This window comes from Oryzias latipes, chromosome 3, assembly GCF_053564925.1.
Source record: "Oryzias latipes strain Hd-rR chromosome 3, Olatipes_Hd-rR_3.1".
In the NCBI taxonomy this organism is placed as follows: domain Eukaryota; kingdom Metazoa; phylum Chordata; class Actinopteri; order Beloniformes; family Adrianichthyidae; genus Oryzias; species Oryzias latipes.
The window spans coordinates 24132978-24277156 of record NC_136239.1 but is presented as its reverse complement, the minus strand read 5'-3'; the positions used below and the strand labels follow the sequence as shown (position 1 = coordinate 24277156).

Below are 144179 nucleotides of genomic sequence, written 5' to 3'. Positions count from 1 at the left end.
TGGGTGTGTGATTGAGGACATTCTACCCTGCGACAGACTGGCGAACTGTCCAGGGTGTTGCCTGCCTTTGCCCACAAGTGGCCAGGATAGGCTCCGGCAGCCCCGTGACCCCGAAAGGGAAAAACGGAATAGAAAATGAACGTGTTTCTGAAAAGAAATGTTCTTTTTTCTTTGGACGCTTAGGTAGAGAAAATCCTCTGGTTCTGCTGTTTTCTGTGGATTGCTCTTATGTGGGTACTTTTTAACCTCCACAGGAACTACAATGGAGGGAGACTCCCGTGGTATAGAGTAAACCTGATGCAGAAAGGTGTAGAAATCCTCAAAGCCTGCATAAAATTGGTTTAGAGCAATTACATTTCAGCTGAGTAAACAGTCTGCTTCTATTTAATACCCTAAGATAGACTTTGTGACAATCACTAACGGGTTGCTGGAAAAGATATTCTGCACTGCAAGAACATAATGAAAATGTTTCTGAATCTTTAGTCTTTCTTTTCAGAAACGGCTTAAAAATAGATCAATTTAAATCAAATCAGTCTTAAATCAAAGAATGGGTAAGGATGATGTCCAAAATAGTTTTACTTGTTTGATTTATTGTTTCCTTGGTTTAAGTTTGTTTTCTGTTTTCAGATTTTGTGTTCTCCTCAGTCAGTCTGACCTGATTTCATTTGGCAATCATCCACAGCTGGTTCTTGTTTAGATAATTAGCCCTCAGTCTATTTAAGTTTGTGGTTTCCTTGGCATTGATTTGTCAAACTTTTTGTTAGTTTGTGCACTCTTTGCTGCTTATTAATTTTTTTTTTTTTTTTGGCCCAGTTAAGTTTTAATTTTAAACTCTCCAGTCTTCTACATTTGGGCTTTCCACCACCAGTCATTACAAAATGTCACATTGATTTATCAAATCCACATCAAAACCATTTCTTTATTGCGTAAGATTTTCTCATTTTATTCATAAAAAGTGCTTTGCTTACATCAAATCACTAGAATCACTGGGTTTTTAACAACCTTTTAAAGATTGATTTTTGAATGTAAATTTAAAAGCAAACTGACTAGTTTTACACCACGACATGAATTAAGTTGTTTAGATTTTTTATTTTGACAGTAATACCCAGCCCCATTTTCTTTGCAATTACCCCAATGAATCTGATAAATTATCAGGTTTAAATGTATGATTCTGAATGGACTTTAAGGAAAAAGCTGATATTTTTAACTGGTATGGGGGTATCTGATGACTGCAAATGTGCACCTATACTATACTGTTTCCTTAAAAAAACAGCTAGTCTGGACACTCAGTCCTTCAAAATAGTAGCATAACTACGAGCATTACTCAGTCATGCAGGAAAGGATCCCTCACATGTGCTGGCCTGTTGATTTGAACCACTAAACTAGGACTTGCATGAGCGAGACATGTTATGGAGAGACCCATCATGCCTTTTTTCTATGGCTCAAAAGGAGGGGTGCAACTAGGCTCTGTAGATGTTGCATCTGTTTGAGCCCAACTAGTTTTTCAGATTGCCACAAAAATGTTGTAGTGGAACTTCAGCAATATAGCTTTCAAGTGTGCATGGTGAAAAGCCCCTTGAACTGCTAAAATAATCTGGGTGTTTAGTTTTCAGTAGAATTTCTGTGTTAATCTAGCTTCATGAGTGCTGTAATGGGGTTAGCAGGATGGGTCAGTGGTGAGATTTGAAAACTATTGGTGCCCTTCTGAGGCAGACGCTCCAGGTGAAACTGAACATTGAAGAAGTTCTGCAGGCTTTGACCATTGACTGTTAACTACGTCACAGTTTATGCACCAAACACTGTGGAGAAAGAGACTGCCATCTCTTTCTTTCCCTGACACAGGCGGTATGAGGTCCAAAAGGGGTTAGCCCATCGGTCTGGAATGTCGTATCTCACTTGCTGTTTTGCCATGATTTTGTTTGGGAGTAAATGCAACATGTCCCTGTGTCCCTGAGTTGAAGATCAATCTTACTGTTCAGTGAGCAAACATTTGCAACAAAGAGTGAAAGGCTAGTGGGTTTGTTGTTAGCCTTTTAACTTGGCAGCAAGGCAAACAGCCCGACTCCATGCACTGCCTCGTCCTGCCACACTGCCAGTGTCTTTATCATTCTCATTCTTCTCAGTTCCTCTCACTGTTGCTGACAGCGGGAGACCAATACTGCTACGTGTTTTCATTTCAGAGTAGAAGTACATGAGTACAAAATAAAACTAAAAGAAATTGAAACACTGAATGCTTGAGCTGCCCTGTAATTATATTTTTATGAGAATTGTAGGAGTTTTTTTGTTTACACATGTTCTACTTTTACATGCAATTGTGTATATTTCATACTTCACAGCCATTTGCTCCTTTCTTAACAGATGCTTCCAAAGCACCCCCATCTCCTGCTTGATGAAGCAGGCTAGAGCCAGAGGGTAAATATGCCCACTTCCACTTATCTCTTTCCTGACTGTCTTTATTCAGCCTGCCATGTCAGTGAAAGCATCCACATTTGTGTACTCACACATGCATACAAATCTCTAATGTGTCTAAACCTGGATTAACATAGTCCAAAGGGGCCCCAGGATTGCATCCGGTAGTTATGTTAACTTCTGCATCCTGAACGTTCTGAAAGGGGAATGAGCATGTTGCTGCATAATTCAGATTGGTTGTAGCAAGTAATTAAGGCGTTGAAGTCCTTTCATGATTTATTTGCTTTAGAACTTCTAAATTTAACTGGAAGAAACCAAATTAGCATTTGCTGTAAGTGAAGAGAGCATTGCATTATGTTGAATAACCTTTGCGATCTGCTTGGCAGAAACGGCTAGTTTAAAGATACAATAGCTGTCCTGTGCCTCAAATTAAAGACGTTTAAAAAAAAAGAAGCACTTTTTTTTTTTTAATTAAAAGACAGATTTGAGATCTGATACTTTTTTTGGAGACATCCTTTTAGCATTTATTCTAAAAACCCTGATCAACAGACTTTTAACTCTTTATTACATATTCATAAAAAATGTATTAATGCATTCACCATGTATTTTATGCAAACTCTGTTTTTGTTTATTCAGACTTTAATGACATGACCTTTCAGTACACCTCTGAGAAGCAAAATCAAGCTACTGTACAGGCTTATGCTCTAATATGACTTCTCTTTAGTACTGTACTTGTTAAAAAATGACATGTGTATATTACCATGTTTGATCTAGTCAGAGTGACATTGAAAAATGTCATAGAAAACACCAGATGGGGCATGTTTTCATGTGACTAATTGGGAGGCACAACATGTCTGAAAGGGCATCATGTTGCAAAGAAAATGGGTTATGTTTTCTGTCACTTCTTCTAAGGTAAGGTATGGTTTAAGTTGCTACAATGATGTCATTATTTTTTATATTGATTTAAATACAATAAAATAGCTACAAAATAAAGGCATGAACCAAAAACATCAAAACTGTTTTAAAAAAAATGATGGCAATCCAAATAAAACAAAAATAAATAAATTGATACATGCCTGAACGCTTTAGTTGCATGACTTGAAAAAAACAACACAATTTTGGCAAGATGTTGTCAGGAGTTGCCTAAAATTTATTGAACAACAGTCCATGAAGTAAAGCTGCACTTAATTGGATCTTTTAACAGCATCAATTTTCTGTCTAAACCTGTATTAGAGATGTTTGAGTGATTTTTCATGTACCAATGTGCTCGTCTAGCTGTGGTTTTATGTGCGAGATAGGAGAGAGGGGAAGTATTTGTTAGGTTTATGTTGATTTTAAGCACAAAACAATGTAAAGGTTTAGAGTAAGTTGTCTAAAATCCTTTCAGTGTAAGTTCTATTCATTTCTCATTTATTTCTTCCGTTAGGTCACCCTATAAACTCAAAGTCCTCAGCTTACCTCTTCTGTCTTGAGCCGTGTGTGTAGCATGCGCTGGTGGCTAAAGGTGCTTGTTAAAGTCCATAACTTATCTCACGTTAGAAGCTAATGGGAAGAATACTGGCTGCAGTGAAAAATAAATTACATTTTTCCCCCTCTCCTTTCCCGCCCTCATAACCTATCACGTAATATAGAAGCGCTGAGTGTATGCATTACAGATCTTAAGCATCAAAATTTATCTGTGCTGCACAACGCTGACTGATGCATTTGGAAATAATGTACTGGAGTTGGGCATTACAGGAACCTGTGCAACTAATGGACAGCGTTTGCCTGTGGCTGGCAATGTATATCATTCGGCTAGACAAGCTCATCAAAAACAGCAGTTCTTTACAGGCCTTCATACATAGACCAGTCATTCCGACTTTTTTTTTGAAAATTTACTCCCTTCCATTGAAAATATGTTCATCTTTTTATTGCATCATGTAGCTTTAGTTCTAATTAAATTTTTTCACTTTTTTATGTAAAAATGACGGTGGCCGACAGGGCTCACACATACAAAAGAAAAAACGCAACAGCGTTATCCGAAGCACAACAAAATTACCCGCAACACAATGACATAACCGCAGCAATAGCATTAACCTCAGCACAACAGAAATTAGGACTTTTTTTCCTACCGGTGGGAAAAAAAATTTCAGTTTCAAACTATTCGGTGCGACGGAGTTTTAGAATTCTGAGAAAAAAGTCAGAATTTTCTATGTCCTTTTTTTTTCTTTCTCCATGGCTCTAATCCTCTACCGTAAGTAAGTGTACAGAAAAAAAAACTTGTGATTTTACGCGATTAAAGTGGAGGTGAGCATACAGTGCAGCAGCAAGTGAACGCCGCGCAGCAGAGCAGACCGACTAAACTTGGTTGAACAGGTGAGCTGAATGTTTATTGATAACGTTCCTAATGTTTGGAAGCTCATTTGTTTGATTTACGATTTATTAATGTCTTATTTATTGATGGGTGGTTTGCAGGATCTCTGCAGCCCGATGAAGCTGTCGCCGACGATGTCGGTATTTCTGCACCTGTCCACAATCCTTTCTTCTTCTATAAGACAAGATCTCTACGTCTGTGTGATGCTTCCATCTGAGGAGGAACATTTTTTGGGATTGTCAACGTTTTAATGCTAAATAACAGACTATTTTCATTCATCTTTGTTCCTTTCTGTTGAAACGGGACGTTTCATCTGGAGGAAGGGGCGTATGTAACACTGTTTACTTCCGCATTGGTGTTCGGATGACAGGTTCATGACGTAATGTGACAAATGAACTTCAGGATATGTGAATGAAAAGGAGAATAAAGGCTGCAGCAGTCCTCTACACCCAAACGTTTCTCTGAGCTCCTTATCATATGAAACTCCGCTTTACCGACACCGAACCCCGGACAGCCAGCTCCACTCAAAATAATCTGATTTTGAGTCGCCAAAAGGTTCAGAATCTCTGTTTTTTAAACCTATCCGAAAATAAAGCTTCACAAAAGGCTCCACATATTTCAATCTTCTAGCTTGGCTCCAAAAAAAGGAAAATTTTGGTGTTTTTTCCTCATTAATCTGACTTTTTTTCTAGTAAATTTACGAGATTTTAAGTCGTAAATTTAGCACAAGGCTAGGCTGAGGACAGCGGTGCTGGTATTTTCACAGCCAATGGCGACATTGTCAAGAAATACAAGGATTACCAACATAATTATTTCTTGTGACTGTAAAAATACAACAAATAATTTAAAAAGCAACATCTTTTAGATTCTTGGACAAATCTGTCCTTTATTAGGACGGGCAAACAAAAATACTAGACAATCCTTACTGCATATGAAATGTTTTCACACAATCCAGCTGTTCATTATAATGTGCTCTATTTTAGGTAACACCTATTTACTGTTTATTAGAGAAAAACATTCCAGTCAAGCACTGAAGTATGAGGACAAGGTCACGGCATTCTATTAAGGATTTTTACTGAGCATCAGAATAGGAAGCTTTGAATAAGATCCCAAGATGAAAATTAATGCTAAAAATTAGCTAACATTGTTTCCACATATGACAAGATACACAAAGATTTGTCGTTTTTCCCCTTAATTAAACATTTGAAAGTATTGGGCAAACTCCCTCGTTTGTCTGTCTTTGATTCTGTCTGAATGCATCCCTTCATGTTTTAATTTTAATGGTCTTTATGTTTTAGTTATGGCACCAGATAACAGCTGCCTGTCTAGTGCGACTTACGGAACAAGGGATGGCCAGATAAAAACTACCTACATTAAGGTCAAAGTTTCAGAAAATTAACAGCACTGTGGATCCCCAGCAGGCAGCAGAAAGACCGAGTTATAAGAGCATAATAGAAAGGGAGAAGGCGGCTTATGGGATCCAGGAGACAGGTTTTCAGTATATTTTTAAAAGAAATTGGTGTGAAAAAATAATGATGCTTACTTTGAAATGCATTAGTAATAAAGATAAGAATTTGTCTTAGGATACAATACAGGATTTAAAATTCCTTATTTGTGATGAACAATACGGATTTGGAGTAGAAGATAGGTCAAAGGGGGAAACAGGAGTGAGTGTGGAATGAATAATGTGTCCGTTGAAAATAGATAATTTTTCTCCCTATGCGCTTTTCTTTCAAATGCGTATTGCATGGAATAAAGGAGAAAGTTTTCATTGTAAGGATTTTACTGTAATTGATAGGTTCTTCTTAGAATAATTTATAAACACACTTAAATTAAATAAACACTTTTTCTGAAAGCACTTAAAGGATTTTTTTTTTTTAAGTTTTGATGTTTATAGAAACTGCACAATAATTTCTAATTGGGTATGCGAAACAACGTCCAGTCAAATAAAAATCCCCCAAATAACTATGCTGTGATTCTCTATTTTCAAAAATTTCTTATAACAAGCTATGGTCCGTCAGAGCAACTGTCCTGAAGGATCATCTTTTTGTCTTAAAGACCCACTCAAAACGTGTGTTTCTGGTGTTTTTTAACATGTTCTTGTGGCATGGAGGACATGAAATTAAGAAAAAAATTCTATTTCTGAGAATTTCTCTATTCAAAGCAGACAGGAAAAAAAATGCAGCTGGAAAAAGCTTGTATGTGTGACGTAGACGCTACTACAGCAAGCCGCAAGCTTCCTGCTGAGCTCCATTCTGATGAATCCACTTGTAGGAAAACAGATCCATATACAATTTGTTGTTCTTGTCTGAGCAGATCTATGGCTTAACACGGTACGGCTGGATAGCATTATCGGTCACCATTTGTGTTGCTGCTGTAATTTCAGGTTTGGGTTGAGGGGGGACTATAAACTAGCAGGAGAGCATACAAACAAAGGGATGATAGGAAATGCGGGCAGGCTTACTCCACGCCAACGTTCCTGGCCTCACCTCTGAGTTGAGGGCAACATTCCTGCCCTTTACTTAGAGGTGAATTTCCACTGAACTCCTGCACTCTGCAGAAACTGTCCTAGCTAAAAGTGGTAAAATCATAATTAAAAGACCACTGGGAACATTTTACAATAGATCGAAAGGTGATCAAAGTGGGACTTTACAGTTATGTCAGCCCTGCTTACTGCTGATCACCAGGGTCAGGTGGGTTCAGTGAATCAGAATCAATCGCCCAATGTGATTATAGGTTATGAAAGTAAATATTCAGAACCATGTCATGCTTGAAAGCCCATGAACAAACCTGCAACCTTAATATGTATATTACAACAGTAATCCATTGATTGATTATTTGATAATTGAACACATAATTACTGAAATAGCAAATGTTATGAATGATAAATGGCTCATCATAAACCTGGATGCTTTTTATTCTAGATTCAGTTATTCAAAGGAATTCAGAAAAAAGATTCTTCATGATCTACTAAATCTTCCTACTCTAATTGTGGTTTTTGTCATTGCAATATTTTTTGTTTTTCCGTCGATAAGAATGCTTTTCAATGACTACATTCATGACTTTTTATTTTTTTATTTTTTGTTCTTAGTTAAAAGAGTTAATGAGAGGATAAGTTCTGGACAACTCACTGACATGTCTGTCTTTTTGAAGACAACTTTGACTTGTCATGCTTCAGAATGAAATTTTTTAAATTCCACAAAACTGAAGCAGCTGTATAGCATCACCATTTCACGTTGATGGATTTGATAAACGATTTGTTGGTAGCTAAACCCAGAGGCCGGACAGACAGATGGCTATTGCCTAAAAGCCTACCATTAAAAGGTTGATTGTGCCGGTGTCAGAATAGAAATGTCCCATATCTAGCCCAATTTCCCATAATTGCATCATTTCATACTGAAATGCACAATTCAGCCGTGCAGTCATCATGGTCCCACTCTGTGTTGTACTTTATTTACTGTACAGCTATCATTTCTAATCTGCCCAACTATTCTGGCATTCCTTAAACTGGACCTGTCAGACCCCCCCCCCCCCCCCCCCATTCACACACACCAAAGTGCTCTTCCCTTTTTGTAATGGATATCAATAATATATTTCAATTTCAGAGCAGAGAATGATCCCAACTATAACATTTCTATTTCCCTGTATTTACTCTCTTGCTGGACATGCTACAGTCCCTGATCCCCAGTGGATGTCCTCAAGGAGCTTCTGCTTTGATGTGAATCATCACTGAACCCCATCATTTCCCTCAGTCACCCTGTCGGGACCTTTTGATGTTTTCTGTGTGCATTCCCAGATGGAATTTCTAATACGACGTCATTATCATATTGATTTTTGCTGAATGACAATAGTGACCTCTGACAATTAGCCTTGAGTGTTTGTTTTGAAGAGGAAGTATTTTCCAGTGTTGAATGAAGGTCTAGTGGATTTGGAAGCTTAGACAAAGAAACGTTTAATTTCAACTGCCAAAAAAACAAGGTAGTTGTGTATCTTCAACTAAGGGAGCAAGTGACATAAAGAATAAATCAAATACAGACAAGAACATTTGTTTTTTTGACATAATTTTGTCTAAAGTTGGAGGGGAATAAACCTGGTTACAGATTATAACTCCCTCATCTAGAAGTGCATTTTTCTAAGATGTAAAATTTAAATTATAGCCTTCAATAATGAAGCTTTTGAGCTTGACTTATTAAGGATCACCTGCACCATTGCATCTTTTGTGAGTTTTGCTTTCCAGGGTTTGTTTATTTTTAAACAAAACCTTTTTTTTTTACCTATATGAATTTCTTTCATGACTACGAGAGAACAAAGGGAGCCTGCTTTTTGCATTCTTTTTATTCCAAGTCTTGAAAGTCATTTGTGATTAGCATGCAAATGATTGGCACTGAAACCTGCAAAGATCAAGGCGATGTAAACAGGGGTTCTGGGTTCTCAAATAACCTTTGACAAAAGGAGCGTTGTGCATCTGTTAAAGTCGTGATTTTGGGAGTAATTTGTGAAAGATGAAGGCAGACGACTTTACTTTAGTGCTTTAGAGTCATACATCTGCCTGTATCTCATAAAAGTAATTACTCAAAAGACTCGGTGTTTTTTATCTTTTGTGTGTTACTATAGGATCTACATACTTTCTCCCTAGCTGTACTTGATGTTGTTTCCATCTCCTTGAGTTCTATGCTGTCACAAAGGAGGCCTTCTGGTTTTGACACAATGAAGAAACATCAAAGAAGCTACTCAGTGCTGAGCTTTAGGGAGAACTGGAATACCCAGTTAAGCAGTGTAGTAGATCCGCTGCAGATAATACCAGGTCAAAGATAACGAGCACTGTATAATGGCCATATCGAGAAACTCAAATGTGGATAATTATATCCTGGAAATACTGTTTTACTGAGTTATCTGTGTGAGGAGTTGTAGCATTTTTGTTTTGTTGTCTTGGTTTCCTTTGACTGTTTGTGCTTCCAGCATTGATGACCTCCACTATGACAGTTCTTGACAATTAGAGGAAAACCAGGAAATTTAAGAAAAGCAGGGAGGATTTGTCTAGTTTTGAGTCAAATGAAAACACGTTTTAATTAATATTAAGTAGCTCTCCACGGGTTATGTGCATTCTTTTAGTTTGTATGAAAAATGTAACCTTCAAAGTTATCGTCTTTTTGTTTATTTTGTACAGTAGTAGTTATTTCCACGCAATGAATCTATTGGTAATAATAGCAATTATATTTCCTTGAAGGCTTATGGAGAATGAAAATCTGTTTCCAAAGAAACAAACACAAAAAAATAGTATTTTAAAAGCTGTGAGATTATTTGAAGTGTTCTGTTGAAACAGTATTGTTTTTCCCTATTTCTATCAACTATGAAAGGTTCTTTTTATACTTGTATGTATTAATGTTCCACTTATCTCATTATTGGACAGACGTAATGGCTGTAGCTCTGCATCAGGGCTTTCACAAAGACCACTTGTCAAATGGGTTTCTAAAAGTGGTGCATGTTGGACCCAGCATTGGAGCCAAGGCCAGGCTGAATAACAGTCTGTCTTTCTAAACTCTCAGCCTTTGGGCTTCACAGAAGACCCACTATCTCTTGACATCCGCACACATCTGGCAGCCAGCCCAGCGACTGTGACACTTAATTACCTCTAATGAATTGTAATATTTTAATCACCTCCTTATTCTAAATAATTAAAACATAATTTCTGAATTGGTTTGAATGCAATTATACCAACAACCAAAAGGTCAAGAATTCAGTGTAAACAGATCAGTCTTTTTTTTCCTTTTTTCTCATTTTTGTTTTCATTAGGAAAGTGTATGAAAATGATGGGACATCTATTTTTATGTGCTTATTAAATTTGCAAGGTCAGACACATGGTGCAGTGTGCAGTAGTAACTGCTGAGACCTCAATTAGATGAGGTTCTTCCTGTGATAAGCTGCTCTGTATTAAGCCACTGTGCCCTTGAAATCAATGCAATTAGCTTGAGCTGTCCTGACTAACATAGCTGTTCTAAAGTTTTAGAAATATCAAATATAAGGAAGGAATACTGTTTGGCTTAATACATGCTCAGAAATGTTTGACTTTGTCAACAAGTAAAGGGCAATTATGTAAAATGTGACGGGATTCCTCCCATACTCTTGTCCTTTTGGCTCCATCTTCCCTTCTCCTTCCTCTCGATGATGGTAATACATTGGAAAGGAGAACCAAAGTCACACTACATTAGTTTGGTGGTGACTGTTGCTGCAGAGAGCCATTACTCTTCCCTGACAGTATCAAAGGGAGCGACAACCGGGCTGCAGCTAGCCCTGTATTTTCTCTTTCACCAAGCGCCACTCACAGGAAATTGCCTCATACTTCAGTAGACAGGAGTTGGAACGGCAGCGACACCCATGCATGTCACTCTGTGGGCTCAGGGCTTGGGTGGGAGTGGGGCTCTGGTGTCACATACAAAGAGTGCCAGGGGAGCAATGGAGAAGCACTGCTTCGGGTTAGAAAAGCAAAGCGGTTCAGTTGAATGGGAGATGTATATATGCACTGAAGACAACTGTTAATAGGACCTGACTCTCCCCTAAATAAAAACTACTTCTAAAAGTTGTGTTACTACACAAAACATTTCACTTCTGCTCATGTTTATTTGCGATGAACTTACACAGCTCCATGTCTCACGTACTTTGGGCTCGTCACCTTCTTCTGTTTTTACTATTTATTCTAAACATCAGCAATATGTTCATTATTATGGAAATGACTGTAAAGAGATGTGAATTTGCATTAGATTGTTTGAATCTAAATCTATTTTTATACTATTATACATGGTATTTTTTATAATTTTTTCACGGTATATTTATTTTTTTATTAAGTAGATGCATAGGATTGTACCTAAGTCACTGTATACAACACCAGTTTTTAGGTCTGAGTTCTATTATATACAATACTGTTACTTGAATCCTACTTTAGGCCACTCTGCCCGGCTCTTTCAAAAACATCTGGCAACATAAGTCATGTTTAAAGAAAAAACAAATCCTGTTCCACTTTTGAAGGAAACTATCAGCAGTTGCTTCCTGATTATCATTTTTCTGCATTGTGGAGGACTGTTGAATGCAAGATGCAAAGTCAGCAGCTGAATTTCTCTGAAGCCAAGGTAGATTTTTTTTTACCTTGAAGGGTGAAAAAGAATGTGCGATTCAATGTGTGGGGAGCACCAGACTATATGTAGTTTGTCACAATAATATTAGGTATGAGAAAAAAGAACCTCTTTCAAAGTTTTAGTTGGGGGTGGAAATTTGTTGATGCCATTCCAGCTTCTCGCACATCTTATCACTGCACACCCATCATTCTGTGCAGATGTCTTGAGAGGACAAGTGTTATTGCTATTATAAAGCAGCCTTTGTTGTGATTGTGTGTACTTGCTGTGCCCTTCTACTTGTTTCTTCTCTCTTTTCATTTGTGCTGGGCTGGGGGGGGAATGGTGCAGCCAGCCGCCTCTGCGGCTGTGTGATTAGAATTGGAGGGAGGGAGAGTGCTTCTCAGCAGGACTCTGTGTTTTATATTCATCAAAAGAGCTGCCTTTGATTTGCTCCCTCTTTGACATGTGACAGCATGGACTGCAGCACCACACTGCTGCTAAGGAAATTGTGCACTTACCTACCCCTCTTGCACACCACCCCAACCACCCCACCCTTTTCTCCCTGCAGGTCCTTTGCTGCCAGCCATGCCCCCCTCCCCCCGTTCTGACTGTTAAAGACCCTCCCCCATCCCTTTTCGTCTACTCCTTGGGCAATTGCACCAGCTTATTAATTTCTTAATTATTATCGATATCACACTTGCCAAGGTCATTTTTGCTTATGCTGAGGCCCGGCTCCAGTCTTGAACCTGTTAAAAAGAAACGCAAAACATTGAGTCTTTTAGCAGAGATTCATGCTGTAACAATGAAAAACAAGAAACTGATCACATTAATACCCACAACAGTTGGTTCGGAGCCTTACAGCTTTTTGCGTTTTGCCTGAAACTATCACAGATTGCTTTGAATGCATTGTAATCAACGTCCTTAACTACTGAGTGCTGTCAGACAGTTCAGTGTATGACCTCCAGCTCTGTCATTGTTGTAAGGAATTTGTGATTTCCCCTGTGTTGACACAAGAGCCCCCTCTTTGACCACCCTCAGCCATCACATCAGTCAATCCTTCCTAGTCTGTGATAACTCATGCTGCAATCACATACACATTCATACATATACCTTCCCCATCACCGTTCAAACACTGTTCCATTTTCACTTTTCTGTGCGGACACAAGTGCACACACAGACATGCATTCAAGTTATATTTGAACAGGACTGCTCTGTGCCTGGGAGACCGGGCTGGTTATTAACAGAATAAATTATTTAAGAAATTTCCAACCCTGCAAACACTGGTAGGGAGAGACAAGATGCAAGATAGGGGGAAAGAGAGAGTGTCTGTGTGTGTGTTGTGCATGTTAAATTCATGATGCATAAAATGAGGCAATTCACTTGCCTGATTCCTTATTCCTGCACCAATGTTGCTAACATGATTGAAAATGCCCAATTATAAATTCTGGAGAAGAGATCAGGTTTGTGCTATCTATGAAGCAATTCATGTTTATTCCAGCAAATACTTACAGTAGAGCTGACATTATTGCTGTAGCTATCATGGGATGTTCATTCACTCGTTCAGATTTTCACGTGTAGCACAACATTGTGTTATGCATTATGTATACGTCATAAACACTGCAATGACATGTTTTTCTCCAGTTTTGTAAAATATATGTTAATTTTCCTCTCTGCTTTACGTATTGTGATAGCCTTGAGATCAAAAAACATATTTAAAATGTTGTTTTATTTTTTAAGTGTAACAAAAATTGTATCCATCCAGGGTTAAAATTGAGAATATCAAAGCTGAGAAGAACATACATAATATTTTGCCATGTGTTATATTTCACTTGATAAAAATTAGCTGAAAGTGCAGGTAGAAGGATGAAAACATTCATGTGCCTTTGCCCTTTCAAAGAAATTAATAGGAAAATGAGCACCCAGCTAATTATACAATTAAATGGTCAATCAACAGTTTTGGCGCTTTGGCTGCTCTGGAACGTTTAAGTACCTGTTAGGATAATTCTGGAGAGAAAAATGTCGCTGTCATGAAAGTAAATTGAAATTGAAAATATCCTTCCTGAAGCAAACATACTTCCAGAAAAACCATTGTTGTAAACACAAAAAAAACCTTATGGCATAACTTGCAGTATTTATTTTGCAAGCTACCAAGCTAAACAAAGAAAAGGAAGGGTTTCATTTTATTAATAATGAGCTTTGAATAAGGACATTTTCTAAACTGTTTATGCTGAGCGTTTTTGTTACCATGTGCTTTTGTTGGTTTAGTTTTAGCTTGAAAAATGTTTATGCTGTGTTCTATTTTGTGATTTATTTAATGGTTTTTATCAAATTATAAGATCAGAGAAGAAAAATGTGTTTATTTTGATAATTAAACTATGAAAACTTTCAGGACTGAAAAGTTTCTCTGTTATGAACCGTAAACTTCAATTCAACAGTCGAGCAACTCCTAAAGGTTTTTGTTCCTCACCACTGGGAATGCCCACCAAAAATAATATGGCATCAGAGTAAAAGCCACTGGCTGTGCATGAATAACAGGGTGTGAGGGTCACAACACCTTTCAGTGTGTGCATACATCAGTTTGATTTTACTGTCAGCTTTGATGGAGTTTGATTGGAGTTTGATGCTGCACTCTCACAGTTTGATAGCTCCACTCACCAGAGGACACCTAACTGTTCAAGGTGAACATTGTGTAGCCCTGTCTACATGCATGCATCTTATCACTGTCTCTCTAATGGTTCCTCACTTAGCTCTAAGGCATCTTCTCCAGCACTCAAGCCAGCATCTCCTTCTGTCACTTTAAATGTTCACTTGCCTCAATAGGCAGGCATGGGCGTTTGGCTCTGTCTCTTCTGTATCACTTGACATAAAGGACTTGCATGAGAAACTAGAAGAGTTTAGAAGAAAATAAAAGTAGAAAAAGAGTGTATAAGGATGCAATCCTACACTTTGTGTCAAAAATGGCACATCTTGCCTCCTGTAGTCTGTATAGCCATGGTGTAACTTACCAGTGTTAAGCTAACACCTAGCTTTGGGACTCTTTAAACTTATGAATCTCAAGCCCCAGTGTAACAAAAAACCCATAATCCAAAGCGGCTAAGTGTCTATGAATTTAAAATTCAACACTTTTTTTTCTGAACAAAGTAGTCTTGCTTTTTTTTTTGTTCTTCTCATTTCAATGTCAGCCTGGCTCCACAGGTCCACTGAGACCCCAAGGAGATTCTGTCAGTTTTCTTTCCCATCTCCACGACTCAAAAACGGATACAAAAAAGTATTTTATTTTGCCACATTGCTACAGATTCAATGATGTCATGCTACAGAACAGTGAAAATGTTGACTTAGAAATTCATTTAGTTGACCCTGAGATGCTGGACAGACATAATTTCATAAAAAATATATAGTCTATACACAGCCAGTCATTAATGAAACCTTTCAAGATAAGTCGTATTTCTAAGCGATATGCAATCTATCTGTAGGAGTGTCAAAAGTCGAACAAAAAAGCCCCTCAAGAAGTCTGTTTTTGCAACTGAGTTGACTTTTTTCTTCACTATCTGACAGATCCACTTATCAGTGTAACTGCAGTGAAGAAAATCCTGTCAGGAGAAATGTGCGGAAGGGGTGCTTTCTTTGCTTTCTTTTCTTAAGGACATACTGTGTTTTATTTATTGTGTTTGCGTATTGTGAAGTCAGGTTTTATTCATTTATTTATTCATTTTCAGTGCATCGCTATCATGTCAGTCATTGGTTTATCAGCGTGCTTCTCCATTGTCAGTTTGCCTGCTGCTGAAGTCAAGAGTTGTTGATGGGCTCTTGACACAGCTGAGCCTTGGCAACTCGCCTCCTTTGTTCTCTCAAGAAAAGATGCCAAATCAATGCAAGGTACTCAATGGGAAAATGCTTTAAAGTTCGCTTTGTATCCGTTAAAGCAAAAACATATTTGTGCACTTGGTACAGTGAAAGTATTTTGTTTCCGGATAGAATAGAAAACGAAACAACAAATTCCAGATAGATTTAGAACCTTACATTCAATAGAGCGCACCATAGCAGATCTTACAAAAAACATCTGCCCAAAGGAAAATGCTTAAGAAAAGGATAATTCTTTTATGCTCAACAGTCTGTTCCCACATTGCTGCAGCTCTGGAAAAGCTCACGCCAAGCACTTTTGTTAGTAGTGGTCAGCTTTTGGCCTTTCTGTGTGAATGAATGGTGAGAATGCTGACCGGTTGGCTGCGATTCTGTCACACCTGTGGATGGAGACTGAGCACACAGGGAAATGAAAAGGCTGTCTCATGGGATGGAGAAATGGCCAGAAAGGTTAAACTAAGATGGAGAAGAATTCAGACTTTTCTTTTCATGAAACAGGATTTTTTGTGGACTAGTACTTCTCCCACCAACACAAATCAGGTCTTTAGATGTCCCTCTGCATAACAGAGATTAACTATAGTTACAGGGTCAAACAATCATTTTCAAATGTCAGGGACTTGTGTGCATTTTGCCGCTTTCCGACAGTAGCTGTGTTAAAAAGACAAAAAAACTTGACATTATGTGACATGTGTCAAAAAGTTGTTTACGGTGAACCAACTAATAATGTTGTAGTGCAACGTACAAATTAATTAGATAGTATATCCACCTCAAAAGGAAGATTGTCATAGAAAATTTTTAAAACATTTTTTTTTAATCAAAGTAATAGTCACCTTAAGGATAACAGTTTAAAAAAAAAAAGTGTAACATCTTGCGCAAAAGGCTACATAAAACTATCATGGTAATTACCTTCAATTTACCTTCAGAATTCCTTAAATTTTGATTTGGACAAACTTATTTATATCAATTGAGGGCAGTTATGTGTGTAGATGCGAGTCTGTTAGTTGTTTTTGTTATGACAATCTCTTTGACCATTTACACAGTTAACTAAATTCTAGCGAATTCTGAACATTCAACCCTTTACTACCTTAAAAATGTTATGCATATTGGTGCAAAGCTGCTTTTCTCTGCATCAGAATAACTTGGTTTATGTTAACTGTGCAAACTCTGCGTAAAGTTTTACACATCAGTGCAAAGAATGTTAGAATTACTTTAATTGCGTAAAATATCAAACAGTTATGGGGATTCAAAAAACATCATGACTGGAGCTAAAGCTCTTGCGTTGAAGGATTAAGATGTAGAAAAATGTAAAATATTTTCCTAAATCGATCATTCTTGTTTTTCTTTTTCCCCTCTTGAACGAATGTGGGTCACAGAGACACGGAAGTAGCGGCAGAAAGCGTTTTTTGCAGCAGGATGGACGGAGAGGGTACCAGGATGTGAATGAACCCAGACATGAAAACGTGATTACCGATGCGTGATTACCGATGCCTAAATAAATAAGTTTAACCTCTAAACATCTTCCGTGTCTTCCGGGCAATGTAATGAGACACACACAGACAGAAATGTGAAGGTATCTGCTGTAAATCCAAATATTGCTCACATCTGTGTTTATGAATGACTTATCACGTGAATGATTGCAACTGTGGTGCGTTCATGTACAACAGGTTAATGATGGGCTAGGTAGCATGTAGCCTACTAGCCTCTGGATGTAAAGTGACTGCTAAAGAGTATGTTAATAAAAGACAAGTCCTGAATATTATTATTCCTATTCAACCCTAAACTACAGTATCCCATACCGCAGCTGGCTGGCCGGTAGATGGCCAGCCAGCTGCCCGAATGCCGGCATGACGATCAAAAGAGCTCTGTGGCAGAGCTAGGTGCTATGTCCATGGAATCGCTGCGGTATGGCAAAGCAGCAAGCTTGGGGATCCTAAATCTTATGATATTTTTCTTATTTTCATTAAGACAATGATAAATTGATCATTCTTGTTTTTGCTTTCCCTTTCTTGAACGAATGTGGGTCACAGAGACACGGAAGTTACCGCTTTCAGCGACTTTTGCGGCAGGACGGAGAGATATCCGTGCTTATGAATGACTTATGACGTGAATAATTATTTTGTTCGCACAACTTAGTTATTGCATGGGAACGAGATATTAATTTGTGGGAACAAGATATTATTCCATTCGCACAACTTCATTATTTTGTGGGAGTGAGATATTATTTTGCGGGAACAAGATATTAATGTGTGGGAACAAGATATTTTTTATGTTATCCATGTCAGGACACGGGCTCCGTATATTTCAGATTTTTTTTCTAGATTCTTTAGTTTCACCTAATTAAGTTTAGCATACTTTTTGCTTTGAGTTTCAGTCAATATGTACAAACCTTATTTAATGTAACCTGACCTCTCTCAATAAAACCAGAATTCTAATATATTTAAACTTTTATTACTTCTCGAGTATTTAATGTCTTATGACTCTTTTACAACTTTCTAAGTTTTAGTTAAGACTTAATTCAGATGATTCAGACTTTTATAAAACTTTTAAAGGTTTCCATCCAAAAGAAAACTTAATTGAGGTTATTCAGACTTCTTTCAAGTCCATCAACAGAACACCTATGGGGATCAGTGGATCAGTGAGGACATTTTTTAATACTTGCCTTGTTTCTGACTATAGAGGTAAATATACTAAACATGTTTATTTAGGAGCACATACATTATATTAAGCACCATGAAAGTAAAAGCAAACTATAGTCTCATAAGAAAAATTTTATATTAAAACGTCGCCTTATGATGAAAACAAAGTTTGGCAGAGGTTGCCACAGGTCATTATATTGGTCTAAAACTTTTATCCCATTATGATAGCATAATGCACAACATCCCACAATAGCATTTGGTTTATGTTATTAGATATGAGAATCCAGTCTCGCTCTATTCAGAATGGAAAAGCTTGTTGGAGGTGGTTCCTTTAGGAAGCATAAAGAATTTTCCCAGGTTAGTTATTGGTTGATTGTGCCAATTTGACACCTTCAAAGCTAGAGGTTGCATGTGGTTCAACTTGAATTGTGAGGAAGAATTTAAGAGAAAATCATGTAGCAGTGGAGTACATGATAAAAGCAGGCGAGGATGGGCTGGAATGATGAGGTGGACAGAAAATCTGAGAGTAGCAGAGGGACACAGCAGTAAAGGATGCATTGCACAATTAAAGTTAGAGAGCAGCAGAATGAAGTGACGCAGTGATTTTTCTCGTATTTGCTGTGACTATTGCAGATCATTGGAGTAGAAGAGATGTCTAAAAGTAAAAATGTGACACATGGCAGCTTGCTGCTTTGACAGATTTTCTGGCATCGAAGTCTACTGAATACACACAGATAAAACTCACACATAAAACATACCATATGCACGGTGCTGTGTTATGACAACATAATTATATGCATCGCCCCCTTCCTTATATAACCTCATATTAGGGTGAGGGGGTGGGGGGTCTAGCCTGCGATGCGCCTTGGGGGGGGGCTACTTGGGAGTGGCCCCCCTCCTATGGTTGCCGTATGGAGTGGGCCCCCCCTCTTTCGGTTTTATTTGCACCTTAGACATGTAGGGTCCTTGGTAGGGGGGGTGCTTGGACATCACTGCAAGCAAGCAGCAGATGTCCTCCTGGCACCCTACCCGCCAATTTTAACCGCACCTTAGACATTTAGGGCCCCTTGGTGTGGAGGGTGAGGGGACATCACTGTGAGTAATCAGGAGATGTCCCCTTAGTGCCCTACTCGCCAATTTTAACTGCACCCCCCTTAGTACACACACCCCTCCCCCTTCAATATATACATTCAAACATAAACACACACACATGCACACAAACACCCTCTCAAGCACCCATACACGCATTTTACAAGGAAGGTGGGACCTGGGTCCATCTGTCCCCTACCCCTTCCCTGGTGGGGGGTGTGGGCCCCTTGGCGATGGCGGCCGTGTCCCTTGGGTGCCGGCTCCCTGGGCCCGGCGGTGCTCTCTCCGCGCGGTGGTGGGGTTCATATTACACCTGAGCCGGGGGTGTTCGTGTCCCTGGGGGGTGGGTCCTGGTCCTTGCCCCTGGGCGCTGGGCCCCGCCAAACTTCCAACATGGCCGAGCCTGGTCGGGCCATATTTATAACACCCCTTGTGGGCCGCCCTTTTTTCCCCGGGGTTCCCCCCTCCTGGGCGGGGGCGGCGGGCCCCTGCCTTGCTCCTACCTGGACCAACCGTGGGCCGGGTGGGTGGCTGCCTGGAGTGCGGAGCGGGTCTCCCTTGGGGGGTCCTGGCTCGTACCTGGGGTCGGGGCGGGGGGATGCCCGGAACTCCTGGGTGGTGGTGGGGTGCTCGTCTGGGGCTGTGGGCGTCCCTCTCCGGTGGGGCCCTGCGTTGGGCTCTTCCGGCACGGCGGGGGGCTGCTTTCCTGGCTGGGCTGGGGCGGCGCTCTCTTTCCCTCTGCGCCTCCCTGCTCTCTGGCTCTGGGGGCCTCGCGGCGGTCCTGCTGGCCCTGGCCTGGGTGGCGGTCTTGGTCGCCCGGGGGGCGGTTGTTCCCTGCCTGTTCCCGTGTGGCGTTGGGGGAATTCCGGCTGCCGCTGCTGCTGCGGCGGGGGTATGGGTGTGGGGGTGGCTGGGCGCTCCTCCTCCTTCTTTTCACATTCCACCATCCATTTTAGAAGAACATAAACACTCACCTGAGCACAGGTGTTAGCTCACCTTTGCACTAATAGTTTGCATGATTGAATGAATGAAAGATTTCACACTAGTTGGTTTAAAGGCATAGGTATGCGTTCGTGAACACTATCTGTTTTGTGTGCATGTTGACATGTGGACATTTTTGCAGCTAGCAGGTGTGTTGATAATATTTGAGTGTGTGTGAACAGGCCCCGCCCTTTTTGTACTACATTTGAACCGTACCGTAACGATAAACAACCAGTAAGCCTGTCTGCTCTATGCTGCTTCATGGTCTTACCCCCTTTCCCCTCCGATTATCACCCTCCTACCCCCCCCTCTCTCTAACGTCCCTCTCTCTTCTTCCCCTCTTTCCTTTTCCGTCCGGTCCAACACCAAAGATTTTCAAACATGATTGAAATTAATAAAGTTTGGCCTCAATTACAAAAGGGGTTTATTCAGACATACCTTTGGTTTGTCTGAAGATGAATAACCCCTCTTGTTAAAATAAAATATGTCCAACACAAGAGGCCCTCAGCTCTCATCTGTTTGCCTAGCTGTTGGACAGGACAAGTTAAAAAAAATAAAAAATAAAAAAAATGAAAAAAAAATAATTATATGCATCGCTCATGTAATGAAGCCTATTAGCATCTGGAAAAACACAGTTGTAAAATTACCTCCATACTTATCACTATTTCAACAACATAAATTCTTGAACATATTTCCTTTAAGTTTAAACATTGAGACATTTTAAAATATCCCCCATATTCACCAGTTAATATTTTATCATCTTTCTTGCCTCATACTGGTTTGTTAAATCCGTCTGTGAGGGGATAACGAACAAAGCCTTGAGTTAGAAATGGCAAATTAGATGGTGGGACTTAATGGAAAAAAATGGGAAGATGACGGAGAAATGTAACCTTTCGTGGGTGTTCGGTTTAAAGCTGCCGTTCTGTCTCCTGATCAGTCCTCTTCTGCCCTTTTCTGCAGGTCTTTCCAGCTCTCATTAATGCTAATTTATGCAACTTGGCTGCCACAAAACTAGCAGGGAGGGTCTTCTCCCTTGATTACAGACAGTGAGAGTGGGGAAGGGGGTTGTGTGGAAGCTAGGGTGAGGGTGACCTGGACAGACACCTCATTTAATTTAATTCATTGGAGCATGCAGCAACGAGGGAGTTGGGGCGAGGGAGTGAGATAATCAAGAGACTGGGCCCTTAAAAAATGTGCTTTGAGATGACATAGGAGAGATTGGATTTGGAAACGAAGAGCAAAGAAGAGCAAAGCCAAGCGGAACACAATTGATTGATTTCATTCATCTCACCCACCGATGAAGAATGAGCTGTGTTTGTTTATTTGTTGTTGGTTTTCTTATGGACAAAAATCTGATGAGCTTCTTTATTATCCTAATATGTTTTTACAGCCTGTACCTTGATCGTTTTTATTCTACAATGTAGTTGCAGCAAGAGTTCCAGAAAGAGAAGATAATTTACATAGTACCAACTTAATTGTTACATGAATGCCTGAATTGTTTGAAAACAACTACTGTATTTTTCGGACTATCACTTCATAGAATTAGTTGCAGCAGCCAAAAAATGCATGATAATGAGGACGAAAAATCGAATATAAGTCGCACTTTTGAGAGCAAAGTTTTTGAACAACTCCAATAAGCCCAGCGTAATGCTGCCAATGAGTTATATTGCTCGAGGAGACACACACGCTTGGGAAGCCTGGCCAACGGTGGCGGAGCGCAACACCATCTTGGTGAGATAGTCGGCGCCCACATGACAATGCTCTCTATTGCCTTTAGTGGCATCTATATAATTTAATATTATCTATATAATTTATATATATATATATATATATATATATATATATCATTTGTTGTTGTTAAATAAGAGAAACCCGCAGCCTTAAAAGCTCAAACTTTAATGAAAAATTCATAGTTGCAGGACTTCTTGCAAAAAAAAAATATTAGATATTATATTATTAGATAATAATAAATCAATAGTAAGTCAATAATAATAATATTAATAATAATATTAATGACAATAAATAAATAATAATAAATAAATAATAAGTCAACAAAAAGTCATAAAGTTAACAATGGATTTACCCTTAAAAAAAAACAATAGATTGACCCTACTGATTCATGTGAGTGATCAATTGGTGTGACATAGATGGTATGGTGCCGGGTTTCAAGCGAACAGTCTGGCCAGTCTTATCAAAATCTGTTTCCACAAAATATTTTGAACATAGCCAGGCTGTATTGCTAGTTGGTAACCACAGTGAACCATCTAAGTTAGCTCTTTTTATTGCTAAGGCCCACTTTTTCCTCAAGTCTGAATCCATTGGAAACCTGCAAGAAAAGTTCAGTCACTGAGTCAGAAATTTATAAATCTATATCACTACAATATCCTAGTCCTAGTATACTGTAAATAGGTTTAACACAATAAAGTTTACATTTATGTCGACAGCAAATTATAGGTACATCATACAGCATGTTGATAATAGCCCTGCAGCATCATGCATGTCAACATGCGTACTATTAATGAAGCCCCTGCAGCATTATAAGGAAAACATTATAGTACTTACCAGTCAAATGTTATGCTTTCCTCCTTTGTGGACTACTTTCTCCGATTTTGGCAGTTGAAACCCCCACAATGAACTAGCATTTTGCAAAACATGTGCTCACATGCATACACTGGAGCAGTGACTTGACCTCACCAAGATGGCGGTGCTTTCCTCCCATAAGGAATCATGGGATGTGTCCTCTAGGGATATAACTCTAAATGTGATTCATACGTCAAGTTTGCACCCACTGCCTCTCTTTTGACATGAGTCAAATTTGCTGCTCAACAGCTGTCCAAAAATGTGTTCATTAACTTGACGCTTGACGTGGGAGGAGCTAGCATCAAAGATTTTTGGCCTCATCGAAACATGAAGGCTTTGTCTGCAAACATCATTTACAATGCATGAAAGACATGGATGATGTTAAGTGATCAGGTTTATTTATTTTGAAGAGCTCTACAAAAGCATCTGTTCGCATGTCTGTATATCTGAGTTCATGAGGTCATTCAGAGATTCTCCCAGTACTATGAGCTTCACAGTCAACTGCAGGAGTTGCATCTGAATGACAACGCTTTCAGTGATACTTCGGTCTCTTTGTAACCCAGTTTAGTGCTGTCCTGCATTAGCTTGAGCAAGGAAAAAATAAAAACAAGAATAATAATGTCTAAATGCAAATTGAGACAACATTCATGAGAATGATCAGGTGTTGTTTTTGGACTCCATGCGCTGATATGACTGAGCAAAACTTCTTCTGCATTGCTGTGAGTAGCAAACACTGAAACACACGTCTACAGTGGCAGATTAGGAGGTGTTAGTGGGACAATAACGAACATATGAGCCTGTTTATTTATGTATTTTTCATCATATGTAAGTCACACCTAAGTTTAAGTCCCACCCTGGGCCAAACTATGCCAAAACCAGTGGCTTACACCCAGAAAAATACAGTCAAGTCGCAATTGATACCAAGAACCTAGCATAATTAGGCACCAATTTAAATACCCTCTGATAAAATTGTCTTAATTTTTTCAACAATATCTACAATCTTTTTTTAAAGAACTCCACAGGAATAGTTTAAAAATGTTGACTGGTACTGCTAGCGTATAGTTTTGTGCTCCAATGCTTTAAAGAATAAAGATATCTTGCAATCTGTTTTCCAGTTTAACAGCAACATTATAACTGCCTTTGATGTACAATATGACGCCTGTAAAACCAGAAAGGATTATTTTTTTTGCAATGGGATTGTGAATAGGGTAAGTAGTGCGTATCTTGTTTTGGGATTACAACAGCCAAAAATGGCAAACTAACTACAGAAAAAACAACACCTTACAGATGTTGTTTTTTAGGATCAGTGCTGTGACTCTTTCAAATAAAGTCACTTCTCTGCCTTCTCTATCAAAGATGAGCTGTCCCATCCTGAGGCTAGTACAACTTTTAAGACGTCAGCTGAGCGACCAAACACATCTATTCAACCTTCTATACACACTGTGACAAATGGCAGGAAATCAGATGGTGGCCAAGACAGGCAGATTATGAAACCCCTCTGTCGACACGACTTAGCTCTGTCTCTGCTTCTTAATCGTTAAATGTGATTAAAGCAAACAAACGAAGCATTATTAGATTAGTCAGAAGGACATGGAGTCTTTTTTTGCTGATTATCCTCTCCTTTTTTAATGAAATGCTGCTTGAAATTAACATGGCTTTTCCTAATTTGATTTAGCATCTCTCAAACAAATGCCAGACAGCTCTCATTTGCTGGCAGCCAGTTTGAGATCTTTGTCAGGGGAATGAGATTGAATGTGAGAGCTAGGTAAACATTTCTGTTTTCCTGCAGTGTTCAGAGCTTGACTGACTTCAGTTGTATTACTCAGTTGAAATCTGAAAATAAAAAAATAAAAAAATAAAAAAAATGGTTGAGTGAGTATTGAAGTGTTTTAATGGGATATTGTTCTGAAAATGGTATTGTAGTGGTCATGTAAGTGGGCATCTGACTACTTTACAACCAAGCATTTGTGTTCCTTAGAAAGCTTTTGTGTGCTTGGATTAAAGGGAGCAAGTGTTTACCTAAATGGCCCAAGTGTGTGTGTGGCTTGCAGCAGGTGCTGCACTGATGGTAAATATAATCCCATCAGCATAATCACCACCTTCATGAGGTTCATTAACCACATTTCAGACAGTATGCTGTCTAGCTGATTCAGGCCTCGTGTGTGAGCCCTTTCAGCTCTTGTTGCACAATTCTTCTGTCTCTTCAGAGGCTAAATGTTTGGGTAAATAGTCTTTTTAGATCCTTATTTAAATGTCCATTTGTTTTTATTACTTTACCTGAATGTGGTTGCACAGTGTGCAAAGAAACCTTATATGTAACCCCTCCTAATTTCCTTGTTTGTTGCTGAGTTGGGGAAATCAAAATTAAACCTCAACACAGATTACACATGTTTTCAGTAAGTATCCCAAGTTAAAAAAAAAAAGTTTTTACTTGACTACCAACTTCACTGGCTGTAATTTGAAACCAATTTTTAAAAACTATTGAAACAATCCCTATGATTTTTTATTCATTCTATATTTAAAAATAAAGTCTTGCATTGTTTATTTTTCTTTAAGGGAAGTCTGTCCTAAACACATAATTATCTATACACTCACATTATCAACAAATGTAAAAATTGAAAATCTGCACTTACGTATGTAGAGAAAACCTAAAAGTCTACAGGTAAATGTCCCCCATAAAAGATTTGTTTTTTATTTTCCTAAAGTAACCTATAGTAGGTCCATCTAAAGTGGCTTCTATTTCTTTGACTGTTAGATATATGGGCTACTGCATTCAAAGGTCACATCTACACTTGTTTAATAGCCACTCAGAGCACTTTGGTTAGTATGTTTTTGCCCTGACTGGTGATAAATACTTCTAAAAATGGTTGAGTTTGTCTTTTATTACTGCTATATAAATAGCTCTGTAATAAAAGGAAACTATATCAAACATTCATACTCTGGCTGAACAGGGGTGCAAAGATGACAATTAATGTACAGAGATTGTAACCCCTATTCTAAAACCATTCTCAGACAAGTGTTCACTACTTGTCCATTTACGCTCTTCAAATTATTTTGAACATAATGGACATTATTAAAACTGCCATACCTTGACCCATTTTCCTCATTTTCATTGGTGATATGACCATTTTCACATGAAGTTGGCGATCAAGGGGCAAGACAATAAAATGATAGGTCCCTGTTTGGGAAGACAAGTCACCTTGTTGAGATGACAAAATAGCCTTACAGTAAGTACTTTCATACTCATCATTTTTGCATTCTTTAGAGATTAGACTGAGAAACTGCCATTTTTAGGTCACACTTTTAAAAATATCAAATGTAAAAAAAATGTTTAAAAAAATCAAACAAAGAATAACATTTTTATTCAAGGGCACTTTGAAGTATCAAATGCAGCTCGGCAGCAAAGAATATGACCATTTTTTTCAAATGTAACAAACATAAATAGACAAATAGGCATGAAGCCATTGTTACATTGTCAATATTCCTAAAAAATACTGTAGTATATTAAACTGCCTTTCCCCATTCTTTACTCCAACAGCATCATGGTTTTTAAGATACATTTATTTTTAAGAATAAGTTGCAAAAATGCTTGAGACCAGTTTGTATTCCCAGTTGCTGCCAGATTTGCTTACTAGAATGAACTTGCCACAAGGAGGGGGGGTTATTGCCATTGGAAATTTTTTTGCTGATGGCTGAGATTAGGCTGCTTTGGACTGCATCACTGCCAAGCCGCCACATTCCACTTCTAATTAAGCCTGCATGGAATTGCAGTTCCTACGATGACCACTAAATATTGGTTTCAGAAGATACCAATATCAATTTCATCCACTCACTTTACAAAATGTGACCTTGCGCTAAAAAACACTGTGTTAATGTCCAATAAACTCTGACTTAACTCTGTCTCTCCTTATTGTCCATTGTCAGACCAAAAAAGTTGTTCGGAGTTAACTAAACTTTAATACTTTTGCTATCCTAGGCACTTTAACATTGGGAGTTGGGTCATCTAGACCCACTAGACAGTGCTCTGAACCTTTTTTCTTCAATGATTTGTGATCTTCACTGGTGTCCATGGATTACATGAAATCTTTCCATATTTATCCACCTTTGTCATGGTAGGGAGAACACGTCAATGTAAGGGTGGGGTCATCTGAGATGGCACAAGGGATAAACCAGAACTACTTTAGACCTGGGTTTGGCCTGCAGAGACCTGTAAGTGACCCCAGAGGGTCTTGGCTCATTTTGTGTCAAAATTTTTTTTTAAATTGTGTCAAACTGGTTGCAGTTGTGGAATCTATAATTCATATAGTTTGACAAAGACAGATCTATGCATGCAAAAACATCAACTGACTTCATGATTCAGACTTTGAAAGAAACCTCAGATTTATTATTTTGTGCTATAATTTTCTACAAGCTTTTACATTTTTGGATTTTTTGTTCATATAGTTTGTCAAATAATATTATGTGGGATCTTTGTCATGTGTTACACAATTTCCCATAAAGTTCTAGAAGAACTCAATTTGTTTTTATCGTCAATGTAAAAAAGCAAGTAAATCAGGGGCAAAAAAAAGAAAAAACTATAAATCCCACACCAGATAAAATGGGACAACATTTTGCTTCCTCCCCACCACCTTAATGGTTTTATTTAGATTTCTTCATGGTTGCACTCAAAACCTGCCACCAGGTGGGCATACATGTTTCCACGCACTACCTTGTTTTGGCGCGACTGTGTCACGATTGAGGCGAGAGTTCAGAATGACGCAGACGCTGGAACCCGGAATAAGGCTTGGACACAACGGTAAGTTTTACGAGTTTTAATGGAAGACAGAAGTTGACGGGGTTCTTGCTAGGTGAGGAGCGGCGGCTGGCTGGAGGGATCTTGAAGCGGATTTCTAGAGGAGGGACTGTGGCGTCCATGGACTGCGACCAGGTGAGTTTCCAACAGGGTTTCTTTCCTGAAGCAGAGCGAGAGACACAATAAGCAATGCGTAAAGAGACAAGAGTCATGAGCATGAGTTGACCAGACTATGCACCATAGGAGGAACAACGAACTGGCACTGGCTGAAGATCCAGGAGGAACTTAAGAAAGCAGAGAAGATGAGGTAAGTGGATCCAGCTGGTCGCATCCAAAACAGGAAGGAGGGGGGACGAGGGAGTAGCTGCCAGGACATGACAAACTGGCTGTTGTTGGCAGCAGTCTCAGAGAGTTTTGTAAAATTTCTGATGAGCTTGAGGACTGTCCAGGGGTAAAAATAAACCTAAACAGCTTCAATTATATGGCGATGTCCCGTCTATTTGTTACGACAATCGTAAATTCCATTTTCCATGATGGCCGTGCAAGCATTATGGGAACTTCAAGACACACCTAAAACCCAAAGACCTGCAGCAAATGAATGGCTGGATATGACTATACCTTTAGCTACACAAAACACAGCTGGATGAATTGAGCTTCTTTATTGTTTTTTTAACAAAAAATTGACTTTTTTGCAGCAAACAAACTGGTCTTTATATGCGATGTAAGTTTGATCACAGATATTAAGAGCAGAGTTTGATATGGACCTTTCACTCTATTGGATATGTATGAAGTACTGTCATAGATAGATAGATAGATAGATAGATAGATAGATAGATAGATAGATAGATAGATAGATAGATAGATAGATAGATAGATAGATAGATAGATAGATAGATAGATAGATAGATAGATAGATAGATAGATAGATAGATAGATAGATAGATAGATAGATAGATAGATAGATAGATAGATATACATATAGATATAGATGGATATGATATATATAGATAGATAGATATATGTGTGGGTGTGTGTGTGTGCGTGTTTGTGTGTAATGATGCCACAGCTACTTCTCTTTGAAGTATTTGCTACGCATGTACAGAATAGCTAGAGGAAAGGGTTCCTACTTCCCTGTAACCACTCAGATGTGTTTGAAATGATTTGTAATGTGATTTGTGTGTCTCATTTAGATATGTCTTACTATTCAAAAATAAACCAGAGGTTTGGTGTGTATTGTCAGTTTCCACCCAATGTGTTGTCTCCTTCTTGTGGTTCCTTTCTCGCTCTTATTTTCCTCTTGCTGGTGGCAGGGGTTACTTACCATGCATTTCACGTTGAGCTCTGAATATGTTGCTATGGTGGTTGCTAGGGATTTAGCCATGAGTGACGTTGAAAGTCCAAATATTAAAGGTGTCCTTCTGATGCTGACACAATGGAAGCTGTGAGGAATGAGCATTCACATAAGATGGTTCTGTCTGCCCTTTTATTATCATGCCTCTTTTTAACATAGCCATATCGATTTTCATACCACAAGAAAAGGCTGTAAATAAAGGCAAAAGCCAAAGAAAAGAAGAACCATTGTCTTGTTCATGCTTTTTTCTTCTGAATATATATTTTTTCTTTTAGGTGTTTTAAATGTTCTTTTTCCCTGTTTTATAAATCCTGAGTCCAGTTGTGATAGCTATCCAAGATGGAGAACAAAAATGAAATGATGATGATCCTTTCTGTGTGGAGTTTGCGTATTCTCAAGTGTTAGCTTTCACTGAGAAAGTGTAGAGGCTATGTATTTCAATTTAATGAAATCCCTCTCATTTTTTCTTTTTAAGGTTCCAATCCAATCATCATTTCATCTGTTTTAAAACTGTACCCATGTACCCATGCATTGACTATCCCGTGTTTAGTTAAAATCCAGAAACATATTGTTGACATTATTGATGCAACAAAACTCGCAACTGCAGTAAACAGGAAGTCTGACTGAGAGGAGAAGAAGGTGGAGGGGCAGGGAAGGAGGGGATTAGACTTACCCTTTATGATTCCAGCCGGCACAACACACAAACTGCTGCTTTCTAATAAATACATAAATAGTTTTTAATTCGTAAAATTAACATTCTTGATTCGGTTTACTAGATTATTTAAAAGTGAAAAAGAAAAAAAAATACAAAAGATTTTTCATCAAAGTGACTTTGTTTTCATTATCTCTCTATCTTAATTCTAAATGTTTGACGAATGGAAAATTCTATTGAAGGTTTTAAGGTTGTGGATAATGGGAAAAAGACCAAAGGAAGCATCAGGTTTCCAGTTAAGAAAGAAAAGAAAAAAAGAGGAAAAATACAGTACAAAGATAAAGCTATGCAGAAAGTGTCCAAAAATAACACTCACTAGGCGCCAAATGTGACCAAATTTGACATTTGGTGAGTACAATTTTGAGGACACTATCATACGGTAGATGTTTGCACCTAGTCTTGTTAATTAGCCTTTTTTCTTTTTTTTATTAATTTTTATGTGGTACTTCAGCACACATTACAAGAGAAAACATCCTTTAGTTTCCGTTGACGTCCATTCAAGAAGCCAGTTGAAATTACCAGAATGAAAAGTGCTATATAAATACATTTCTTCTTATGCTCAAGGGGAGAAAAAGAAAAAAAAGAAAATGTAACAATTTTTACCAGGAGCCAGCCAGCTTGAATAGAAAGCGTGAATCGATGCATGTTTGAACTAACTTACATACTATATCTTGACTATGAATTTATCTATATCAGTAAATTTACTTATATAGTAAAATAGATAATGTATTTTTTGCCATTGTGTTTGTATTTAAGCAGGTTTTGCTTTTGTTTTTTGGGGTGGGGCTTGGAAGGTGAGGGGGGTGCCGTCCAGTGTTTCACCCAGGGCACCAAGCACTGCTGGTCTTCCTTCTCAAAATGAAATCCACATGTATACAAGCCATCCTACTACCATAAGCAAGCTATTTAACAGAAAACAGGCTGAATCTCTGTTTGTTAACATCTGCATCAGACTAAATATGTCATATTTCCCTTTCTGATTAACCTTTGTTCCAGAAACCTCGACCTTATCATATTCTCTTCAGACCCCCCCCCCCCCCCCCCCCCCCACACACACACACACACAAACACACGCACACACACACACACCCACGCACACACACATACAAGAGGAAAAATGCTCTGTTACTAGGCCTGTCACTCCAAGACTGACCAGGTACATTTTCTGTTCAACAGGAAGTTTAGCTACAGCAACTATCCCAATTAGTAATTTCCATTAGGACCAAGAAATTAGCCAGTCTTGTTATGGGATCTCTGAATTGCTTATTTTATAATTTAAGACACACTTTATGAGAGTTGTAAGAACATGAGGAGGGCAGTATTGATTTGGATTTATTGTGAAATATGTGAATAGATAAAAGTGTGAGAGTGCATATAAATTAGGCAATTATGAGCTGTGGTGCTAATGTAGAAATTCTGCTGAATAAATATAAAATATGCTTCTATCAGCATCGAACTCGTGTCCCCATGGTGCTAGTCATTTGAGCTGATAATTAGGTTTGTGTGTTTGTCTTTTCCTTATGAGACGAGATATTGTGATGGTGCTCTTCAGTCTCAATTTAAATGAGTATTGATTTCTGTGAGGCATAGATGCTCAAATCAAAAGACAAGTATAACACAGCCCACTTTGCTATTTGTTTTTTCTTGTGATATTCTTTTTTTTTCTCAAGATGTTGCCATGTTAAAATATTTACATTCTCTACTTTGTGCCTTCGCTCGTTTACTATCGTTACAATCCCTTTGTTCCTTCTTTTAGTTGTAGTGTGCTAATGTCACGATTTAAATGAAGTATTGATCAGTTTTAGGAGGGGAGAACAGAGAGAGAGGGAGCGATTGAGAGGGAAAGAAAGCAAGACCAGGGTTATCGGTGTGGATCGCACACAGAAACAGAGTGCTAACGGATGGGAGATGTTTTAGATGATTCTATGAAATGGATTTCTACATAATCTGAATTTTTTCAAAAGCAAAAAGAACGACCACGCTCCTCTATTAGTTCCATTTTAAGAGGAAAACATGGACAAGGGGAGGACAGCAGTAGCTTGAGCAGACCATGAATGGGAAGACATTTATTTTTACTTCTGTTTTTTTGTTGGATTCATGGAGGTGGACGCTCCATCCTGTCTGACTGTGATTCCTTCTCATCAGTGTCACTGCAGGAGCGTCAAGAACACTGGACTGAATCAGAAGCTAGGTCTGTTTGTCTTCTGCTCTCTGTCCTTCCTCACTTTCACCCAACCTCTCTTCTCTTTCTCACTCACTGTTGCTTTCTCTCTCCGCCTCCAGTCCTTTCTTCTGATTTACACCATGAGATGTCAACTAATTAATGACCGGTTTTATATTGGCAGCATTACAGAGGGGTCCAGTTGTTTGATGGAAACACTATTATCTATCTATCTATCTATCTATCTATCTATCTATCTATCTATCTATCTATCTATCTATCTATCTATCTATCTATCTATCTATCTATCTATCTATCTATCTATCTATCTATCTATCTATCTATCTATCTATCTATCTAATCATTTGCAACTTTGAAAGCAAAAGTGTCATATTTGTGCAAATACTTTATACAATACGCGTTCAGTTACTTCCTCTTTAAATTCACTAAGAAGAAGCCACTTTTCATTCAAAGACAGAAGTCTACCTTCTTTTTTGACTATCGGAACAGGGGGGTTAAAGGACTGTGGTGCAGTTTAACCGCTGCTTCCAACTGAATCTGGCCTCTATGCATGGGATTGATTTTTCTCCTTATTTTAGCCTCCTGTATTCTTTGTCGTCAAGTGGTTGGAAACCAAACAGACGTTGCATGTCACTTTCGGATCTGGAGGATGGCTGACTGAACCATGAGGGTGCAGCCAAATATAGAAGAGTGTCAAAGTCAGACTCAGTAGGCCAAGAAGCTTTTGAGAAAGGTATTGCATTTACTGCTAATCTGGCAGGTCTTACATGACTGAGACGTTTCCGTGCTAAATTTCATCTAAAAATCTATGCTTGTTTTATATGTAGACCATAAAAAAAAGCGGTTTATCTATTTGGCAAAAGGACTTTCCCTACTCTTCTCTATAATGTATGGCTGAGTTCTGGGCAAAAGGTTCATTAAGTAGCAGTTCTGTTTGACTTGATTCCAGGCCTGTTTTGTACTGCATAGTACATTAATGTCTTCGTCTGAGTTTATATGTTTTCTCACTGTCCTATAGTAAGACACAACACATTTTAATTTGTACAAATTTAAAGTATAATGTTTATTAGTTTAATGATAATGTCAAGCAGCTGAATCAAAACCATGGCAGAATGTGGATTCCCCCCAAAATTGGCATTCTTATGTAGAAAATTAGGGAACACTCATGCACCTGCGACCTGCTGCTCTTTGCCTGTAGCAAGTTAGTTACCTTAATTTTACAATGTATGTATGTATGTATGTATGAATGTTGTTTTTTGCTGCCACAGATATATGAAATTTCCCCATTGTGGGATTAATAAAGTCATCATCTATCATCTATCTATCTATCTTAATTTTACAAGCATGGTTTAAATAGGCCAATATTTTTTACAAAACCATTAAACCATGTCTTTACGCCTATTAGTAATTGTGGTTTCTAATCTTGCAAAATTTATGAAAAACTTCTTTTTATTTTGACCAATTTGAGATGCATTAATATCTTAAGTTAGAATTGACAAAATCAAATTTAATTCAATGAAGTAAATGTTAACATATTGTGTTTTTATTTTGATATTGTTTATTACATTCATTTTATAAAGCCCTGACATTAAAACATTTGTTGTATATCAAGACAAACTTACATAACTACAAGAATAACAGAACTATGTTATGAACAGAATATTTTGGTTATAACTTTTATGGACTATTTCTTCTCTTAGGAAAGGTTTGGCTTTGGGATCCTTGGAATTCCACCTCTGTTTGCAGATAATGTGGTCTTTTTAGCTTCTCCAAGCCATATCCTCCAGTTCTCACTAGATTGGTTTGCAGCTGACAGAGAAGCTCCTAGGATAAGAATCAACACTTCCAAGTGTGAGACCATAGTTCAAAGTCAGATAAAGATTGAATGCCTCTTTAAGGTTTGCAGTTAGTCACTTCCCCTGGCGGAGGAGTAAAAGTATCTGGGCATTTTGTTTCCAAATGAAGAAAGAGCATGAGATAAATAGGCAGATTGTGCACATTTGCAGTAATAAGGCTTTGTTCCAATCTGTTGTGGTGAATGTAAAAGTTGAGTCAAAAGACAAAGCTCTCAATTCACCAGCCAATCTAAGTTCCTGCTCTCACCTACGGTTATATGAGCTATGGGTTGTGAACAAGCAGTTAGGCACACTAATACAGGCTTCTGAAATGAGATTCCTTCATGGGGTGGCTGAGATATTTCTTAGAGATGGGGTGTATAATTTAACCACTCCTGGGCAGCTCAGTAAAGTAAGTGCTTGTGCTTTTTGACTACAGCCAGAGAGAGGAAGTTCTGGTGTTACTTGCTGAAGCTGCTGCCACTGCAACCACACACGCACATATGTAGAAGATAACAAATAAATAAATGGGAAGAAGACAGACAAAAACAAAGACACTGGAATATTTGTTTTATCAAAAAAGAGCCAGGTTAGTAAATGAAACAATAGGAGAGCGGAAATAGACGGATCTCAAAAATACGTTATTAAACAATATAAGTCTGTATCTGCAGCAATAAGAAAACAGGAAGAAGATAGACAAACACTGAGGAAAATGTCTTAAAAGGATTCCCAACACTCCAAGCTCAAAGGAGCACAACTAAAGGCATTGTTCAAGGCTCCTTGGGCCAACTTTTAGTATGCGCTTTGTCAAAAAAGAAAGTTTTAGGGCTAGCCTAAAAGATGTAATGATAAAAGATAAAAAGAAGTTATATGAGCAGTTTTCTTGTCTCCTTTTCTTCAATAGGTCCTGATAATGATTGTATGGCACAGACGGAAGCAGAGATGGAAGCACTAATGGAGTGTAAGCCAGTGGAGCCCTCAGGTCAGTCTACAGTAAAAATTCACCACCATGGATAATGACCATCACATCTCCGCACAAATGCCCAATTTTCATGCATAATGGCATAGAGGCAGGGTCAGAAAAGACCAACCACACAGAGAAAGAAGGCAACTGTGAACAAAGAAATGGCATCCACAGGTCACTTGACTCTTGTATGGTGTTCATGTTTTACAGTCTAAGAAGAAGGGTCTGATAGATCCAGGGAATTATTTTCTTTATATATCAACAAAACAGAAAGATATATGAAAAAAAAGAAATCTTCACAAGTGCCTCCTTTATGTAAGTTATAAAAAACAGTTTTTGTAGTTGAAATGGGTATTTTCTGGGATCTCTCTATCACAAACCTAGATATAAATTATTTTGCAGTGAAAACTCTAAAAAAAACCTAACCCTAACCCAGAAAATTTTCAATTTAAACAAGGTTCTTGTGACCACTTAATTTAACATTTCACTCATTCTTCAAGTTTACAAAGCTTGTGTAATCCTTGATCGATGTGTGCTGTTGTCTTCCTGTTGTTTCATCCATAATATTCTACCTCCAGTGTTGCTGATGATTGCAACATTAAATAATAAAAATATTTCAATGTGTGGCTTGATATCCAAATGCGTGGTATTTCAGTCATTATGCTGCTTTCAGGAGTTTCAGTTCCAGCTGATCCCTCTATACATGTTTTTACTATACTGAAGCCCTGTTACAAAGATCTTGGTTTTATTGTTTGTAATTTTTTCAAGAGATTTAACGCCAGTCATCAGCTGTAATAATTTTTTATTACAACAATAATGGTAACAATATTTTTTTTTACCATTATTGTGGTAACTTATTTAATAATGATAGTATCCATTATTGTGGATTTTTCTTTAGAACTACTAAGATGTGGAGATACTTTTCAATGTCTTTCTGCCATATATGTACATTACAGACCAAAAGTTTTAACAAACCCTCTCACTCAAAGAGTTTTCTTTATTTTCACGACTGTGACAATTGTAAAGTCACACTGAAGGCATCAAAACTGTGAATTAACACATGTGGAATTATATACATAACGAAAAATTATGAAACAACTGAAAATATGTCATATTCTAGGTTCTTCAAAGTAGCCACCTTTTGCTTTGATTACTGCTTTGCACACTCTTGGCATTCTCTTGATGAGCTTCAAGAGGTAGTCAGCTGGAATTGTCTTCCAACAGTCTTAAAGGAGTTCCCAGAGATGCTTGACACTTGTTGGCCCTTTTGCCTTCACTCTGCAGTCCAGCTCACCCCAAACCATCTTGATTGAGTTGAGGTCCAGTGACTGTGGAGGCCAGGTCATCTGGCGCAGCATCCTATCGCTCTCCTTCTTGGTCAAATAGCCCTTACACAGACTGGAGGTGTGTTTGGGGTCATTGTCCTGTTGAAAAATAAATCATGGTCCAACTAAACGGAAACCGGATGGAATAGAATGCCGCTGCAAGATGCTGTGGTAGCCATGCTGGTTCAGTATGTCTTCAATTTTGAATAAATCCTCAACAGTGTCACCAGCAAAGCACCATCACACCTCCTCCTCCATGCTTCTTGTTGGGAACCAGGCATGTAGAGTCCATCTGTTCACCTTTTCTTTTCGCACAAAGACACGGTAGTTGGAACCAAAATCTCAAATTTGGACTCCTCAGACCAAAGCATCGACTTCCACTGGTCTAATGTCCATTCCTTGTGTTCTTTAGCCTGAACAAGTCTCTTCTGCTTGTTGCCTTTCTTTAGCAGTGGTTTCCTAGCAGATATTTTACCATGAAGGCCTGATTCACACAGTCTCCTTTTAACAGTTGTTGTAGAGGTGTGTCTGCTGCTAGAATTCTGTGTGCCATTGACCTGGGGCCTCATTTATAAAACTTTGCGTAGGATTTGCGTCAGAAGTGGCGTACGGATGAAACATAGGATGTGCGTACGCACAGAAATATTCGGAGTTATAAAACCGTGCGCACGCACATCCTACGCATCTTTCTCTTAATAAATCACAACCAATTCTAAATGCTGCGCAGCTTTTGCGGCCTCGTGACACGCCTATAGTTGCCCATAAATAGTCCGTGAAACGCCCACAAATGAATATTCATTGATTGCGAAACCATGCCAAACACGGAGAGAAAATCAAAAAAACGTAACTTCACTCAATGTGAAGTAGAAGTTATCGTTGGCGAGGTGGAAAAGAGGAGAATACTGTTGTTTGGAGGGCACAGTGTGGGCATTACTAATGCCAAAAAGGCACGTGAGTGGCAAACGGCGGCAGACGCCGAAAATGCTGCAGCCTCACATCCTCGGACCGTGGCCGAAATAAAAAAGAAAAGGTCGGACATCAAAGTCGAGGCAAAAAAACGTCTAGCGGTGACCCCCCCCCACCCCCCACCCCCACCTCCACACACACACACACACCCGTGTCTGCCACGGGTGTGGGGGGGGGGACACCGGAGCTGACCCCTCCTGATGAGAGACTGGCGGCAATAATTGGGGAATCCCTTTTAAGTGGAGTGGTGACTGAGGCGCAGGGGGACACCGACGAGCCAGATGCACCGGGTGACACACCCCCAAAAGCCCGCAGAGGAAGTCGGAACCGGCTCATAAGCCACTCGTCCTCGTTTGCCAACAAGTCTCCTTGCTGTCTAAAGATGCGTTCACTCCGAATTCTTCCATTTGCCACATCTTCTAAGAGCGCAAGATCAGCCATTGTGCGTCATTACGCATTGTGATGGGGCATTTTATTTCCCTCCATTTAATTACATCTGACAAGCTACAGATGTCGGGAATAATCGACGTGGAAATGGGAAATTGATCAGCGCAAATGTAATTTCTTGTTGCTTTCTGAATGGTCGAGACATACGCCATACATTGTTTCATCAAAAATAAAACAAACTAAAGGCATATGCATGAATACCATAATTCTGTAGCTTATGAAGAAATGTTTTACTATGAAAACAACTTTCCCTAGTGGACAATTAATGCATCTCTCTCGATCTATCCATCTGTCTGTCTGATTGCACCTATATCTGCTCCGCCAGACGGACACATTGACGGGAATATCAGTTTTGTACATTATTTCGTTCTGTTAAATATATTATTTATGAGGATGAATTGCACAACATGCCAATATTGCAGAAAATATTTCACTTTTCTTTTTGCAAATATGTGTTCATTTGAATTTCTGTTGTAATTTTCGTTTGATTTTTTTTTTGTTTGTTTCACTGCTGATCGGTCCAACGGGTGTTCGTGTAGGCTGTTAATTGTAAGACTTGCTTTGTGAAGTCTTCATGTTATTTATGAGAGGCAGTATTTTCATTTTCACTTTCACGTGTTTCTTCCATCTGCCGACGGCGTCGCCGTTTCTCATTTCACCCGTTTTTGTGCGTACGCCTGGGTCAGAGCTTGCGTGAAGGACCGCACATTTTCCCGTCAAGTTTACTTTTTATAAATCTCAACTATTGCGTAGAGAGTGGCGTACGCCTTCTTTTGTGCGTACGCAACGTTTATAAATGAGGCCCCTGGTCTCTAATATGAGCTGCTGTTAACCTGCGATTTTTGAGGCTGGGGCGGTCCGCATGTGAGCCAGTTTCTTTTTAGCGCTTGATGGTTTTTGTGACTGCAGTTGGGGACACTTTCAAAGTTTTCCCAATTTTTCGGACTGACTGACCTTCATTTCTTAAAGTAATGATGGCCACTCATTTTTCTGTACTTGGCTGCTTTTTCTCTTACCATAATACAAATTCTAACAGTCTATTCAGTAGGACTATCAGCTGTGTATCCACCTGACTTCTGCACAACACAACTGATGGTCCCCACCCCATTTATAAGGCAAGAAATCACACTTATTAAACCTGACAGGGCACACCTGTGAAGTGAAAAACATTTCAGGTGACTACCTCTTGAAGCTCATCAAGAGAATGCCAAGAGCCAAGGCCCCAACTGATGGTGTGCTCAGTGAATGTCTCAGGCAATGGAGAGCAGAGGATACAGTGCTAGAGGACAGATCCTCATGGGAGGACAATACAAACCCCTGTATGGGATGTGCCACCGGACCATAACAGAAGTGGCTGATATCAAGAAGTCCTACCAATGTCTTGAGAGGGCTGGCCTACAGGATAGTACTGAAGCACTCATCCGGGCAGCTCAGGAACAAGCCCTTAGCACCAGAGAGATAGAGGCTCAGATCTACCACACCAGACAAGACCCAAGGTGTAGGCTGCGCAAAGAGGCGCCTGAAACAATCCAGCACATAAGTGCAGGCTGTAAGATGCTGGTAGGTAAAGCATAAATGGAGCGCCACAATCAAGTGGCTGGAATAATATACAGGAACATCTGTGCAGAATATGGACTGGAAACCCTAAGGTCAAAATGGGAAACACCTCCGAAAGGTGGTAGAGAATGAGAGAGCAAAGACCCTGTGGGACTTCCTGATCCAGACTGATAGGATGGTAATGGTGAACCAACCAGACATTGTAGTGGTGGATAAAGAATAGAGGAAAGCCGTTGTGGTGGATGTGGCAGTGCCAAGCGATGGGAACATCAGGAAGAAGGAACACGAGTCCCACTCTGTCACACACCTGGGTGTGCGAAATTTGTTCTCCTATCCCCATCCCCTGGGGGAGCGGTGAGCTTCAGACGAGCCCCGCTCAGGGAGGCAGCAGCATTAGTCTTGCCCAAGGGCCCTCACTGGGTGATGTTGATTGCTCGCCAATGATATGCTAATTGCCCCATGACCATTGTTCCTTCCCCTCCGGGAATGGAACCCTGGATTCCTGCTTGGCAACCTTACCAACCGAGCTACCCAGCCTCTTCCAACCGAGCTACCCAGCCGCTATATATATATAAAAAAAACTTGCCCCTTTCACCCTTTCGTGGGTGGTTTCTCACTCAAGCTCGGGTCCTCTACCAGAGGCCTGGGAACTTGAGGGTTCTGCGCAGTATCTTAGCTGTTCCTGGCACTGCGCTTTTCTGGATTGAGATGTCTGAGATCTTTCCAGGTATCTGTTGTAGCCACTCCTCCAGCTTGGGGGTTACTGCCCCGAGTGCTCCAATTACCACAGGCACCACTGTCACCTTCATTTTCCAGGCTTTCTCCAGTTCTTCTCTGAGTCCCTGGTATTTCTCCAGTTTCTCATGTTCCTTCTTCCTGATGTTCCCATCGCTTGGCACTGCCACATCCACCACAATGGCTTTCCTCTGTTCTTTATCCACCACTACAATGTCTGGTTGGTTCGCCATTACCATCCTATCAGTCTGGATCTGGAAGTCCCACAGGATTTTTGCCCTTTCATTCTCTACCACCTTCGGGGGTGTTTCCCATTTTGACCTTGGGGTTTCCAGTCCATATTCTGCACACATGTTCCTGTATATTATTCCAGCCACTTGATTGTGGCGCTCCATGTATGCTTTACCTGCCAGTATCTTACACCCTGCAGTTATGTGCTGGATTGTTTCAGGTGCCTCTTTGCACAGCCTACACCTTGGGTCTTGTCTGGTGTGGTAGATCTGAGCCTCTATTGCTCTGGTGCTCAGGGCTTGTTCCTGAGCTGCCAAGATGAGTGCCTCAGTACTGTCCTGTAGGCCAGCCCTCTCTAGCCATTGGTAGGACTTCTTCATATCAGCCACTTCAGTTATGGTCCGGTGGCACATCCCATGCAGGGGTTTGTCCTCCCATGAGGATCTGTCCTCCAGCACTGTATCCTCTGCTCTCCATTGCCTGAGACATTCACTGAGCACACTGTCAGTTGGGGCCTTGAGCTTGATGTACTCATGCATCTTGGATGTTTCATCCTGGATAGTGGCTTCTACGCTCACTAGTCCTCGGCCTCCTTCCTTGCGGCTAGCATACAGTCTCAGGGTGCTGGATTTGGGATGGAACCCTCCATGCATGGTGAGGAGCTTTCGTGTCTTAACATCCGTGGTCTGTACCTCTTCCTTTGGCCATCTTATTATTCCTGCAGGGTATCTGATAACTGGGAGTGCGTAGCTGTTTATTGCCCGGGTCTTATTTTTGCCATTGAGCTGGCTTCTCAGGACTTGCCTTACCCGTTGGAGGTATTTAGCTGTTGCAGCTTTCCTTGTTGCCTGCTCCAGGTTGCCATTTGCTTGTGGAATTCCGAGGTACTTGTAACTGTCCTCGATGTCTGCTATTGTTCCTTCTGGGAGTGAGACCCCTCCTGTATGGACTACCTTGCCTCTCTTTGTCACCATCCGGCTGCATTTCTCGAGCCCGAATGACATCCCAATGTCAGTACTGTAGATCCTGGTGGTGTGGATCAGGGAGTCAATGTCACGCTCGCTCTTAGCATATAGCTTGATGTCATCCATGTAGAGGAGGTGACTGATGTTGGCCCCATTTCTGAGTCGGTATCCATAGCCAGTCTTGTTGATTATTTGGCTGAGGGGGTTCAGACCTATGCAGAACAGCAGTGGAGACAGAGCATCACCTTGGTATATCCCACATTTGATGGACACTTGTGCAAGTGGCTTCCCATTGGCTTCAAGGGTGGTTTTCCACAGCTTCATTGAGTTTCCTATGAAGGCTCTTAGAGTCCTGTTTATGTTGTACAGCTCCAAGCATTCAGTGATCCACGTGTGTGGCATTGAGTCATAGGCTTTCTTGTAATCAATCCAGGCTGTGCACAGGTTGGTGTGTCGTGACTTGCAGTCTTGAGCGACTGTTCTGTCAACCAGGAGTTGGTGTTTCGCTCCTCTGGAGTCTCTACCAATGCCTTTCTGTGTGTTACTCATGAATTGATCCATGTGCCTATCTATCTATCTATCTATCTATCTATCTATCTATCTATCTATCTATCTATCTATCTATCTATCTATCTATCTATCTATCTATCTATCTATCTATCTATCTATCTATCTATCTATCTATCTATCTATCTATCTATCTATCTATCTATCTATCTATCTATCTATCTATCTATATATATATATATATATATATATATATATATATATATATATATATATATATATATACACACAATTTATCAGGAAAAATGACATGGATTAAGTGTGCAAGCAAATACCTGGTTCATTTCATTTTCAATCTCTTCAAATACATGCTTTTTTTTGACAAATTACTGTAGCCCAAAATTACTTTTCTGATGACATATGGACATATGGGTTGAAAAATTCAAAGCTAGTTAGACTTTGTGGTTTACACATGAGTAACCGTCACCTGTTTTCCCCAGGATGCAATGATAATGTGGCTTTGACAACCTTGTGAACTGGCTAAGTCCTATATCTAAAAAAATAAATAAATAAATAAAACAGACGAAACATAGCCCCATTCATTCAGTCGTCCTGGTTGCAGCTTAGCATTCTTTCTCTTCCAAACACGACAAGTAGAATTTTTACCAAAAAGGTTTTTTTTGTGTTTGTTTATTTCATCTGACCAAAGGACATTCTCCCAATCCTCTTTTGCTCTATAGAAAACTTTAGACGGGCCTGCAAATGCACTGGTTTTAGCAAGGGGACACACCTGGCACTGCAGGATTTGAGTCCCTTGCGTTGTGTGTTAGTGATAGTAGCCTTTGTTACTCTCTGTAGGTCATTCACTAGGTCCTCTCGTGTGGTTCTGGGATTTTTGCTTACAGTTCTTGTGTTCGTTTTGACCACACGGAGTAAGATCTTGCGGGGAGCGTCAGATGGAGGGAGACTATCAGTGGTCTTGTATCTTCCATTTCCACAGTTGATTTCTGCACATCAACCTGCTTACCTTTGGCAGATTAAGCCCCCCCCCCCCGCACTTTAAATGTATGCTCCTACTTTTTTAATATAAACTACAGTTAATGCATGCATCCTACTTTCTTTAGGATTTGTCCAGATCATTTAGGTATCCTTAATTTTTTTCCCAGAAAAACAAGTTTTCAACTGTGCTTTTTTTATAATAGAAAGGTACTACTTAAATTAACAGCAATAATCTCCAAAACTCAGATAACTAGACTGCTGTGGTTTACCACTGATTCTATTTCCATAAGAACTTTAGAAAACATTTTGCAGCAACATAGTTTGCATATTTTTTTAATTCATCAATTCAGACAATGCAAACGGAAATAAAACTCTCTCAGATGGGAGAAAATTTACACATTTCAAAAAACCTTGTTATTTCCAAAATGAAATAAACATAAAGATTTGCTGTCCCATCATTATGTCACTGCATAGGCATACATTTAAGGAAAATTCTCAGTGTGTCAAATGTAGATCAACGATGTGCAAAGATAATACTATACATTTTTATTGTGTGTTATTTAATGACAAAAATATGAGTATCATGTTAACTTATATTTTTCTTTTGTTTTGATCCATAATTAAAATCTCTGAACAGGAAATACTTTGAAGTTTTGGAGACCTGCTATCAGTGAGACCTGAGGCTGAGGTGAACATTGGGACACAATGGAATTGTGGTGCTGGGTGGGACTTAATGGTAAGTCTCAGCGCAAAGTTAACATTAAATATTTAAAATTATTTTGATTTAATGTATCTTATTAAAGGATTCCCAAGGTAATAAATTGCTCAAGTGATGTTGATGAATAAGAGTTTGATACAATGGTATTCAAGGGACAAGACATTGCTGGTGTCCTTTAGGAATGTATGTGCCTTTGTCATTTATACCTGAACGGCCTTCAGATTTCTTTAATGTTTTATTGTATGAGAAAATTGTGGATTTCTTCAAAACTGCTTTCAGAAAAAATGTTTCTTAAAAAAAGACACAATGTTCACTGTTACTCCAACTCTTGACTTACCTGTACTTGAATCAAACTTGTTACTATTATCTGTTTCTTATGCCATTATTGACTCAGGGTTTTTTCAGTGCTGCTTTTTCTTTTTTAGGATTTTATTGCAACAAGCCTGGTTTTTGTTCAATCTGAAGTCTGCAGAGTCCTTTTTGTAGAAAAATTCATTAAAGCATAATCCAAACAACGGAAAAAATATTTACAAAAGTAACTTTTCTGAAGTTGTCTTCAAACATGAAGAATGTCTCTTTTTCATACAACTTAAAATGTCCCACTCCAATCAAATTACAATTTACCTTAAAAGCGTTCCCAGTGGTCTTTTAATTATGATTATGTCGTTTTTAGTCAAAATAAAAAAACTGATGTTTTCTAGGACATAGTTTCTGCAGAGTGGCAGCAGTTCTCTTGACAAGTCTGAATTGGGGGCAGAACAGTTGGCGCGTAGTTTGCCTGAGATTATTTCCAATCGTACCTTTGCTTACGTGTTCTCCTGCTAGCCAACAGCACCTCACAACCAAAACCTAACATACAGTAAGTGGTGCAACAAAAATGGTGAGTGATAATATAGCTATACAGCCCTACAGTTTTGAGGCAGAGTATGTACGGTCATATGAGGAATACGAAGATGGACACGGATGTATTTGTCTGCAATTGGATGTATCATAATGGAGCAGAGCAGGGAGCTTGTGACTTGCCAACTGTACTGCTGTGTCACTGCTACACTGCTGCTTTTACCAACTGTATTTTTTTGTTTGCCACTGTTTCTACATGATTTGAATAAAGAAATACTTAGAAATGCAGTTTTAATCTTTACTTTATTTAACCCTAGAACACTTTCGCCATAAAAAGTTACACCATCACTTTTTCAGAGTAATTTTTACCCGATATAATATACCCAAGAAAAAGTACTTGTCATAAAAATCTATCCAAACATGACAATACACGATACATTTAAGTGTTTTCTTTTATTTTCAACTGTGGTATGTGTAACAAAATGAAAAAGAAAAACACAGGAAGTTCCTAAAAATATCCCCAAAGATTTATTGAATAATCAGGAATTTTAGAACAAAAAATCCAAAAAAATAATAAAATTATACTAGAAACTTGGTCTTTGGTCCACCCATTCCTGAGACATGCAAAACTTCCCTGGTGAAGGCACAGACTCCTTGACAAGTGACATATTGAAATACATGTAAATAGTTTGGCTTAGGTGAAAATCACAGATAGTGCTCTAGGGTTATATATTTCCTCCATCATGAGAGAAATGTTACAAAAACATGTTAAAAAACCCAAAACAAGATTTTCATACAGTAGAGTGGATCTTTAATATTTTTGTCCTTTCTGTGTTTTTTATCTTGCTTTACTGGAGAGGTTCCGCTGAAATTTGGTACCACCAGATCAAAGACTTCTTAAATTGTTTTTTTTAGTTAATTTACAGGCTGTTTACATTCAAATTTTCCCTTTTTTTATGTATGTTTTGCCAGCCTATTAAATGATCTGCAACAACTCATGTGTGGAGTTTCTCCTCCTTGCTTATTGAACTGTTCAAAAAGATAATTACCTGTTGGTCAGATAGCACCTTTAGCTCATTTTAATTGATGACCTAAAGGTGCTAACTTACAACCCTTTAATGTGGCATGTTAAACACATTTAATAACACCTTCTGCTTCTATAGAAATGTTTCACAGGAAATTTACTGAAAACAATAGATAATCACATTTATGTGGTTTTACGTTTCATAATTGGACTAGAAAAAGGTGAGAAAAGAACCTGTCTAACTGATAAAAATGCATGCAGTCAAGAGGAAAATACAGTTTCTTTGCTTCATCAGTCACTTTGCAGGTTGTTAAATTTAGCCCCCATACTTATTATGGCTGGCTTTGAAGAATAAATATGCTAAACTTTTCTGGGAAAAGTGGGGTGCATCTGGAGCATTGTGAACCAGCAAAAGCATCAGATTGATGTTGCCAAGTGTTGGTTGGTGTTTGGTGTTGTATGTGTACAGCATCTTTCCTTTTTTTTTGCATCAGTGCCTTCACTCTAATGCATCTTCCCTCTCTGAGACATCCATTAAAGCAAGACCAAAAATTTTTTTCTCTCAAGAGGTTTGTGAAATAGTGTGCGTGAGAAAAGAGGATTATATCTGTGTGCGCTGACGTAGGCAGACATGTATACTGGCCAAGCTTACGCTGTGTGATTTGTTTTTGTATTATTCATGCACATATGCATTCATTTCAGTGTTGGCACATGAGGGTTTCTGTTATTTGTTTCCTCCATCCCTGCCTTACCTTTGTTGACTTTGTTTCTCCTCCTGCGACACTGTGCCCTCTGTTTTAATGACGCATATATCCTATCTTCAGTCACTGCCTAATCCCAGCAGCACTAGCTCAGAAACAGATTACTGCTTGCAGACACCAGAGGAGAGAACAGAAGAGAGGGGTGGGGGTTGCAAGGTAGAAATAGATGCCTCGATGATACAATATACAGAGGAAACAAGGATGTGTGCATGCGTAGACCACGTATGTAAGTTTACTTGTTCATAGCACACTTCAGGTCCTTTCAAAAAATTCTTATTATGATTATCCTCTTGTCCTGTTAGCCAAAGCATGGATTTATCCCTTACAAACTGATAATTAAAAAAAAAAAAATTCGTTTAGGTTGATTATGTGTACAAATAATGACATTAATATAACCCAATAGACTGTGAAAAATGTCAAAGAAATGTATCCAGTGAGATAACAAAAACACTTTTTGAATAACGAAAATATAATTGAATTTTGTTTTTGTTTTTGTAAAAGGAAAAACAAGGAGTTTTTCATGACTGCAACCCTTGGCAGGCACAGTTCCACCTGTTTAGACATCCATCGTCGACATTTAAAGCAATTTTGACAAGGAAGTTCACTATTTAGTCATACAGAGCAGTTTTATGGCAGCCTTTTATTGATATCCTTCTTCCTGTTGCAGGGTCACAGCTTCCTGTTTGTTCTTTTGTAACAAGTTGTGTTAAAACAACTTGTTGAAAAACTTCTGTGTGTTTTTTAACCCACTCTACATGCTGATGGCAAAGCAGGACACAAAGTATTCAAGTGTGAAGTGGACTGGTGTAGAAAACACATGGTTAATTAGAGCTTCTTGCTCCCCTCTAGTGCAGGTGTAAATCATTGGGAGAGGTTGGTGGTGAAATGGTGTTGTCTGTCCAGCAGTTGCCATCATCATGCCAGTTGGCTCTCAAGAACATGACTTTTAGGGGCAAATGATTGCCAATAAAACATTTGATTGAGAGACGAAGGTAGTGAGAACCATAAACAAGAAGGATTCTGCCCTTTAATTTCACCATCTACAGAGAATTGCTTTTGCTGGGCTGTGGAGTAGGTCCAACACACATGCGTCTTAGTTGCCTGCCCAGGGACTGAAATTTAATTTAGCCTGTGTGTAGCGAGTGTGTGGGTGTGCATGTCTGCATGAATGTGTTCACGTGTGTGCATTTGTCTTTGTCTGTGCCTTTGTATCCATTTATACTAAAGACTTTGGACTGATTTATTGTTTTGAAAAACCCTATAAATGATACAAATAGATAGCAGATGTTACATTTTTTACTATTAAATATTTTATCTGATATTTTCATGATTTTTATCCTCTAAACAGAAAGAGTCTATCTTTTTTTTTAATCTATAGAAATTGTTTTTATTTTGGTTGAGTGTACACTCAATAAGTTTAGAAAATCATCGTTTAGTTGTTGTTAATGTTTTTTTTTTACAGAAGCTTTTGTAACAACATGTGAGACCCTGTGTATGTGTTTTGATACAGGTTTTTCTGATGAAAGCCTTGAGCGGAGGAATATATCAGAGCTCCAGCTCCAATAAAAGGTTAGCAAGCAGTGTTACTCTCCTTGTGGGAGCAGTGCTGGTTTTTACAGCCTCTATGACAGCAAGACAAAGTGCCCTTCCAATTAAAAAATATATTTGGTCCCATACTTACCAATTGGGATCCTAGGTTTTTGTTTCCAAGTCATTTTGCCTTATTTTGTTGTGCAAAAAAAATGCATGGTTTGATTTCTATTTGTCTTTAATTTAGCTTTTTTTGCGAGGTGCAGTTATGTTTTTGGCAAAGTTGTGTTTTAGCATTTTGCATGAGAGGATTCATGCAGCGGTGTGTGTTTTGGTTGATGTCATGCTTCTTACCTCTGTCATTCATCTTTACCTCAAACAGGAATGTGTGCATATAAACTCAGCTGCTGATGCTAGTCCCCATTTCATTCTCTAGATATTTTTCCCCTTCCTTCCAGTGAGTGCATTAAAATTAAATTCTCTCTTGTTGTTGTGAAAAGAGGCACACGTAAAAAATAATTGGCTGTAGGAGAGAACAAAGGGCCGGCTCCTCTCTCCTCCCTGCACACCACAACCAGGCATTAATACCAAGTCTGCCACATTGTTCTGCTGTCTGCAGCCATCCCCCTAGCCAGACACTCGGCTCTGAAGAAGTCACTTTTAATGTCTGATAATCAAGGTGAATTTTCGAAAAGCTGCCATTTTCAAATGATGGTGTATATATTATGTGGAGATGGAAGCTCAGCAGTGGAGGATCCCCAGTTGGTGAGGGAGCAGATTGTGGCTATTCAAAGTGAAAGAGAGACACCTAAAGTTTGAAGGAGGAACTGCTGGCTCTGTTTATGGTCTAATGAAAAGTCGGTGAAGGACAGAAGCCAGCAAGAATATCAAGAGGATCTGCTGAAAATTCTGACCACTTAATTTGCCACATTGGTCTCGTATGTTTTTTCACGCATGCATTTTAACATAGCTGTGTGTGCATGTGCTCTGTGACTAACAGTCTTAAGTGTTTGTAGAGTAAAGATGCGGCGTGGTGTTTCTGAACAGAGGTCTTGTGCAGTGTCATTGGGGAATCAGGAATCAAGCAGTGGAGCAGCAAAGCTCCATTTCCTTACTGCAGGGCACAGACTCATCTTCCCCTCGCTCCTCCCATCCCCCATTCCCCCACCACGAGGTATGATTATTTTTCCTCCGATCCACTGCACCATTATATTCCAGGTCTGCAGTTACCCCTCCCTACTGTCATTTTTCATGGCATGTTTTTACCCATGTGCAGGGCTGCACATTTACGTTGTGTCTGTGCAATATGTTAAGGTGCTCAGCGTATGCAGTGTGCAAAAAAGTAATAAGAATATATTTATTTTCTTTGCCGGTGATTTACAGTGGGGTTTTTTTCTTCTTTTGCTTGTGAAGAGCGACCAGCTCAAGCCATGTATCTTAACAAACATGACTGCTGTGTATGCACTCCCCTCCAAGGCGTTTTACTCACCAGGGGAACAAAATTATACATCAGAAGGGGACTGCTTGTTTTTCCTGTTATGACTCTTAAAAGCCATCTTGTATTTTTAGGTGTGAGCTTTTGCAAGCTCTAGCTGGTAAAACTTCTGCCTCATTTATACTTTTATATGTAGCAAATCATAAAATCGTTTTGGGCTAATAAGTCGTTTTGGCCTCAAATATTATAGAAATAACTGAGCATTCATGTGTATTTCCTTCCATCCTGCTCAGAGCTCTTACCAAAAACAGAACAAAATTTGAGTAAGTCTTCACAGTTTAAAATCATAAACGAGAAACATTTATGCACATACACACACACACACAGGTTGACACACAGATAAAAGAACAATTTTTTCATCAGAGAAACCTGAGATCCAACTCTGATAACAGCGGGGTTAAAATGTTGAGCTGGTGTTGGAAACAGCACGGTCTGCTCTGCTTAGGTCTTACCCCGCAAGGCTGTCATAGTGGGGTTCTTGCAGATGTGCAGCACAAAGAAAAAAAAATACTCTTAATGATGGATGACATAATTTGGTTACTGTGGCCAAGACCCTCCTATAAATCCTAACTGTGACGCACACTAAAGATGAGACATAAAAGTCTGATCTAATGTGAATCTGAAGACAAGTGTGAGGCTCATTTCCTGTTCTCTGTGAAATAATATCAAACTTTAATATTTGCATGTAAGTTGTTTTTCTTGTCAATAGTTTAAAATGATGTCTTACTTTAACATAATGTCATTGGGGTTTGATTTTGCATGAAGTATTATTATGTTTTATCTATGCAATGTTTTTTTTCTTTGATTGTAAGCATCACTGTGCATAATATCCAAGCCCTCTTCTATTATAAACAACCCTGACAATGTAGGCATTTGAAAGCAATATTTTCATATCAGTCATGCTGCAGACAGACACACGAGAGCTGAATTCCACTTTTTGCGTCAATTCATAAAAATATGTAAAACAACACATAATATCTCTCTTACTCATTTTTCTATTACACACCTGATACCTGTTTCAATGTACTGATGTAACCTTATTTATAGGCCACTCACTTTTGCTGTCAGTTATTGCATAATAGCCAAGCATTCAAATGCGCGAGTGCTTTATTTGTACCCTGGCAGTACTTGCGGTAGCATTATTTTTCTCTGGCTGGTTTGAGGGCATACTTTCAAAGTGTTGATCTCAGCTGTGGAGCAGAATAAAGACGGAGGAGAGGGCCGCAGGCATTCCGATGAAAGGATGCGTTGGGAATTTGGAGTGTGGAGAGAGGGAGGGAGCATTTGGCCAGTCCAGAGTGGCAGAGAAGGCCTGGCTCTGTGCCAGGCTGGGCAGCATGCCCACGAGGAGGCGGTGTGTGGCTAACATTAACTGTAGCACACAGAGAGGAGCCCAGATAGATGCTGGGAAATATAAGTGTGTCAGTAGGGAGGAAGTGTGTCTTAAGCTGACGTGCAAAAAAGGTTCAGCCTGAGTTTGTAGGTGAAGTGTATAGGTTGTGATACAGCAGAACTGGAGACACCAGCGCTATTGCCGTATTTTTTGGACTTTAAGTAATACTGGAGTATAAGTCGCACTTTTGCGAGAAAAGTTGAACGCTTCTGAACAACTGACGTGTGTCAAATTTGCCACTAAGTACTTGTCCAAAAATGTGTTCTTAAACTAGACGCTCCAGATGCGAGTGGGAGAACCCCAAAGGTTTTTAGCCTCATCGCTACATAGAAGCATTGACTGCATATGTCATTTACTTTGCATGGAAGACATGGATGATGTTGAGAGATCAGAGCTCTACAGAAACATTGATAAGGACTCTCCATGTCTGAGTTCATGAAATCATTCAGCTTTGTCTGGATGACAGTGCTTTCAGCGGTACTTCCATCGCTCTGTAACTCAGTTTGATTACAGTGTCCAGCAGATGTCTAAGGAAGGAAAAAACAAAAATAATAATGTATTGATGTAAATTAGAAAAATCACATGAAATTCTGGAGAACAATCAGATTCTCCTCCTTGTTTGTTTTGGACAGCACTTCTTCTACTGTGTTGCTGTCCATACAAAAAAAAAGATACACCTACAGTGCCCTCTAGCGGTTGTTAGTATGAAACATCTGGGTGTTGGTGGGAAAACTGCATACATGCAAACCAATATTTATTTTTTTGAAAATCACATAAAAGTCACTCCTTTGTATAAGTCACAACCCTGGCCAAAATATGCAAAAAACTGTGACTTATTCTCCCCAAAAAATATGGTACTAATCAGTTATTGTCAGTCAAACTTGCAACTTAGTTTGAATCCTGTTTTAAAAGATGAGGAGTCAATAAAAGAGCTCATTTAATAATGTACTGGATTGGTGCTATTTAGTTTGTTGCCTGCTTCTTCATGCAGTACCTGAGTAAATACTTTCTCTGTGGAACACAAATGTTATCTCTCTGCTTTGTATGCATTTACATATTGTTTGTCTTTCGACGTATTGTCTCCCTCTCACTCCCTCCGTCTCTGTTCAACTCTTTGTATCCTTAAAATATTCCGTGCACCCCTCAGCAGTTCCGCATGGCAGACAGCCCTAATATAATCTGTGTGCCTGAATTCTAATTTATACCGTCAGGATAAAATAAATAGTCTGCAGTTAATTATGGGGAGCCCGCTCCTGGCTTTGCCCAGTTGATTTATGAAGTGCATGTAGGTATTCTGCAATGCATTTTTCTTAATTTATTTTTAATCCGTCTTTCAATTAATTTCACTGCAAATGTCTTAATGGTGGCAGGGGGGCTGTGTTAATGAGCCCTGTGAGGTGAAATGAACAGGCACAACCCACTTTAGGCTAGAAGTTAGAGGTTTTCAAGACAGGGTTGCGTAAAAGGTCTTGTGTCGCCATTAAAGTTCAGTCTGTTCTGTATAGCCTATCTATCTATGTTTGTCTTTATCTTTACTGCTTCTTTGGACCAAAATAATGTAGCATTTAATTCCAGTTTTTACATTTAAATTGTTGGGAAGGATATTCCATTATCTTCCTTATGTACTCCCAATGTTCTATGGCTAATTGTCCACTTCAAGCATCTTGTGCCTCACTTAAAACTGTAGCTTTGAGTAAACTTCATGTTGTGTCTTTACTGTTGTTGTCATGAAATGGTGCAATGTTTGTGTTTCGGCTCTTGCTGGTTAACTTCAGTCTGATATCAGAGATTGGGGCTCAGACTTTATAGACCCACTCTGGTGAAAATGGCATTTTTAACATGTTCTTGTAGCATTTTTCTCATGATGGAGGACATATTTAAAGAAAATGAATCATAAAATTGCATTTCAAAGTAGGGGTGGGCGGATGGATCTGAGTATCATAGTATCGATACAAAGGTGAAGTATTGATACTAACATGATGAAATCAACACTTTTGATACTTTCATTGTTTTTTCTTAAATACGTACAGTAACGAGCTTAAATCTATTCACTGAGTTCATGCAAGTGTCTGTCTTCAGTGTTGCCAGATTGGGTGAAAAACAATGCAATTTGAGCCAAAACCCGCTCGATTGAGCAATACTTTCTATGTAAACAGCGCATCCCCTGTTGCTGCTCACACCTTGCCCCTCCCCTCCCTGTTTCACCAGGCAGTGGAGAGATCCATTAAAAAGCCACATATTTGCACTAATGGCAAGGTTGTTTGTTGTGTAATTTACAGTTTTTTTCATTTCCAAGATTTAAGCCACGAAATGTTTCCTGAACGGCTGTGTCTGCACCTCACTACTCCCCCAGTTATCAAATGCAGAGAACAAATTTCGCACACTTGTTTAAAAATGTTGCATTAGTTACTGTTTCCTTCTTCATACTATTGTAATATGCCATTATTAATATACATGCTCTATATTTGATGCATGTTCAGTTAATGTTCTTTTGATCAGTTAACATTTGTATTTGCCGAAAGTCTCTGTCCTGTGTTACATTATGGTCTTGATAAACAAGAAAAAGGTTATTTCCAAAGATTTTCTGTAGTCAAATATCTCAAGAAAAAGTATCTCTCAATATCAGTGACACTAGCCCCCTACTCTGCTCCATTCTGATGCATTTGCTTTGAGATGATTAGATCCAGAATGTCTTATTTTTTCTCATCTGAGCTGGCATCTGGCTCAGAATTGTACTGCAGAATAGCTCCAATATTGCTCACAATTTTTGTTTCACAGATAATGTTAGGTTGGGGTCGTGGGGGGCTATAAACCCACGGAGAAGCACTTCAACAGATGGATGATGGGAAAGGGTCAGGCTCACTCCACGCCAACAGTCCTCCCAACAACTTTCAAATTTCTGATGAACTACTGTCGCTCGACAGAAACTTTGTTCTAGGAAACAACAGCTTTTTTTTGTTTTGTTTGTTTTTTGGCTAGAAATGGTACAGTCAAAATTAAAAGACCACTGGGAGCGATTTCACAATAGATCAAAAGATGATTGGAGTTGTCCTTTAAACTTGGATTTGAGTTTTACTCTTAGTGAGGGGGACTTGGGGTTTGAAATAACACTTGAATTTTAGGACTTTGTGACATTTTCAATTTTCATTTTTATTTTTGGGGCTGAAAAATCAAATCTAACAGACAGACCAGACAACAACATCCAAGACCTTTAACAAGAGGAGGTTCAAAGTAGTTGACCAATCTCTGCAAGTTAACAGAGAAGAGACCACCACTGTTCAGATCAAAAAGTAAGTAAACTTCAAATAATACAACTTTTCTATGAAAAAAAATATAGCAGCAAGCTAGTGTCACCACGGGAACCAGAGATGACATGCTCTGGAGAGAGACAGACTCTTAGTCAAAACATTTGATTAGACCAGTTTCAGGGTTGTGGTTCGATGTTTTTCTTCACAGCAATTCATACTGAGCCACAAGTATTTCTCGTGTCAACCTCATGCTGAGAAATGTGCGTTTGATATACTGGAAAGAATAAAATCCTGGCTCATTGCTCAAGTCTTTGTATGCCTCGACTCTGTTACTCTGGGAAAAAGAAACGGCTGCAATCTCAAATACTAGGAGATGCCTTATAATTTTGAGCTTATTTTCCATTGTTTTATTCTCAGATCAGACCATTAGGCTATCCTTTTTCTAATTAAGCTCTATCATTTTTCGCCACTTAACACAGAACGTAGTTACGTTTTTGAACCATACATGGCATACCCCACCTCCAGCAGTAGCTGTGATAGGCTCCAGCAACCCCATGAACCTGAAGGGGGTAAAGCGGGTTGGGAAAATGGATGGATGGCATAGTTCTGCTCTGGAGAGGCTAGTGCTTTGGTGGGCAGTTCCTGGAGTGGTCATAACCAGGAGGCTGACATCAGCCCACCCCTGGAGACATTCGCACATCTCTGCATCAGGATGCTCTCATTTACCGCCTCTGGGTCCAACCATTGATCTCCCTCCCCTCTGTTTGCAATCTCACTTTCCTCTCTTACTTTTTAATTTTCCTCTTCAAAACAAATCCCACATTAGGCAGTCAGGAATAGCTTGATGCGGTGATTCTCCTGAAAGAGCAACAGATTTATGTAATTTCTTTTCCTCCGTGGCTTCTCCTACATGTCCATGCGCAGATCATTGCACACAAAGGCCTCGTTTTTATCTTCCTGTGAGGACACATGCAGGGCTTTAACTAGTCAGTCACGCTTTAGCCATTGCTGACGATCAATACCTGTGGTCAGGACTGTGCATGCAGCGCACCCTAAATGGACCTCATAGGTCTAACCATAAAACACCTTTGAGGCCTTGCATGCTGTCTCGTAAATCCATTCTTTTCCCTTTATTTCTGTGTGGGAATGGCCAGATCCAAGTCTACATACCCACAGATTTGTGGTAATGATGATTAGAAGGTCACGACACCATCCAGAAAATGCGACGAACTGATGGTAGGGTTAAGAGTCAAGTTCACTTTATGTGGCGGTTGTAGGTGTAAGCATGGGGTCAGTTTGAGACCCCATCTCTCTAAGGGACATAAGAGCCAATTCATTTAAAAACACAGTACACTTCAATTCTTTGTGGTCTGATAGACATCTTGCTTATGTCAGCATTGCTGTGCGAGCTATAACACATTGTTTGCATTAAATATTATTACATTTACTGCCCTTCTCAAAGCAATAGGAGTATCTTATGCATAATACTTTTACATCTTGAAAAATTCAGTTTCTCTTCATGAGAAGTTGATTAAAAAAACTTTTTATCAGTACATATACAGTATGAAAACTTTTGTTAGTGTTATTTTGGGACACAACAATTTGAAGTCCCAATAGGATTTCTGCAAAACAAAAATGTTGATTCAGAATTCCTTACTGAATAATGTTTTGGTAATTCTTTATACCATAGTGTCTGAATAAATTATTCTAGAATTTGTTTAGCGAATTGTGCTGATTAGCCTTACAACCTTCTTTATTCCTGTGTTCGTTTAGCTCAAAAGTGTTCAGCAGTTTTTAGAGAAATCAGATGGCAATTTTCTACTCTGAGCTTCATTGATTCCTGAATACTGGAAAGTCAGGATTTGCCTCATATCTGCTGGGAAGTATTTGAGGTTATTTGGTGTCGCAGGTTGTTTTGATTTTGATTTCGCCTTTAACCTTTAGGAAGTAAATGGACTTTAGCACAAATACAATTTGTATATATTTAGATGATACATATGTACAGTTTTTTTTTATTACTAACTCAGAATCTCCACTTATTTTTCTTAACAGCAAAACATGCGGTTAACCATTTTGAAATGCTGTCTTCAATTTGAAAAAGAGAAAATACTCAATCAAAACTTGAGGGAAAGTAGAAAAGTATGTTTCTTCTCTGTGGGTTTCTTGTTTAGTAGGTGGATTACTAAACTGGAAAAGGTGATTTATGAAGCAGATGTAAAAAGCCTGCAGGAATGAGGAGAAAATAGATGTGTTTTTCATCCTGTCTTTTCCTCCAGGCTCTTAACTGGCTTTCTACATTAACCAAACAGATAACCAACAACTTTAATTACCTTTGCATCTATTCGCTCTTCCCATCCACCACTTCCTACTTAGCTTTCCCAAAGCCAAAGAAAGACGAAGAGGGGAAAAATAGCATAATTACTTATTTTACTAGAGCCCCACGGAATGCATTTTGCTAAATGGCTCTAATCCCAAATAGTTAACACTTCTTTCTTTAAATGGAACTGAACACGTGTGACATCAAATTGCTTTCGTGTTTGGGGCTTTAATGTCTTTCATTGGCAATATGCTGAATGGGTAGTAAAATTGAAAATTAAAATTGCTCGCTGTTTTATGCAAATGGTGGCAAAACGGGAAGGTACTGGTATTATTCATAAACTATCAGTTTGATCCATAATTGACAATAATAGTAATTGTTTACTTTTGTTTGAGCATATTATTTTCGTTGGTCTTTTTGGAGATCTGTATGTCTGCAGATTAGTAGCTACGGACAGACTATACCTAGTGACTGAAATGATATATTTGTCTTAGGGGGTTCTCAATTAACTTTTGAAGTCTTTATATTTCCAATTTTAATCTCACAATTTCTCAAATGTTATCTTATAAGTTCATTAAATATTGTATTTTATAAAGGAACTGTTGAGTTCAATGTCTTTCTTTCGGCATCTATATGTATAGATATGACAACTCATTGTTTTGCCTCTACCAATTTAAATTCCACTTCTGTTTTATGGAGTCTTACATTTTTTTAAATAAATTTATCTCGCAGCTTTTTGCTGATGACATTCATACATTGGGAGTTTGTCAGATTGACTCTTAAATTGTAAATGCCTTGCTAAGCTCGTTGCTCTGCACCCAGAGAGTCCTGGAAAAGAGGGTCTAAGGAGGTCTGTGACTTATTTGCAGTTGGTCTGTCAAACATTTAGTTCATACAACTGCAGATGGAGCCAGGAAGAGCACATTATAATCACAGCCACTGGTTGTGGTCAAGTGTTTTTTGTCATACAGATCTCAACTATAGTAGCATTTTTGCCAAATGCCACATGACTCAGTCCCATATCACCATGGCAACTGCTCATTTCTCTTCACAACCCTTTCACCTGTCACTCTAATAATTGGCTCTTTTTTTGGTCTCTTTGCATAACTATAAAAAATCCCCATGATCAAATTAGGGCAATATTTATAAAGTGAGCTGTGTAAAGTAATTGCGAGGGGGAAAATAAGCTTTCATTAGACTAGAATATTTATGTAGCAACGAGCCTTTTTAGGGACCAATCAAGCTCGCTCTCATTGTTTTCACAGGTTCCTTTCAGTCTGTAGGAGCCACACCGTAGAGTGAATCAGAGTTTCTATTTAATTGGGTCACCCTCTCTTTCCCCTGTTCCCTTCTTGCTCTGCCTCTCTGCTGAAATCAACTTAATTAGACCGACAAGATTGTGACACTAGCAGAAACATACTGTACTAGCTCTACCTCTGTTTCCCTTGATGTTCTGTTTTTAGAAGTATTGATGATACAGGCTATATAATAACATTTATTATAATGCTCCAGTCATTAATGGCCCAGCTGGCTTCAGACTATGGCAGCACAGACAGAAATGGATAAAAGGTTTTATGGAAATAAAAGATAGCTCCTGAAGGCGGAAAAAGTAAGGCCTAATGAATGTTATACCAGCTGCTCCTCATTACCAAGGTCGCTGGCATCAGGGCCAGCTGAGACTTGCTAAGTGGTCTGTGCCTTTAAAATGGCCACGAGGCCTTTCCATTAGTATTGCACTCACTGGCACCATAAACTCTCTGAAATACATGGTAAACTCAAATTTTCTTTAATTATAATAATTTTATCTGGTTTTCTGCAGGAGCGCTTTCAGAAAATGTGTGCACTTGTGCTGTATTTACATGACAGCTGCATGTTAATAGTACAGTTTGCCATAGAATGCATTTTTAAGCTAGGTCACAGTTCCCTGAGTGGTAATTATGGCAAGAGACATGTCAAACTTCTCCTATTAATTTTATGAAAAATATTTCTTTTCTTACGAAGGAGCAGCAGTGAGCCGTGCACGGTTATATTTCTAATTTGCGCGCTCCCTCCAGACCTCATTAGATTGTCAAACATCAAAATCTAAGTTATGTTATGGTGTTCTGTAACAACAACCAATTTCCCTGCACTGTATAGTTTTGGCTCAGATTAGCAGCTAAAAAACGAAACCTTTCAGTCCTGTTTTGGGGACCAAAAAGCAAACCAATCACACTGTGGGACTTCTATAAGTCCTGTGGGGTGCAGGGGACATCAGAAGAAGTAACTCATTTGCCTGAATTTATCAGAATAAACACCTAATCCCAGCTTGCATTATTAAAGATGATAGCGCAAGGGTTTCTGCAAAACCACCTCACTGAATCAAAGTCTTACAAGGGCTGATGATGTATGGATATTTTATTCAGAGCATCACATATTCAGAAAAAAAGGCTGCTCTTTTATCTGCCCTCCCAGCTCACTGCCTCCACACACACAAAGATGAGCATGCAAAAGCTGCTCATCAACCCCTGGGGGGCACCTGTGTTTTCAGAGTAAAGACCACTTAGAGAATAGCCCCAGGCTTCTGAATGCTGATGTGCCTTGTGTTCCATGTTAAAAGCCAACATATACACCAGGAACATAAACACTTGGTAGCCCTTGTCTCCTGTTAAGAATATGCCAGATTCTTTAAAAAGGTTAGAAAACTGCTCTCAGAAGGTGGGATAAGGAAGACACAGTCAACAGGGATATCAGCAAATTAAAAAACAGTCATTTGAAAACCTGGATACCTATTAAAAAAATGTAAAGTATAAAGTTTAAAAACCATAGTTATCCATGTAGCTTTGATTTTCTGATTCTGGATGATCTGATTGGTTTGCTTGTTTGAAAAGTTGACATGAAAAATATTTTTCAAATTAAATTAGTCATGCACAGTCATAGCAACCAGTCTAAAAGGGTCGTACCCAACCTTGCATCCAACCTAATACGTCTACATGTTTGTTTTTGATCAGTATCTCTGACTTCATTGATGCTCCCAGCATAAAAACAGAGGTGCACCAGAAGATAAAATGCGTAGGAGGTAAACACTCACCCCTCCCTCAGAAGCAGACAAGGGGTTAATGATCAGACGTTTCTTTCGTTCCTTACGGTTGACTTAATGAGGTTTGATCCGATGCCAGCAGAAAGAACAAAAAGCAGGCTTCATAGTCAGCCTTCTCTGTCATAATAAACTGTTAAATATTGCAAACAATCAGAAGAACACGCAAATAAAGACAAGTTTTCTGGAAAAGCAAGGAAAGTGTAATATAAATTTTTAATGGCTGCTCTTACAACGATGGGTTTTTAATTCCAATTTTGGGGAAAGAAGTATGTCAGAGCTGTTACTGGTAATCTAAGGTACCATCTTCTGTTTGATTAAAGAGCTTTGAAGGACATTTGAATCCTACCCTGGATTTTGCAGCTGTTCCGTCTCTAAAGGTGTGTTGAAATGGAGCAGTGGGAAATGGCATCATTTAGATAATGTGTTCAAGAAACCAATAACTTGTGCTCTAACCTTTGCTGCTTAAGATACTGTAAGTGCAGTCTAAGGTCACCTCTTAATGAAAGAGAGGGAGCACTTGAAGGGAAACTCACTCAACGTTTTACTGATAGTATTTTTGTTTTTTTAATAAACTGTTCATGTATTTGAGTGTTTATTTGTCAGTTATGGCAGCAAATGTGGCAGCATTTGTGGAATTTGCTTGTGCACTTTTAGTGTTCAGCTATCAAGCTTGTTTCACTGTTGTGGTTTGTGAAAAACTGTAATAAATCTTCATAAGACAATAGCAGATAACAATTTGTGGCCAAATGAGCTGAGGAGCTCCACAGTTTCTCTGTAAACCTACAGGAACAAGGACAACAGAAGATGGATGTGGGCAATGCCCACATTTTTACCTGAGACAATGTTGCCATGGATCACACAGCGAAGCCTCATATTTCCATCTCACTATTTTATTTTTCATTGTCAATCCTGGAGCAAGAGCCAGAAGTCATATTCAATTTTTTTTCTTACAAAGGAATCTCCTATAAAGCATCTTCTCATCAAGTTTGGAGGCAGTGATTATTGTAATGTCTGGGCGTTCTCATCTCATTTTGATCTCCAGCATTTGTTTTTCTTGGATAGAAGAGCTTTCTGTGATGAATTTCACCTATCATTCTCTCCACTGTGGTTGACCAATGAGTTCTGTGACTGCATGGCCCGTGGTGTTTTTCTTTAATAAGTCCAGAGGTGAGGCAAAGCCAGCAGGCCATCAGTCATCCTGTCAGGATTCCACACTCCTATTGCCATACTTGAATACATCATGGAACAGTCTACTCCTTCAAGTCTCACATCCGTCAGCTAAAAACCCTACCCTATTTCTTCTGTTTCCTTGTAATATCTAGTCTCTTTTTTTTCTCAACAGATTTTTTAAGCACTAAAAAATAAAAATTGCAACTGGTGACATTTGTTGATGATGAAACCATGTGTCTGTAAACGTCCTCAGTCATTCAGGGTATGTTCTCATATTTCTGTTCTTTGGGACAACTGGACTTTAAAGTTTGGTCCAGAAGACCTTTCACTGTTCATCCAAGTTCCTTCTTCAGACCATTTATTCAGGGAATTTAGCTAATTTATGTGCTTACTACTTCAGAGGTGTGGCAGAAAGTGAAACAACTAGTTGTGATGTTAGCAGATAATATCAATGATCCACGGATGATCAAAATGGCCGGCTGATGTCAGATTACTTGTTGGGGGTTTAGGTGTGGCTAAGAAGTTTTGAGACTGGTCAGTGGTCTATTTTTCATGTCTCCCAGGCAAAGATCTGAAAGCATGACCACACAGCAGGCTGGAGATGTCTCAGAAAGGGAAGAAATCTCAATTTTGACGTAGATGTCTGCCTTTACTCTTTGAAACCTTCTGTCCTCTCTCTAGAAGATGCACTTTACTATCTTTAAAGGAGTGTTCCCTGTTTTTCAAATACAGTAGACCTGATGATCCCTGTCCTGATGCTTAGTTCTTCTTTGCTTTGTCCTTATTTTGAGGAGGGGTTGTTTGGTACAGATCAGAACATTCCTGATTACACTGGATAACATAGATTACATTGTTCTGCTTTTCTCTCTGTGCTTTGCTGATGAGATGGGCAAGTTTTTGTTTTGGTCTATTTCTCGGGTTAAAACTAACAGACGCTGTAAGTCTCGAATATCCTTCTGAAGGAGGAAAATATTTTTCTGTCGTTTTCCTTTTTTCTTGCAGTCTGTCCAGCATGTTCTCCTTTGCTTGTCTTTCATCAAAGTCTGGCTGGATGAACTGCAGTTCCTGAGGACAGTGTTAATAATGTTCTTGTCTTTGTTGCCTCCAAAGATAAGAAGTGTATGAAGCAGTATAACAATGTGACACCCTCCACATGAACCATAAACCACTATTGACTGTCACCGCCTCTGAGCCACACCATGACCAAGTGTCATTTGCCGACCATTCTGATGTTTGCTGCATTTTTGACATTTATATCTGCTCACATCACTATTTATCACTTATCATTGTGCCACATCCTTAAAGTAGTCATCACATAAAATACTTGAATTCACCATCAACAGTTAATGTTAAGAATTGCCCAAATGAGCAGCTTCTTTAATTGTACCTAAAGAACCTTCAAAGTCCCGTAGGCATGAAGAACAAAATCCTGTGAGAAGCAGAATTTGAGTTTACAGGATCATTTAAAAGCATTGCTCCACTTGTTCAGAGCTTTGCTGCCCTCTGTTTTCTTTTCAGTCATCACCCTTTGAACAGGACACTTGTGTGGTCCAGTGCAACACATCCAACCTGAACAGTGGCACTTTGCCTTTGGGTCTGAGTTACACACCTCAGAATGGATCCTTATTTACAACATAGAACTAGGAAACACCTGGTCAATCCATTTAGCCTAAGGCCACTGATTTGTTCGTATTTACTACAACAGCCAAAGAAAAGCCAGGCTATTTTTTTCCTCTCTGCTTCCTATTGATCCAGCGCTTAGAAAATCTGCCCTGCTGTCTAAACACTATTGATCCCCCTTCTCTCAACGACAGGCTCTCGCACCAGTGTATAAAGGGACTGGATGAATTGAAATTTCATTTCCGACAACTTGTTCCTGTTATTTTACTCTTTTTTTTTTCAATGGTGGGAAACCTGCGCTGGCAAAGAGTCAATAACTGTTTGCCTCAAAGGAGAGACTGGCGACAAATGTGGGATTGTTCAGATTACACTGAACACACACCTGAAAGCCAATATGTTATTGAAAGATCTTAATCTTTAACTGGGATCCCAAATTGTCTACCTAGTTTTGGACTATAATTTGAGAGCAATGAATCTAGATCTGCATTCCATCACAGTGAGTCCATTTAAAAAAAAAAAAAAAAAAAAAAAAATCAGCAGCATCTCCCAAAAAGATATTCAGCTGTAAAAGATTTTTCTCAATTCTCTTTATCATCTCTAATTATACCAGTTTAACAAATCTGTAGGCAAAGGGCAAAGCCTTGATTATTATAGTCTGTATCGATTGAGACAAAGCCATGCATCAGCATGAAACAATTTTTACCTGCAACTGCACAGTACATTTGGCAAAGTAAAACCTACCGTAGGAAATGGGTCATTTCCGGTCTATGGATTTATCTCAAGAGTTCACCTGTTGATTATTTAAGAGCTGTAAATACTGGACAGTGCGGCAGCCTGGGGCAATAAACTTAGAGCACCATTATCTGGATTGTATGTAAATCCAACTCTGAAAACAGACAGCTTTGGTTCTACTATTCTATGTTGCATCACAACAAGACAGCATAGTGAAAGACAAATAACAGATTTTGTTTTAATTATCCACAATATTCAAGTCATGGTCTTAAACCCAGTCTATGTTATATTTCAAATTCTTAATGTTAATGCATACTAGAATATAATATCATTGTTGAGATCATAATTCATAACACAGTAAAGGTAATTATTAGATTTATGACAGAATTATGTTTTTGTTTCCTTGAAGGCACATATTTTGCAGCAAACCCAATTGTTCCCTGGTGTAAAACGCTCCCAGTGTCTCCCCTCCAAAATACAGAGCAGACACTGATAAAGATAAACACACAAACACCCCAGTGTGTCTGCTGCTGTGTCTGTAAAACACTCCATCTGAATTGCATATCCGCCTTGCTACCGAGCTTGTCATAAACTGTATTAAGAAAAATGGTCACACAGTTTGACATAAATTGGAAAATGGCATTTGGAGAATGGCCGCTGCTGTGGAAATTAGAGATATTAAAATTATAAATCAGTGTCTGAAAGTGCAGAAGGGTGTGGTGCTTTGCCTTATTTCCTTTTAGAGGTACCGTTCGTCCTTGTCTTAATCTCTTGCCCTATTTCTCTCTTTGTCTTTTGTACACTGTGTCTTGTGGACTTTCACTTGAGGGCAACATTGGGTCAGAGCTCAAAAGTCCGTCCTGCAAGTGTTTTTTTTTTAAATGCATTCACACACAAGGTTGACCCACAGGTATAATCTCCCCATCTCATCTGACTCAAATAGGTGAAATGGTGTTTATGTATTTATATGTCTGCAATGCATTTGGTGTGCTTTTTATTGCTGGGCCACAGCTCTTAAGCCTTTTGCTCAGCTCTCTCGCTGTAACTTGCACATGGATCATCTCCGAGGTAGGATATGTATTATGCAAAAGTTATGCATTTTGGCTTCTTTAAAAAACAGAAAGCCTCAATTGTATGCATGCCTCACCTCTGCTCCATGCTTCCCATCTGTGTGTTGAACTGGAAGAGGCAGAGGTAGAGCAAAAACGAGATTTCTGAGCCACAAGTAGTGAAGGGAGAGATGGTGAGAGATGCAGAGATCCTATTGACTGAGATTGGGGCATGGAGCATGTAGAGCTTTACTTTGTATTTTTGGATGATCTTTTGATCATTTTTGAGTACTTTTAATTTCAGGTTTTAGTGGCTTTAATTGAACTCAAATGTGTAAAAGGAGCTTGTGGCTAAAAAAATAGGCTTAATCCAGTTGAGCTTCATCTTTTGAAAGAAGGAAGAGACTTCTTATAAGGAGTATAAAGCCTTGCAAAACCGCTTTTGGCAGGATCTCTGTCTGTTTTGACTTTCATACTTGTGCCTTGTTATTAGTCATGTTAAGGTAGGCAGTAAAGTTTTTTTTTTTTCGTGGAAGACCTTCTTTCTTATAAAGCTTATGTTTTTCTGTTGTTATGGATAGGCAGAAAAAGACAATTATCAACCGTTTATCATTTACTTTGACCTTTTTGTCTGTCAAAGCATATCTGCCCAACTCTTTCTCTTTTTAAAGTTTGAAATTCAATTTTGCTTTCAAATTCAGATATGCATTGTTAGGTGTTTGAAGTGGCTCTCAGAACTTCGTCTTGCACACAAATACGACTCTTGTCTGGCCACATTCTTTTTAGACACTTTGAATTTCACAGTGCACTCTGTCCTATCATTGAAATATTAAACTTGGTGTTCTTGATGAGGTCAGCAAAAGAACAGACATTTTTGTGGAAATTTAAAGTGGCTTTTGCTGCACTGTGGATGAGAAGAAAGCCTGGCTTTCAAGCATAGACAAAAACTATCTGGAATTCGGAGACGACACATCAAAAGTCAAATGTCAGTCCTACACCATACGATCCTGCCAATGGCCCTTGACTTCTAATAAAAGCTGATGAGAGTTTTGTGCGTTAGAGAGTAGGGATTTTTCTCAAATTAAGCCACAAAGAATGTCAGTCAAGAAGCAAGGTCTATTCTACAAATGCTGTTACAAGCATGCCCTCTACACAAAGAAGCCTACAATTATCAAGAGGCACACCACCTCCTCAAGTCAGCACAAAATGTTTTTTTATATAAAGCATCACCTTTTCTTGAATAAGATGGATGACAGGCCTTGCCTTTAAAATTCCTTTCAGCAGCTTTTACATCCAGCCAATGAGTTTTCAGCTCTCACAAAGATTTAGGCTTTTCTTTGGAGTCTGCATTCCCCAAGAAAGACTCATTTACAAAGAAACATTTAAAGAAAACGTCATAAAAGAACATAAAACAAATCCATAGTACATGCATTTCATACGTATCCCTAAAGTTTTTTAAATATTACCTGTACAAACCCAAAACAGAAGTCCCAATTATTCATTCATTCATCTTCTTCCGTTTTATCCCTTTTGGGGTCACGGGGCTGCCAGAGCCTATCCCGGCCACTTATGGGCAAAGGCAGGGGACAACCTGGACAAGTCGCCAGTCTGTCGCAGGGTCACACATATCACACACCCATGCACACTCATGGACAATTTGGAGTGACCAATTAACCTATGAAGCATGTTTTTGGATGGTGGGAGGAAGCCGGAGTCCCCGGAGAAAAACCCACGCATGCACGGGAAGAACATCCAAACTCCACACAGAAAGGTCCCCCATTGATGTTCTGTTTCAGGTCCCCCAGCCAGGACATGAACCAGGGGCCTTCTTGCTGTGAGGCAAACCACTGTACCACCGTGCAGCCAGTCCCAATTAGTGCAGACAAATATTTTAACAGGTCATAGCCTGTATGCTAAAATCTGTCTGTGAAAGCTACTTAACTGAGATAGAAAAATGTAGGCCAGGAATGATTAGGTTGAAGCTCGTACTAGATTAATGTTTGTAACCAGAGGCAAGAACTGAATAGTGAGATGATGTGTTTTTACAGCACAGTCTGGCCATGCTTTGGGATGGCAATAAACCACGGCCTTCAAAGAACAGCCAAGCGCCACTTACTGCTGAGTGCTCCTCTTGTGGTTGGACGAGATTACTCTCAAAACAAAGTGAGGAAAGGTTGATTAATAGAAAGGTCTGCAGGGGTGCGTGCTGCAATATTTTTTCACACTCGACATACACTCGTTCATTTCTCTCGCAGAGACTTTTATGGGCTGATGGTGTCACTTTGTGAGTTTTTTCACTTCATAAAAATGCGCCTTCGCCTTTGTGATGAGTGGAAATGCATCCAAACTCTTTCTTTACCGTCATTTTGGTTGTGTTCAAACGCTGTAGTCATAAAGGAACCTACTTGAATTTGTACTTCACATATTCTAAAAAAATATATATATATATTATGTATGGTCCTGATCTATTTCACTCCAAGTCTCCAGAAACTCCCACATAAATCTGGGAAGTTTACAAGTGAAGAAGCAGGATTAGTCAAAAATAAAGGAACAAAAAGCTCTAAATTACGTGTCTGTGGGACTCTGACGTCTAAGATCTGCATGACGTGTTTGGAGACATTGATGAGGCAAAAGAGGAGATGGCAGGAGGGTGGACCTTTCGTCTGGATGAAATGATAATGCAGTAATGATGAGCAGGCTCAGGGTGATTGCAGTCATGTAGAGGTAGAAGAACCGACAGCAGTGTGCCGTGAGGTCCCCCTCTCCTCACATCACAGTGCAGGGTTCTAATTAACTTCAGCACTTCTTCAGACTGCAATCAGCAGAATCGCAGAGAAAATTAGATTTTCTTTTTCCTGGCGTTCACTGGCAGAGTGTTAAAATGCATATTAGTCTTGTGTTATTTTTTTAATTAACATTTTGTGCTTAGGAAGCATATTAACAGTAGACCAAAATGAGCTTTGAAAAAGCAAGATGCATCAGGGACAAAGAGTAGCTTTCCACCACATTTACTGACAGGAATCTTTTCAATAATTGTGATAGTTTTTCACTTCGTTTCTGCACAATGTTTATCAAAAATCCAAATTTTCACAATGTTTTCTCAACTGTATGCATTGATAGAGCTGTTTGTTTAAACATGCATCCCTATCATATCTACTTCACATTTTATTAAAGAACCATGTTATACTCAGTGTGAGGTGGGGGTGATGTGTCACAACTTCTCATTCAAAGAGTTTTCTTTATTTTCATGACTATGACAATTGTAGAGTCACACTGAAGGCATCAAAACTATGAATTAACACATGTGGAATTATATACATAACAAAAAGTGTGAAACAACTGAAAATATGTCATATTCTAAGTTCTTCATAGTAGCCACCTTCTTCTGTGATTACTGCTTTGTACATTCTTGGCATTCTCTTGATGAGCTTCAAGAGGTAGTCACCTGAAATGTTTTTCACTTCACAGGTGTGCCCTGTCAGGTTTAATAAGTGTGGTTTCTTGCCTTATAAATTGGGTGGGGACCATCAGTTGTGTTGTGCAGAAGCCAGGTGGATACACAGCTGATAATACTACTGAATAGACTGTTAGAGTTTGTATTATGGCAAGAAAAAAGCAGTAAAATACAGAAAAACGAGTGACTATCATTACTTTAAGAAATGAAGGTCAGTCAGTCCGAAAAATTGGGAAAACTTTGAAAGTGTTCCCAAGTGTAGTCACAAAAACCTTTTTTATATACATATGTGTGTGTGTTTATTTATATATGTATGTATATATATATATATATATATATATATATATATATATATATATATATATATATATATATATATATATAATGCATCTGAGGATCTTTGTCTTGCTTTTAGTTTCTAAAATAGGCAGATATTTTCATGGACAAAAATCTTTATTTGTTTCAATAATTAAAAACAGATTTGCTTTGGAAAGTTTTTTGAAAAGATGATCACAAATATAAAAAAAAATAAGCAGAATTGCATCTCATCTTTGTACGTGTGCTTTTATGAGACTTAGATAATATCATCGATTCACAAAGTGTATTTGATTAATTTGTTAAAATCTTTTAAATGTAACTTTTTTTAAACATTTTTTTTATTGTTTCTCTTTTGTTCTGTCTTTTGTCCTTGCATTTATTAAATGGGACTTGCCTGTCACTTCAGTGCTGACAAGATGTGTTGAGTTCCTTGAAAGAAACGTATTTATTCATTTATTTCAGGTTAAATCAAAAGTCTTGAATAATACATCTCAACCTGCTTCATGTACTGTTTTTATCATTAGAATGCAGCCCAAGTTATCTGCAGAATACTTATGAGTACTGCTGAACTGTTTGTGATGTTATTTATTTATGTTGCCCCTTTCAATTATTTATTTGTTTATTTATTCATGGAAGAACTAACCGAAATTGGAAAATTCATTTTTGCTGAAGGGCACTTGGCCTCCCTCTATTCCCACCCTACACAAAGAGAAAGGAGGGGGTTGTAAGAGGGTTGTTAGTAATTGCTCGGTTCGGCGTTCCCTTTGACTCGACTCATTTTTATGCACAAAAAGAAGACACCAAGAGAGATGAGTTGAAGTTGAATGTAGGTAAAAGCAACTGAAGAAACAACCGCACGAGGCACTTAGCTGATCTAAAGTGGGTAAAAAGGACAGGTGATGAAATCCGATTTTATCGGTACTCAGAAAGGACACCACAGGTTGGACTGGAAACTCATGTTTTAAAAGTGGAGTAGGCTGTGGTTAGACCCTTCTGTTTTTATTAGTATTCTCAGGGTTTCTTTCTAATGTGCACTTTTTTTTTTAAAACTTTTTAACCTTTTTTTATAGGCACTAAGATTTTGTCTAGATTCAAACTTCCACCAACATGGCAAGTTGATTTGGTTATACAAAACAATCCAACCATAATCTCTCATAACCTGACATAGGTCTAAATTAAACCTGACATGCCAATGTCCAGCTTGACTATACAGCAGTTTGCTTTGATTCCCCGCACTCATCTGTTCATTACTTTTTTCTATGTTCTTCTCATCAATTTATCCCTCACCCCAAACCCATTCCTTCTGATCATCCAGTCATCAGTATGCTGTCCTCATCCATTTTTCCGCTCCTTACTATTTTTTTCATCCAGTTATTCATTCTTTTCACATTCTTTGTCATGGTGCCTCTGTCAGCTTTCCTCCCCTTCCCCTCTTTGCGTGGCTCCTGATAATTCCCAGCTGTGTCTACTCACCTCATTACCGTCCAGACCTACTTAAGGAGATCCAGAACCATCATTCATCGCCAGTTCGTTGCCCCTAATGGTGCATAACCTGGTCTCTCGTCCAGTTTAGTCCAAGTGTTCATGTTCACGGCTAACTTTTGTATTGCCTTGCCTTCAGGACATTCTGACCACAAGTGGACACCGGAGTCACCGGATTACCTGAGACACAGAACCTCTTGGAACACCAAGAACCTCCAGCCTCTCCTCGAGCCATCACTGACCTCCAGCCTCGCCACGAACCAACTCCGACCACCAGTCTCGCCTCAAGCCATTACTACCTCAAGCTACTTCCAGCAACTTCACCCGCTGCTCTCCAGCCTCTAGCCACATTAAGATCTCAAGCAACTCCGAATATCATTAAAACTTGACTTACCAACTTACTCTGTTTTCCTTCCGAGTTCCAGCGGCTGGGTCTGCCTCGCCTAGCTTGCCATGACATTCTTACTCTTACCTATCTATTACTGTATTTACCACATTGTTTTTCCATTCCTTCATTCATCCTTGTTTTGTTTTGTTTTTGTCACCATGCATTGCCCTCTGAAACAGTGTCTTCAGCTTTGATCGGAGAAATCCACCATCCTTGTTTTCCAGCTATCTTAGCCCCACTCCCTGCTGATTAGCTGGATCAGGTGATACAAGGTTTTGACTGACTGAACACACGTGATGCAGGCAATCGGCAACAAGTAGGACATAGTGTTTGGAATATGAGCTTTTGTTTATGAAAGGAAATCAGAGGAAATGCTGAAGGTTGTAGGTGGATGATAAATAGAAATGTTTCAGCATCTTTAGTATATTATTCAATTTATGCCAAGGTTTGTATGAGAGCCGGGGCAGCTTGTATCGCAGTTTTCTCTCAAACCTCAAGTCGAAAATTTTTAAATTAATGGATTTAAAACGGTTACCTAAAATCTGAGGAGTAATCAATCAGTGCTTTTACCCACCCGCACGCACAGCACACGTTAGCAACCAACCGGTTTAATTATATTGCTACATGCATGGTCAGTGTGCCAACATTTTCCATGGGAACTCTTGCATTGTCTCCCCTTTAGACTAGAAAAATGAATTTTCATTTTAAGATGTCAGCATCTAAAACCTTTTTGTCACAGTTTGTTAAATGTTCATGTAAGACTTGATTTTGATGTTTCGGCAATGCTTTTCTCCCCATGGTGTCAGCAAACACAGCACAAGCCATAGAATGAATTTGTATAATTTAATTAAGGCACACTTCTACGTGCACAGTTCATTTATTCCAATCTTATTTAAGCACCTTGATGGCTTCACAACAAATGTTTTCTAATTAATACAGATTGATTAAATTGCAATGATTGTGTATGCTTATTTAATCCCCCCCTCCCCATCGTTTGCCTTCTTTATTTTTCATAATTAACATTACAGTATGGGGCTGTGTTCATTGGGGGACTACTGACAGTACAGCAGATTTCTGTAGTCAGCAACTAATGACTGTGTTTGCGTTCCTAGAGGAGCATATCGACAGATATTAAAAAGTGGAAGAGGGGGTTCTCTGAGAGGTGTCAGACATGCTAATGCACAACAATGGTGTAAAGCAGAAGATAGCAGGTTGAGCTGAGGTTGCTTTCTTCTCAGTTCAGTTCAGGTCACCTCACCCATCAGCACTGACCTTGGGCTGTTAGGACCTGCAAATGCTGACAAGTATTCAGCCCTGCACACACACCCACACACACACACACACACAAAAGGTTCTCCTGCTCGCACAGAATCTCATTTCAAACCCAGCGCTCTTTTTAATTCTGATTAATGACTCGGTTTATCTTTGCAATGACAGCCCTGTAAAACCCCCCGCCAGCACCCCAGCAGCAACCTCGCTCGGTCTGCCTTGTAGATTCTGATCCCTCTACCCATCGAACCCCAAATATGGAAAGACCCCCAAGATGAAAATGATATTAGAAACAAAATGAGATTTGAAATGTAGTGTTTGACAAGCAGCTTGATAAAAGGGATTTATAGGAGGGTCTAATAGCATGGAAATTTTATGCTAATAGTGCTGCTGGCCAAGCAATCTACTTGAAAACTAATCAGTTGGCTGGACGGAAGGAGCGAAAAGAGAGGGGAGAAGAGAGGAGGTTACTTCATAAACACCCTAACCCCCTCTTCTCGCCCCCATTGCCTCTCCCCAGTTCTGACTCTCATCTGAAATAGCCATGGGGTGTTGTCTTTGTGATGGTGTGAGGAGAGAAATAGGCAGAAAGAAAATTACACTGCAGCTTAGCACTGATTGATGGGGTAACTTATGCAGCCATACAGCGAGCTGCCATATTATGGATTAAACCTAAACACTTTTTCCACCACTTCCCTCCTACACTGAGGACAGACATACACATAGGTTGCACACAAACACACCTATTCAGGCTTTTCTGTTGATCTTATCTTATTCCGCTTTTGCTGCTCAGCCGCTGGTGCTGGTGTGTAATTAGCTTCGTTTGTAAATGGTGATTCCGCCTAAGTGCGTTTATTCTTTCCTCCATACCATCATGCTTTCTTGAACTCTCCTTGTATTTGTAGCACTTCCTCTCTAAACCCTGGGAGTCATCATTACAGCGAGTCCCTAATGAAGTCATTATCAGATTTTGCCCATTTTAAAAGGAACACAATTAGTACTGATGCCCTAATGATGTTTGCAAGTTAAATGCAAACTAATCGTTTCTTCCACATTTCTCTGTCTCATTTCCTCCCTGCCCTGGCTCGCTGCTCAGCGGGAATGAAGAAAGTAAATGAATCTCTGAAGTGTTTCATGGATGCGGGTGTCTTTGCGAGAGCATTTTTCTACACCGTGCTGCTATTCCATGTGATTTATTATTTTTACCCCAAGAGACATCTGTTACACCATTCCTTGTTTTTGTAATGCATCATCAGCCAGAGGAAAAACAATATTATCCAGTCTGGGATATTGTACTCTGCAGTCTAATAATCTAATGTACACTAGAGCTGGTGTCATAAAAATGCCAGTGGTGCTGTAGGAAGATGGTAGGTACACATCTGTCTCACTGTTAATTCTCATGGTGCTTGCTTTCTATCTAGCTACCTGCCCATAAGCAAATACACACATGCTAGAATATAATCAAACCAACATTTGCAGCTGCAATAATGGATTCTCTCACTGTTGATGTGGTCTTACTAATAAGTGAACGAGGAGTTCTGTTTCCTGTTTGCCAAGGATGTTGCAACACTTAGTTGTTTATGATAGCATAGCTTCTTTTTGATGAGGATGACACTAGGAGAACGCGAACACTGAATCAGTTGTGCAGAAAAAAAACATTTTTAGCATTTTCTGACTGCATACTTGTTTTTAGATTTTGAGCTAGTTGAAGTTGATCTGAATGACTCACAAAGAAAGCTATGGCGCTCAATGAACAAGCTGGAAACAGTTGAGCCTGAACTTCCACATTACTACAATTGCAAAATCCCCAATAATCCTAAAGATGTGAACTTTTTTGTTACACAGTCAGTTCATGATTACCATTAGACTTTTTACTTGAACATGGGCAAACCAATCAGGCAAGACAACCTTGTAAATAAACAATTGGAATTATGTGTTACACTTGTAAAATGAAAAATACTTTCTACAGGTTATCAATAAATGTTTTTTAACTTTAAATAAACTGGACATTAAGCTGACAAAAATAGGTTTGGAAATTTTGGAGTAACTCAAGATTTGATTTGCAATTAATGGTGAACAGTACTGTTTATCTCATAAAAGCACTGATAATAAGCATTATATATTGTAAGATTGTTGCTTGACATCAGCGGTGGATATCAGCTGGTCCAAATTTTAGACCCGGAATTCATCAAAGAAGAGTAGCTTAAAACACTTTTTTTCACTTGTAATTTTCTAACTCTTATTGATAACTTTCTGATTGCCCTGTGTTTGTTCATGTGTAACACCATCAGGAGAAAGTGATGGCAAAATCAACATTTTTCAGCTTACTTGGTTCAGAATACGTGTTGATGAAATGTGGTCAAAAGCAAGTTTTGTACTTGTTTCATCAAGCTCACAAAGAATCTTTGTACAGACACAAAAGTTTCAAATTTTGTTTGCGTATTTCCAACTCGTTTTTTTGTGCTTTTCAGTTGCCACAATTCTGGTTTTTACTGATTGCTATCCGAGATACCAAACCAGATGAAAGGCACCTCAGTAAATCCAAGACTGTAAAAAAAAGCATAAGCCATCGTGCCTGAGGAAATACAAGCCCCAGTAGATACAAGATCTAAGTTTTATATCATGCAAAGGCCTTGGACTGCATGGCTCAGCCAGTAAAAAGGCAGAACTGATATTTTGACAAACTGAGTTGATGTATGAATGCAAGCACGAGTACGAGAGATCGAAACCCTGTACTTGAATACCGAAATGTGATGCACTGCTTTCTGCTCATTCATAGAAATGCCACAACAGATTTATGTGGACTGAATGTGAGTGAGGACACAAGGCTGCGGTGAGATAAAAAGGTCAGGATCACCTCCGAGCGCTGCTGAACCAAAGTGGAAACTCATGCTGAGAGAGGTGTGCTTGACAAGTAAAGGGTGTGGATGCTCAATGGAGACCAGCAGCGGCTGAGGTGAAGACACGGGTTTGACAGAGGGCTCACCTCCTCCACTGACTTAAGTGGTGTGGTCGTTTAAGAACTCCTCCATTATAAACAAGTAAACCCAAGTAAAATGTTTCTCACTGAACATTTCAACCCTACTCGTCTGTAACGTTTTTGATTTAAGTAAGTCATTTCAAGTCTGATCCTCTCTTGATCTACAGTAAAAGCATTCCCAATTGGCTTTTAATTAGGATTATACTGTTTTTAGCCAAAATAAAAAAAAAAATAAGTTTAAGTTTTCTGCTAACCCTATTTAAAATGAGAGCCTTTCAGGAAGAAGGTTTACATTTTTTTTGGCTTCCAAATCTTTTAATCTCATCCCTTTAAAAATGGAATTAGCTCTGCAGAAAGGTCAGATGCTTAGGAAAAGCTTTCTGCTGGCTTCTCAAGCTTTCGGTGGTAATTAGAGGTTGTTTATTTCACCTAATGGTTCATCGGCTGTATTGGCTTTTTTGAAACAGGTGTGTTGTTCTAATTTCAGTTAATCCAAAATCTAAAGAAGTCGATGCACCACTTACTTTGTAGCTTTTATCGACAAAAACATTTGACATTAGTGTGATGGGTGACTACAACCACCAAAAGAAATATAAAAGAAAAAAGAAATAGCAGTTTCTCATGAAAAATACCAGTTCCAGTATAGGTGTTTTGTTATCTTTTTAAAACCTTAAAATAGTTTTTTTTATTGAGAGTTTAAATAAATAAATAAATTGGTGACCCAATGCTGCGTGAGGTGTAACGACTTGCCCCAAAACTTGCAAGGCCCCCACGCCACAAGAGCCCATACCCACAGCAGTGACTAATTGTTTGTTAGTCATTGCCCGTCGTGCCCGTTTGACTTTAATGGAGTACTGTTCAGTGATCCATCAGGCTGTCGAGCAAGCCCAATGTCAGTTGAAATAGCCGAGTGTCAGTGGAGCGAGCATGCCATAGACATGTGATTTAGTGCGGTGCTTGTTGCCTTACTGTGTGCCTTTCGTCTTGGGCAGGACACTCCACTCCTCTCCCTGCCTTCCGTTCTATTCTCACTCCAGATTGATTACCTGAACAACTGGCTCGTGACACTTGCCATCTTCTGGCAACCTTTTAGTGTCGTTTTAAAGATGGTTAGTGCACCTCATTTGGCTATTTATACATCTGCAAGGGGCCATGAAATATAGATTTGTCTTGATAGGTGTCAACATTGGAGCCATGGAGCCCAAGCACACTGACACCTCATTATTTTAATGGTGTGAGATAAAGAGCCTCAATGGTAGGAATAATTTTCTAACAGTGGTAAATGATACAGCTTTTAATGTTTCTGGTCATCTTTTACTCAAAGCAATAAGACAGCGTTCTTTCCGGGTTTGTCTGACACTGAAAGGGAAATGGACGATGAGCTTTAGAAGAAGCTGAGGATGCAAGGGAAGCGTCATGAGCCTCTTTACCTCATCTACCCAAAGCCCCACACTGAGTGTCAAGATGGTTGAGAGTGAGAAAGAACTCTTTACAATAACGTGATGTGTGCCCACCATCCACTCAAATACACCCACACGCATTTAATATTTTATTCACAGCCCAGGTCTCACACATAATTACGTGTTGGCACCCACTCTTTGTAATGACCTGGTTAATTGAATAGTTAGCACATCTGAGGTAGACCTATGCAGATTGGGGGTGACACCTGTCAGGGAGCCAGCCCTTTCTGCCCAGGACATTTCCTACCCTTCCTGATATATATGTCACCTTTATGGCAAAAAAACAAATTAGGGGCATGCAGCAGATCGAAAGCAGTGCAGCAGGTGTGTGGATAGCTTGAGGGGGTGGAAGAAGGCAGGCACTTCTTGCCCTGTCCTTCAAAAAGAATATGTAAGTCTTAGGGCACCATCTTTACTTTACCTCAGGGCATTTCTATGGATATGTGACAGAAAGTGACAATGTGTTGGGACTGCATGTGTGTATGTGTACATTAATGCCTTAAGAAGCCCTCCTCCAGCTGAGAGCTCAAGGCACCCAGGAGGGGAATATGCATCATGTGGTGATGCCCAGAATGAAGCAGCTCAACCATGGCTGTCTGCCACACAAACTGCTGTTGGCGAAAACTTTGCTGTTCATAAAGTGCACCTTCTTATTCCTTAACTTAATAAAACTGTGCAGTTGAATGTGTTCCCTAACTGGTTACTTTACTTTTATAGGAAAAGAATACTGCAGGCACAAGTCTGGTTTGGACCAGTGCAGTCAGCTGGTAATAAAAGCATGGAGTGTTAATGTGTTACCACTGTGGAGCAAGACCTGGGGGCCGCTTGCAGCCAGACCTCTGAAATAGAGCACACAACAGCTGGAGCAGGTTCAGCCTGGTCTTTGCTACAGCATCACTGGGCTCTTGACTCTCATTCACAGAGGGTTGTAGATCAGTTAAAAACATACGTTTTTAACCCTTGCGCTATCCTAGGCACTTTAACATTGGGAGTTGGGTCAACTAGACCCACTAGACAGTGCGCTGAACCTTTTTTCTTCAATGATTTGTGATCTTCACTGGTGTCCATGGATTACATGAAATCTTTCCACCTTTATCCACCTTTGTCATGGTAGGGAGAACATGTCAATGCAAGGGTGGGGTCATCTAAGATATGGAAGCGATTATGTAGCATGCTATATAATCGCTTCCATACTAAGATAGCACAAAGGTTAAAGGGGTTGAAAAGACACCCTAAGTAACATTTTTTTTGTCCAACCATCTATCAATACTCATAGTTTGATTTGATTTGATTTGATTTATTGATTTATTTCAAGCATTGTAGTCACAGCAATAAAGAATTTACACATATTTATCAAACTCATTACAGAAATGATGAAATGCATGGATTGAAAAGACAGAAAAATAAAACAAAACAAAAATGTCACTTAAATCACATTTGCTTAATTAAATATAGTGATTATTAACTAAAGTATAAGTAGAGTTTGATTTATTGCTTGAAAAGGAGTGGGAAGAAGCAAGCTTATATAATCCCACCCCTACTGAGTTCATTCATTTGATAGTTTTACAGTGTTTTGAATTCGGTTCTGATCAGATAGATTCTCTTCAAGTAACAAAATCCAGTGCCTAGTAATGATTGATGATCTTCAGAAAACATTCATTCATGATTTCAGTAAACAGTTAAAGGAACAGCAATATTCAGTGATCAAAACAGAGTGTTTTAAACTGCTTGATATTATCTGTTATAGTTTTACCAGGTTTGTGAGGAAACTCCTAAAGTTTAAGCAAAAGTCTTTGCACATAGCACATCTCACTGTGGTCACATGCAGAAGGTATTTTGATGCATCTTTCTTTTATACCGGAACATAAAGTGGTGAACCTGTCAGATTAGACTTTAGGTTTTTATACAAATGATGCTAGATACTACATGTTTATTACTTACTTACTTTTTACTTTTTTCTATTTTTGCACATTTTTGTATTTGTATACTTGCACAGTTGGGAACACCCCTCACTTTTGCACATTGCTGTCACTTTTCTCTGCTCTTTGGAACTGCTGTGACAATTACATTTCCCCAATGTGGGATCAATAAAGAATATCTATCTATCTATCTATCTATCTATCTATCTATCTATCTATCTATCTATCTATCTATCTATCTATCTATCTATCTATCTATCTATCTATCTATCTATCTATCTATCTATCTATCTATCTATCTATCTATCTATCTATCTATCTATCTATCTATCTATCTATCTATGTTAAAATACATCCAGATAAATGTGCTTTTGTAGTCTGCACTGTGTACAATTAGGTTCAAGCAACACGCTCTTTTCATCCCTCTATCATGTTCTTTTTTAGGTTTAAGGCACATGATTCCAATGTTTAAGGCTTGATGTATTTCCAGTTTCCTCTATTTTTTGTGTATTTAATCTACTGCATCCACACAGGTGTGTGAGCCAGTTGTTCAATGGGCAGATCATTTGAGGTCAGGGACCTCTCGGGCAATCAGATGTTTAAATAGCCAGCTGAAGTGGAACAGCAGCATCTTGACCAGCACCATGCCAAAGGTTTCATGTTTACTCAGCCACTGGGAGTCCTGTGAACATGCCCGCCAGCCACCTGCCAATAGGCATAAAGGAGGATTTAGTAATTAAGTCAAAGGCTGAGGACTAAATTGGGTGTTTGTGTGCTGGTAGGCCACCCCAGAGGTCCCCACAGCCATGCAGATAGGGGATTCTAATTGCCAAGAATATTGATCACGCTGGCAAAGGGGGAGCACATGGAATTCACTCACCATCGATTACCTGTTAGTGCACTTCTCTCGTCAATGGAAGAGGGAGGTGAACATTGAAAAAGCTCAGGGCCTTTCCCCCTCACATACTTGACCACCAGCAGGTCCTGACACATGAATCAACAGTCACAGACAGTGACACAGCATGTTGACCAAAGCTGCTCCTTTTACTCCACTCTCAGGAGACAAACTGGGACAAGAGAAGGTGCTCTCTGTGAATTTATGTTCCCTTGTAACTGTTTTTATGGGCACCTTGCGTTTGCTTGATAACTAAAACTTGCCTTGATGAATTTTTAAAGACCTTTATATGTGGATGTCATCCCAATTAATGCAGCAGAAACGGCGCACTGACCTCTGTTGCTGTGTCCTGGCACATGTACACATGCACTAATTCTTTTCTGCCACCTGTGCTGAGGTGATGCGTTGCCATCAAAACATAACATTTCAGTGTGCATTAGAAAACATAAGAAACTGTATGTCCAAACACTAAATGTTAAAGCTTGGAAGATTACTTAGCATATAGTGTGCAGCCATGGTGGTGTGCTGATGTAGTTTCATGCATGACCTGTTCACAGGATGTTGGTTTCCTGCCTTAGCTGAACAGAGGACACATTATTTGAGACCACTAAGGAGAGTTTGACCTTGTTTAGGACCTTGACTTAAAGTGGGATCAGCATGAGCTCAAAATAACTGTTGGATAAAATTGATTTGGCATGAATGAAAGTTCTGTAACATCTACAGTTTCAAATCTTAGATTTTTTATTTTTCAGGTTTAATTTATTGTACAAAAAGTGACAACCCACCCACGAAAGCAATATTTATGTTTCCATTCAGCAAAAAAAGTAAAGCATTTACTTTAACCCTTGTGCTATTCTAGGCATAATTAAAAAAAAGGCATATAAAATTTAAATTTTTGTATACTTGCTGTGGGATCCTGCATGACATGGTCATTAGCTGAGATGTCTAAGCACTTCAAAATACAGTTATATTTATACTGAAATGAGATGCAGAAAAAAAACATTGACATGGTTTGCTGCTCAGCAGTCTCCAGCCTAAGTCATTTAGAGCCTATTACAAAACATCAATAAATTGACTAACCTAAGTGTCTCGGTGTGCTGTTCTGTAAACACATGCATGTTCTGGTTATGCAAGTTACATTTGCTGCAACTCTATCAGGATGTTATACATTTATAAATTTAGGTTACAGTATCTTATACTTTTTAACCATCATATTAAAAACAATCTGAGGGTTGTTTGGTTGTAACTGTTTTCAGTGTGTTAACGGAGGACCAGAGGAAGGCAATAAAAAGCAGTAACCGAACCGCTATAGAGAACTGGGGAAACTGACAGTTATAAAAAACCATTGACCTGAACATACTAGGGATTTAATCAAAAACCAAGAAGCAGCTCTAGTGATTCCAAAACAGATGCAGATAGAGCAAAAAGAAGTGTAAACTGAAAAAAAATGAACAATTTACAGATAAAGTTTTGAAACAGATGCCAATCCCCAGAAAAACAGGAAAAAATGTGTTGTTTTATGTAGTTGACTTATTTTGGTTCTTCTGCAGGAAGAAATTAGGACTGTTGCTACCCTTTGTGCCAGACATAGGTGGCAATGCAGGCCCCTAAACAGATGTAGCCTTTCGGAAAAGCAATACTATTGAGAAAATGTACACATTTCTGTTGGTATTTACTGTGTTGGACAATCATCTGTAACACAGTAAAATATAACAAAGAAGTTAAATTCATCATTAAATTCATCAGCCAAAGCCCTTAAGTTACCTTTTAACCCTTGTGCTATCCTAGACACTTTAACATTGGAAGTTGGGTCATCTAGACCCACTAGACAGTGCACTGAACCTTTTTTCTTCAAATGATTTGTGATCTTTACTGGTGTCCATGCATTACATGAAATCTTTCCACATTTATCCACCTTTGTCATGGTAGGGAGAATACGTCAATGTAAGGGTGGGGTCATTTAAGATAGCACAAGGGTTCAAGGCAGATTGATCCGCCGTGCTTGTTTTCTGATTGAAGCCAAGTTGCAACTATTTATACAACACTCAGTCCCCCTCTAGTCATGCTCACAAATTAAATTAGTTTCACTCTGAATTTGTGTTTCCAAACTAGTAATTATTTTTAACCCCAGTGGAAGCCAGCCAAAATGAGTCAGATCTTTGCAAGTCATGCAATTCAATGGTATATGATTTAACACCAACCAAAGGGACACAAGCCTGAAGCATTGCAATTTACCATCCATTCATGTGTTCGCAAATTAAACCACGGCACATTTGACACCTTTTATAAAAAGTTAGTTAAATCTGATGAAAAAGGTTTTCTCTCAATTACCATCTGAAATTAATCTCCTTAATCCCAATTTGATCTCCTTCATGCATTTAAGAGGTATCCTTCTTCTGCATAACTACATTTTTAAACTCTTCTCAAAGCTAAGATGGAAAATGACTAAAACACATCCTCCTAAAAGATGTTAATTTTCAACATGTTGGGACTGAAAATGGTCACAGCATCTTTTGTAACTTTAGGGATGTTTCGTCATTTCATCTTACCCTTTCAAACAACAAGCATTCTGTCTCTAAATTAGCTCTGTGGCTGTGTCTGAAGGTGGAACAAACAATAAATTTTGACACCTGTTGCAGAACAGACCATTTTAAACAGCACTCGAGGTGCAGCCTTGGAGGTGGAACGGCTGCATGAAAGAGGCTTTTGTTCTTTTTAACCATTGTGCTATCTTAGACGAACCCACCCTTACATTGACGTGTTCTCCCTACCATGACAAAGGTGGATAGAGGTGGAATGATTACATGTAATCCATGGACACCAGTGAAGATCACAAATCATTGAAGAAAAAAGGTTCAGAGCACTATCTAATAATAATAATAATAATGGATTGGATTTATCTGCGCTTTTCAAGACACCCAAAGCGCTTACATTATGTCCATTATTCATTCACTCCTCATTCATACTTGGTGATGGTAAGCTATGTTTGTAGCCACAGCTGCCCTGGGGCAGACTGACAGAGGCGTGGCTGCCATTTCGCGCCTACGGCCCCTCTGACCATCACCGGGACATTCATACACATTCACACACCAGTGGAGCCGCACTGGAGGCAAGGAGGGTGAAGTGTCTTGCCCAAGGACACAACGACATTTTGGCTGGGTCTAGTGGGTCTAGTGGTCTAGTGGGTCTAGATGACCCAACTTCCAATGTTAAAGTGCATAGGATAGCACAAGAGTTATGTAGGCAATCAGCTCAAAGAACAGATCAGATCGGCATGCAACCTGTATGAAGTAAGAGATTTTTTCTGTTAATATTGGTTGACACACAGCTTTACTGCTGTGCAACAGCCTGCTTTAAATAGCTGGGCAGACGGTTTTAATGCTTCATTTTATCATTTTTAGAAATCTACCGCCTGCTTGGGTGTTCTAGAAGGATTAGTTGTTTCCTCCACAGGGATGATCATTAGCAAAAAATTATACATTCCCAGAATGTGGTTGCTTTGATAGCCAAGTTTAAATCCTTATGGTGCCTCCTGTGACAATTTTAAAATCAGATAAAGAAAATGTCATCAAGCAGATGTGTGCAGTTGGAAATTGAGTTTAAGGACTAAAAAAAATGAGCCCAGCGTGTCAGGATAAATACAGATGTGCTCACTCAATTTTGCAGAGCATGTTTCATCAGTTTGTGTAAGAGGGAAGATTCATGGGGCATCAGCTCCTCTCTGTGTTACATCTCATCTCCAGCTGTGGAGCCTTCAGCTCACACAGGAGGACAGCATGAGAGGACTGAGCCTGAAACTAAAGAGGTGATCAGCCTCATACCACCAGCAGATGCTAACATGGTGGCACTCACCAAGACCTGCTCCCAGTAACCCGCACTGCAGCTGATACTGATCAAACCTAGTTACAGCAGTTTCTTTAACAGCACTTTGAACAGCAGGAGCAGATCCCATGCACTGCCATAATGGGAGCTTTTTAATGGCAAACGAAAGGGTGTCTGCTCTTCTTTTGAAGTGGTCACATTAGCTTGGAAAGCCAAAGCAAAAGGCACTGTGAAGAAGAGCTTTACAGTCATTAGTATGGACCACAGGGCTCGTCTCAAGCAGAGTGATAACCTGGAGAGGTCAGACTGTTCACAAATTTTACACTTTGGCCAGGATCAGATTGTGTTGTCAGGTAACTGGGATTCGATAAACTTTGTCCAATGAGTATTTTCTAAACCTGAGTTTGTTCTCTAGGACTCTCTGAGATATTTAATTTAGACCTCTGTGCTTCTTTTGTCATGTTATATATTTTTTTTTTACATCAAGGTGTCGCGAAACACGTTTCTGTGGCCTATATGTATTTTCAGAATGTTTAGTTTATGTGATACCTTCAACATCAACTGCATCGTGGGGAAAACCATCGGGCCTTCTTAAGTGCTCAGAGTCACGTGGTGAGAAAAGCCTCTTAATTGGTTTAGGGAAAACCTCCTTGCCATTTTGCGATCAGTAAGCTCTGCTGGGGAAAATGAAGTCCAAGCTTTTGCCACCTCCTCCTCTGTCATGATTTGAACTTGTCTTGTTTTTGGTCCTTGTTCTGTCTTGTTTCTGTTTCCTGTTTTATTTTGAAAGTCTCCTGTCTTGTCTGTTTTCTTGAGTTTTACTTCCTTTGGTCCCCATCAGCCCTGATCGTGTCCACCTGTGTCTTGTCTGCCCTGTCAGTATTTAAGTCTTGTCTCTGCCTTCCTCCTGTGTTGGTCCATTAGTGTTCCTGTTCTGGTGTTCTCGTCTTGTCATGCCAAGTTCCTTGTTCTCTTGCCACGTCACAGTGAGTTATGTTTCAGTTCTGAGATCCTGCTCTGCAGCGCTTTTCGTTTGTGTTTCGCATTAAACCCCTTTGCCCCTGATCCTCATGCCTCCGCCTCTGCGTCTGGGTCCAACCGGCTCTCAAGCCACCCTGCACCATGACAGAATGGACCAACCATATTTTTTGGACCCAGCAGAGCGGGACATGCAGCTCCTAGAGGCTTATTGTCAGGAAGCCGAGCGCACGAGGTCTTACTGGGTTTTCGATCAGGCCCAGTTTGCCTCGTATGCCTGGAGTGGGAGCCACCTGGACTTCACAGGGAGCCGTCTTGCCCTGAGGGGGGGTCGTCGCCGTCGTCCCCGCCGTCCCCTTCCTGTTCCAGAGGTGGTCCGGCACGCACCACATCGCTTTCCAGTGGTGGTGCCAGATGCACCCCATCCCCGTCATGTTCCGGTGGTGGTCCCGGATGCACCACAACCACGTTCAGTGGTGGTCCCGGACGCACCCCGACCCATCCCAGCTCCCAGGGGGTTGCCGCCTGCACCCCGACCCGTCCCGGCTCCCAGGGGGTTGCCGCCTGCACCCCGACCCGTCCCGGCTCCCAGGGGGTTGCCGCCTGCACCCCGACCCGTCCCGGCTTCCAGGGGGGTTCCGCCGGAACCCCGACCGGTCCCCACTTCCGGCTCCACGCCTGACCCGCCTGAGCTCGGCTCCACGCCTGACCCGCCTGAGCTCGGCTCCACGCCTGACCCGCCTGAGCTCGGCTCCACGCCTGACCCGCCAGAGCCTGACTGCTGGCCCGACCCGCCAGAGCCTGACTGCTGGCCCGACCCGCCAGAGCCTGACTGCTGGCCCGACCCGCCAGAGCCTGACTGCTGGCCCGACCCGCCAGAGCCTGACTGCTGGCCCGACCCGCCAGAGCCTGACTGCTGGCCCGACCCGCCAGAGCCTGACTGCTGGCCCGACCCGCCAGAGCCTGACTGCTGGCCCGACCCGCCAGAGCCTGACTGCTGGCCCGACCCGCCAGAGCCTGACTGCTGGCCCGACCCGCCAGAGCCTGACTGCTGGCCCGACCCGCCAGAGCCTGACTGCTGGCCCGACCCGCCAGAGCCTGACTGCTGGCCCGACCCGCCAGAGCCTGACTGCTCGCCAGACTCCATGCCAGACTCCATGCCAGACTCCATGCCAGACTCCATGCCAGACTCCATGCCAGACTCCATGCCAGACTCCATGCCAGACTCCATGCCAGACTCCATGCCAGACTCCATGCCAGACTCCATGCCAGACTCCATGCCAGACTCCATGCCAGACTCCATGCCAGACTCCATGCCAGACTCCATGCCAGACTCCACCACGCCAGACTCCACCACGCCAGACGACTCCACGCCAGACGACTCCACGCCAGACGACTCCACGCCAGACGACTCCACGCCAGACGACTCCACGCCAGACGACTCCACGCCAGACGACTCCACGCCAGACGACTCCACGCCAGACGACTCCACGCCAGACGACTCCACGCCAGACGACTCCACGCCAGACGACTCCACGCCAGACGACTCCACGCCAGACGACTCCACGCCAGACGACTCCACGCCTGACGACTCCACGCCTGACGACTCCACGCCTGACGACTCCACGCCTGACGACTCCACGCCTGACGACTCCACGCCTGACGACTCCACGCCTGACGACGCCTCCACGCCTGACGACGCCTCCACGCCTGACGACGCCTCCACGCCTGACGACGCCTCCACGCCTGACGACGCCTCCACGCCTGACGACGCCTCCACGCCTGACGACGCCTCCACGCCTGACGACGCCTCCACGCCTGACGACGCCTCCACGCCTGACGACGCCTCCAAGCCTGACGACGCCTCCAAGCCTGACGACGCCTCCAAGCCTGACGACGCCTCCAAGCCTGACGACGCCTCCAAGCCTGACGACGCCTCCAAGCCTGACGACGCCTCCAAGCCTGACGACTCCTCCACGCATCTCATGCCGGACCTGCCTCGCCGGACCGCTCGGCCCCCCGGCCGTCCTCCGGACCTGCCTCGCCGGACCGCTCGGCCCCCCGGCCGTCCTCCGGACCTGCCTCGCCGGACCGCTCGGCCCCCCGGCCGTCCTCCGGACCTGCCTCGCCGGACCGCTCGGCCCCCCGGCCGTCCTCCGGACCTGCCTCGCCGGACCGCTCGGCCCCCCGGCCGTCCTCCGGACCTGCCTCGCCGGACCTCTGGGCCCCCCGGCCGTCCTCCGGACCTGCCTCGCCGGACGGCACGGACCCCCGGCCGTCCTCTGGACTCTTGTGCCCGTCGAGGTTTATCCTCCGGGGCCCCCCCCTCATGTGACTTTTGGAACCTCGGAGCGGTTCCTTGAGGGGGGGGTACTGTCATGATTTGAACTTGTCTTGTTTTTGGTCCTTGTTCTGTCTTGTTTCTGTTTCCTGTTTTATTTTGAAAGTCTCCTGTCTTGTCTGTTTTCTTGAGTTTTACTTCCTTTGGTCCCCATCAGCCCTGATCGTGTCCACCTGTGTCTTGTCTGCCCTGTCTGTATTTAAGTCTTGTCTCTGCCTTCCTCCTGTGTTGGTCCATTAGTGTTCCTGTTCTGGTGTTCTCGTCTTGTCATGCCAAGTTCCTTGTTCTCTTGCCACGTCACAGTGAGTTATGTTTCAGTTCTGAGATCCTGCTCTGCAGCGCTTTTCGTTTGTGTTTCGCATTAAACCCCTTTGCCCCTGATCCTCATGCCTCCGCCTCTGCGTCTGGGTCCAACCGGCTCTCAAGCCACCCTGCACCATGACATCCTCATCCCACACAGACAGCCTAACAAAAAGATAATGATTATGTGGCGTATGTAGTTGTGCATTTTCGGTTTTTACTTTTTGCTTTTAGATGTAATTGCTGTTGGTTGTCTGGCAGCATCAGAGGAAGGACATTAATGATTCTCACTGGCCTCAAGGAAACTGCTCTGCAGAGTGCTGGAGAGCAGCTAATTTACAGTACAGCTAAAAGTAAACCAAAATGTACGTGAGAGGTTGTGTGTACTTGTGTTTGACAATACAGGCAGTTTGATTTTTTTATTTTTTATTTTGCTGTCAATAGTTTGCCGCTAAGTGCACATATATGAGGACTTTTAATGTGCACTTGTGTGTTTGTTTGAGTGCACATATGTGGCTGTCCTTTCTCAGGGATCGTCTGGAGAATGCTGCAGGAGGATGATCAGACAGGGAGCACAGAAGGGTTGCTCTGCGATCACAGGGATTATGAGGGATATGAAGCTGTACAGCATTCCAGGGCAGCCTCCAGTTAGACTCATCTTTGCCACGCTCCCTTAACACACAGACACACACACGCACAACTTTAATTGCCTTTGCTTCTTTCATTACTTTTATTGCCTCTCCTCTGCATTGCATTCTCTCCAGGCTTGTGGAAAGGTCATTATAATGGCAGTGCTGTACTTACAACCACCATCTCTCTGACTGGCAGGAAAAAAAACCTGTGAATCTGTTGCATTAGGTGAAAGAGAAAAGCATGTGACAACAGAAAAGTAGACATTTATCATAATGCAAAAAAATAAGCATTTTAAAATATACGCAAAGTGAATCATAATTCCAAATTCTACACTTTGCAAAAGGATTTAAAAAGTAGTATCATCCCTACTCTCCATAAACTGCTACTTTACGGGGGAGTTTTGAGAGCTCGAGTGCCCCAATGGTTTGGGGTAAATGCCCTGGTAGGGAAGGGCAGAGGATAATAAAGGTTCAAACACAAAATAAAAACACACAAAAAAACAAGGTCCACAACATTGCCTAGACCAGTGGTTCCCAAACTTTTTCTGCGGGGCCCCCCTTTCTGAAGATTAGAATATTTTCGAGCCCCCCCACACTGACACAAACAGTGTTTCACTGTTTGTGTCAGTGTGGGGGGGCTCTAAGGGGGGCGCGCCCCCCAGTTTGGGAACCACTGGCCTAGACTGACATCACTGGGCCCCACCCTTGTCAGACCAGGGGTTGGGCCTGGGGACAGACCTGGTGGCCTCTTCCCACAGGTCTCAACTTTAATGGATTACTTTTCTGAAAGCTGGCCACATGCTGGAAGAACCACAAAAGGCCAATGCCGTGTGATTTTAGGTGGCAGCCCAGTCCAAGGACTTTAACTCTAACCACGGAATGTCATCTGAGTGGTAAAGAGCCTGCTCTTGTGTTGAAGCCTGAGCATTACTAGCTAAAGGTAGTCAGGCCTCCCTCCATTAATTGCTTTGGCTCTGATACCAAGCACCTAGAGAAAGGTTCAACTCTCTGCCACTCTGAAGTTTTCCCTGGTAAGAGGCTATGGGTTTGGTGTGGGTTCAGTCGTCATGTGCTCTTAAGTGAACAAGAGGGTCATGTCCTTTTCCCAGTTGGGTGCAGGTCTCTCTGTGTAGTTTCAGTTTTTGGGCTAAATGACAGTACAGATTATGGCTTTCTTGAAGTCTGCTTGAAACAGGGCCTCACTATCCTACCAGTGATCCATTAGAATACGTGCCTGGAAGGGTGTGATCTGGAGGAACAGTCTCCCTGATCTAAGCAGTGTGTGATGTTTGTCAATAAAGAACAATATGTTTGAGCACAGTGGTATCCACTGGTGCGTGTGGCACCAGGACACCCCAAGCAGGGGTCAATGATCAACTTTGTAATTGTGTCATCAGACCTTTAGGCCTGAGTCATGCCCACGTAACCCTTGTGCTATCTTAGATGACCCCACCCTTGCATTGAGGTGTTCTCCCTACCATGACAAAGGTGGATAATGGTGGAAAGATTTCATGTAATCCATGGACATCAGTGAAGATCACAAATCATTGAAGAAAAAAATTACAGAGCACTGTCTAGTGGGTGTAGATGACCCAACTCCCAACGTTAAAGTGCCTAGGATAGCACAAGGGTTACAAGTGTGAAAAATATGGAAGTCAAATGTTAAAATCATGTTCAACCATCTACCCATTTTCTATTTTAATTTATTTCTTTGTATTTTTTTAAGTATTTGCTGATACGCAAACCTTGAACTTGATTGAATAACTTGTAATTAGGTCATGTTTGGTGATAAATAACTCATCAAAAAAACACAATCAATTGGCTAACCCAATTGTTCAAAGCACCCGTCCAGCCACTACACACTGTTAGCTCTGCAGATGTTTAGCAGTCCAGGAAACAACCTGCAAAGCGATGCGTAGGTACCACTTATTATTGAAAGGAAAACTTATCATCGTTAAATCAGACACATGGTTTGTTTTAAGATTTTGATAATTAGACTGTCACTCTAAAAAAGATTGTTCTTTCTGTTTATTGAATTGGCAAACATCTGCCAACACATTATCCCCTAAACAAAGTCAAGACAGTACCCTTATATCAGTTTTGAATTATTCATAAATGGAGCTCTTCTGCATTCCTCCCGACCATTTGACTAAAATTTAAAGTGGGGCTTGTCGGAAGAAGAAAATTTGTTGGAGCTCTCTCAGCGACTTCATATACTCTGTCTTTGCGTAACTCAAGAGGGTCAGTGACAAAGAAGTCAGCTTTCGGTCAAGACATAAGTATTTCTGAAGTGGCTCATCTGAGACATGGGTCAATAGAAACACTTAGCAGCACATCACAGACACCAACAAACATTGATGCTTTATAACTGAGGATTGTATTGGCTGTGGTTTTGATTTTTTTTCTTGTTCTGGGATTAGCAACGCCCTTAGTGTGCTTCTGTGACTAATGGTCTGTGTTTTCTTGCTGTGAAATCAGCAGCACAAGAGCCTTGGACATCAGTGTTTGAAGTTGGCCCACCCCAAAGGGTGCCTCTGGGTTCTGCTGCTAATGCAGCCCCAGCACGTCCCCCCCCATCTCCAAGCAAATGCCATTCTTTAAATACAAAAGTGGTTAATACTTCTCTTTATCTGCACCCACAATGACCTCTTGCCTGTTCAGTTGGAGCCAGCTAGTGTCGTCTTAACCTGTGTGGCCCTTGCGTGACTGATGGCGAAAGCTTGTTAACAGCGAAGACACATTTGTGTAGTTGGCTGGGGAGTGTTGAGGGTGGCAAAAGAAGTCATTGATCAGAGGAAGAGAAACTGTTTTGTATTGCTTGGCATAGTTTGAACCCCTAGAGATGGCAAACCTTTCCTCTAAAAAAACCAAGGACATTCTGTCCTCTGTCCAGAAAGACAGATTAATAGTTGTCTATGTTTACTGAAAACCCCAATGAGACATGTCACTTTGAAAACATTTTCTTAGTAAAATATTTATTCTGGGTGTTGCTTGAAAGGGTCATTTGGTGGCAAAAAGCTATTCCGCACCAGAGGTGTCTCATTCTTCTCAGCTAACATCTTCTACCGTCAAAGTAAGCTGGGTTCCTTTTACCTGGTATTTGCTTGCAACACATTCTTATCTGACATTTCCTCAAATTGAAAACAGGAAAATTGGAGCTGATGGAAGGGATACGTTTTTGGTGATGGAAGGAAAGGAGGGACGCAAGAGCGAGGGGGGGAGGGGGGTTGAACCCAATCTGCCATGTGTTGACTGTACTGATTAGGGGCTTTTGCTAAGCAGAGTCTCTCTATCCCCTCATTCCGTCTGTTTACTTTGAACCTCAGCACCCCTCTTTGCACAGGCTTCCCTCTCATCTCAACTTTCGTTATGTCACCTGCAACACAAGGAGCATGTGTTCAACTTTGTTTGCCATTCCATCCAATTAAGAAAGCTTTACCAGGGCCAAAAGAGGTTTGGTCACTTTTGCAATTATTAGAAAGAGTTCAATGTTTAGTGGTGTTAAATATTTCTTCTTTGGTTTTGCCCTTCAGTAAAATGCAGGAACTCAGCCCTTTACCTACTTCTCTAGGAGTCCAGCTTATATTACCCAGACTCCTTAGTGGGACATGATGACAGAATAAGCCAAACCTGAAGCACAGGGAATGGTAATGTATAAATATGGAGGAAATTTTGAGAGGAAAGGTAGAAAATAGCATATATTTTCTCCTTCAGCCCTCTTGTTTATTCATAGCATTTACAGGTCTGGTCTGAATGAAGGGCAGGGGCTTGGGAAGAGCACCCCCAACCCCTCAACCCCCACTCCCACGGCTTTCCAACTTTCATTAAGTGTCATTACCAGTACTTTCAGAAAGCTGGACAGGCTGAGACCTGACATCCCCTCTGCAGACTCTGTCTCCATGCATATGGATGTATTTCTGATCCTGTCAATCCACCGCAGAGGAGGGGGGAATTAGGCCAACAAGAGAGGATGGGGCTTTAAGACTGCTTCCATATTTGGCTCTAATGGCATAGATGGAGCAACTAATTTGTCTTTTTTTCTTTTGCTTTTTGTTTTCTTTACATCACTTATAGCTGGCACTTACAACATGCTCAGAATATCCCTTTAGATCCTAGGAAGAATCTAAAGTGATATTCTGATACAGCTATATCTGACATTATTAGATTTTTTTGTGAGCTTAAGGGTCTCATACCGCCCTTTCTGTGCATTGAAATGCATTTTATCCTCTTGTGAAAAATGGGGTTTTATTTTCAGCCAGTACACAATATTCTTGTATTGCTAGAAATGTGCATTTTCAGCTGTGTGGTATTCATTAGCAATTTGCCATTCCAGTTCACTTACATTGAGACTGTCTGCTTATTGATGGCAGACCTTGTTGTGTTTATTTGTATATCGAGGAATGAAAAATTAATATTATACGCTTTCTTGAGCAGAAGTTATCAAGATTCAGTGTAAATGGTACTTGGTATTAAATTTTCACAGCAGATTGCTGTTATTAGGGAGAAAAAGCCAACTCCTTTGAGCAGTCATCTTCCTGGGAGGCAATCTATTTCTCTTTCACGCCGCCGGAGTGCTGGACCCGGCTCTTAATGCACTGAAGCAAAAATGCTTCGGTCCGCAACCTTTCACGCCTTCAGCTCTCCTTTATGTGATTGAATAGTTAATAACTGTGAGTCGCCTGTGGAAGCTTTGTGCCTCGGTCCTTTTGAGGCACTTCTCTTCTTTTTGTCTTCTCGGTTGCTGTACCTGCCCAGTGCTGTCAGCCTGCATGTCTGCTTGCCCCCGATGTGGAGTCAATTGATAGCCCACACCTTTTCCAACAGCCCCTCGTACTTTTATCCGTATCTCTTCTACCTGACGTGCTGCTTGTGTGTCTGTGCATTAGAGTCTGAAGAGCTACGCATCAGATTGTCATCGCCCCTCCCTGCCTGTACACAACCGCACAAACAGACACTACTTCTTCATGCAGCTCATTAGCCCATCTCACGCTCACTGCTGTAGCAGAATGTGACCCTGCCTAATTGTGTACCATGCTCATTTGTTCTCCCTGCATGATGTGACGATTGCTTATTTATTCTCCTCAGGGCTCCCATCTCACATTAAAATGATTGACTCATTTCATTCACTGAACATTTTCAGGGTTTATTTGATAAGCTCATTTCCCTTGGCATTCAAATCCTTCCTTCTCCCTTGCTTAAAAGTTATAATGTTACCCAGACACATTGTTATTCATAGCCTGGATTGCTTTTTTCAGCTAATTATCTGTTTTACAGCATAACTTTGCATGTGTGATATTGTTTATTCCACTGGAATTGAGCTGCACAAAGGGCAGAAATTAGTGATGCTGTAGGAACGGCTGAGGAGCCAATTGTGTTCTCAAAGCTGGCAGACGTGAACAACGAGAATCTTAAAAGGGAATGGGACACTGTGCAAGCTCGGCCAAAATGAGCCAAGTAAATTTGCATTCTGTTATTTATGTGTGGTTGGAGGCCTGTTTTACAAATGAAAAATGCCATCGAACAATCATGTAATAAGGGAGTTTCAACACAAAAAAGGAGCAGAACAAGCAGCTCCAGGCTGGGAATTGTGCTAGCATTGTTAGCACTTGTTCCACCAGCCTGTTGCCAATGTTTTCTCCCTCCAGCTATTGTACATCGACCAGGCCTCTGGGACACAACCGGTGGGTCAGGTAAAACGAACATTTTTGATCATGACGAGCCTAAAAAAGGTGTGACCAGTAGAAGTCTGAGGATTTTGCACTTTGGTGTAGCAAGTTTTCACAAATATTTGAAGAAATTGTATTTTGAGCTCTAGTAATGGAATCATTCCCATATGCTTTTTAAAAATGATATTACCTGATTTCAAATTTTTGGTGAAACAAAGATTTCCAATGTTTTTATGTGTTTGTATTACACAAACAAACAAAAAAGTGTAAAATCCTGCCACAGGTATCATCATCCCTGAATGAAGATGAAGCCTATTTCTCTTTTGGAACAGCCTTTGTAGTCTTTGTTCATCCCGTAATTGGAATGTTTGTTGTTGTTGTTGTTGTAGGGCTTTGGGCCCACAGAGGACTGAACGTCTGCGAGCCTTTGTGTTCCACTGATCTTTGCAAAGTTGGAGGATATTTTGAGGAAGATGAAATCCCAGGCCGAACAGGTGGAAACAACTCGAAGTTCGGAAGGTACTATGATTGGAAAAAACCTCACCTTTCAAAAAACCTTTGTCTGATGATGATTGTCAAATAATTTATTAACTTTGTTTACAACCCAAACGTTTGCAGCAACATTGAACAACGATATTGTTAACATTAGCACTATTAGTGTTACATTTTTTTAAGATTTATAGAAAGAAAAACATAAATACCTATGTTTTTACCGTGAGTACAAATAAAGACCATCCAATTATTACAGCTAAAATCTTAAAAACCTTAGATAAATGAGAAATCACAGGCAAATAAAACAATAATAAAGGCATCCAAACCCTAGCAAGTCTGCTTTTGTTCTTCCACCCCACCCAGCACAAGCAGGCATCGCTGCAGCTCTGAGAGTTCCATGCCCATCGGCCTTCAATCACATGGGATGTCTGAGTTTGACAGTATAAAGTCTTTCTTCTAGAACAAAATAAGAGCCCTAAGCAACAGTGGATGAGCTTTTGGTTACTGTGGAGTCCACAGGGAGGCAGACCAAGCTCGGTTGAACAGTCTACCCAAAGTGCTGGTTAGGGATGAAACGGTAAAGTAAGGGGAGGGATGCCATCGCAGACCACCATCTCTTACCAATGTGGCTGTCCAAAGGAGGGAAATTCACCCATCACCTTCTGCCGTGGCAAAATGAGAAACAGTGGTCCAACTAACAGAGCTTTCACTTCTGTTAAAAAGAAATTCAGTTTGGTGACATTAACCCTTGTGCTATCTTAGATGACTCCACCCTTACTTTGACGTGTTCTCCCTACCATGACAAAGGTGGATAAAGGTGGAAAGATTTCATGTAATCCATGGACACCAGTGAAGATCACAAATCATTGAAGAAAAAAGGTTCAGAGCACTGTGTAGTGGGTCTAGATGACCCAACTCTCAACATTAAAGTGCCTAGGATAGTACAAGGGTTAAACTATTTTCCCTTCATGTACATGCACTGATAGCCTCTCCGTCATATGCGGAGCAGTTATGAAGTGAAGGACAGCCAACAACACATCGCCTCCTGCTTCCATCATAAACCACATGTGGGTTTAGACCCATTGAAGGTAAAGGACTGCAGAAAATGTGTGGGTGTAGGGTGGGGTGGGTGTAGGGGGGGCTAGCATTCAAAATTCAATCAAGTGAAGGCCATCTCCAGCAGGGTAACAGCGTGTGCAGGCAAAGAAGGGATGAGGGAAAACTCAGCTGAAGTTTCCACTGGGCCTGCTGTGCTCCTAATGCAGCCTTGGATGTAATTGGGTCCCAGAAGGCTGTTCATTATTGCTGGTGAGTGAGGCAACAAAACAGAAAGGGGAAGAGGGGAAAAGGAAAATATCTCATTCTTTACTCCCTGCTTTTGTCCTGGCACCAATATGGGACACCAGTTAATTAAAAGAGAAGTTCAAGTCACTGTTTTTCTCATCAATCTCACTTGTGCTTTTATTAAGTTTGTAATGACAGCAGAGCTTGTCCCTGTCAGCCACCAGACACTCGGCCAAGGGGAAAAGATGAGAAGGAGACAGGGGAGGGGCAGTTAATGTGAGGGATGGCTCATTTCAGCAAATCTCACAGTGGTCAACCTCTAACATCACCATAATCCCTCCATCAAATCTCAGGCTGATGAGATGTTGTCTGCAGAGGACAGTCGGCTTATGAAAAGGGAGCTGCTTCTTTTTTCTTTTTAATTTAGGGTGCAACAACAGAGCCTATTTAAGAGGCGTGGCCTCTGTATCCTAATATTGGTGGCTCCTATCTGCACAACCCTGGAGGCCGTTTTAATTCCTTCCATCATTACAGGAAGCTTCCACGGAAAGCTTTAGCAAAGGCGGCTGCTCAAACTGCCATTCACAAAGACAATTTTAAAATGTCAGTCCATTGCTAAAATTTGTCTCATTAAAATTGGTGAGGTCTATTATATCCACCCCTCCTCCACCTGCCACACTCAATCAAGAGGACTCAGAGAAGTGAGGGGGTCGAGGGCAGGCTCATAATGTGTTTATTTGCATGAGAGTTACAGCGACACGGATGATCATTGACCAACAGGAGAGACATGGAGCGGAGGGAACCGCAAGGAAAATCACTGATGGCCATTACGGTTTTTCCTCTGTCCTCTAAACTGACCCAAGATGGTCAGGACGTGTTGATGCAACTGCAAAGACGAGTATTACAGACTTTGGTCCATCAGTGAGCTGACCACAAGCTTAAAATCCAACAATAATGGAAGATGAAGCTTTTATTTTATTGAACCCTTGTGCCATCCTATGACCCCACCCTTACATTGACGTGTTCTCCCTACCATGACAAAGGTGGATAAGGGTGGAAAGATGTCATGTAATCCATGGACACCACTGAAGATCACAAATCACTGAAGAACAAAGGTTCAGAGCACTGTCTAGTGGGTCTACATGACCCAACTCCCAATGGTAAAGTGCCTAGGATAGCCCAAGGGTTAAATGCATAATTGTTTGCTTAAAAGATTGACCTTTTGCTTGCTTTGAGTCTTAAAGTGCTAAACCAAGAATGTTAATGTATCAGCATTTTTAGATTGCTCCATTTTTCCCAAAAGTTTGTCTTTCAACTTGACTAGATGTCAGAGTTCAACATTTTTAAAGAAACCTTTCATTTCACCTCTCTAAAGCGGTCGATTTTTAAGCCATTTATTGGCAATATAAATTTGAAATTCCATTTTCCGTCTGATTTTACATAAAGTCGAACCTCTTTGCTTTAAATGTCCACATCAAAGAAAACCTTGCACTTAGAGAAGTTTTTTTTTTATTTTTACACAAAATGTTGGCATAAAAGCAATTGTGTGCTTTATGTTACAAACAGAACACTTTTACTGTTTTTATTGAAGACCTGATCTGAATCTCTATTATATATTCATCAACAAACGCATAACAAAATCCATTGAGATGACTGCAGCGAGCCCGGTGCCCATGAGGCTCTCACAGTTGATAGGTTTAATCTAGCGTGCTGGAGTTTTAAAGCCTTGCTGAGGTGCACTACTTTACTTAGACCAAGGTCCCACACAAGCACCTAAAGGTCAATATCTTAAGCTTGCACGAGTGTGTTGTGTTTTACAACTCAACTTAAGAATCAATACACACTTCTACCACAAGTACAGTTTAAATGGTGCTTCCGCCTGTAGGGGCACAGCCTGTAAATGCAAGGACACAAAGATGCATAACAAATATTCCTTTTTAGGTGACCAGTTAGGAACAATTTCAGAGCCTTGTTTGGCTCAAATTAAAAAATGTAAAATCTTTTGCAATGATCACTAAATGTAAAAAAATAAAACATTTCTTTAAATGTATCATGGGGACATCTAGAAGCTGATGGAGGTGGTGCGAGGCGTTCCAATGGCCTCATGTTGAATTTGTGCCTTATACAAGTTCTCACTCTAGTGGTCGGTTAACAAACTGCAGTTGTAAGGAAGTGGCAGCCGGAGGTGGACTCGTCATGTGCTGGTGTTGACCAATAGTAAGCCAGCTTTAAAGTCCAAAGCGAGCCGGGGTGCGTCTGGGTGTCATGGGGGCCTCTTCTTTTCTTCCCGGGGTGCAGATTTTAACTGCCCTATAAAAGGTAAGACAAAAAAAAACAAAGTAGCTCAATTTGCTTCAGTAATCATCTCTGTTCAGTCTTTATCACAGCGTGCAGTCGAATGCTGTGCATTTCTCTAAAAGTGAATGCGGAGAACAAAAGCCAGCAAATGTGGGCATGAAGCTGCAGGATGGGGGGGGGGGGGGGGGGGGGGGGGGGCAGTGAAAAGGTAGACTGATGTCTCTGTGAAGTGTTTGGACATGGAGCTGAAGCCTCTGACAGCACAATCTATCATCTTTAATTACATGACACTGACACTGCCCACACTTCTGCCTCCTGCTCACATACACACACCTGCAGCAATTACACCATCAGGCAATAACCCCCTCCTGTCACCGTGCTCCCCACCCACCCAACACCACCTATCTTTGTCTCCTTGTTCATTTCACATGTGCTGCACGTGGCTTCAGCACAAAGGCTTCATGTAGATTTCAAGGATAAACAAGGAGGTTTCCTTTCATAAAAAACAGTATTTCCCATTTTTGAAGATGGGAATCGGAAAATAGAGTTTTGTCTGAATCTCGTTAATTTTCCATGAATAAAACAGTACAGATTAGCACATACATCTAGTAAAAATGTGACATTGTTGCATTTAAATGGTGGAATCTCTGTAATAGCTCTTATTGGTTCTTACTTTTCAATTGATGGAAAGGTCAACATAGGCTAACATAGAGCTGCTAAAAGCTAAAGAAAATAATGTCGGAATTCCAAACTGCACATTGAAAATGTCAGAGGCATGTGGATGTTAATCTTTTTAATTCCTCTTAAGATGTAAAAAAAAAAAAAAAAGAATTAAGAAATATTTGGAGTAAATCCGTCTTTATTAAGTAAAACCTCCAAACAAAACAACTTAGCCTAAATAGAGTTAAAGTTCCAATGAGTCTGATTAAACCGGAAATCACTGGATGTCTATTAATTAAACCAAAGTGCACATTATGTTAATTGCCGGCAGTTTTTTGGAATCAAAGAAAAGAAAAAAGAAAAACTAAGTAAAAGTGTCATCCTAGAAGAACTGAGCGTATTATTAAAAGCCTTCAGAGAAGAGTCTGCCATAAGCCCAAGAGAGCCCCCAACTCCAATAACACACATTTAAGTTCTGTTGTTAGATCCCATAATCCTAAACTTCTAATATGATTATTTTCACACAAACCTCAAGACTGATAAATTAGCTGATTAATTAACAATAAAAAGTTGCTTTAAAATCACTCTTTAAAGTCTAATTTTTCACTACAAAACTCACAGATGGGTGTGAAATGATTTTTTTGGTCTAATTTAAAAATGAACGCTCCCCTCCTTTTGCTATTCTGCTATGGCACAATTTAAATTGCTGCAGTAATGGGGGTCAGCCAGGAGTCAATATTATTTCTTTTTGTCTCGTCTGGAAGGACCAGAGGTGAGAAAAGCTCATCATGAAAAGTGAGAAAGGTGGAGTGGAGAGAGTCGTGGAGTGGAGGAGGGGTGGAGATATGGGCTGACAGCTGGATAAGTAAATGAAACATTTCTAATGCCGTCTGTGTATGGAAAATGGGGAACCATTGTTGAATGAAGCCTGAATGATGAGCCACAGTGAATGAAGGTGCAACACCAACTTACCTGACAATGTTCATGTTGCTCTTCTTCTCCTGCTCCTCTCGACGCGTGCGGAGTTGCTCCTGTGCCATGGCCATTTCCTCCTCCATGTTGGTGATCTCATCTTTGGCACGACGGCGGTTCTCCTATGATAACAGGAAGCACAAAGGTTCAAAGATGGCACTAATGTGCTTTAGGTGACAAACTTATCTGAGTTACCAAAATAAAAGTAAGAGTTAGAAATCATAAAAGGCCTATATCAAGCAAAATCAACGTTTTAAGCTTTGAAGTGTGTTGTAGTGTTCATTCCTCACAAAAAATAACCTCAAAGTGGAATTTTGATCCATCTGAGCATTTTTCTAAAAACCTGTGTTCGGAGCAGCAACCACAAAAACGACTGGGCTCTCACATTGTGACGTAAATAAGTGAGAAACAGCCCCTTACAGGAAGCGTCTGTGCTGCCAGCACCACCCCCAGGCTAACACACACACACACACACACACTTTCTCCGCTGAGCTAACGATGATCTGTTAAACGGTTTTAATTTCTATACACAATAAGCACATCCATGTTTGCAAAAGTTTAGATGTTTGTTTCCGTGGGTAAAACACACACATGGTGCAGAGGATGACACTAGGTTGGTGTCATGAAGTGGGCGGCACCCACAAGGAGCGAAAGGCGGAGCCTCAGAGATCGAGTCGTCTTACATCTGGGTAGAAAAATTAGCTACGAGAATAACTTATTTCATAGAAAAGTTTGTTCTTTAGTGTCCCAAAGGTTAATATATTATCATATATATGGATGTAATTTACTCTGAAAGACAAGCATGAAATAGGCCCTTTAAATTATAGCTAATCCAAGTTCAACTTCTTGCTTTACTGGCAGCAACCGTTGTAAAATTGATTGAGCATCGGTTGCACAAAAACAGAGGCTGAATGGTGTGAAACACAAAACACAAACGCACAAGTTTCAAACCCTTTCCCTCACAAATATTCTCTATGGAATAATTCTTCCCATCTCTCTACTTTAGATACGGGGTACTACTCCTTCAAATAGAGAGCTCACAAAAACAGTAACTATGAACCATATAATCTCATTAATTTCTTTAAGAGGGCGCTGTCATCTCTTTAATTTGTAATGCATGAACCAGATTGCTCCAGCCTTCTTTAGTTTGAACTTACTTGTCTGCTTCTTCCTGCTTGCTTGACGCTGTAGAACATTGGTCCAAGCTCTGCTAGCCACTCTCCATCCACTGCAGTCACACACTGCATGTACTCCTAAAACCCAAATAAAAAGATTAATAACCTGTTCGTGCTTTAATTTCATAGAATATTTCCTTCCACCTTTACTTACCTTAGTGGTCATGACAAGTTCGTGGTAAATGATGTAGTCAGGAGTGTAGCCCATTCCGAACAGGGAGCTCGTAGGGTGCAGATGGCATGGCATTCCAGTCCTCACATTAACATACTCTCCAATACCCTGGGAACCAAAATACATTCATAAAAACAGGTTGAAGAAGCATTTGGTTGATGCAGTGTGTGCATTTTTTATGTGGATTAGTGCCTGCGTTTACTGTTTCACTATAAGATCACAGCAAAGCAGGATTTCAGGGTCAATTTTCTTCTGGAACTGGATTAGACAGCAGCAAAATAAATCTATACGATATCCAACATTACTATGATTGCTTGGGTTAGCTGGCTGCTCATAAGTCAAACCGAGAACCATTATTATAAAGTCATGATTTCAAATTCCCTTTCAGATTTTAGCACAGTATTAATGTGAGGCCAGAGGGGATATTTCACCACTTTGTAATTATGCTGCTATAAATCTGCAACAACCAGTCGCCACTGGGCCTAACATATTAACCGAGGAAAGCCCAGAGAGCAGAAAGTACCTTCAGCTTGGCTGCTTGGTGGAAGTACGCCGCACAGATGCACTTTCTAATAATATCCCAGTCTGAGCCGCAAGAAACTAGGTTCATCTTCTGCTGCACCATGATGTCCTTTAACTGGGAGCGCACCTCACGCACCTGCACGTTTATTAGAGGTCAGTGTAAGAAACATGATCCTTTTGTTTCACAGCCGACATGAAAAAAGGAATGTAAATATTCTTTAAATATATCCTGGAACACATTACAGACTAGAATATTTATGGATCATTGTCTGTTACACTTTTTCTGAATCATCTCCTTATATATCTGCAGAAAATAAGTAATTTATACTAAAAAATAGTATACAGCATCACACTAGTGTTGGCATGACAGTTACAATAAGTTCCAATAAGGAGGACATATTTCTGGAATATTAAAAGTAAAGGAGAAGCAGTCTGACCTTGCGCATGGCTTTGGTGTGAATGAAATGGTCGTTGCACCAGATGCTGGAGTAATTGTTGTTCTTCCACTGGTTGTAGACATTCAGGTAAGTGAGATGATCGCTCTCTGGAACAGAGAACTTTTCTCTGACCTGATCACTCTCCTCCTCACGACCCTACAAAAAGACAGAGACAGAACTGTGTATTCAGATGTGTTAGCTGTTACAGGTACAGAGACAGTTTGCTGTTGAAGAAATAGTAGAACCATTGTTTAAATTCACAGCTCCCATTCTGTACATCTTTTTTTTTTTGTCAGATAATTACGGTAAGTGTTTTTTCAAGTACCTAGCTGGCAGCTTGTGTTGCTTTTTCCCTAAATAATGAAATCATGACACAGGAAATTGGGCCACAAGAATGTCCTCCTGACCTACAATCCTTCAACAATATGCTGCAAAAAGCTCTGAAGAGGGGAGAATTTTGCATCAGATCGATACCTTGGGTCTGTAGAAGATGGCAGGCACAGACAACATGGAGACAATGATGAGGATGTCCGCACTGCACCCCATATCACAGGACACGATGAGCATCTTGGAGAGAGCAGGGTCCAAGGGAAATTCCACCATTAGACGTCCTGTTGGTGTCAGGGCGCCTAAAAAACAAACAACAAAAAACAACGGTATTATCAGATGTGTAAAATACAAAAAAATACACTGGATATAGAAAAGTAAGGGAGGGGCAAGAACCAGCATTATTCTTAGAAAGGTGAATTACTGACAGCTTGAGCAAAACTAGTTCAAAAATTAAAGAGAAAGATCAAATAACTTTCCAATTTCTGATTTAAATGATTAGACAAAATAGTGTAAGAAGCTTATGATGTGGAAAACCAGAGTAGCAGAGCAGGCAGTTTGGAGCAGGTAAGCGAGATAATCTGCTGTTAACACACTATACAGGGAATCATCAAAAGTTCCTCCTCATCATCAAATCCTTAAATCCTCCCAGGATCTGGCAAAGGATGAGACAGAAATGAGACCGGGCCAGTCAAATCCAACACCGGATCAGTTCCTGTGCAATTACTTCACTAGCTGAACCCCACAACTACCTCCTCCAAGAACGTCTGCATAATCGATGCCGCATCATTTACACCAGCCGCTCCCTCACCTGCTGCAGCTTAAAGAAGCACTGAGGAGGAAATACTTCAATAGGAGGTCTGGTTGCCATGAATAATTTTGTCTTAAATAAAAAATAAATTAAATGTTACACCCAGTACATAAAAAACAATAAAACATGTAAAGGTGCAGAAATTCCTGATTGGATTTTCTTTCTTATTATGTATTATGTAAAGATATTTGAAATATCAAAAGCAAATCACAGATTCCAAAGCTTGAACACTGTGCACAATCATCTTTATGAAAGTATACCTTAGGTCCTCAATTACAGCAATTTAAGTTTGGAAAACAAAACACACAAAAAAGTGTTGCAAAGGTTTTAATCTTTCAAAGTCCTTGTCACAAATAAGCTATATCATCTTTTTTAAACAGTTAATATTTAAATGTCACTTAAAAGTGTGAAGCAGATGAAACAACATTTCTGATCTGCATCTGTAGCTGGCACTCACCTGTGTTGTCAAGAGCTCCTAAAATCCACAGCTGGTACATGGAGTTTAGCATGTTGTCCTCTGGTGGCGGATCCATGAAATGAAATAGGAGCAAGTCCTGAACCCCTAAGGACTTCAACAACAAAACCACATTGGCCAGGTTGGTCCTCTGGATCTCAGGAATGGTGGTGGTCAGCATCTCATTCTTATAGGCACTCTGAGTGTATAGTCTAGTTAACAAAAACACAGAAAACACAGACATGAGAGTGTTGGCATTATGAAAAACATTTTGATTTATTCACAACAAAGACATACAAATGATGTAAACGGTGCATATGAGGCTTTTCTGAAATGTTATTTAGATCTTTACAATAGACACTGTCCAGAAGTTCTAAGTAGACCTAAATCTAAAAATAAAAGAAAACCCTGGATAACAAAGGGCTTACAGAATGCTTGTAAAAAGAAAAACAAACTCTATAAGGACTTTTTAAACTTAAGAACAGCAGCAGCTGAAAAACGTTATAAGGTTTACAAAAACAAGTTAACAAATGTATTGAGACAAGCTGAAAAGAAATATTATCATAGGATTCTGTATGAAAATAAACATAACTTAAAGGCTACGTGGAATATTCTGAATAAGGTCATAGGAAATAAGTCAGGATCAATAGAACTACCTCACTTCTTCCTTAAAGACAATGTGGTCATCAAAAAGCAAGAGGACATGCCAAATGAATTTAGTTCATTTTTTGTAAATACAGGACCCAATTTAGCAGAAAATATTACATGCAATATACAATCAAAAGACATTATTAAAAATAAAAATTGGATTTCCCAATCTATGTATTTATCTGATGTGACTGAAAATGACATTTTGACTACAGTATACAAACTAAAAAACAAGACCTCAAAGGACAGTGACGGGATTGACATGAAATTAATAAAAATGACCATAGATTGTGTTGTTAAACCACTACATCATATCTTTAATCTTTCACTTCAATTAGGAATTTTTCCTGAGAAGATGAAAATAGCTAAAGTTATTCCTTTTTTTAAAAATGGAGACAGACATACTTTTAATAATTACAGACCAGTATCATTACTTTCTCAATTTTCTAAAGTTTTAGAAAAGTTGTTTGTTAGCAAACTAGACAGCTTTATTGAAAAAAATAAATTGTTAAGTGAGAATCAGTTTGGGTTTCGTTCTAATAGGTCTACAGATTTGGCTATAATGAAAATAGTTGAAGAAATTTCAACAGCAATTGACAAAAAGAAATACACAATAGGAGTTTTCATTGACTTAAAGAAGGCTTTTGACACCATAGATCAGGGGTGGGCAATTCCAGGCCTCGAGGGCCAGTGTGTCTGCATGATTTCCAGATAGTCTTGCCCTACTCATGGCTGATTACCTGGTTCAGGTGTGTCCAGCCAATAATCTTGCCCTACTCATGGCTGATTTCATTCCGCGATGATCCAGTATAAACTGAGGGAAGTGACTTTAACAAAAAAAGTAACAAACAAAATTGAAAAGAAGTCGTCCGCTCCCGCACTTAACTAGTCAAGTGGACCGGCGGATCGCGGACTTACAGCTTTGTGTTTGATGGGAAGGGGGGGGTGCTCTGTTACATCAGCGCTATGTGTGGGAGATTTAAGACTGCGATCCGTCCCGCAGCTCTAGGAGTACGAGCTACCGAACTCAGAACCGGGTCTAAAAGTGTGTGTCTGAGCAGAGCTCGGATCGTCAGCACACACACAGCGCTTTGGGGCGTTGTAAGCTTTAAAGCAGAAATGTCGCTCAGTCCTTAGAAACCGTTCAAACAATCACGTGGATTTGTGTTTCCAGTCGTGTCCCGACTAAATAAAGGCTGATGTTATTCCCACATGTTTATGTGCAACCAGGATTCAGCGCCACCCAAAGATAATGTTGTTAGCCCGTGTTAGCATACTGCTAATCCTGGCTTCTTTCCGGCTCCGTTCTTCAACAGAAAAAGCACTGACCACACGGGTTAAAATTCAAATGATGAGCGAACAGGTGTTTCATAATAACCATTACATTATTAAAAGCACGTTTAGAAGATCGTCTCGTATATTACCGAGCTGACGTGTCAATGTATATAGCCGCTCGGCGCTGTTTAACATTGTTTTGTATTGAATTGTTGCATTCAATAAAGTTTGAAAAAAAAATAGCCGCTCGGCGGAAATTATATCCTCTTCCGGTTTTTCAAACCCTACTGCGCATGTGCGAATGATTTATTCCGACCGAAAGTGTGACCTTAGTGAACGTTTGTTATATTCTGAAAACATTTTTCTGGGCCCATGTACACAGTTCAATTCTAATCTGACCATTGATCCGGTCAAGATATTTTTCACATGTAACCGCGGCTTATGGTGTCGACTCACAGCGTGGCGGGGGCGTGGCATCACGATGGTGTCTCTCCATCGGGATGTCACTCACCCATCACGACAACCAGCACAACCCTAGTTCGATCTCTAATTGTTGATCTTGATTCAAGAATCGAATCTGTAAGTAGCAATCCACAGCCCCAAGTAGTTCCTATCCTCTGAGAGGATTTAAGGTAAATCTGTTACCTATAGCACTGCCCTGGTCCTGTACGTCCGGCTCGACCTGAACGCTGGTTGGCGTTAGCCTGGCTGATGGGGTAAACCTGGAGAGCGTCCATACCAATCCGAGGATTGAAAACCTGTTGACATCAAATTTAAAATTGAGTGACATTTCATTTTTAGGTATTTGATATTTAGAATCTACTATTTAACTTTCAAGAAATCTGCGAGTACCTTAAGTTTACAATATCCTGAATCCACCACAAACATGATCCCATCCACCGTGAGGGAGGTCTCAGCGATGTTTGTAGCAACAATACATTTCCTCACACCATCTGGAGCCTAACATCATGTGGCACAAGGTCAGTTAGTAGGGGAGCAACACTCTGAAAGATGGATATGCATGAAAAAGCAATATTGAGTCTCGTAACAAAAACTAACCTTCTGGAAGATCTTGGCCTGGAGGTCAGATGGAAGCTGTGAGTAAATGGGAAGCACAGCCAGAGGAGGAGCATTATCCAGTTCTCCCAAACGCTCCACAATCTGATCTGATGTCACCTGAAGTGAAGTGACGAGGTGAAATGTCATTAAAATGAAGGAAGCCATTTTCACTGCAGCAAAATTAAGCTTTATGTGGAATTGTACCTTCCGTTTTCCCTCTCAACCATAAAGCATGTCCATGGTTAACAAACATCCCATGTTTCTATCTTCAAAATTAAACCATTCACTTTTATTTGTTCCCCAGAATGAAATCAGTAGCTATGTATTGAAGAAAGAATGATTTTAGTGACTGTGTCCTCACCTCAATATCCTCCTGCCCCGGCATGAAGATGAGGATGTCTCCCACCATCCCACTAAGGTGGATTTGAAGAGCCTGCTTTACTGCCGCCTCCACATAGTCCTCCTGAGGGGTCTAAACAGCACATGGTATGCGATTAAAAAACACAGCAAAGATCTCAGAAAATTCATGAATTATGTTGGGGAAAAAATTATTTCCTAAATTTCACCAAATTCAACTAAAACTGCAAAAACAAAAAAAGGCCTTCAATAAATGTATCTATCTTTGTCAAGAGTACAGGGTTATAATTAAAACAGGATTCTTTTAAGTAAGTTTTTGGTGTCTACTTTAAACATAAGCAGTTTATTTTAGGTACAAATAGAAATAGCATACCTTGCTGAACAAGATGTCAACTGGAAATGTTCTTCCTGGAATATGGAATATGGGCACATTGCCGAAAAAGGCAGCAAATTTGTCAGAGTCCATAGTAGCCGAGGTAACGATGAGCTTCAGGTCATTGCGTCTTGATACAACCTAAACAAAAGTTTGATTTAATTTATTGCAGAAACATGAAAGATCTGATTTGCAGCACCCATGAAACATTGGTTTCTTTAGCAAATCTAAAATAAAGGTGACTCTACCTCACGTAGCAGTCCAAACAGAACATCAGTGTTCAAGGAACGCTCGTGAGCTTCGTCCATTATAACAGCGCTGTAGTGATCCAGATCTGACTCCCTTAAAGACTCCCTGAGCAAAATTCCGTCCGTCATATACTTGATCATTGTGCTCTCTGAGGTACAGTCCTCAAAGCGGATTGCATAGCCAACCTGCAAGAAACCAAAAAATAAAGTGAAAAGTCCTGAACACATCACACATCCTTAAAAGACCAGAAACATTTATTTTTAAAAGATTCTCCTGCGTTTATTCGACTTTTCCTCAAACTCTTTCATAATGTTACCAGGCTTCACTTGTTTTCCTGTAGATGGCACTGTTGGACACTATATGACCAGAAGTGTCTCAGTGTATAAACTCGACCTATTTTTACCCGACTTATCAAATAACACCAAATACAAAGAATAAAGTGATAAAAATATGCTTTAAAAAAGAAAATGCACTTAAAAAAAATAAAAAAATGGCTCTACCATCATCCCTTTTAAAACTGAAATAATGTTTTTCACACTGGTCCATGTGAAAAGAGGAAAGAGGCTGCAATAGGATCTCCTGAAATAGCCGACTGTCTCACCTCTTCACCAAGGTTGCTGCCTATTTCTTCGCTGACTCTCTTAGCGACACTCATGGCTGCCACTCTCCGAGGCTGCGTGCAGCCCACCATGCCGTAGCGAGTATAACCATCTTCATGGAGGTACTGTGTTAGCTGGGTGGTCTTCCCACTGCCCGTTTCCCCAACAACAATCACTATGCTGTTGTCCCTGTAGAATCAGGATATTACAGTGAGTTCATACACATTAAAATAGAATACGAGCAACAATTCTCATGTTCACGCTGTAGCTTTAGGTAGATTTTAGAAGAGCTGTGCTACAATACCTGATAATGTTGAGCAGTTGCTGCCTGACAGCAAAGATGGGCAGATACTGTCTTTGCTCCAGAAGACTTTTTTTCTTGGCAAAGTCGCTGCTGGCCTCAGACTTCTCTTTCATGTGGTCCGCAAATTTCTGATCTGCCCTGCAAAGCATTCACAAAGAACTTCATTATTATAGCACAGATGGAAAAAAAGATTTATTATATGAATTTTTTTAAAGGTCATTTGCTTAGTCACTTGTAATCAACTTTTCCATCTTCCCCTACTGGTTTGCCACCAGGCTCTTCCTCCTCTGTCTTCTTGATGCCCATAATGTCACCCAGTTTGGTGCCTGCCAGCTCCCAATGTTTGTGTTGTGCCTGAAAAAAGTCGTTCATTTTAAATCTCTTGGAAAATGTAAAGTTATCACTAAACATCTTTACAGAGATGCTGACAGCTGTCACTGTTTTGAGAGAGTTAGATTCATTTATTGTGGTGAAAATGACAAAAGTAGCAAAAACTTGATTAAAAAAAACAAACTTCAAGTTAAGGACATTTCAATAAATGGAATATGAGATTGTTTAAACTGCAAAAAAAAGTGGTTAGTAAAAAAGGTATGTAGTAAAAATGTATGCTTTTGTGTTTATTGTCTTAATAAAAGGCAAGTAGATCATTTATTACATCAATATAGAAAATCTTGCTTATCTTCTAAAAGCTGTCACTTTTCAGTATGAAGTAGAATAAATAAATCTAAATAAAGGTTTTTAGTATGAAGTTACCTTATGTTTAGAGCATATTGCTGTGTCTCAACACTTTACTATAATAAAACTTCTAATGTGCCTAAAATTTAAACAATACAGTGTTCATCCTGAAACTATTGTTTCTTTTACTTACCTAACTATTCTTCTTACAAATGTATTTGTAACCAAGCTTCTATTTCACATTTATGTATATTTTGTCTGTGTTTACAAATGTGTGCAGTTGAAAAAGGCTCAAAAAAAGAAGTCATTTAAAAAAAAAAACTTACAGGAATATTTATGTATATAATGAAAATATGGCATTTGTTTGAACGACAAGTTCAAAAAAAGTGAACAAAAGCTCCAAGAAGACCCTACTACTAACAAGATTAGAAAAATGCTTACAGATACTTTGTGAAAGATAAGGCTCTTTCAGTTTTAGCATGTAGTGATGGTAAATAAATGTTCCTCTCATAGAGAGAGGTTTTGCGTGGTTGCTCATATAAAGTTGCATTAGGTCAACATTTGAAATAACCATTTGTATGTCAAAAAAAAAAACAAAGCCTAGAAAAGAAAAGAAAATCTGGTTGTTCGTTTTTCAAAGACTGCCTTTTGGAAAAATCCTACACAGACCATGCCTTGATTTGCCACAAAATTCCATCTTTGTTGACCATACCTTCTTGCGTTCCTTCTGCTCCCGATGTTTACGAACAAGTTGGCTGCCTTTTCGAGAGATGATAGCCATATCAGAGGTAGCATCCTTCACCGGAATGACAGGCTCTGGCTACAAGAGAAAACCAATGTCTAAATCATAAACTACTCAAAAGTGGGAATAAATGTTTCAAATAAGCGCATGATATATTTAAGGATATTACAGTAAAAAAAGGGGGAAAAAAGTGGTTATCTCTGCGAATAACTCTAAAAAATAAAAATATAGCTCATTCATAATGAGGTGTTAAAACCCCTTGGCACCTGAATTTATTCCAGTGATGAAAAATAAATGACACTTGTGTTTTTTTCTTTAAAGTAGATGCTAGATAAAGGTAAGTCTAAAGCAAAAGCAGTTTGATGCATATTTGCATCAATCAGTGTCAAGGGGCTTAAGACTTTACTAGAGTGTGTTTATTTGAAAGATACAAAGTACTGTACAGTCCATCTAGAACATAACTTTTAGAGCAAACCAAATATAAGCCCCAATGTTGCTGTTATTCACCTGTTTAGTGAAGACTATTCTCCCATCCAGGAAAGGAGGAACCAGGTTATGAACAAGCAGATGAACTTTGGTTGCATTGTCCTCCTCAAAGTCCTCATCCACTTCCAGCCTTTGCACCACACCACTGGTCAGCATACGGTTCGTCTCCCACCTTTCATTGTCCTGGAAGAAAAAACAAATTATTTTTAAAATGCACCCATGGAGCAAATACAGTACAGCAAATAAAGTACACTCATACATACTAACTAGAGGCTTTATTTATTAGTATTGTGCTTGCACCTCATTGATCTGTCGCTTCTGGGCAGATATTCTTTTCTGAGTCTGTTTCTGAAGAATCTGCTCTCTTTTCTTTACATATTCTTCAGATGTGGAGGTGAAGGGATTGTGGAACTCATCATATCCTTCATCCATCATGTACCAATCTCGGTCAGCTTGCTGTAGATTAAAAAAAAAAAAAGAATGTAAGTACAGATCAGCAATTGCTTAGTAAATCAGCAAACACCCAACAAGACACAGCAATGAGACCTTTTGGTCCTCTTCCCACTCTTCTTTCTCGCTCTCCTTATCAAACATAATTCCTCCTTCTGCGCCTTCTTTGCGGCCTAAAAGATTGAGGAAAAAGTCAAAAACACACTGCATGTGCATGACAATGCAAAAACATTTTTTTAAATATACCTTTTCCTTGCGACAAACGAGGTGTTGAGCCCAAATGTTTTCTGTCATTGGCCCATTCGTTGTACTTGTAAGACGGTGTTGGGAGAGGTGTATCGTCTGTGTAACGACCTCTGACTGATCTGAAATCACAACAGATGAAAGCAGCTTCAGTCTCTCTGCAATTCAAATTGATTTTTTTAAGTTAAAAACTAGATTTAGAAAATTGTTGACAATTATTCTTTTGAAGAAAAATTACATGGGTTGCTCTGTATTTTTTATGTGCTTCAAATAATTAAAAATAAAAACACATTTTTTCCTTAGGCCTTAAAACTTCAGCAATTTAAGTCATAATGGAGGTAAGGTTTTGGAGTCACTCACCTGTCCTTCCTCTCACTTTCTCGTCCAGAGCGATGGCTTCTTTCTGAGCGATCTGAATCTCTTGGAGATGGAAAAGGAGATGGAGACTCCCACTGGGAATGCCTCACACTGTTGTAACCACTGTCGTCCTCATCCCAGTTGGAGTGGGAAGGTGTGAAAGAATCTGTAAAAACAAAAGAAGGTGACTTCCAGCAGCTACATTAAAAATTCATCTGGAGAAACAGTCAGAAAAAAGGCAAACCTCTGGGGCGTTGCAGCGGTGTGGAGGGTTCATCTCTTTTACTCCCTCGGCTGATGCGCTCCGACCATACATCTCTCTGCGAGCGCTCGCTCCTTTCGCTGTGTTCCCCACGTTCCGAACGACTGCCGCTGCTACCACGTCCGTGGCTGTGTTCCCTCTCATCTACAACACGGTCAAAACCAAAGCTGTGTCAACACACTTAAATGATCCTTCTCTCTTTAGCAGATCCAAACAATATTTGTAAAAACTTAATTTGTGGTGCTTTGATGATGGCATTACAGTAGAAAAGAATGTATGCTCTGTGTATCACAAGCGAATAAAAATGTAAAAGTAAAAAAGTGGGACAGGGTGCAGGGTCAAGATTTTTTTGGTTTCCACTAATGTTTCACTAAATTTACAGTCAAATATTTGAATCTATTACAGCACAACTTTATGGATGAAGACCAAATGATCCGTAGAATCACCTCTTTCACTCCGTCGCTCCCTGCTACCATCTCTGCTCCTGTCTTTGTCTCTCCTCTTGTCCTCCTTGGAAGAAGCATAGACCCCATGCTCTCGCCTGTCCTTCTCCCTCTGCTGGTGTCTGCGTCTGAACTCTTCACTGACTCCTCCAGGGTTGGACGGTGTCTCAGACCCCGTCACTCGATACTTCCTACAAGCAAACATGCAATACCAGGAGGCACTGTTAAAGATGGGCTACGGTACACAAAAATTCACTTCACATGGAGAAATATTGACTGCAAGCTGTAATTTGTGAAAAAAGAATGCAATACACAAGGCATTTTTGTTTTTAATAAAAATGTTGCATGGGTAAAATGATTATGTATACTTAAAATTGAAGAGAAATGTTATAACATCCAGAATATAGTATAGACACTGTTCATTTTCATAATAAAAACAACCTAGTATAAATCATTTGGGGAGCCAAACATTGGGCATTAATTTCATAAAGATCTAATTTTTTCAAATTACCGTTCTTTCTTGGCACTTTTATTCTCTTCGTCGTCCTCTTCATCAGAGCCGGAGTCACTTTTACCCTCTTCCCAGTCCTTGTAGGAAGAAATCTTTGACTTCTTTCTGTCTCTTTCATCGCAGTTGAATTGTTCCTGTTCTTTGGTCTCCCGCTCCTTTCTCTTTTGGGCAGCCAGTAGATCCAAGCCCAGCAAAGATGTACGTGGTGTAGGTGCTCGAAAAACATGAGGTTCTGCAGCAGTACTCTTTTTCTTTACAATCAGACCGCCAACCTGAGCTTCTGGACTGGTCCCTTCCAGCCTATGCATGGAAACATCCTCCTCCTCCATCCTCTGACAGCAAACACAGACAAGTTGAGCATAACAAATAACAACAGCACTTTTGATATGCTGGTCATGAGAGCACTTAACATTTATAAGTTCACTGAAACTACAAATAATGTGTTTACTATGAATAGATGCAAAACTTAACAAGTATTTGCTTGAAACTTCTAATTTGTAAAAAATAAAAAAATAAAAAACGAAGTAGTTCCACAACCAGTGAAAAGTTTTAGAACACTCCCATGTTTCCAGTTTTTATTGGAAAGTAATCAGTATTATAAAGGCGCTTGAAATAAAATGTATTATTATTATTATTATTATTATGTCTGTTATCCTCGCAATCTTAAGAATATTAGAAATTAGAAAGTGGAAATCCTGGAGCGAATTTACAAGCTAAAATGTAACTTTTAATTATTTAAAGTAGCCACTTTTTATAGATATAGCCACTAAACAGAGTCAGGCATTCTTTCTGCAACAGAAACTCTTTAAAAACGCATCTCCAGGCCTCCTGCAGGGGTTCACATAAATGCTTGCCACTTTGCTTTTCCTTTTCCATCCACAAGTTTGAAGGATGTGCAGGGATCTCCATGTTTCAAAGATTACCATTTTGTTATTTATTCTAAGGTAGTTCTGGCAATGCTTGGATTTTTATTTGGAGTCATTATGTTGTTGAAGGATTAGCCCTTGACCAACTAAATGTATACAACAAAATAAAAGTAGTGAGCTTAGAATGCCGTAGTTTCTGTTGGTTTTAGGTTCCTCTCTGTGCAACCCACTGAGCCTGGGCCCAGAAAAACAGATCCATACCCTCACATATCCTCCTCTATGTTTGACAGTTGGTATCACAGACTGTGGAGCCTTTGCTTCACCTTTTTGACAAAGATTCTGTGACACAAAGCAAATATTTCAACATTTTATTAATTGATCAATACCTTATGTAGAAAAGCTGTTGAACCTTAACCTGCCTGTTAAGTCCCACAAAATGAGTTCACCAATTCAGCGGCGACTTTGGATCTTCCAGACTTTTTCCTTTCAAGAGTTTTCCCAACTTTCTGTGCACGTTTTGATTATGAATACAATTATATTTTTATACAATAAAACTCACTGACGCCTTGACTTTCTTTATTTGTCTGTACAAAATACCTACACTTTTTGGTGTTTTGATGGGCTGTGTCTCTTCCATTGTCGTTTTTTTTCTGCTTTTTCTTTTGAAAACAAAAAAATACTTTTAGATGTAAAACACTGTTTAACTACTCCCTGCTCTCATGAAGATTGAGAATGTTGCACGTTATCAAAAAAAGTAGGAACACCTGTACAAATTATTTTTAAGTCTTGATGAACATCTAGCTTTAAACTGTTAATCTATTTCATGGTAGTAGACATTTTGTGTATTTCAGAAATCTGTACTTTCTTAGTTTAGCCATAATTATTATGGCTAAATATGAATATTTATTATTATTAGCTGGCAAGAACTTGTAACCATTTCATGTTATTATTTGGAAATTACCGCCCTGAATTCTTTAAAATCGTGTGGATTTTAGATGTTCTAAAGCTGTTGACCGACAGAGTAAATTGTTAACTAGGAAAATATAAAATTAAAATCAATTATAGTCTTCAGTTAGATGACTGACTTGCAAAAAAGAAGAAAAAAAGGAATAGGCAAACCTGCTGTGCTTGTAAAGGCGCATTTACCATGGTATATTGCTTTGCAATTATACAATTTCTCAATGTTTACAATTAATTTGCGATTCATAGATTACTTTGGCTTTATTCGGTTAATCAAACCTTTTTTTTTAGCCTGAATAAAAATGGAAACAAAAACCCTTGCCACCCCCCCCCCTCCTCCTCCTCCTCCTCCTCGCATGAAAATAATTCAAACTAAAAGTGTTGATGGAAAAATCACCTTGATCAACCTGATTTTGAACATAGTCTACTGAGTATGGTGAATTTACGCACATTGACCTGCTCAAAAAGCGATTATAAATATTTGATTTTTACTGTTATTCACTGCAGTTTATTGTAAATGAATTGGACCTACCTCGGGCCGAACAGCTACCGTTAGCTTTCCCAAAAGCTACTTGTTAGCATAGAGCACCAGAAGATAGAACACCGCCACTTCTATTTCTGGGAGCCAAATGAAAAAAACCTTCATACGAACTTCAAGATCAGACGACAATGTTGTTCACTTCTGAAGACAGAGACAACAAGTAGAACGTAAATTCGTATATACGACGCAAATGTTTACAGACGCCAAAACAGCCATTTCAATCCCACAATGCACTCTGTTCTTCTTCTACACATGCCTGCAGTGTCTATGCTGCCACCCACAGGACATTCTAAAAAATAAAATAAAATAAAAATTTGTTAAAACAACTTAAAATCTCTTTTTTGTCTTCAGGACACGAATATTCGGCTTACCGTTTGTTCACATAATCAGCAACGGCAGATACATAGAAAAAAGCTAGTAGAAAAAGCTATATATTAAACACCACAGACGTGGACTTATATTTTTTTGTTCCCTAAAAGTCTCCTGCACACAGAAGTTATTCTTAAAAGGGTCATTTTGTCCCTTATTTTTAAATATAGGGGGACGAGTTATTTATTTGTGTGGCGTACTAAGGTTTACACTTGTTTACCAGCATCTGTGGCTTATGTTTTCTTTCACCACACTACTACAGTTTTGGTTCACTTGCTCTAAGTATGTCTTTTAGCCAAAGTTTACTTTATATCCTTTAAGTAGTGACTTGTCAGTGTATTTTTTTCAAAGAAACTTACTCTATGAAGTTAAAATAAAAATGATTTTGCCCCAAAAGAAAAAATAAATCTGGCCCAAGGTTATCTTGCAGGAAAATATGGAAACTGGATGTATTGCTGCCTACTTTGTGTTTTGCAAATTTTCGAATGGATGGAGGAGACCTTTTTTAAAATATATATTAAAAACTACAAACCATAAAATGTTACCCAGATTTTTTAACAACATTATTCACGCCACGAAAAACGCAAGTCATGTTCTCATGCGCAATGACAGCACACACTTGACAACCTTTGCGCATTTCTTTGGTCTCATGATCACAAGGTGGCTGATCTGATTGGCCACCACTCAAAATCTCGCCCACTCATTGGTTGATGACCACGGGTCTGCTGGCAAACTAGAACACACATGATTGGTCAGTTCTACGTCCCTTCTAGTGTACCGGTTTGTTTCATGATTTCGTAATAAACAGCACGGTGGCGCTGTCTACTTCTGCCTTTCTACGTTCTTATTCGCTGTACCCGTGAAAACATTAAGTAGCTACCCTTCAGTTGCGTCTTTTTTAGAACACCGTTGAAGTCGCAGTCGTTAAATCCATACCTGGCTAACATAGGCTAACATTAGCCAACACCTAGACGACTTTTTGTTTTGTTTTTTTTGTATCTCGCTAGAATGGTCGAGGAGGCTAACTTAAAGTCGAGCGGCAAAAGCACAAATAGTGACCATTGTGAAACCGTCGACAATGCCTTAAAATACTTTACATTAGAGGAGATAAGAGTACACAACATGATCAATGACACATGGCTGGTAATCCACGATAAGGTATACGACATCTCGAGTTTCGTAGAAGAGGTAAGAAGAGGCTCTGTTTGTTTCAGTTCACAATACATGTTTTGTCTTTTTTATGCATTAACAAAATGTTTTTTGTTGAAAAATGGTTGGTTTACTCTTCTCTGTTGCCATTATACAACCAAGAGTTAGAGAGTAACTTGCCAAGTTCTTATCGGAGACCAGTCCTCGGAATGGCCTTATCTTAAATAAGTAGGCCTTGCAGAGAACCGCCCTTCAAAAGAGAAATGGTTGATTATAAAGATCATAAGTGAATGTTAGCATTCAAACACCCCTGGTTCTTCTTAAATCAAAGAGAGATAATAACATGTACATTGGACAATCATGACTCCACACAACTTCAGTGCACCTTCAGGGTGTCCTTTCATAAGATCTGGGTGTGGACTCTATTGTGGTTTCTCCTTGATATGAAGAAATAGAAAAACATTAAAATCAGGAAAAGGTACAATTAGAAAAACATCAAACCTGCTCACAAAATAGGATAAGTCCTCACTGTGCCCTTCTCTACCAGCCAACTACTTTTAACTACACTTTTTATTACACACATCCCTTTACTCCACCACTTAATACACTCAAGCAAACACACACACATTACACAAGGTGGGATCAGTGACCTTCTGTCCCCTACCCCACTGTCCCAGGCCTTGCTGCCCTCTCTTCTGGCAAAAAGGGGGATCCCTGAGTTCTCTGGCTAGGCCATGAGCCGTGGATCACGTCACATCTGAGCCACAGTGTATTAAGATGTATGTGTGTGAAGGTATGTTTGTAATATTTGAGTGTGTCTGGTGACAGGCCGAGCCCTTTTGAATAGCATCTGCACCTGACAGTAATGACGATAAACCTCCAGCAACTTGTTTCTTTGTGATTCTACTGCCTCATACTTCTTTAGCCATCCTTCAACTTCTATAACCCCCATTTTCGTCCCTTTCTTTTTCCCCCATCTCTAACATCCCACTATCTCCATGATGATCCATTTTGGATCACAGACTTATGATGTCTTGATAAATAATTTCCCCTTTTTATATAAATTTAAATAACACAACTGAATGAATGAATCCAAAGATGCACATTATTTATTAATGCAAGACACTTTTTGTACAGCAGAAATAAGTGCTTAAACTCCAGCTGCCCTTGCTGGGGCAGCCGGAGTTTAACTTTGCAGCCTCACGGCTGGGAATTGGACTCCTTTGCTGTCCCGGTATGGGTGGACACTGTGGCGATGTTCCTATGGCAGAGTGGGTTCCTGGTATAAAGGGATTCCCAAATACTGTTTCCTCACAGCAGAGCCGAGCCTTAAATTTCTGGGGTAACTGGGTGGGTGGGGGTGGGGGCGGGGGGTGGTGAGGGAGGGGTCCCTTCTTTGTGTGATTGTCCTTTGTTTTCCGTTTTAACAACTTTCATTTTTTATGACTGTTTTATCTGTTTTTATGTGAAGCGCTTTGTGTTTTTAACCAAAATGAAAGGCGCTATATAAATAAAGTTTGAGTTTGTTACTCTTATCCGTATTCATTGTGTGCCGGGTCATGGTTCGTATGTTTCCCCCAAAAGTATAGTTCATCTTAAATAAACTGATCCGGTGAAAGCTGTGTTTAAATGAATGGCAACACTGTCTCTTTATAAATTTAACTATTTACGTAATGCCCGTTTACTGTTCAACTATTTATTAATAAATGAATATACATTGAAGATAATTTAGGAAAATATAGTAGTTTGGTCTTGTTTATTTGTAACTTGAGTAAAATATTTCCTCACCTTACATAGTATTTATACAGAATTCAAATAAAACCCATCAGAACCTATGGTTTCATCAGTGTAACATCATAAGTGTGTTCTGTGGTCCACTCGGTCTGTGGTTGTGGTTCTGGTTTCAAAAAGTTAGTTATTCAAAGTATAGAAGGAATGTATGACCTTAATGGTAAAGTAAGGTAAAGAAATACCAGTTTTACCAGCCCAAGTTAGAAAAAGAAAACCGGATTTTCCGAATCTAAACTAACTCCCTTCTTCATTGATTCAGCATCCAGGGGGTGAGGAGGTTCTGCTGGAGCAGGGGGGTGCTGATGCAACAGAGAGCTTTGAGGATGTAGGCCATTCCTTGGATGCCAGAGAGATGCTCCAACAGTACTACATTGGAGAGCTGCACCTGGTAAGAAAAGACTTGACATTCTAGCTGGGTCACATGGTTTTACACTCTCACCCATTTATCTGGTACTTTAGGTCAAGTTTTTTTTTTTGCAGGTTGTCATCCAGGGATAATCTAATTAGGCAGATCAAGTTCTTAAACCCACAACATTTCTTGCATGTAAAATGAAGAGGTTTGATACCTGCAGCACCTTGAATCATTTGATTCATAAAATGAAACATGTTAAATGTTTGTTACAACTTCAGATGGGCTGTCACATGAGCAAACATTGTTTTCAGTAGTAAAGTCCCTTCCTTTGACAGCCTGGATATGTGACCAAAACAAGGTATTTGTCTTGGAAAACAAAAAGTGCAGACCACATAAAATATATTTGAGTCATTCATTTAATTTATAGCATTTAAGGGCAGCTTCACAGTGATTTAGGTTTGTTTTTATCTACAGTCATAGCTGTCTGTTCCCTAAAAAGCAAACCAAATGCAGTGTTCGTTTTAGTGCAGTTCTTAAAGCAAATCCTTTAATGCGTTTCCACAGGAAAAGCTGAGGGACGGGTTCTGAGCTATGTGAAAAATGCATTTCTGAAGCCAAAACCAGGTTTAAGCTTGAAGTTGCTGTATTAATAGGGTCGTTTCCATGTTAAAATTAATAACTATAGCTTCCATTTATATACAAGTGGCATAAAATAAAAAACAAATGAGTAAACAATTCTTAAAAGACTTAGAAAATCTCTTCTCCAGTTTTTGTTCTACTGAATATTTCTGCCAAAGTAGGGAACAACATTGGTTGCTATCAATTTCATCCAAAGCCTATTTTTTAATATGTTACCTCTATGTCATTCAAAACTTTACTGGAGGAAACATTTGGGAAGGCTGTGCTTGTATGCTGGGAAATCCTTCAACATCTAGAATGATTTAGTGTTTGCCTCTAAAATGTATATTGTATGAACTCTACAATACTTAAACAAATAAAACAGCTGTGACGTAAATGACGTGTTTCATGCATCAAATTGAAGTAATTGTTCTGCGTGTGTGTCTGTCTGTGTGTGTGTGTGTTTCAGGCTGACAGAAAAAAGGAAAAAAAGGTCAGTTTAGTTGTTTCGCTAAATCATTTTGAGAATCCTGAATGTTTTTTTTAAACATCTTATTCAATTTATCATCTGTATTGTCTCTGCTATAGAATGTAGAAGCTTCCAGTTCACAGGAATCTAGGTAAGTCATTGTGATGGGTGTGGGATCTTTCTGCCGCTTTATTATGTCTGTAACCTTTGAATAACAAGCTCCTCCAGGATCTTGTGGGCATTTTTATGATGTTTGCAGCACTAAAAGCCTCAGGCTAAACTCCTAAAAAGTTGCAATATTTTTTTATAGTATTTTTCAGCTAAAGGGTGTAGGAAGATGTTCAAATTTTAAACCATTTTTCCCCCCAGTTTATTAACGTGTAATATTATTTAACCCACAAGAAATGCACTGCAGGAATGAGATTCCTTATTAAATTTAATTTAAAAAAAAAAAGCAAACTTATTTTAATGCTCGTTCAAAAGCAACTGTAGAACGTGAACAATTTTATCATAGTAGCATTCTTAGTAAATTTTACACAACAATGACCTCCATTACACTCAAAATAATAAAAACTGCCATTCAAAATACAACATTTTTGTTATTTTTAAATAACAAAAATGAATTAATAACCCGTTTTACTTTCAGCAGAAAATAATGTTTCAGAATATTTTAGTTTTAAGTAAAAAGTTGCTTTTGGTCTTTTAGGGCTATTTTTTTTTAACGTTGTTACTACTAATATTAAAATTTAACTTCCATTTTTGTCTGAAGTTCTAGAAGTCTGAAATTGATGTAAATGTCAAAATGTTTATATTCGACTAAAAATTATCATTTATTTAGCTTGATTTTTTTTTTAGGTTGAATTGATTTGGATGTGACACACCCCCTTACTTCTCTGCTTTTTGATTGTCTGATCTGTTTTCCCCACCACAGCTAAAAAGTACTTGCCAACTCTTGACTTTTAGCAAACTGTTAAGCATCATTTTTAGCTGGGATTTTAGTTGGTAACGTAAAGACTTTATTCTCGTGTCAGCATCACCCTCACAAAGAAGTGGGGATGTTAAAGTGTAATGTAGCGGCACGTTTGATTGTTTAGAGTGATGCCGTTTATGTTTGAACCTTTGTACAGTTTAGCTGGTGGATCTGGATCTTATTCAGAATTAGAGCAATTTACCAAAGTTGCAGCAGTGTGTTGTGTTCACAAAGAGGTGCAGGAATTCCTAGAACTGCTTAATTTCTTGGAAACAAAACAGAAAATTTCCTTTAATTCTTCAAATCTGTGAAGTCTTCCAAATATTCTATTCTTTTCCCCTTCTTTTTCTGCAGCTCTTGGACCTTTTGGTTGATACCTGCCGTCATTGCTGTCACTCTCGGGATCCTGTACCGTTACTTCACCCTTGAAAACAAGTCATCTTGAGTGATGCTGTCCTAAAATGATCATATTTTTGTCATCAGGAGGCCTTCATTTTTTTTTTTCGACCAAAACCCTTTTTCACACCAAACACTTGACAAAGTTTCTCTGGGTACCAGTTTGTCTGCCTTTCACTGTTTTCATGTTGTTGTCATGACTTTCCATGCCTTTTTCACACCTCAAACATGATGGATGCACTAAATGGCGTGTTAGGATGTGGCTGGATGGCCTCTGGTGCTTTTTGTAGAGATAATAAATTAAGATTCTGTGTCCAAAATTTGCTTCCAAAATCTCAACCAAATCAGAAGTTCTTTTCATTATTGCCTTGTGCTTAGCTATCCATCCATCAAATCCTCTATTTCCCCTTTTTTTTACAAATTTGAAATTCTGTTTCATACATGGAGCTTTTTTTTAAAAAAAAACAACTTGAAACCATATGTAGACGAAATGACATCTCGGTCCACTTGCATTCCAACAAAACAGCAGCGAGAAAACCCTTAGAATTAAATGCTGTGTATTATGAATCTGATAGATTTTTTTTCTCTACATGTTTCATTAATAGGAGAGTTTACTGTCATAGATTTTGCATTAAGTTGTGTTGTAACTGTTCTGTGGGTTTCATGCCAGGTAGCTTGCCAGATACTGACTTCCATAGATGTGTCTAGGTCTCCAACACAAAAATGTTGTTTTAAGTTTCAGCATAAAACTTTTGATATACTATTGTAAACAAATAAGGAATACATTCAGCATTGAGTTGCTTTTCTACCTGTTGCACACAGGTTTTGATAGGACATGGCTGCCGTTGGATCACATTATTTTAAGTACTTTTAACGTCCAATGTGTGTTCATTGAAATAAAGGAAACATCACCCATGATTTACATTGTAATGATAAAAATGAGGAACAACTGAAAAACAATACAATATGTCTGTACCTTTGTATGGTATCTTTGTATTCAGTACAATATGTGATGCATTTTGGGGAGATAAAAAGTTCAAGAAGTAAATCTTGTATTTTCCTAATGGAATAAATAAAAGTTTTAAAAAGTTTTCATAATTGAATGTGTTCATAAAAAAGGCATTCAGGGGTCAATTAATGAGATAACTCAGTGTTAAAAAAGAAAAGACGAAATGTTAAAGGTTTTGCTAGATTACCCTTGTGCTATCTTAGATGACCCCGCCCTTCCATTGACGTGTTCTCCATACCATGACAAAGGTGGATTAAGGTGGAAAGATTTCATGTAATCCATGGACACCAGTGATCACAAATCATTGAAGAAAAAAGGTTCAGCGCACTGTCTAGTGGGTCTAGATGACCCAACTCCCAATGTTAAAGTACCTAGGATGGCACAAGGGCTCCTTGGGCAAAGATTCAATGAGATACTCGAAACATTCTTCTGAGAGTTTGGTCCTTATTGACACGATAAAAGTAAAAAAGGAAATTGTGAATGACATTTTTTTCAAAAATAACTTCAAAAGTATGAAAATATTCTTCAAACTCTGATGTTAGAATCTATATACACCATTAGCAGCATATTTAGAAAACCCAGCTTGGAATGTGTGTTAAAAAAATTAATATAAGTAGATTATGAAAGCTGGAGCCAGTACTGCAGTTTCTGAATGAGCCTATTTATGGTATTGGTTTCTTTGCAAAGCAAATAACACTTTCATGCAATGTTTCTAGGATGCTTGCTGCTCCCCTGAGCAATTTTTCCTGGAAAAGAGGTAAGTGGAGAAGAGCAGGAAGGGGTGATTATTGAAATAAAAGCCCTTCCATCTGCAACCTCCACAAGAGCCCTTACTTGCTGGATTAGCATATTACGAGAGCACAGATTACACCGGGTGATTCATCCCCTTCTATCACCTTATGGCTGGTGTTGTAAATAAAGAGTGAGACCTGTTTTCCCATTCATCATTCTGTAAATAGAAGTACACCAATAAAACTCTTGAGATGTATTCAAATGATTATTTCACCAGCTCATTCAAAGTTGGGGTTGTCTTTTCTACTGCGGTACCTTTTATAGACACAAGATGGCAGTGTAGACCCAAGAAAATATCGTGACAGTCAATGATATGAAAAATAAAAGGTTTAAACCTATTCATGGGCTCAATCTGAATTTATCTCAAGTCTTTAATAGCCACAGACCAGAAGAAAATGTGGTACAGATGGTGTGAGAGGCTGCATTCCACTATGAAAAACAATAACAATGGTTGAGACTGCAATGATATAACATAAAAAAGGAACTTGTGTATTTATTGTAAATGGAGATTCATGGAAAGCTTCTTACATGAAAACATGTTACAATGTTGACTTTTTTTTTTATTTAGCATAGTGTGGAGGCGACACACACCCCAGTTGTCTTGTGCGTTTACTGCATTTATGAAAAGAAAGAAAGAAGCACACTGACAGTCATGTTTTCTCATTCAGAAAATATGAAATCCATTCCCCATCAGTCTCTGTGACTGAACTGCTTGTTATTTCTAGTAGCAGCAATTGTCAGGGAGAGTGAAGGGTGAGAATGCACGACACATCATTGTCCTCTGAGACCTTTGTTGGTGACACAAACACAAAAGTAAAAAATAAAAAAAGGAAAACTGATCAAAAAAAGAAGAGAAATTACACAAAGATCTGAAGTACCTTAGTTGCAAGGAGCATATCTTATCTTTAACCTTTTCCTAAGCAAATTCATTTTCCTTTCATTGCATTGCAATGCTTAGTTGAATACAAACCTTTTTACCCATCAAGATTTGGTTGATTTTTTCATCATACATTGATCGCATCAATTCATTTGACATGCAAGTTACTGTTCTTTTCTAACGTCATCCTATGAAACGGATTTTACATACAACTAAATAATTTGTGTACATGTATAGTTTTTAAACAATTTCTCACTGCATGTTAAAAAGTTTGTATGGAGCTCTTTTTTTAAAATAGAAATTAAAACCAAGCTAAATTTATTCCTACTCATAAGTGGCCACACTTAAATGTAATTATTTTAAACTTAAGTCCTTTTTGGTTTTCTCTATAGGGTCAATAGCAGAACTTGTTACTCAGTATTTTAAGAGAGGAAAGGTGCAAATGCAAATAACCAAAGTGATGGAAACTGTATGCAGCTTAGATCATTTACAGAGAGCTAATTTAACCGTTTTGGTATTGGATTGACATAATTGATAGCATGAATTCTAGCTTTAAAGTTATGGAGAAATAAATAGTCTAAATATCTCAAAGATTTAACATATCTGAGCCAGTGATCCAAGGGGGCTTTGCAGTTATCATGGCCACTGAGGAGGATCCTGTTATCAGGGGAAGAACAGAATTGCTCTACAGAGCTCTTAGGGAAAATGTAGTTTAACTGAAGAGAAAAAAAAACTATGATAAGATATGCAGATGTCAATTTCCCTATTTTTTGAAAACTGGTAGTACAGTGTGAAATCATGCAGTTAAAAGCTCTCACATTCAATTAACTGCAGGTTTCTTATGATGCTACTGTCTGACAGCCCATATCTATAACTAAAAAGAGAATAGTCCTTTCACTTATTGGTATAAGAAAAAAGAAAATATAGACTCTCGTCGATTAAAACTGAGGTAAAAATCAGGTCTTTTTTATATTTCAAGGGGGGAGGGGGGGTCATTGAAAGACACTCTGTTGAAAACATGCTGAGAAAAACATTCTTTTGAACACGCTTTGCCATCTGTCAAGCAAAATGATTGAAATGTTAAGATTTTTGGAGAGTCTTGACAAAAAGGGTGTTGAAGTCAGCAGGTTCTTAAAATCTTCACAGTAAATTTAAATTCTTCTGCAGTTTGTTGAGACAAACCAAAGCTAAAATGGGTCACTGGGAATAGAATTCAATCAACAAAAACAGGAAATTCAATTTCATGCATTAGGCATGTTAATATTTCAACAATTCTCAAAAGAATTTACTTAAAATTCCACAATTAAAGTCAAACCATTCAAAGGCATTATGCTTTATTTCACAGTCATTCATTTTTCTTTATATCTTAAAATTAGAAACAATGTGTACATTCATAGACCATTATTACTTCCAAAGGTCACAGTTTTGTAAATGCTGCTTTCCATTTATGGCAATGCCAAGCAGCAGCATACATGCTAAAATGAATAAAATTGTGATTTGCTTAATTGTTCAAAAGTCCTCTTTATGCAGTTTGTGTGCGCTTACATGTCTACAACTACCTTTACAACAAAATAAAGTTTAGCTAAGATAAAGATTTAGATGTCAATTTATCAAAATGATGTCAAACTGAAGGTGAAGGTCCCAGAGGATTTCGCTCCCACGCCTTTATTTGTTTGGAGATATTAAGCTCAGGATCTTTCCAGCACAAATGTAGTGACCTTTTGTGAGGTGGATGTGCTTAATTATCTTTCTCCTTGCATGCTCCGAAATGCGCTGACTTAAAGGTTAAATTCTCTTAGCCGTTACATGCCAAAGTCTTCGACACAGGTGTTAGGGTGGAAAAGTAGATAGCCTTAGTTCTTCAAAGTGCATTTGATCAGAAACATTTAAACGTCTATAATGAAAGGCAGATGTTACTTTTGATTAGCTGACTGAACTTCTTGGACGTGTTGACCTGAGTAGCTGAACAGGTTGACATTATTAAAAGCTTCATGCAGAATATTGGAAGGAACTCCTGGGATACAGACAAGGTTAATGGCTAATAACCATAAAACAACTAAAAAAGGTGATTTAAGAGGCCATCTCTGACCAGAGGGTAAATCCTGGTAACTGTGCCAATGAGTGTTACAACATTTGAAATCACATAAGCAAAACAGTGTTCAGCTGACAAAAACACACGCTCTGTTTTCTTTACATTGAATTCTGATTAAAAGGATAAATAAAATACACAAAAACCTCAGATTATTATTTTACAGTGTTTGTCAGCAATGCTCATTTACGTTTCCAGCCAATGCTGCCTTTTCCTGATCCTTGGGATCACAGCGAGATGTCAACAACACAGCACTGACTGTGAAGATCATCCAGAAAATCAATGATGTCACTCAGTTCATTAGCTGTGTCATCTGCCATGTTTGTGTTCTTCTTTTAGCCTGCAAGTTCTAAGCCAGGCTGACCAATGTACAGGTGGAGGACACACTGGACGAGCGCTCATGAACACTGTTGTTGTTGTCCAAGAATCCAGACTCAAACGGTGTGGTTGAGATGCTGATGCCTAAGCTGCTGGCCAATTTAGGACAGACAGCCAGAGCCAGCCTGTGCAGGACTAGATGAAATTTCCTGCGAAAGTTTCGATTTATCCAGAAATAGAAGATACAGTTGAGGAAACCATTGGAGGTGGGTAGCCACACCACCACAAACTCCACCCACTCTGGTACTGTGTTACCTGAGACGGCTGTGGACCAGAAAGTGTTCAAGTAAGGCACGCATCCAACTCTCAAAACACCAGAACACATTGGTCAGTAAAGCAGCAAACTTTGGTCCAATTCCCAAAGCCTAAGTGCATATGGTTTTACTCAGACCGTATCTTTACAGAGTTGATGGGTTAAATTATTGCAAACAAATTTTGGTTTTTTTTCATTTTGAAATATTAGGATGTTTTGTGAAATACAGACTACCAACTTGATCTCAGAAGCTGTGGTATTATAATGACAACGTGTAGACCAAAGGACTACCCTTGCTAAACTTTGGCCCAAAAAAAGAAGAGAAAAAAAGAGAAGAAGAAAAAATGTTTTAGATACAAGTTTTGTTGTTGGACAACACAAATAATTTGAAATTTTAGGGACTTTCTTCTCTTTTTAGCACAAAAATAGAGGCCTAAAAATATTCACTGACAGATTGTCATTCCAATGGACCAAATAACCTTTAAGGAAGAAAAAGTTTGATTCTTTACTCAGGATTATGAAGAAAGCATCAAGCAGTATACAAATTAACTGTGCTTGGAGCCCTGAACCACCAGAGTGATGAAGAAACACTTTAGACAGAATAAAAATCAGCCAGACTCCAAAGCTAAATCCCATTGAAACCATAAAGTGGACACCAACACTCAAAGAACTGATGAAGCATTTAAAATGAAAAATCCTACTCAAAAACCCATGGCTCCCTTTGCTTTCATAATTTTCATTTGAAAAAAATGATAAAATTAAATTCACAAAACACAAGAAATCAAGATTATTTCATTTGAAACTTGAAATGTATATGGATGTTTCTCCTAAAAGCAACATCAAGTGCATATTTGTGTTCAAAGTGCTTGATTTTTTTAAGTAAGAAAGGTATGGCTTATTTTAAGACTATGATTTAGATCATTACAATTTAGGATTGCTGTCATCATTTTTGCAGGGATTTTTAACCCATCCAGCTTTAAATAAACTTTTGTACTCAAAGGCTTCATGTCCAGGATATGAATGATAAAAATGAAGGGGAAAAAAGACAAAAATCTCTGAGTTAAAACTGCCGTTAAAACAGTATTAACATGTTTATGTAAAAAGTGTTTTTCCTGGGAAAAATGATGAAAATCAAAAGAAATTACTATTTAAAGTACTCCGTAGAACGAATAAATCTTAGATTAAAACTTCATGTTAAATATTGGTATAAAATGTCACAATTGATTAAAATAGATAAAACCGCAACCAAATAAAATGTCATCAGATGTTTAGCAAAAGTCTGTCAGAACTCCTACTTAAACTAATTTTCATTTGCCATGCCTGAGAATTAAAAATCAGAGAAAATACCAGCAGTTTGAATAGAAAACAAATCATCCCACACTACACCCTGGAATTGATGCAACCTTGTCTTCAACTGATGACTTATGCAAGACAGACTACACCCCCTTCATCTTCAAACAGGAGCAAATTTGCATTCAAACTTGCATATTAATTCAAGTTGATTTAGGGGATTGCAGCAGAACTTTCATGGACACAAATATTGATTCTTTTTTTAGTGCTTCTTCACATATTTAACTTCTCCCTGTGATGGCTTTGCTTACCATTGTAGATCATGGTGGCCATGCAGGGAGTCCAACAGGTGTAGTAGGCCGTCATCACGGGCACGAGCACTCTCGATGCCACGTTGTGCCTGCTGCGAAGCGCACAGCCGTATTTGCGCATCTTCAGCCTCTGTCTCTTGGCTGCGCACCACACCCTCAGGTTTGCAAAGGTCATGACGACGGAGCACGGGAAAAATATTAGAGCTGTCAAGCTCAGTGAGTAGGCGATGTTTGTGGAGTAGGATGGGTTGCAAACCAGTGAGGCGTTGGAAAAATGCACCTCGATGATGCTGTCTGGAAATGAGATTGGCAGGAGGAGGAAGGGGGGGAAGCACCAGGCGAAGGCGATCAGCAGCAGCGTCCTCCTCCTGGTCATGAGGGTGGAGTACTGCAGCGGGTAGAACACCGCTATGTACCTCTCCAGGCTGATCGTGGCTAGAGTGTACATGCAGGTGGAATAGACGGTGGCGTTGCAAAAAGCCACGACGTGGCAGAGAGCGTCCGGGCCGTCCGTGTAGTCCTTCAGCAAACTGACGCACAGGTTCAGGGGCATGACCAACAGTCCAAACGCAGAGTCTGCGGCGGTCAGAGAGAGCAGGAAGTACCGAGAGTTTCTCGACCAACCAGCCACCGACGACGTGATCACTAGGAGCACCGCAACATTCCCTAGAGTGATCATCAACCCCAAAGCGGTTATGATGCCCACTTTGAGGGAGCGGTGCTCCAGCAGCAGCAGCAGCCTCTCAGGGTCAACATCTGACGCGTTGGTGTGGTTGGAGGCTGACAGCTCAGGTGTTTGCCACATCGTTCTTTAGAGTGGCATAGAGTCAATCAGAGAAAACATGTTGAGAACAGAGATCTGGAGTCACTTCAGCCAAGAGCAGCTTCAGGCTGCCGCAGGCGCAACAATCAGATACGCACCTGCTGCAATCAGTGATGGGCGGCAACAGCCCCCTGCCCTGCCCTGCCATGCAACAGTCAGACCTCAACAGTTCTCTGCTGGATCATGGAGTTCATTGAAAAGTCTTTCAATACAATTATGCCACACTTTCACGTCTCAGACTAATACATGGGCAACACATATTTTATTCATTTCAAAAGTATGTTTTATCTGTATAAAGACCCACTCCAATGAAAATAGTGTTTTTGGTGTTTTTAACATGTTCTCGTGGGATTTTTCTCATGATAGAGGACATATATAAATAAAATTAAGATTAAAATTGCATTTCTGAGTATTTTTTTTTTTCAAATCGTGGTGAATCAAGAACAGACGAAAAAATGTAGTTTGAAAAAGCCTGTAGTTTTTACTAAAAATTGAAATCGATGGGCCACAAGCTCCCTGCTCCACTCCATTCTGATGCACATCTAGATTCGTGTATCTATTTGTTTTCCTCATCTGAGCTGCCATCATGGCTCCAAACTGTACAGCCGAATGACTCCAATATTGTTCGCCATTTTTGTTGCACCGCTAATATTAGGTTGGGGTTGTGAGGTGCTGTAAGATAGCAGGAGAGAGTGTAAACAGATGGATGAGATGGGAAGTGGGGTTGGGCTCACTCGGCCACTCTGCAGAAACTGTCTTAGAAGATGACAGTTGTTGGGTTTTTTTGTTTGTTTGTTTTTTTGGCAAAAAACAACTGGGAATGCTTTTAAAAAGCTCAAAAGACGATTTGAGTTGGGACTTTAAATGTCACACTATCATGTTTCAGACTAACACATGGGACTTTGTCTGTGCAGCAAATACAATTTTCATATCAGAAATTTTTTTTAAAATGATTTCAGAAATTAGAATTTAAAGAACAGTTTTCAGTCCAGACAGGAAACCCTAAAATATGGAGATGATCTTCTGCAGTCACTGGCCAAATGTGCTCATTATTGGCTGAAAAAAACCTAGACTGAATAAGACGTTTTGCATGAATCAAAACTGGATTTGACATGGATGTTATTAATTCTTGGCCTAATTAGTCTATCTGTGTGTGTGTTCATGTTCACAAAGGAAAAGCTAAATTAAATCTGAAGAGTGTGTGATTTCTACGGTTTAAAGCTTTTTTTTGTCAACATGATTACTGGGTTAAGTGATTTACTGATGATATTGATTATTTTGTCTGGTTTGTGAAAAAGTCTTATGTCTGAAAGACTTTTAGAGATTTTTTATAATTATTTACCCAAAAACTGTTCAGAAATAAAGAATCCATCCATCCATTGGTTTCCTAAACCTGTTTTTGTCCCACAGGGCTGCCGGAGCACACACCTATGGACAATTTATAGTACCCAATTAACCTATGAAGCTTGTTTTTAGATGGTGGGAGAAAGCCAAAGTCCCCAGGGAAAACCCACTCATGCACGGGGAGAACATGCAAACTCCACACAGAAAGGTCCCTCAAAGTGTGTTGCTGTTTGTTTTAACAGTGCACATCAACACAGCATATTGGCATCGACAAAGGACAGAGTAAAGCGTAAAATAGTTTGTAAGTAAATAAAAACATAAGAAAATGGTGAAGTATCAGTTATTTGTTTTCTCAAAACTCTCTTTATGATTAACATGAACTTTTTTTTTTTATCATTACTGATGTTTGTCATAAATTGCAGTTAAAACAAGGAAAAATGTCACGTCTGACTGCATTCCAAGTTTTTCATGCTTCCTACTGTCAGCTTTTCCCAAAGCAATAACAACTAGTTAGTCAACATTTCACCACTCAGAAGAAAACGTCTCTCACGTCTGGCAGAAATTATGCTCTAATTTCAACCATTAGTGTCAGACTTTCAACCTCCTTTTTATACCAAGGTGTTTTGGGTCTACCCTGCTGAGCTACCAGCACCCCTCCTTCTGAAAGATTTCATAACAAGGGTAAAATAAAAATGCAGGAAATATTTTTGCAGACCTTTTTCATTGAGGTTACCTGGTTCAGAGGTAAATCTGTTTAGGACTTTGTGATGGTGTATCCATCAAGCAGACTACCATTCTAGCAAAACTGTTTGCAACTGTTTTCCTGCATCCTAAGAGTCACTAATTTATTTAAAATTATTTCATATTAAAACAGTTTTTAACCTTTACCATGGCATTACTTTTAAAAAGTTTCTGTACACATGGAAAAAAAAATTCACAGTATTAGTGGAACTAATGCACAATGTTGTAGTTTATGCAAAACTGTGACAATTACATTAGAAAATGTCAACACCAGAATAATGTTCCCATGCAGATTTGTTAGGCTCCAATCTACCAAAATGCTTTTTTCAGCATCTTCTGCACATCACGAGGTGTACAAAAGATCTGTTGTTAATATGCATGTATGCATGGCGGAGGGTTGAGGGGGGTTGAGGGAGGTAAATCAGGCAGCTCTGTTTTGTCACAATACTCCAATACCCCAAGGGAGAACAGCATGCCATCCCAGTTTAATACACGTGCCAGTGACATGATTTGCTTAATGATCTCTAACACCTTAAAGCCTAAAAGACTGAGGCTCTTGGATTAATATTCTTTTACTGGTTTCACTTCCTCGTGACCACCTCAAAGTCTAATGCTCATTTGGCAAACAGCCATTTAAAGACCCACTCAGATGAAAATCATGTTTTTGGTGTTTTTAACATGCTCTTGTGGCATTTTTGTCATGATGAAGAATGGAAATTTAAGTTTAAAATCACGTTTCTAAATAATTCGTTATTCAAATCATTATGAATCAGGAGCAGAAGGAAAAATAGAGTTGGAAAAAGCGTGTAGCTGAGACGTATGGTGCTGAAGTCGGCGGACTACAAGCTCCCTGCTCCGCTCCATTCCGATGCATCCACTTGTAGACAAATATGAAGGTCTTTGTTTTCCTCATCCAAGCTGACATCTGCTTCAAAACTGTATAGCTTGATAGCTTCAATCTATCAAGCTATACAGTTCAACATCATTTCAGTCAGACAACTCTTGCAGTAAGAAATATTTATTTGACATACTTAATTTTCCACATTCTTTAAGTTGGCATTCACATCTTTTTCGTTTGGCATAAGGCTCCGTTCAATTCCATGAGAAATTTCCATAAAACTTTCGGGTAACAAAACCCCCCTTTACGGAGCCCACAGGTGGAAGCCGGGGAGGAGGGAGGGGCGAAGAATGAGCGCTGAAGGTAAGAAAGAGAATGAACAATTGCGCACCTGGGCTTAAATAGGACGCTGAGCAGGTGAGTTAATTGACTGAACCGTCCTAGGGTAGTTACCTGTAAAACACTGCTGCGTGTGTCTGCCTGAAAAATACGACAAGTCGTCATTTTTGTTGCACCACTAATGTTAGCTTGGGGTTGTAAGAGGCTGTAAGCTAGCAGGAGAGAGTGTAAACAGAGGGATGATGGGAAATGGGCGTAGGCTTACTCTGCACCAACAGTTCAACAGTGGGACTTTCAACAGCTTAGGCCAGGGGTCCCCGAATCCAGACCTTGAGGGCCGGTGTCCTACATGTTTTCCAACCAAACTGCCATTGAAGCTCCTTATTGGCTAAACACACGTGATTCAGGTAATCAGCAGCAAATAAGGCTGGAAAACCAGCTGGATGCCGGCTCTCGAGGCCTGGATTTGGGGACCCCTGGTTTAGGCAGTGGAAGATGTTTTATTGACAGTGAAAAACAGAGTAGGATCTTCAAGACTGACATCTCAGCAGGGTAATTTTATTTTATCCTAACTGCCAAGACCATGACTCAACTCAGCTACAGAAAGTTCTGTTCCATTAAATCACACAATCAGTCTTTCAAAGAAAAAGTAATGTGTTGTACTCGTGCCCCTTCACTATCTACTCATGTCTCAAGAGGCTTAAAGACGTCATTTATCATCAAAGCTTAAGAGATTTCCTAACATTAATGAAGAGATACAGTGATAAAAAGGTCACTGTCATTTTTTTTACTTACATAGAGAACTGTTTGTACTTTAAAAGGAGAGGAGTGGAAATAGGGACATAAAATGAAAGGACCCAAAGCAATGCCTTGAAGTATTACTTGTTAGTAGTGAGTTCAACCCATTAACACCAAAGATGTCACCTGTGACACCTAAATAACACACTCTTTGACATACTGTAAAGGCCGGTTTTTACTTCAAAGCGATCGGTCATCATTACACCAGTCGCATTCACAATCACGCGGTTTAGTTCATACTATTGTTGTCTGCATTTGCTTCCGACTATCTGCGAGAGCTGCGGTGAACTTCTGAGCGGTGTTTATACTTTTCAAACAATGCAATCGTCTCCAGTGTTTATTTTTAACATGAACGACATCCTGCTCATTCATATGCTGCATCTACGAACATGCTGAGGCAGAGGAGGGTGGTATGTTTGTCCACTAAGCAGAAGCAGGCGATACAGAGGTGGAAAAAAAAGAGGCAAATTGTGTTCTCTAGTCTAGTGCAAAATCTGAACATGAATCAGATCATTTACATTGATTGCATAAGCCCTTCACTACTGTGAAGTGTTGAAAATCAGCACAAGGCTACTCTTCCCGCTTCAGAATTCGCTGGAATTACGTTAACCGCGTAAACAGTTAGAGTTATGATAAGTCAGAAGAATGTAAACAGTGGAGCTAAAGTTCAGGTCTTAAAGGGTTAAACTATTGACCTAATCTTTTTCATCAGGGTATATGAGATATTCTACATGTCTGCAAAGTTTGCATTCCAAAACTTTCCTAATTTGATATTTGCCTATACCGAAGTAAAGTCTGTTAAGTTAACAAATGTTTTGGGTGAGAGCAGGAAGTGCAGGCTAAGGAATAGTTCATTCATGATTCCCGCCTTTTGGAGGATTTCAGCATGACTTTAGTCTTGGGTGTTTTGGTGTGATCAAGAAAGGTTGTGTGTTTGTTTCTATTCATCTCAGCAGTTTATGTGTAGGTGTGCATGCACAAGCGGCACTTGCCCAAAGGTACATGTATAAAGGCAGCTGATCCTATATGAGCGAGAGTGAGATAGAGAAGATGAATTTGAACATGCTTGCAATTGAATACCCTGTGAGTGGGTGGACTCCTCTGTTGGCCACCTACTGTGTAACGCTTCCTGATGTGGAGGAAGGTAGCCATTGATTTGATCTGTCTCTCCATGTGTGTATATGTGAGAGGGTTTGTGTGGGCAACAACGCCATTCAATGCAACCAGTGAGTGTTGGTGCATGATGTTTAGGAGAGGAAGCGGAGCAGGGAGGCTTGATGAGTGATTGTGTGAAAATCTGATGTGTGTCTTGACAGTGTGTCTAACTGATAACAGGGCTCTGCGGGCAGAAACAAAACCAAACCTGGCAGGTTTGAAGTTATTAAACACTGCGTGCTCCTTGTGGTCTCAGATGAGCGTAAAAGCACACCACAATGTGAGTGAGTGAATCCAGAGAGGGCTGTCAGTATTTTTCACTGTGTACTGCATGTCAAACACAAAGCAATACGTGTTAAAAATATTAAAATTTGCCTCTCTAGTTGCATGTAAATGGTATTTATGTGTTTTTCTCCTATCTACAGGGTAAGAATAATAATATTGATGTGTATTTTTTGTGTAGACTGAAAGAAAGGTTGATTCATCCAACAAAAGGAAAAGAACATTATTATTAGTACTGTCAGCGGTGCACATTGACCCTGTTACACAATTGTTGCAACTCAGAGTGCTTTTGCTTTAAACCCAAAAATACATGGGAGGCTTGAATTTTAACCTGTCTCCAGAGCTTTTTCACTTCCATGAAAGAGACCTCAAACATGACCGATTTTTGTATTTTTGTGTATTTCATATTTTTGGTTTGTTTTCAGAGAATAGAAATTGAATTAACATGCTGGCTGATTTGTGTGAGATCACACACAAAAAGGCATTAGGAAAGTAATTGGCTAAAGAAAGCTAATTCCAACGTTGAGTTTACCTGATCATTTTCCTTTACCTTTTCACTTGCAGGAGCTCCCATAAGCCTTTTCAAGCTGTTATCAGGTATTGGGATGTGCGCTGGACAGATCATCCATCACAGACTCACAGTCATTAATTCCAAAGGGAACTTGAAAACACCAAAAAGCTTTTGAACTGCAGAGGAGCTTTAAAATGACAACATATTCATGCATTAAAGCTAACAATATGGCTTTAAAACAGACTGCCTGCCGTACCTGAGGTTTGATTTGGGGTTGAAACAACAATACTTACAGAAGCTTACACATATAAACCAATTTTATTTAAACTTTTAATTTATTTCATCCTGATTTTCCTGCACCACCCAGTCCTCAGCTGACACGTTACATTTCAGTCGGGAGGCCAGGTTAGTGCTGAGAGGAAACCTGTACACTGTATTTGCAGTAGCACTTTGACACCAATAAGTGATCCATCCCCCATGCAGGAAATGATAACAGATGGGAAGTGAATATGCCCTTCTTTCACAATGCTCACAGCTCAACCCACAGCACATGACGGCACAGGGCAGCTTTAATCAGAATTTCCTTTATGCCCTGTCTCCAAGCACAAATGTGTCTTTTATCAGCTGGTGCCTGCTGGACGTGCAGAGCAATGTTTATTGTATGACGTCATTCATGTGTGCGTCAAACCTTTGATGGCAAGCAGTCTGCAGAGAATATCAATGAGTCCACAGAGTAAAAAGCCAGAGCATTAAAGTTATGGTGATCCTTCTCTTTGCTTTTTGTGGCTGTTCTTACATTGAAAGTGCAGAGTTTGGGAGCTGCTGCTCATCATATTGTTCAACTGCATTTTCAAGATTCTGTTTCTATCTTTGAACCATCAGACAGTAATTAACCAGAAATAATATTTGTTGGTAAAATTAGCACTTTTTCCTAAGTGTTTCTTACATTCACAATGTCAAAGAAACAAACTGGTCCAAAGTATTTCAAAAGACAAAAAAAGTCACCGTTTTTGAGTGTGTAATGTAATTGTACGAAAGCTGAATTCTAAATTGCAGCAACAGGAAGCTCTTAGGTTATTATTGCAGTCTGGTTACAAATCAAAAATTAGCAGCACGGCTCAGTGGGAGCTTTGTGCTTGTTTCCTTCAAATGACATTTCCATTGAAAAAGGCAGCACCTGTTGCGTGTTTCACTATTAGTTTATTAAAACGTGTTCACTGCAAAGAAATCGCTTGCTTTGTTAAGATGTCTTGTTGAAACTGTAGAAATATAAGGATATCGATGTTTTTATGGTTCAATTCTTTCTTTTTATTGGCCAAAAACACTCATAAGTGTGTCTCGCCAAGCCCAGCTCCAGAAAAACAAACTCTCGTAAATGGACCCGCTGCTCCAGCAGTCAGCACATTGATCAAGCTGCATGATTTGTCCCTCTAGAGAACACATCTCCGCTGCTTTTAGAGTTCAGTGGTGGCTTGCTCTACACCCCTGCATCAAAGACTTTGTGAATCATTGTCAGGATGGATAGTCATCAAAACCCATTCCATCAAGCATTTTTTAAGCAAAACCTGAAGGACACATGAAGTTTAGAGCTACGGAGGGCTTAACAGCAAGAAAGTTGGTGACCTCTGTGCTTTTATGCGCCTCAGAATCTCGACTTCGCTCTGCCACTTTATGTGGTTACCACTTTGTAGCTGAGTTGCTGTCCTTCTCTTTCATACAACGCCACTGACAGCTGCCTCTGGAATATTTACAGTGGGAGCGGGGAAGTGTTCCCAACTGCACTTGTTGCATAGATGGCCTTCTATCACACTGAAATTCATTGAGCCACTGAGAATGGTCCATTCTTTCACAATTGTTTAGAAAAATAGTCTGCATGTCTACTGCTTATGGACCTGTAGCTATAGTAATTATTAAAAGACATGTTAAATGTTATTTGAATGGATGACTGACACTTTTGACAATACAAATCATTGCATGTTAAAAGCAATACTTGTTAAATCTTATGATATTTAAGATTTGTGTGAACAATTAGCTGTAAACTTACATGGGATGTGAGTGTAGAAGTCATTTAACGTGATTTTCAGGTTTTTCTTAGGTTTCTCAAGAGTTTTTCAACACACATTAATGTTCATGTTCATTCAATGGTTCAGAGGGTGGTCTGCTCCACTGTACTACACCAAATCATTTGTTTCACATCTGATCAAATGCAGAATAAATATTGTGCACAAACTGTCATTTCCTTCTCTCCAGCCTCAGTGTGGCTGTCAGGATCAATTATAGCCGCCTGTCAACTTTGTCAGCTTATATGCTCACAAAAAATCCAATTGTCGCTGTCTCAGATGCAATCTCACTGGCGAAAACAAGAATGCCTTTTAAAGACCACTGAATTAACAGTGAAAGACTCATCTGCCACACTGGTTGTCAACACCAGACAGAGTTTAAAGCCATACTCATGCTTCTTTTGCAGATGCAGATGGCGAAATGCTGCTCTCTTTATTGCCTGGTGCCACAGCCTTGGTTATCATAATGACTCAAATATAGCTTCATTGCACATAAATCCTAATCTTCCCTTGTTGCCCTCGTCAGAGTTTATAGTCTGTACTGTCAGAAGCAGCATGTTGGTACTTCTCTAATTGCAGAGCTCCTGTTTTCTAAAAAAAAGAAGAAAAGAAACGGAAAGGACCCTCAAATAGGTAACAAAGATACAACACAATTTTGGTTCCGTTTAAATATTGACAAATGATGTTGAGCAGTTCTACTTTCTCACATTGGAAAAACACGACTAAATGACAGAGTATTGAGTTTAGGGGTGATAAAAAACAGCCATTATTTTCCCTAACTCCACAATTTCCTGCAGCTCTGGATTTAAATAATAATGGATAGGATTTTTTTGTGCTTTTCCAGATGCTCAAAGTGCTTACAATGTGTAATTATTCCTTCACTCCTCATTCATGATTGGTAATAAGCTAGCAATGCAGCCACAGTTGCCCTGGGACAGATGACAGAGGGCATTTACATGCCAGTGGAGCCACACTTGAGGCATGAGGTGAAGCCCACAATGACAGTTGACTGGAGAGCGGAATTGAACTGCCGATCCTTCGTTCATTGGCGACCTGCTCAGCCACCTCAACCCGCACTGCCGCCCTATATTTACTGATGTTTATGTACAAGAAAGTGAGGGCAGGGTAAAAGTATTCGCAAAAGAAGCTTGTTTCCATTTTATTACACGCTCACTTCAAATGTGTCGCAAGAAAAAAAAAACTATCAAGATCCCAATAACAACACAACTTGAATATCATTGTAAATCCTTTTATTTGTTTTGTTAAGGAAACGCTAGTTTCGTTAAGACATTCCCTCTGTTATCACGCCCTTTTTTTATCCACGTTTCATTACAGTTACTGTATGTAGCAGTTCGTTTTTCCAATACAAAGCCAATGGCGCACGCTGTCTCTGTGAGCTTCTGTTTAGGGAACAGACTGTCTTTTCTTTGTGAAATCCCGCTGTACCATAAAATAGGTGCAGCACGCAAAAAATAAAACGACGAAGACCAAAGACTTCAGGAAAATATCCTGATTTAAGCAAACAAGTGAGAGACTTTCATCGGAAAAGTGCCAGAGTTGCTGTGTAATCCCTTTTTTTTATATCTTGCTGGAGGTACTATGGGAGGAAGTGAGGAAGTGGTATAAAAGCACTTTGCTATGGGCTACTTCCTTATCCTGAGAGCTTTGTTAATATGCAATAAACTTAAGGCAAGCATTTTTTTCACTCTTCTCATAATTATATGCTGATTTATAATAATAATAATTATAATAATAACAACAATAAAAATAAACTTTATTTATATAGTACTTTTCGAAATCAAGATTACAAAGTGCTGTACAATTAACATAAGACAAAAAGACCAGGATATGCTTGTTAAAAAAATAAATAAATAAACAATGTAAAAACCTGCACTTCACTGATCTGTCAATTGAAGAATCTTGGTGGAAATGTTTCTTTTTACAGTTTTGACATGTTTGCACACACATTTACAGTAACTATTTGACTGTATGGAGAAAAGGAGTAACAGGATGTGCTCAGTGACAGTAGAAATAACATGAATTTCTTTCTTGCTTTAGCCTGACCTATTGTGTTTCAGAAGCCATGCACCTCCAAGCTTGACTGGATGTGTAACCTTTGTACTCTTGACCATGTAGCATAAGTAAAAACTAAATGTTTCATCTGAAACCCAACCGCTTTACTTGTATCTACCTCCTTTCTGACCTCTCTGAACATTGAGGTCGATGCCTCCCATGGTAGTAACCACCTACTGTGAGACTCTTGACTACAAACCCAATAACATATAAACTTCATTGAAGATCTTTGATGTTGCCTATCAAATTCTATATCATATATCATGTTTTTCTTAATCATTTTAGAGTAAACGGTATCCATTTATTTGATAATATATTACCTTTGAAACACTAAAGAAATTTTTTCAAAAGTAAAATATTAGTTATTTTCGCTGCTAATTTTCCTTCTTACCCAAGTAAGACGACTTAATCTCTGAGGCACCTCCTTTGCTCATGTGGATGTTGCCCATTTCATGACATCATCTTAGAGCCGACTTCGGCAGTGGGTCTGTGTTTTGCCCACAAAAACAAACAATAACCATGGTATTGGTTGTTTTGCATGGTATAGGCCCTTGAAGTTAGATGGCGGTGGGAACCACCATTTTTTGGCAGCAATGAACTTTAATCCCATTATAGTGGTAGAGAAAATTCCTAGTTCAAGCATGTCATCTACCTTTCTCTTCCACTGTCCAAATGCACACAGCGGGAATTCTGCCTTGCCTGTTTGACTGCTTGCATCGTTTACTGTCTCACTGGTGAAATTAAACTTTTCCTCGTTATCGTTTTTTTATTTAACAGTCATGTTCATGTTCTCTTATGCCAACATTATAGCTATGAATGTACTTTGAATCATTACTTTGGCAGCAACAACTTTGGGAGTTGGCAGCATCACTCCTGTCAAATAGAGATCTCCACATAGGGATACTGGCAAACAGACAGAAACAAGTGTTTTTTTGGCTGATATCTCATGTGTCAGTGACTTGATTTAACTCTTTTTCTGCTTTATGTCACTTTTAGTTCCTCAGCACCAGTGAATTTGCTAGCTGTAGTAGAGCCCACCTTGTAAAAGGCAAACTAATGAGACAAACAAAATTATACATGCATTTATGCAGCAGCTAGATAGAGAATAAAAACTCTACACTAAAGTGAAAACAGGTTCATAACTTCTCCTGACAGATCAGATTTTTCCATGACCACTGTAGGTAAGGTATGACAAAATAAAAAAAGTTTATTTCATCATTGTTGTGCTGAATGCTGGAATTAAGTATGTCAAAACAGTTCCTGATCTAAACAGAAAGGAATAATGTGGATTTCGGAATGAATTTGGAAGCAGTCTCGAATAGTAATGAGAAAGAAATGTAAGAGTTTTAGCTTTCCCCCACTGACCGATGACTGCCTGTTGATGCAGAAACTCTAATTATCAGACAGCTCATTTAGTCTGTCAGGATGATTCACGACAACCGGAAAAAAAACATCTGCTGCATCCGCAGTGTAGTTTATGTCACACAAACAAAAGTCTAACACAGTGTCAGACACACTTTTATCTGACCCCTCCTAGAATCTGTCAAACAAAATGAAAAATCAGAGCCTTTTAATTGTTTTAACCATTCCTTTAAAGCACATAGATAATATTCTGTTTATGACTGTAGACTAATGTAGAAACACCTAACAAATGATCCAGGACCCAACAATTTAAGACCGTCAGTGCTCTGATTTACAGCATGTCTCTAATGAGGGTCTATTATAACCAAATGAATGATGTCAAAATAGGCCACTGCTGTCTGCCACACAGACATTTGTCTTTAAATGCAACAACAATTCATTTTTGGAGTGGCACAGGTGCAAAGCAGCGTGGTATTTTTGTCAACAAATTACATTTATTTAGTAAGATCGTGTGAATGGAAAGTCATTTTTATCTGCAAATGATCAGATAAACAGTTGAAAAAAATGAAGGCACTGACTGATGTAGCATTGATTAATGGTTTAGTTGACAGTGATGTTTACTTCATCCTTATGTACCGTCATCTATGGAATCTCCGTGCTCTAAGAAAATAGCAAAGATGGATTTCAAAGCAACTTGTTGCAGGGCTCATATTTGCTGTAAAAGAAAGTGGTGGGTTTCTCTTGAATTCAGCAACTTAAAGGCAAGAAGTGCTTGAAGAATAGTGGAAAGACTTCCTCAATAAGGACATTTTTATTTGCATTATTAAATGAAAAACACACTTGCTTTATTTTTGTTCGTTTAAAAAGCTTTCTTCGTGGTTTTTGTTCATTCTTTTAATTTCTAAGTTTAAAAAAAAATTCTTGTGAAAGGTTAAGGCAGGACAACCCTGAGAGGCTGTCAGCCTATTGCAGTTTAAAACCAAAAACATAATTTTTTATCACCAGTTAAGCTTTAGTGTAGGTTGGGGACTTTGATAGCACTAGTGTATACTTATAGTATAGTAACACAGAGAAAAGGAAGAAAAATTTCTCAACTGATATCACCAAGCTCTCTGTCTTTGCTGTTTTTAAAGGCAAGAATGGTTTTTTTCAAACATTACTTATCTTGTTCGACCTCCTGAACTTATATGTTTTCAAATACATTGTCTAAATGAGCTTAACTCTGCCAAGTCTAGATTTGAAACTTGTTGTTCTTAAACAATTTGATTCACATCCTGTAACGCCATATTCACAACTGCCCTTACAGATAGATATGGACTGTCTACTGGTGAAAAATGGGCAAATCTGTAAAGGACACATAATTGGTTTGCACAAATAATGAAGATTGTAAACCTCTTGGTGAGTCTATAGAGCGAAAATGCTCATGCCCATTTCTTTCTGTTTGCATGCACAAGTAAGTAAGGGTGAAGCAGGAGAGATGCAGGAAAGTTGTACATATATTTCATTTTTCAACACCCCTGAGACCTGCAAGCTGCACAGGGAGCCGGGTAGTGCTGTTCAGGTGATAAGTACGCACTTATGGAAGCATATGTGTCTCATATTTCAAAATAAAAGTTAATACTGGAAAATGCTTTTGGAGGGTTGATTTTTTATTTTATTTTTGAGTTAATTGATGCAGTTACATAGTGAAAATGATAAAGCATTTCTGTTAATTCACTTTATTTGTCAAATTAGATATTTTCTATTTGAATTTTGGTACACATTTACTAGAGAACTTTTGGAAAAATGAAATGTCAAATCCCATTTTCTCAATCATGCTGTCTAACAGCCCAAAAACCTGTATGGATCAAACCCCGAACGAGGGCATGAGACTATGTATGGGTGCTTTAAATTGTATGGATTACTAGTTGCTCATACCTCCTTAGGACACCTTTAAACTATCAAACATCTACTATGACTTGTTTGCAGGACATGTTGTGGAAATGTACACAGAAAATGTATGATGATACATATTTAAATTACCCTTCCCCTTCTCAGCCCCAACTTTTTCATTCAGGATCCATTGAAGTCTGATAAATTTATCTTCTCCTTCTAAAAATATCCATCGTTTAGCGTCCTGGCAGAAGATAGAAAGTCGGCATAATCCTGATGCCATCCCTCCAGACAGAATCTGTGGCAGCGATAAATCACCAGTCAAACACTGTAAAATGTCAGGCACTGATTTGAAGTAAAGCGTGGGTGGTGGTTTGTTTGTGCCAGAGAAGAATCCACACAGATGGAACTTAAAGAATAGATTTTTCAGCTGCTGGATTCACATCAGAACACCTTGAAAAGCTGTCAACAAAAAGCAAACATCATTGCAGTGTATTGCAAAAAGAAAAACCTTAGCAACATCAAATTGTCTAACTTTTTAAAATGTCACAGTCACATTATTTCATCCATTAAAGGGGGCAATTAAAGACTGGCCTTTATTTCAACACATTAGTGAAGGTAGCTTTATGCAAATGGAACCACCAGTGCATTTTAGATCTTCACATCATGAAAATTAATTTTGACAATCAGAAGTCTGTCTTCAGGACTAACAAAAATGTGGGTCCCAATCGTGTTAGTGAGCATTGGACAGCTTTCAGATCAGGGTGCAGCAGGGACTCCCGACTATATCAAACAACATTTAAGAGCCTCAATAACCTCTCAGGGATTTAGCTGTTTGAGCACCTTCTGCTTGGTCTTGACCTCCTCCTGGGGCTTATTTTCCAATGCTGAGTTGTTTTCTTGAAACATCTTGGTGAAAAACCCCTTCCTCGTCAGTTGAGTTGCTGCAGCAATTCTGAGTATTAAGTTCCCACCAAGCTTTCTTCACAGTCCCAGATAGTAGTTCTTGAGCTGGCTACTATGTTGACATCAGACACTTTTTCCAATAGGCTAAGGCAGTTTCGCAGTCACACAAACCGCTACAGGAGATCTTTCATGCCTCACTCCATAGGAGTCTACAACTCGTCATCCATTTGCAATAGATAAACTCATTTAATGTCTGTCTGTTTTTTCTCCAGAGCTGTCTGGCAATACTACTGTTTTCACTGATGTTTCTATCTGATTGATTGTTCTGTTTCTCTGTTGCCACCCATTGTTGTATGTTTGTATCTTGATCTTTATCTTATCTTATCTTAAATAATATTGTGACTTTATCCGTTACTCAATGTTTCTATGCTTAGACATATTTTGTGCACATTTTTGGTTAGGGAGCGTAGATACATTTCATTTTAAGCATTCAAGTAGAATAGTAGAATTATTCCTAATAAAAATGGCAAGTGGCAATAGACGTTTTTCCTCCATCACCTTCTTTTTCGTTTGAGTTCATTGCTGGTGAAGCTACAAAGCTCAACTGGAAACATTTCTCCTACTGAATCCACTGCCCCGCTCTATTTAAAAAAAAAAAAAAAAAAAAGAACAATTGGAATCCACTCTGTGATTTAATGGGTTCTTGTGGTGTCCATGCTACACTTCTCTTTCAAGTTTCATGAAATTCAATTTTTCTGTTATCCTGCAGATAAATAGACAGCTACAAAGAAAGACAAACGGAGGTAATAATGCTTACACCACAGCTCTCGCTGTCTGCGGTCTACTTTCATGCTGTAATGACATACACCATAAAAGAAAATTACTTCTAAAGCTGTTTTCCCACAATGCTTATGTTCCATTTTGTCTTCTCCCTTTTTCAGTATTCTATACACTTTAATTTGTTTTGTCCTTTATGTCATAGATGTGCTTCAAAACATGAAATCTGTATCACACTGTTGGAAATAAACCTGCAGCAATATTTCAGACACATAAATATCAGGCCAGTCTCTATTTTCCACTAGTTATAAACATTTAATGAGATCTTTAATGGAACTTGTATCTCTGCTTGCAAAAAGAAAATCCTCACAGTAGTATAAATAGGTATATGAAGCTTGAATTTGTTTATGAGAATATTAGAGCATTGATGGCACAACTACATTTATACATTTTTGCAGAGCCACCTTTATATGTTGGTAGACATGTCTTCAGCATTTGATGAGATATGTGACCAAACAACCTTTGAGTTCTGGTTAAGAGCAAAGAAACAGCAAAGAGCAAATTTAGATGTGTTAAGTTAAAGGACTTTTGTGCAATGTTGAAGCTAATATATTAATTCCTTCAACGTAGTAAATGTGAAAAACTTTAAAATATATTAAAAAATTGTTTTTTGTTCCCTTACATACAGATCATAAATGATTAGCCTAGAGACATATTGATGATTTTATTATCAATCATGAACTAAAGTATCAGGCTCTGGGGTCTGGATAATTCATATGTCACGAACAAATATTAATTTTCCTCTATTTTCTTATTTTATTGTTAAAATGTTTTGTCTGTGCCTATGATGAAGAACGTGTTTTATAACAGAGAGGTGTATGAGGATCTTCAAAGGTCAATAGTGTCAAGATTGAGCATGACTAGAACAGACCCAATCGCTTAAACCCAGAAAGATGACGCACGAGGACTTGGCAGAGAAAGAGTTAATTGTTCTTGGATGTTGGCGAGGAGCTCCGTGGAGACAGTCACTTGAGGAGGCTGAGTCGAGTAGTGGACCAGAAGGTAAGTATCCCTTGCGTGATGTGGACTCTTTAGTGACGAAGCGGATGAGGATAAAGCTGGCAGGTAGCGAAGCGTGGCGTGGACGGGTGGCGTGGCTGGAGGTCTTGACGTCATGGTGGCATTAATGGTCAGGAGCTTGAGATGAACCCAGGTCGGCACTTGGTGGATGAGGTTTTTCATAGTAAGCAACGAACTGGCGATGAATACCGGAGCCAGGCCATCTTATCTACTGGAGGTTGATGAGGGAAGTGCCGACAGCTGGGTCCAATCTGTGGAGGAAGAGGCAGAGAAGTGAAGGGGGAGGAGAGCTCTCCCAGAGGTACCATGACATAGAGGACTTATTAAACCACATAAATCCAAATAATTTCAAAGAACCATATCAGACATCACCTTTGCTTCCAAGAAAACAAGCATGAAGTTAATATTCACAGCAGGATGCACAGAATGTGAGCTGCTGATTTTTCTGACTGGGGGTCAGCATCCTTCCAGATGGCTTCTGTTTTGTGCCTTTGACTTCCTTAACCCCATATAACCTACGTGTCAATGAATATACACAACATACACACACATCAAAGTTTTCTTTGAACTAGTTTGAGCCACAACAACCTGAAGGAACTTGCTTTTCTGTCCATTATTTTTGAGTTTCTGACATGATCGAGGATGCATTTTGGCCCAATTTGTTTATTTATTTATTTTTTACAAAATGCTTCATTTCCTTGACCTTTTACAATAACCTCTGTTGCAGAGCTTTGTTGTTGCCCACCCACTGCTTTTCAGTCCTTGTCCAATACTATTACAGCACAGTACAGTAAAGGACAGACTTACATAAAAAAGCACAGGAGCTCAAAAACAGCAGCCAATGTCAATATATAGAGAAATGATTGGTGATAATTACAGCAAAAACAATCTTGATACATAGCAGAAAGTTAAAAATATTTAGCTCACACAACTAAAAGCTGCATGGATCTTCAGTACTTTATATTGAACGTGCTGCTCCTGAGTCTTTGCATCTGTCATTTAACTTGCATCAACTCTTTAAGGAATGCATGTTTGATTAAATGTTCTGTCCTTGTTGTTTTTCTTTTTTAAGTTTGGGATTTTCCCAGAAATACAGTTTTTAAATCTAGAGCTGTCTATTCTCACTGAAATGACTGGGGGGGGGGGCATATAAGTGATGAGTTCTGCAAGGCAGGAGTAAGAAGAAGAGTTCTCAAGGACATCACATTTCTTCCATCAGTTTTCCTTTCTTTTTGTTTGTTTGATGACATTTTACTTTCAATTCTTGTTCTTTATACATCAGGTTTAGTTTTTCATTTAGACGTTTAAAAAATGTGGCCTGATCTTCTGTATTTGTTTTATTATTTGTCAAGACTCAGACTAGGAATAGTGGCAGCATCATACATGTGCAATTCACACAGAGACTGGAAACAGTGGTAAACATCTCTTGCTGTGGCTGCGACATTGAGGTGCTGCAGTTGTGTGAGTCTGCAAGAAGATAAACAATGATTAGGGGTTAGCTTTATTTTGTCAGGAAGTTAGAAGACACTGGAGCAACAGAAAAGGCCATGTGATCTGAATGACAGGGTTGAAGAAAAGCCACAGATAATGTGAAAAATGTTTCATGTTTTCACACACACATTTTTACAGAAGCATTGT

The 144179-nt window shown here is 39.5% G+C and overlaps 3 protein-coding genes and 1 long non-coding RNA gene across 5 annotated transcripts; 2 read left to right on the top strand and 2 right to left on the bottom strand.

Annotated features, from left to right (window-relative positions):
* The first annotated feature begins 31751 nt into the window (after positions 1-31751).
* Positions 31752-91989, top strand: LOC144990972 (uncharacterized). Of its 2 annotated transcripts, none has more exons than XR_013654859.1 (4): positions 31752-32064; positions 34795-34872; positions 43224-43322; positions 68953-73685. It is a non-coding gene; the product is annotated as an uncharacterized LOC144990972 (long non-coding RNA). The 2 variants fall into 2 exon arrangements; XR_013654858.1 differs by lacking the exon at positions 68953-73685 and adding an exon at positions 91853-91989 and having other exon boundaries at positions 31920-32064.
* Positions 91990-93956: 1967 nt separating this feature from the next.
* Positions 93957-112816, bottom strand: dhx38 (DEAH (Asp-Glu-Ala-His) box polypeptide 38). The gene is made up of 27 exons (XM_004066986.5): positions 112459-112816; positions 110101-110432; positions 109593-109780; positions 109129-109290; positions 108888-109050; positions 108531-108649; positions 108381-108457; positions 108135-108290; positions 107856-108017; positions 107319-107426; positions 106164-106285; positions 105932-106069; positions 105630-105816; positions 105028-105213; positions 104780-104920; positions 104411-104521; positions 104050-104166; positions 103843-103950; positions 103636-103748; positions 101071-101279; positions 99950-100104; positions 99476-99631; positions 99040-99174; positions 98499-98624; positions 98327-98422; positions 97170-97291; positions 93957-95549 (listed from the first exon to the last, which is right to left on the bottom strand). The coding sequence occupies exons 2-27, from the start codon at positions 110427-110429 to the stop codon at positions 95468-95470; spliced, it is 3768 nt and encodes a 1255-aa protein (XP_004067034.1). The 5' UTR covers positions 110430-110432; positions 112459-112816; the 3' UTR covers positions 93957-95467.
* Positions 112817-113571: 755 nt separating this feature from the next.
* Positions 113572-119672, top strand: cyb5b (cytochrome b5 type B). The gene is made up of 5 exons (XM_004066988.5): positions 113572-114024; positions 116036-116164; positions 117216-117239; positions 117335-117366; positions 118540-119672. The coding sequence occupies exons 1-5, from the start codon at positions 113845-113847 to the stop codon at positions 118628-118630; spliced, it is 456 nt and encodes a 151-aa protein (XP_004067036.1). The 5' UTR covers positions 113572-113844; the 3' UTR covers positions 118631-119672.
* A 2904-nt stretch (positions 119673-122576) lies between these two features.
* Positions 122577-126595, bottom strand: zgc:162592 (histamine H2 receptor). The gene is made up of 3 exons (XM_011489032.4): positions 126502-126595; positions 125581-126389; positions 122577-123990 (listed from the first exon to the last, which is right to left on the bottom strand). Exons 1-3 carry the CDS (start codon positions 126549-126551, stop codon positions 123698-123700), a joined length of 1152 nt encoding a protein of 383 aa, XP_011487334.4. The 5' UTR covers positions 126552-126595; the 3' UTR covers positions 122577-123697.
* Between the last annotated feature and the right edge of the window lie 17584 nt (positions 126596-144179).

Coding starts and splice junctions, on each gene's coding strand:
- cyb5b (XM_004066988.5), top strand. CDS start 113,845: ATGGTCGAGGAGGCTAACTTAAAGTCGAGCGGCAAAAGCACAAATAGT. Junction 114,025..116,035: donor TCTCGAGTTTCGTAGAAGAG/GTAAGAAGAGGC, acceptor TCATTGATTCAG/CATCCAGGGGGTGAGGAGGT. Junction 117,240..117,334: donor ACAGAAAAAAGGAAAAAAAG/GTCAGTTTAGTT, acceptor TCTCTGCTATAG/AATGTAGAAGCTTCCAGTTC.
- zgc:162592 (XM_011489032.4), bottom strand. CDS start 126,551: ATGGCAGGGCAGGGCAGGGGGCTGTTGCCGCCCATCACTGATTGCAGC. Junction 126,390..126,501: donor CCCATCACTGATTGCAGCAG/GTGCGTATCTGA, acceptor GCCACTCTAAAG/AACGATGTGGCAAACACCTG. Junction 123,991..125,580: donor GGCCACCATGATCTACAATG/GTAAGCAAAGCC, acceptor TCTGGTCCACAG/CCGTCTCAGGTAACACAGTA.
- dhx38 (XM_004066986.5), bottom strand. CDS start 110,429: ATGGAGGAGGAGGATGTTTCCATGCATAGGCTGGAAGGGACCAGTCCA. Junction 103,951..104,049: donor AGGCCAAGATCTTCCAGAAG/GTTAGTTTTTGT, acceptor ACATGATGTTAG/GCTCCAGATGGTGTGAGGAA. Junction 95,550..97,169: donor AGCAACATGAACATTGTCAG/GTAAGTTGGTGT, acceptor TACCTTTTATAG/GGCAGTTAAAATCTGCACCC.